Source organism: Nymphaea colorata, chromosome 8 (genome assembly GCF_008831285.2).
Source record: "Nymphaea colorata isolate Beijing-Zhang1983 chromosome 8, ASM883128v2, whole genome shotgun sequence".
NCBI lineage: Eukaryota > Viridiplantae > Streptophyta > Magnoliopsida > Nymphaeales > Nymphaeaceae > Nymphaea > Nymphaea colorata.
The window spans coordinates 10,159,737-10,303,915 of record NC_045145.1 but is presented as its reverse complement, the minus strand read 5'-3'; the positions used below and the strand labels follow the sequence as shown (position 1 = coordinate 10,303,915).

At 39.2% G+C, this 144,179-nt stretch overlaps 1 protein-coding gene across 3 annotated transcripts; it reads left to right on the top strand.

The window, feature by feature from the left end:
* Positions 1-34,622: 34,622 nt before the first annotated feature.
* Positions 34,623-114,264, top strand: LOC116259075 (anaphase-promoting complex subunit 2). Of its 3 annotated transcripts, XM_031636688.2 has the most exons (16): positions 34,624-35,120; positions 38,503-38,577; positions 40,742-40,964; positions 49,326-49,615; positions 49,739-49,810; positions 64,623-64,861; positions 74,032-74,448; positions 74,593-74,794; positions 74,982-75,096; positions 75,193-75,275; positions 102,100-102,225; positions 102,345-102,433; positions 102,569-102,650; positions 103,342-103,533; positions 113,763-113,831; positions 113,915-114,264. In XM_031636688.2, exons 1-16 carry the CDS (start codon positions 34,893-34,895, stop codon positions 114,035-114,037), a joined length of 2,625 nt encoding a protein of 874 aa, XP_031492548.1. In that variant the 5' UTR covers positions 34,624-34,892; the 3' UTR covers positions 114,038-114,264. The 3 variants fall into 3 exon arrangements, with proteins under 3 accessions (XP_031492549.1, XP_031492548.1, XP_049935064.1); XM_031636689.2 differs by lacking the exon at positions 38,503-38,577 and having other exon boundaries at positions 34,623-35,120; XM_050079107.1 differs by lacking the exons at positions 34,624-35,120; positions 38,503-38,577 and adding an exon at positions 39,289-39,368.
* The last annotated feature ends 29,915 nt before the right edge of the window (positions 114,265-144,179 follow it).

The window sequence follows — 144,179 nt, the reverse complement described above, 5'->3', positions numbered from 1 at the left end:
CCCTTATTTCCAGTGGCTCCCAAAGTATTTGGTTGCACATGATTCGTTCACATACTTGGACCCACACGTTATAAATTGGGAGCCCAAGCCATTAAGTGTATCTTTATAGGCTACTCCAGAAACCATAAGGGCTACAAATGTTTTGATCCCTTAACTCAAAAGGAGTATGTCAGTGCGGATGTCACATTATTTGAGTCTCAGCCTTATTATAGCTCATCTTCCATCCTTCCTAAGATGCCACCATCACCAGACCCACTACCTATTCCTCCTATTTCTTTGGAGTCGTTCCCTTTTGAATCTCTGTCTACTGTAGTGTCCAAGTTTCGTGATCCTCTGCTGGTCTACACACGTCGACAGGACCCTTCCCATAATCCTTCACCAATCGTTTCTCAGGAGGTAAGTACATCTGAAGTGCATAGCCCTAGTCATTCTGATCCCTGTCAAGACTTACCTATTGCTCTTCGCAAAGGCAGGTGGCAATGTACTTTACATCCTATATCTTATTTTGTGTCTACTGATGGTGTTGGTAAAAATATGCAACAGTTCATTCAAGCTCTGGTTGCTCATACAGTTCCTACGTGTCACCAGTAGGCTTTATTAGACACCCAATGGAGACGAGCTATGCAAGATGAGATGGATGCCTTAGTGCAGAGAGGCACTTGGAAACTTGTTGATCCTCCTCCTCGTTGTGATATTGTTGGCTCAAAGTGGGTATTCATAGTGAAATATAATTTTGATGGTTCTATGAAACGATACAAAGCTCGGTTGGTTGCTAAGGGCTACACGCAGACCTACGGTATGGATTTCTTTGAGACCTTCTCTCCAGTTGTTCGGTTGGGAACCATTCGTCTTATCATTTATGTGGCTATCCCCCATGACTGGCACATGTATCAACTGGATGTCAAAAACGCCTTTTTGTACGGTCATCTCAATGAGACTGTCTATATGCAACAACCACCAGGATTTGAACGACAGGGGGAGTGTGACAAAGTGTGCAAGTTGAAGAAAGCTATTTATGGACTCAAGCAGAGTCCTCGTGCGTGGTTTCACAATTTTTCCGAGGTAGTCTCAAAGTGTGGCTTTGTGAGATCTCCTCTTGATCATTCTCTGTTTATCAAGAAGACTTCCAAAGGTATAACCGTTCTCGTGGTTTATGTTGATGATATTATCCTAACAGGTGACTCTGATCAAGAAATTTCTGATGCAAAACCGTTTCTTCAAAAACACTTTGTGACGAAAGATCTTGGTCCACTTCGATACTTCTTGGGAATAGAAGTTGCTCGCAATAGGGAGGGTGTTGTTCTCTCTCAACGGAAGTATGTTCTTGATTTATTGCAGGACACAGGGATGCTAGGAGCTAAACCGGCTAATTTGCCTATGAATCCACGTATACACCTTCATGATGACCAAACAGAATTAGTGGATTCTCGATCTTATAGATCCCTTATTGGAAAACTACTCTATGTTACTGTGACAAGACCAGACATTAGTTTTGCAGTGGGGAAGCTAAGTCAATTTATGGAAAAACCAAGGAAAGTTCATTGGGATGCTACTTTGATGGTGGTTAAATATCTGAAATCGTCTCCTAGCAAAGGCTTTTTGTTCACAAAAGGCAAGACTCTGGAAGTGGAAGCCTATAGTGATGCTGACTATGCTGGCTCAATCGAGGACAGAAAATCTACCACAGGATTTTGTGTATTTGTGGGAGGCAACCTCATATCATGGAGAAGTAAAAAATAAGGCGTCGTGTCAAGATCTAGTGCAGAATCTGAATACAGACCTATGGCTCAAACTGCAACAGAAATGACTTGGGCTAGATCCATGCTGTCTAGCCTAAGTGTGTCGATTTCACTTCCCATGAAGATGTATTGTGACAATCGTGCAGCCACATACATTGCTAATAATCCAGTTTTTCATGAGAGAACTAAACATATTGAGGTTGACTGTCGTTATATTCAGGATCTCGTTCAAGGAGGAACCATTGCCACTATTCATGTCCCTTCAAAAGACCAAGCTGCAGATGTCTTCACCAAAGCTCTCCTTATTGGTGATTTCTCTAAATGTTGTGACAAGCTGAGCATGTTAAATATGTATGCTCTAGCTTGAGGGGGAGTGTTGAAATAAGAATGTTTATGTTTCTAGGTGGTTCTTTGTAATATTAAAAAGTTATAAGATCTCTTTAATATTTTCTTTATTTTAGATTGATGTCATATGTAAATCTTCTTTCTACCCTAATCTTTTTATAATAGAGATTAGGGTTAGTGAATGAGATGAGTTCTTTTCTTCTCAACTCTCACGTCTTCAGCCCTCTCTCTCTCTCTCTCCGCGTTTCAAGGCTGCAACACTTACAAACTGCTAATGAGGATTTAGCTAATCTTGTTATTCCTTCTGATGATTTTGCTGATGACATTGATTTTAGTGAAAGGGCTGAAGAGAATCAAGAAATTGATGGAGGAAGATTAGACTGATGCATAACTTTAGACAAGAATGATGAATTTTATTTTATTTTTTGTAATTGTTGAATCAGTTGGTGGAACAATTCTTAAAACTCTAATGATCTAATCCTTGTTGATTTGTAGTTGTTATTTATTATTTTTTATTTAAAATTTTCTAATATATATGTATATATAATATAATAATGTCTTGCTGCACCTGCACCAAAGTTTTTTTGGACCTTGCCGCATCCCGCACCCACACCCTGCACCCATGTGACATAGCTTCAAACTTATTCATCTGAATGATGGAATATATGTCGAGAAACTCATTAAGGTGTTTGTAGGGATCTTCATGAAACAACCCGTGAAATCAGGGTAACAATTGAATTAAGTGGGGTTTCCTCTCAAATCCATTTCTTGCAATTCGGGGACATCTGATTGTAGGATTCTGCTAGTAGGATGTAGAAACAAAGTATTCCTTGAGTGGACTGAGTTTGGAGCTCAGCATCAAGATTATTCATATTGTTATTAACAACTTCTCCATTTAGTTTGGAATTTGGCATATGTGGTTGTGTTTGCCTTCTAAAAGCTCTTGATGGTTTCAGTTCAAATTGGTGGAGAAATCTTCCCAAAGTTTGCCACCCTTGCATGCACTAAGGATGCCCCTACATTGTGGTTTAGTTCCTATGTGTGGCTTCTAATCTTGCCAATATCCTATGAAAGAATAAGCCATGGTTTTAACACGGCAAGTTGACACAAAACTTAGTTAACAAGGAACGCTGCTAACAAAACATTAATAAAGGAAATTTACATTGAAATCAATCCAGCAAGTCCTAACTATCCCTATTCTTAATAGCTTTGTGATTTTCAAAATCTGAAATGTTGGACAGATCTTGCAATTACAACAAAATGACAAGTATAGGGTTGTTTTAAAAACCAACATAAATGTAGCATGTAAATTACAGATTCTGATTAAAACTATAGAATAACTCATGAAGACTTTTTTTGTGGAAAATGGAAAATCTTTGAATATGGTTCAAAAATATGTAAAATGCTATCTCAATAGGGAAGACATAGAGAACTATTAAAAATTTAATGTCTTATTTTTATAACTACAAAAATTTTAAAAATTTTAATGCTAGAAGTGTTTATAAAACTTCTGACAAAGAATGAGCCCAAAAAAAAATCCAACTTTAACACTATAAAATATGTTTTGAAAACTTTTATTCTATTTTAGGGGTAGAAGTTTCTTGTTTCAGATAGTTTGTAATCAACAAGGCAAAATAGGGCTTCTCTGAACTGATTTTTCTAAAACTATTTTTATCCTTGCTTAAGAGATTTGAAAAGTATTCAAACCAACGATCCGTAATTTTCAACCATATTTACTATTTTTAAACGAATTTTCAAAATTAGGAAAATGTGTAGGCTGATTACAACCACCATCCTACCGCAGCCACCAATAACACCATTGCCATGCTACAAGCCTTCACCTCTTCCTGCAATCCCAGCCTGTGTGCTAGCAATCCACCGCCTCTCGATTAGGTCCATGTGCTGCAACTCCATCCTGGCCACAGAGCTCTTTTACGAGTGACGACTCTTTCTGACCTGTCACAGCAACATGGCCTTGGCCGCAGAGTCCAGGGTTGATCCTTGCTCAGCTGTCTTTACGGCTGATCAAGGAAGGCCTCAGTTATCCTGAAGACAAGTCCCAGCCACCACCTAGCTGTAGAGCACGCACACAAGGAGACAACCAGCCATGAGCCCGTCTCAGCCCTTGATAAGTGCGTTAGTTCTTTCCTTTTCCTTCATTTGTTGTTTAATCTCATCTCATGTTTGCTTTCTCTCTCCTCCATCTACTGGCACCCTAGACCAAACTGCCAAGCAACTCATACTTGACCATCGGATCTATAGGTTGTCTTCTACTGTGAATACTAACGCGTCCCTAGCAGTAGCCAGCTGTTCCCTGCCCTGGACGCCTCAGCAGCCCTCAGCCATGGCTGTTGTGCTGCCGAGTCGCCTATGATCATTGTTTGCCCTACAGATTCTGCCTTAGAACTCCCTGTGCTGCCAGCATATCCCTGCCTTTCTCTGCCATCTGCTATCATGCCGCACCGAGCTATGCGTACTACGTAGACCTTCTCAACCCCAGGCCCCGCATCTCAACCATCTAGAGACGCAAGCCATGTAACTAAGTCCCATATGCCTGGCCAAACCCAACCAATTCCTTGGAAGAGACGCAAAACACCATGACATAGTTGTAGCAAAGAGTTGATAGCATGTTGTGAGTACAGAAAATTTTTGTAAGTCCAATTGACCATTCTACTCTTCGCCACGAGATTTTAAATAGATTTTCAATGACCAAATTTCAAGAACAAGGGGTCATTTCTAAGCAAAAAAACACCTTTCATACCAACATTGAACACTTAGACCCGTATTACCTAGGTCATACAAACTAGGGATCACATTTTGCCCTTTCATCCCGACATTGCACCTAGAAAATATAGATTTCCACCAAAATTTCTATGAATTACCTAACATTTGAGAAATTAGGCCATTTCTCAATTTCGCATGAACCGAAGGGTTGCTAGAGTTAGCTCACCAAAGTTATTCCAGTCCGAAGCCAGCTCCCCTGTAGATCAAATCAGTTCTTCAAACTTAAAACTATGATTTTTAACTCAACCAAGCCAAAACAAGGTTACATTAATGGAGAGGGTTTTATTTCACCTAGCCCAAGTTGCACATTTCCACTAGGTCATTTTCACTCTCCTATTTTTAAGGGTTTGGGCTGAATTTGAGCTTAACCCAGAAGATTGAACTAAAACCGAGCTCAGACCATTATTACGTATAAATCAAGCTTTCCTTAGTTCAGTTTGAGTTCATTCAACCCGGTTTGAGTTCAATTTAGTTCTGAGTATTTTAATGGGTTTGAGCTGAATTTGAGTTGAACCCAAAAGATTGAACTAAAACTAAGCTAGAATCATGTTCATCATATATGAACCCAAGTGCTTCATGTTTCATGTTTTCGGGGATTTGAGCAGAATTTGAGTTCAACCTAATAGAATGATTTGAAACCAAATTGGGATTCTGCTTATCATGAGTAAATCAATACTCCCTTAGTTTTGTTTAAGTTTATTCCTTCATGTTTGAGTTCAATTTAAATATGAAGGCCATGAAGCTCACTCTTAGTAGTTGCTACACTCTGTAAAATGCTACCATTCTCAATTCTACAAAATTACAACAAATTTCTATGATCTTTTCGCATGTCCTTACTGGTAAGTAGATTTCCCAAGAACCCTGAAAATTCTATAAAGACCAGATTTTTATGGTCTTCCTTGACTTCCCTTTATACATGAGCCATATACGGCTTGGTAATTTTTTTTTTTTAAGCAATTCGAGAGTAAGCTTTTAGCAATATTTTAACCAGAGCTTATTTAAGAACCTGGCCATAGGTTGGTTCAATCTTATCGAGAAAATTCATCTGGAATTATGGAAATACACATAGGGCCAAAATGTTTATTTCATTTTTGAGTCATATTTGTTTGCATAAACATAGGGTATAGGTCACTTATACCTTGTTTTATGGTTTTCTTTGATTCCAGATCATTAGTTCAAGCGTATCTCTTTATTGAACCCCTTTCAGCTTACAATCACAAATAAGGGCATACTGGCCATTTGCCACCATACATGTATTTTTCATAAAACCTAACTACACAGCTACATGAACCTAAGTTAGTTTTCCATGAACATTTCATGAATCTGATAGGGCTTCCTAGGCTCTGCCTATCCCAACTCCTTATTAGAACTGAATTTTCCAATGGGAACACCTATGCTGAGCTTGCACCCAACCTGGGTCAGAACCAAACCCAGGTCTAGTCCATGTCATATAGCTTGAATCCACCTAGCCTAGCTCAATCCAGGTTCAGGTCCTTGCTTTTTCCAGATCTCCATTTCATACTTCTGATCCAGATCATATATCCAAATCTTATTTCTGTGTCAAGATCTCATATCCAAGTCTTAGATCCGATCAATCTTTATAAATTCAGATCCATTATTCTCCTTTCAGGTCCAAGATATTGAATCATAATATACATTTCAATTCTATATATGGATCCATCTAGTAGAATTTCCTTGGATCTAGACCTGAATTTGGGTCGCAACATCATACTCAAATCCAAGATCAACATGTGAGCATAATCCACATTATATCTCAAAAACATATCATGATTTTCTCACTCCAAGTTTCATGTCAATGCACATGTAAGCACTTAAAACGTGTGGAATTCCTTGATGAACACTCTGAATAGATGGAATATAAATTGGTATCTATATGTGGCCATTTTTCTTATTCATATAAAGTTTAGAATAAGGTTTCAAAGTGTGTGTTCTGCTCTTCATATTCTCACTTCGTTCATTCCCTACACTCAATGCCAATCTAAACACTTTATCAAGAACCAAAGAGCACTTCTCCATGCATGTGTGGCCTTTTACAGAATCAAATTCAAAGTTTATATGAGATCACAACAAGCAAAATACTATTGAAAACATACTTTTAACATCTGGTTAGGAGTGTTGAAGAGGAGAGAGAATGCCAAAAGTTTAGTCCTAAATCAAAATTCCCAAGAGAGTTTTCCTCTTCCCTCTTCTAAAATTGGGCCTCGAGCCTCACACTCTCCCTCTCAACACATGTGAGCATAATCCACATTATATCTCAAAAATATATTATGCTTTTCTCACTCCAAGTTTAATGTCAATGCACATGTAAGCACTTGAAACGTGTGGAATTCCTTGATGAACAATCTGGCATAGATGGAATTGAAATCGGTATCCATATGTGGCTAAGACGAACATTTTCCTTACTTATATAAAGTTTTTGAATAAGGTATCAAAGTGTGTGTTTTGCTCTTCATATTCTCACTTTGTTCAATCTCTACACTCGATGCCAATTTTAATACTTTATCAAGAATTGAAAAGCACTTCTCCATGCATGTGTGGCTTTTTACATAATCAAATTCAAAGTTCATACCAGATCACAACAAGCAAAATACTATTGAAAATATACTTTAAACATCTGGTTTGGACTGTTGAAGAGGAGAGAGAATGCCAAAAGTTTAGTCCTAAATCAAAAATCCCAAGAGATTTTTCCTCTTCCCTCTCCTATAAATTGGGCCTTGGGCCTCACATTCTCCCTCTCAACACGTGAGCATAATCCACATCATATATCAAAAACATATGATTTTCTCACTCCAAGCTTAATTTCAGTACACATGTAAGCACTTGAAACGTGTGGAATTCCTTGATGAACGCTCTGGCATAGACAGAATTGAAATTTGTATCTGTACGTAGCCAACATGAACAATTTTCTAATTTGTATAAAATTTTAGAATAAGGTCTCAAAGTGTACTTTATGCTCTTCATATTCTCACTTCGTTCATTCTCTATAGTCAATGCTAATCTAAATGCTTTATCAAGAATTGAAGAGCACTTCCCCATGCATGCGTGGCTTTTTACAGAATCAATTCAAAGTTCAGATGAGATCATAACAAGCAAAATACTATTGAAAATATACTTTTAACATATGGTTTGGAGTGTTGAAGAAGAGAGAGAATGCCAAAAGTTTAGTCCTAAATCAAAAATCCCAAGGGAGTGTTCCTCTTCTCTCTCCTATATTTTCTTCTCTCTCCTATAAATTGGGCGTCAGGCTTCACACTCTCCCTCTCAACACATGTGAGCATAATCCACATTATACCTCAAAAACATATCATGATTTTCTCACTCTAAGCTTAATTTCAATGCATGTGGAATTCCTTGATGAACGCTCTGGTATAGACAGAATTGAAGTCTGTATCTGTATGTAGACAAGACGAACATTTTTCATACAAAGTTTTAGAATAAGGTTTAAAATGTGTTTTCTACTCTTCATGTTCACACTTTCTTCATTCTCTCTCTACACTCAATGCAAATCTAAATACTTTATCAAGAATTGAAGAGCTCTTCTCCATGCATGCTTGCCTTCAACGGCTCAAGTTCAAAGTTTAGACGAGATCAGAAGAAGCAAAATAATATTGAAAATATACTTTTAACATATGGTTTGGAGTGTTGAAGAGGAGAGAGAATGCCAAAAGTTTAGTCCTAAATAAAAAATCCCAAGGGAGGTTTCCTGTTCTCTATCCTATAAATTGGGCCTCACACTCTCCCTCTCAACGCATACTTTGAACAATTCCTTGAGAAACCCAAAAAGTTGATAAATTTTCAACCGGGTACTCAGTAGGGGCCGTGGGAGCAGGTTCAGCTAGGGCACCAACTTCAAGTAATTTTATATTTCCTCTTTTTTTTTCTTTTTTAATTTAGTTCTTTTTCTTATATGTGTTTAGTTTAGTTTTTCTTTTAGCATGTCTAGTTTAGTTTTCTTTTTACTTTTAGCATGTTTAGTTTTCTTTTTGTTTCTTGCATGTTTGGTCTAGGTTATTTCTTGCTTAGTTTAGCATGTTTATGTTCTAGATTAGATTTATTTTAATGTCTTTAGGGTAGGCATAGGGGACAGGTATGCCCCTCCCTTCCTTTTCTTTTTCTTTTAATTTCTTGCTTTTGCTTATTTAGTTTTGCTTAAGTCATGCATATAGAATATAGTCTTTTTTGTGTTGTCTTCTTAATATGCACTGAGTCACCTTGCACCCACATGCATTCTTGTCTGAAACCAGATTAGGTCAGGCTAATAGCATACCCCATGTGCATTAGCCCAAGTATGTGAAAACGTGAATCTAATTTGGTCCTCATGCAAGAACCATTTCAAAATAAGAGTTTTCCAAAATAGTTTTAGAAGTCAACTTCTTTAAATGATTTTGAAAACCCTAGGCGATGTAGGCATGGAGTCCGAACCTAGCTCAGTTCTCTAAGTTTAAGCTCAGACCAGTCTTAATGCGTACTACTCATAGACGCAGTCCCATAGTCTAGGTCCAGTCAAACGACTTTAAACAGTCATTTATATGAAATGAATGAAATATCTATCATATAGCATATGGATTGACTAAGACCAAACACATTTACAATCAAATGCATACCAAGTAGGTTCAAACCCAGTGTAGGCAAGACTGAACCATGGCGAGCCTACCCCTAGCCCATTGGATCTTGAATTTTAATTCCAAGTATTGGATCCAAATCATAAACTTTATCTTGACCTAAACCATGACGTTAACCTAAGTCCACCTACTTAGATTTGGATCAGTATTGGATTTTGGATCCCAAGTATTAGATTTGGGAACTCAGATTTTAGACTTTGGATCTTGAATAAGATTTCACATACGAATCTTGAATCATAAACTTCAAATCATGGATATTGGATTTTTGGTGAACTTTAGATAATGGATTTTGGATATCAGATTTTGGGTTTCAAACTTTGGATCCTAGACCTTGGATTTTGGATTTTAGATTTTAGATACTAGATTCCAGATCTCAAGCAATAGATTATGGATTTCGTATCCAGGATTTTGGATCTCACCCGGATGGTTGTGCAGGTATTCTCTGTACATAAATTTTGGATTTTACTCTCTTGCTGTGATAAAGAGTCTTGGGAGTGATTTATTATGGGTGGCATTTACATGCCTAATGAGGTGACTGCTAGGTGGGTAGTCTTGCTTCAATTAAGAGAGCTGGTTTTGAAGTTGGCTCTCCTATGTGTGTTGATGGGCGACTTCAACACCATGACGGGCTCCTTTGACAAATAGGGCAGAGTACCAAATGCTGGCTCTTGTAAAGATTGTAACAATTTTAGATCAAATGTTGATTTGAGCTAAATGGAGGATCCGGAGCAGCAGATCACGTAGACCAACAACAGATTGGAAGAGAATAGAATTTGGTACAGATTGGATTGGTGTTTCATTAGTCAATGCTGGCGGGAGAAGTGGGCTCAGAGAATCTCCCTAAAGGTTTTTCCTACTGGTTCCTTTGGTCACTCCCCTATGTTGCTTAATGTTGTTTTCCTCCAAAATCTTACTTGCAGAACCAGCTCTTTCTGCTACTTTGATTATTGAAGCAAGTGGCCTAAGTGTCACCAGATAGTATATCAGGTGTGAAAAATGTCTCTCTATGGGTGCCTGACTATTTACCTGACTAATCATCTTGAAGTTCTTCAGTTGGAGCTCTTCCATTGGCACAAAGCTTTGGGTTCACCTCAATCTAGATTGATTAGTCTCCGGTCAGCTATGGCCCAAAGAGAGGTGGAGCAGGGCACTTAGGGTGCCAACAATTGGCTCATTACACTTAGAAGGAGTTCCAATCGATGGTTATGGAGGATGAGAGTGCTTGGAGACAAAAAGCTCGTCATAAATGGATGGCTCAGGGTGACTGCAATACTGCATTCTTCCATGCAACAGTGAAAAGTAGAGTGGCCAAATATGCTATCACCAGATTGGAAGGCCGTGAGGGTATGTCCATGGAACTAGTGACCATTCGTCAGATTTGTGAAGAATATTTCATGAATCTGATGGCGGTAGAGGAGGGAAATGGATAGCTCCTTTCTGGCTCGCTCGATGGCCCGAAGGTTCCTAATGAGACTAACGATATTTTGATGCGGAGGTTTCCATGGAAGAAAAGAAATCTATCGTATTCTCTTCTGATCCTTCTAGTGCACCTGGTCCGGAAGTCCGGACGGCTTCCCTATGTCCTTCTATTAGTCTTTTTGGGATGTGGTGGGTAGAGAGGTCACAGAAATGGCTAGCTCCTTTCTAGTCACAAGTAGAATTGTCACAAAAATTAACTGATCTCAGATAATCATGATCCCAAAGAAGGAGAACGCAACCAGAGTTCAAGACTTCAAGCCCATAGCATTGTACAACTCTGTTTATAAATTTATGTCTAAGTTTTTAGCTCACAAAATGAAAGATAGCCTGGCTAGCATCGTTGACGTTAATCAAGCGTCATTCCTCCCTAGAAAGGCAATTCTTGATAATGCCATGTTGGCCCATGAAATGATAAATTCTTCACACAAGAAAGCCTATGCTTCCTGCTGCCTCAAAATTGACCTCTCAAAGGCTTATGATTGAGTAAGTTGGAGTTTCTTGAAACCCTCCCTTTGTGTCTTGGGCTTCAGTGATATTTGGATTCAATAGCTTTCAGCTTGTTTTCCCACGGCTTTAGCTTGCATCTCTATAAATAGCACTCTAGGTGAATATTTTGATCTTAAGCATGGTCTTCGACAAGGGGACCTGTTGTCCCCTTACTTATTTATCATTGTCGTGGAAATGTTCTTGAGGCATCTTAAGTTCAAGAACTTTGTTGGCCTCATTAAGATGCCATATATGGACTGAGTGGGTGCTTGCCTGCTCATCATTGCCTACACTAACAACGTTCTTACTTTCTCCTCCTTGGCTAGCAAATTGAATGAGGAAATTTGTCTTGATGTGAGTGATTTTGCCATGGCTGCTAGGCTCAAGACTAATGAAGATAAATCAGGTATTATATTATTCAATGTAGACTTAGTCAAACGACAGAGGTGAACAGGGAGCTAGGCTGGTGATCCATCCAGCTTCCCACCACTTATTTGGGAATACCCCTATTTATTGGGAACCTAAACATAGATATATGTTCGCCTTTGATTGATAAGGTTAACAATAAATTAGCATTGTGGAAAACAAGGGCCTTCTCTTATGCAAGACAACTTTGCTTGATCAAGCATGTGTTAAGTTAGGTAGTAGATTGTTGGTGCTCCCCTGTGTCTAGAGTCTGTATAGTCTTTTGTTTTGTTATGTACTTCCTTTGCTTATGTTGAGTTTTTGGTTTATGCTTGAGGGTTCATCTTCGACGAAGCACCCTCCAATCCAGTCACAAGTGGATGTAATGGGATTCATTGTTTTGGGTGGTCAGCAAGAATCTTGTAAGCGGCTTCGGCCAACCCTATGTAAGCAAGCTGAGATTATTCTCCTTTCTTACCTCTCTCGTGATGTACAAACTTTTCAAGAAAAATACATTGTAAGTTTTCTTTATTAACACTTTGTGTTCTTTATGCACTTTGCTTTTTAAATGATCTTTGTGTCTCTTTCTATTGTTTAAGGCTGATAGCATAAGGTGCTTGCCGTGCTGCATGGACTGAAGTTGTCAACCCATGACTACTGGTATCAGAGCCTCGTTCGCATATCTGGCAAGGTGAGATGATGTGAATTGAGCCGGTGTAGAGGTAGCCAATGGTTAGCTGCAATTCTTGGCAGTATGGCAGGAGATCAAACAGGTTTATCAGCTGAAGGTGGACATCATACTCATCTGCAAAGGAAGCAGGGAACTGATGCTACGATGTCAAGCACACCAGTGGATGTTCGACTAGTTGCGGTCGAGACGGTGGTTGAATCGCTCAACAACTCGATGTCAAAAGCAGCTAGGGGTTTTGAGGATTACAATGTTGGGACAAGTCAGAATTTGGAACAAATGAACTCCATGTTGGAGTGATGCTATGGCACGTGTTTCTGCCTTGGAGGACACTCTGGGGCTTGTGGCCACCTTGGAGGATGAGGTACAAGACCTCAAGGTTTGCAATAGGTTATTGAAGAATTGGTTTGCTTCCTTGTGAAACTGGAGGTGTTGATGTGGCACCTCGATTGAAAGTCCTTGAACCAAAGAGATACAATGGAAGTCGAGATGTTAAAGAGTTTGAGAACTTCTTCTATCATGTGGAGAAGTTTCTCAGGGTAAACTGAATCTTCGATGATGACACGAGATTTCCACGACAACAATGTTCTTAGGTGACGATGTCATGCTTTAGTGGAATCAAAGGGAAAGTGATATGGAGAAAGACCTATGAGTTATTGACATGGAAGGATTTAAGCAAGATATGTGTGACTTCTTTTTGCCCAAGAATATTGAGTACACAACCAAACAAAAGCTCATGGATTTGAAACAGACAAGTTCAATAGATGACTATGTAAAAGCCTCTTCGGGAAAGATGGTAGAGATTACAAGTATGTCAAATGAAGATAGACTTTTCTACTTCATTAATGGTTTACAATCATGGCAGGAAAAAGAACTTCGTCGGCAAGTCCTGCAGGATTTGAGCAGCTCTCTTGCGGCTATCGAGCGGTGGATTGACACAAATAGATAGCACAAGTTCGAATATAAGCCCTTCAATGGTGCAATCAGGATATTGGCAAGTTCGGATTGTTGATGGTAATGAGCCAAAGACAACATGCGTCACTTGCTATAGTGCCTATGAGTTTTTGGTAATGCCATTTTGGTTGATGAATGCCCCTGCAACATTTTCAACTTTGATGAATAAGATATTCTGCCCGTACTTAGACAAATTCATGGTGGTCTATCTTGATGATATTGCGGTGTATAGCAGTTCTATGGAAAACCATATAGGACACCCACTAAGAGTGTTCAAGGTGTTGAAGGAAAATGAACTTTATGTGAAGCGTGAGAAGTGCTTACTTAGACAACAAGAAATCAGCTTCCTTGGTCATATTGAGGAACATGGTCAGTTGCAGATGGACACGAAAAAGGTAGGAGCTATTTAGGACTAGAAACCACCAACCAATGTGCAGGAGTTGTGTTCCATTATCGGCTTAGCGAACTACTATCGGCGATTCATTGAAGGGTATTCTTTGATAGTTGCGCATCTCACTTATTTATTGAAGAAGAACCAAACTTGTGCTTGGGAAAAACTTGCAGGAGACGCCTTTGATTGCTTGAAGAGGGCCTTGACGCAGGATCCAGTGCTCAGGTTACCTGACCACACCAAGAAGTTTGAAGTTCATACTAATGCTTCAGATTTTGCCATTGGTGGAGTATTGATGCGGGAATGTCACTCGACTGCCTACAAAAGTAGGAAGCTTAGAGACATGGAGCGGCGCTACTCTGTGCATGAAAATAAATGAGAGCAATTATCCACTGCCTTTGCACATGGAGGCATTAGTTGTTGGGAGCTCAATTTGTGGTGAAAACAGATAATGTAGTCGCAAGCTACTTTCAGACTCAAAAGAAGTTGACCCTGAAGCAGGCCCAATGGTAGGATTTCCTTACAGAATTTGACTTTGCACTAGAATACAAGACAAAAAGGACTATTGTCATAGCTGATGCGCTAAGTCATAAGGCAGAGCTAGCAGCTACTCAGACAATGACACCTAAAGCACAACTTGAAGGTGATCTTCTCAGGCGGATCCGAGAAGGCATGAAGTAGGACCCTAAGGCCAAGCATTTGGTCACGACTGTTGATGCAGGGAAGATGAGGGAATGCCATGACGCTTTGTGGGCAGGCCATCCTGGCCAAGAGCAGACATTGGTGCTCCTTAAATGTGGCTATTACTGGACACAAATGCTGGATGATGTTGAGGTGTATGTGAAGACTTGCTTAATTTTCCAGCAAAACAAAAGGACGAATCAAAAGTTGTCGGCCTCTTGGAGCCTTTTCCTATTCCAGGACATCCATGAGAATGCCTCTCCACGGACTTCATCATCAGCTTGCTCAAAGTTGATGGCTTCAGCTCCATCCTTGTGCTTGTCGATAGATTTTCCAAGAATGTCACCTTCATCTCAGTCTCTAAGGAATGTCTCACGGAAAAAACGATGGAGTTGTTTATGAAGCACATAGTGAAACACTAAGGCATGTTGAAAAGCATTGAAACTGATCGTGATGTCCGCTTCACAGGTATGTTTTGGCACAAAGTATTTCGCTTGCTGGGTTCATACTTGCTATTCTCAACAACTTTCCACCCGCAAATCGACAACCCAACTAAACACATCAATACCTTATCTTCGACACTATGTTAGCACAAATTAAAAGAATTGGGTGACATTGCTTGATGTAGCCCAATTTTCCTATAACTTATAGAAGAGTGAGTCTTCTTGCCATAGTCCATACAAGATAGCTACCAAGTAGCGACTGTTGATACTGCATACCCTTGTTGCTCAAGAGAAGGAATGGCCTATCTTTGCCTACCAGTTTGTCTATTACTAGTAGGAACAGACGGACTTGGCCAAGGCATTCTTACATAAGGCCACCAAAAAGATAAAGAAATTTGCAGATCAAACTCGAAGTCCTATGGAATTTTGAGTGGGGGACCAAGTCCTTGTGAAGCTTTACCCTGACCGCACAACCATCATCTGTGGTTGACACTAGGCATTAATCCGCAAGTATGAGGGACCCTTCACAATGCTAAATAGGATCGAAAAGATAGTGTACAAGCTAGACCTACCACCAAACTTTAAGGTGTATTCAGTGTTCCATGTTTGTAACCTTAAGTCCTTCTATTTTGATGATGAAGACTCCGATAGGAGCATCCCAGAACGAGACCCGATCATGCAGCGTGCCCCGCCGATCAAGCGAGCAGTAGACCGGCAGATGGAGCAGATTCTTCAGCACAAAACAAACTATCTAGGTGAGCCGAAGAAGTACCAAGTGAAGTAGATAGACAAGCAGAATTGAACCTGGGAGTATGCATTTCGCATCAAGTAGTGCTACACGCTGGAGGTCAGAACCTACAACAAATCAACTGGCACTGAGGATGGCGCATGATTTGAAGGGGTGAAGTTTGTTTCCCTGTGTCTAGAGTCTATATAGTCCTTTGCTTTGTTATGTACTTCCTTTGTTTATGTTGAGTCTTTGGTTTATGCTTGAGTATTCACCTGCGATGAAGCACTCTCCAATGTGGTCTCAGGTGTATGTAATGGATTCGTTGTTTTTGGTGGTCAACAGGAATCTTGTAAGCTGCTTTAGCTAACCTTATGTAATCAAGTTGAGATTATTTTCCTTTCCTACCTCCTTCATGATGTACAAGCTTTCCAAGATAAATACATTGCGAGTTTTCTTTATCCACACTTTGTGTTCTTTATGCACTTTGCTTTTCAAATGATCTATGTGCCCCTTTCGATTGTTTAAGGCTGATGGCATAAGGTGCTTGTCGTGCCGCATTGACTGAAGTTGTCAGCCCATGATAGTTGGAGTAGTGTCTTTTACCTCCCGCCGAGCATTACTGTTATTCTCAATAGGTGCATGTCAGCATATTTTTGGGGTGAGCAACCCAAGTCTCATAAACCTCATTATATTTTATGGACTCAAACCGGTGCAAGAAGGTGGCACTGGTCTAAAGGCAACTGGAGATATCAACCTCACTAGACATGCTTATCTTGCCCTGCAAGTTAGGAGCAAATCCAAATGGTGGTCCAAGCTATTGGCTAAGAAGTATGTTAAGTGGAAGAGTCTTTGGACCAAAAAAGCCAAAAGACGAGACTCTTGGTTCTTTCGTCGCAGCCAACAGAGGTGTTTGAGTCTTCCCAATCGCTGCTACATATGCAAACTTAAGGAAGAAATTGTCAATCATATCTTCCTAACTTGTAAGCTAGTTAAGGCTGTTTGGATGATGTCTTGGCTAGATTCCATAGGAGTAACAAGTATAACCAAACCGTGGTGGGAAGGCTGATAAAGTGGTTTGATAGCATATTAAAGAAGGATTGGCTCTCCAAATGCTGGAAGCTTGGTTTCAGTTGTCTTTTGGGGGATATGAACTTCAAGGAATAGATTCATGTGTGGCACATAGGGCATGAGAATTACAAGGGAAACTAGAAGAATTCTATAGACTTTTGAAAACTCTTTCATAGCAACAACAAGGAAAAAAGCCTCCCTTAATAGACTTTGGTTAATCACAAAATGTGCAGCAGATGAGTGGCTTCAACTTCAAGTCGGGTAGGTCTGCCTCCAGATATTCTCCTACTCTAGAATGGGCACAAACATATTTCTTTTGGTACTAAAATTGGCATTGAAGTTACTGGGTCCACTGGTATCCTGGACATAGTTGACAATGATATCTTTCCTGAAAATCAAGTTCTCCTTCAACTTCTGGAAGATCTGGTAGGTAAAGATTACTCCAGCGTCTATCTTGTATCTAACCACAAATTTTGGTTACATTGGCTTAGAGAGGGATGTAAAGGCAGATGCCCTTTTGCTCGTAGATATCATCTTTTTGCTGAGGTGGCTCTTAGAATTTTGTTCTATAAGACTAACCCTACTAAGGAAATCATGAGTCTGTTGGTGTGAAGTGTCTTTGTGTTGGTTTGTTAGTTCCTTTCTCTGGCTATGCCCTGTGGACATCATATTCATTTTGATGCGTGCAACGGCACGCTGCTTTTTACTGCTCCAACAAATGAGATTAGAATCAAGAAAAAGGTAGAAACCTGAAACTGAGCGTCGGTCATCAGGATCTCCTGTCCAGTCTGCATCAGTATAAGTATATATGCTATGTCCAAGAGAAACATTGGGACACTTTGTATAGATCAATCCATCCCCAAGAGTAGCTTTGAGATACCGTAAGATCCGCTTAGTAGCATCCATATGTCCTTCTGTGGGTGCATGCATAAATTGAGAGATCTGATTTACAGCATAAACTATGTCTGGGCGTGTAAAGGTAAGGTATTGTAACATACCAACAATGCTGCGATAGAAGGTAGGATTTGAATAGGCAGCAGTTCCATCAGAGGCAGCCAATTTAGTGTTTAGAACACTAGGAGTAGTTATGGGTTTGCAATTAATCATACCTGCCCTGTCCAAAATATCAAGAGTATACTTATGCTGCGAAAGAGTCAATCGATCATTTGCTCTATCAAGTTCAACACCCAAGAAGTACCGAAGTACGCCGAGATCTTTCATCTTGAATTCTTGTTGCAACAGATCCTTAACATAAGATATATGAGAAGAAGAATTCCCAGTTATAACAATATCATCTACATAGATAAGTAACCAAGTGGTAGCTTCTTCGGTATGATACATAAACAAGGAATGATCTAGAGAGCTTCGTAGAAAACCAGCTTGTTGTATATGATGAGAAAACCGATCGAACCATGATCTAGAAGCTTGCTTCAGCCCATATAAAGACTTGTGTAACTTACAAACCCATTTTTGAGGATCATGAGTATTGTAGCCGGGAGGTTGCTCCATGTATACCTCTTCCTTAAGAATTCCATGTAGAAAAGCATTTTTGACATCTAACTGATAAAGAGGCCACCCATATGAGACTGCAAGAGAAATAATCACACGTATTGTGCCCATCTTGATAACCGGACTGAATGTTTCATCATAATCTTCCCCATATTGTTGTGTGAAACCGCGGGCCACAAGACGTGCTTTATGTAGATCAATGCAACCATCTGGCTTATATTTCAGTTTGTAGACCCATTTGGAGCCCACAACATTCTTATCAGTTGGACGAGGGACAATCTGCCAAGTCTGACACTCATGCAATGCTGCCATTTCCTCATTCATAGCTTCAACCCAACATTTTTCCTTACTTGCATGGTGATAGGATTTTGGTTCGACCTTCTTGTTGATTTCTGTCATAAACAACTGAAAATCTAAAGAAAAGTTGTTATAACTTACCCACCGATCAATGGGATGTCGCACACGTTGGGACTGACGTGGGGCTGCATTAGGAGCTGATCGCCTAGAGTACACAAGGCCTGAGAACCGACTATGTATAGGTAAATCATGGGGTTGTGAGGATGAGGGCATGTTGTCCAAGGAATCGCTCACAAGTGTCTCAGGCTCATTAACATCTTGCTCTTCGTGCTCAATCAAACGGTCAGCCCCTTGTCTTAGGATTTCAGCATGCAGCCAAGTATCATAAACCTCATTTTTATCCTTGAGTGTCATGCAAGTAGCCTTGGGATCTTGTAACCTGTTTTCATCAAAAACAACATGTCGTGAAATATGAACACGCCCAGTTTTAGGGTCGTAACATCTATAACCCTTATAGTTTTCTGCATACCCTATGAATCTGCACAAAATAGCACGATCTTGAAACTTGTTACGTAAGGAAACATCAACATGCACATAGCAAATACATCCAAAAACACGCAATTCCTCATAGCGTGGCTGCTCTTGATGTAATAAAAAATATGAGGATTTGCCATCAAGCAAAGCCAATGGCAGTCGATTTATAACATGCACAGCCGTATGAAAAGCCTCAGTCCACAATGTCATGGGTAAGTCTGTGTCATGCATCATGCTGAGCGCGCTTTCAACAATATGTCTATGTTTCCGTTCAACAATTCCATTTTGCTGAGGAGTATGTGAGCATGAAATCTGTCTAGTGATCTCATTATCTAGTAGATACTCAGTAAATTCATTAGAAATAAATTCACCACCACCATCACATTGAAAATGCACAATATTACTAGAGTATTTATTTCGAACCAAGGCATGGAATTGAGTAAACAAACGGAAAACTTCAGATTTGTGTTTCATGAAGTGTATCCAAGTATGTCGAGAATATGAATCTATAAAAATGACATAGTACCTACTCCCAGAAGAAGAGGGAATTGGAGCAGGCCCCCAAACATCAGAATATATGGTGTCAAAAATCCTTGAAGCTCTTTTATTAATTGACTGAAAAGGAAGAGCATGGCTCTTACAAAGATGACAACTCGAGCACATGCTGGACTCACTGACTGAACTCAGACTGGACTTATCTAAGAGTCCGTCTGCAACAAGACTTCGAACAAAAGACTGACTACAATGAGCTAACCGACCATGCCAAATGGATGGCTTATTATATTCTGCGACATTGACTTCATTATGACTTGAAGAACATGAATCTGGAGGGTGAGGTTTGGACAGCTTTGGAGCTTCTTCAAGGACATACATATCTCCTTTGCGAGTGCCCTCAGCGAATGTCTTCTTGGTTTGAGCATCCTTGACATAAACAGAAGATGGTGTGAATTCAACAGAGGAGTGAGTATCATCAATAAGTTTGGACACTGAGATAATATTTTTCTTGACACTTGGAACAACAAGGACATTCTTTAATGGAATGGAAGAAGAACCCATGGATATTTGTGCATTTCCAATGTGCGATATTGTGTGATGGGAACCATCTCCCGTGACTACTGAGCCTTGATCTAAATAAGGGGAAACACTAGAGAGATTACCTGTGTCACCAGTAACGTGGGCTGCTGCTCCAGAGTCCACATACCACTCTCCTTGTTCATTTTGCTTCAAGTTAAGTTTGGATAAGGCTGTTATTAGAAGTTGCTGCACGTCTGCTGAAACCTTTGAAGTTGGATTTGATCCATACGAGGATGGAGCTGACCCCACTGCTGTCCTGTTCTCGCGCCTGACCTGACTATTCTTGTTCTGAGGATTGTGCCAACATTCTGATTTTACATGCCCCTTCTTGTTGCAATAGAAGCATGTCGGGATTCTCCTAAATGTGGCAGAGGTAGTATTCATGCCTGGCGGTGTTGGGAGAATCCCTTTTCCCATGCCTGTTTGAGGAGTCCAAGAACGAGTGCGATTTCCTTGCAGTGCGTGAGTTCCTGTAATCAATACATTGTGGCTGTTGGAAGGAACCAGATTATGTCGTTGAACTCGACTAGCTTCATGTTGAAAAAGCTTGGCCTTTAGATCTTCAAAAGATGGGAGAACAGGTAAGACTTCCAAGGCTGTGCAAAAAATATCAAATTCTGTTCCAAGTCCACTCAAGGCTTGTTGGACTTTGTCCTTGTCGCTGACGGGATGTCCAATTGCAGCAAGCTGATCACTAACACTCTTGATTTCATTCAAATACTCCAAAACTGTACGCGTCCCACGCTTGATATCCTGAAATTGCCTTCTTAATTGTAGAAAACGTGCTTCTGAGACTTGAGAATATGTTGTAGCAAGGGTAGACCACAACTCTAGGGCAGTTAAATCATCATCAATACCTCCCAATACCTCCTCTAACAAGGTAGAAGTGATATAAGCAACAAGAGACTGGTCGTGAGCCAGCCAAACTTCATATTCGGGATTGCTCTCAGGAAGAGTTTCATATTCAAAACTGATTTCACTTCCAGCCGAGGCCCCAGCACCTTTATCTCCCACGACTCTCTTCTTTATTTCACGGTTAACATACTTTGGAGGTGCTGGAGTAGTCCCATCGATGTGCCCATACAGTCTATGGCTCTTAATAAATGGGACAATTTGGCGTTTCCAAGTCAAATAATTACTATGGTTCAGTTTTTGAGAGATGAGTTGTGAGAGAAAACTAGAGGATAGAAGAGAGGGAGCCGGCTGGTCCATGATTGAAAAAGAGGATTAGAACAGATGATTTGGGCAGAATTTTAGAGGTCACGATAGAAATTAGGGCAAATTAGGGCAAATTAGGGCAAATTAGGGCAAACCGTGTGACTTAGGGCAAAAAAACAGAATTTAGGGCAACAGAAATTAGGACAAATCGTGGGATTAAGGGCAGAAACAGAGTTTGGGGATAACCACGGTAGAAAATAAGATTTAGGACAGAATACTCCAAGAAGAAATCACTCACCGGAGGACGATGTAACCTGGCTCTGATACCATGTTAGAATCTTCACTAAAACATCACCGAATCACGTCTCTCCGTCTGAAAATAAGGAGGATGGAGAATAGAGAATAGAAGAAGGCAATGAAGGTAAGAGAACCGGCGGCCAATGCAGCCACACGATGCTTGATCTCTATTATTAAAACATAAACCTAATTAGGTTACAACAAAAAGAGGAATAAAACATGAAGTAATTACAAGAGGTGCCACCACTTAGACGTGAAGACATAAAAACGAAGTGGATCGGGTCTGAACAGACCCGATCCCACACTTATACGTAGAGACTTAACACCTCCAACCACCAAATCTCAAACAACCCTAAAAAGAGTGAGAATGAGCATGAGAGAAAGAGAAAGAGAAAGTGAAAGAGAAAAAATTTTGTCGAGAGAAAAGGGAGCATTCAGTTGAGAGGGAGAAAGGTCGGTTGACTAGAGAGATTGAGTTTGAGAGTGAGGGTGCAGATGCGTGAGATAGAGCAAAACCAAGACAGACGAAGGGCGAAGGAGGGAATGACCGAGAGAGACAACATATAGGAGAGGGAATGTGAGTAGAGAAATAGAGTAAAGGCGAAGGAGGGAGAGAGTGTTGGAGACCAAGGGGAGTCCGTGAGAGAGGGCTCAGTTGAGGGAGAGATCAACAGGGTCAATGAAGCGAGTGAGGGGGTCAGGAGAGTACAATGATAGAGCAAGAGTGAGACACTGTGAGGGCGAGCCGCGAGAAGACTAGGGAGGATGAGAGGGAGAAAACTGACAGGAGAGTGCAGTGAGAGAGAAGAATGGAGAACGAGGGATGGCGGCTACCTGCATCATGTTGCCTCCATCCCTTCGCCGCCGCCGACTTCCACCTCCTGTTCCTCTTCTTCCGCAGTGTCCTCTTCCTCATCCTATTTGTCTACCCCAAACCCAAACAGCAGCGATGGAGAGAGGCCCCTCGACGGCGGGCCTCTTCACGATGGTGCAATATGGGTTTGGGTCTTAACCCTAATCCAAACCCAACTGGCTCAGCGAACCTTACACGTTATAGATCTTCCTTGGACAAAAGGTGAATGAGGACGCAGCCTCGGCCAACAGATGAAAAACAATCATTATTGAGATTAGACCACATGCCTTTAGGGGCATTTGATGGCCTAGAAATCTCTTGTAGCAAAGGAGAAAAAATTCAAATATTTAAAGTTTTGTTCATTCCATCAAACGTGGAATTAAAATTATAACTGTTAACCCCGTTTCCGAAATTTTTTTTCTGAAAATATGCTTCCACCGCGAGAGGTGGAAACATTTTTCCAGCAATATTTTTTTGCCCGTTAGGGCACCCACGCATCGCCTCCCTCTCCCTCCTGCCACGCAACTGCCTCCATCACCTCCCTCCTGCCTGCTGCTTGTTGTCTCTCTCGCCCTCTCACTCTCCTGCTCCCCTCGTCGTCTCTCTCGCCCTCCCACTCTCTTGCTCCCCTCGTCTCTCTCGCCCTCTCAGTATCCTTCTCCCCTCGTCGTCTCTCTCACCCTCTGAGTCTCCTTCCCCCTTTGGCACACTTGTCTCTCTCGCCCTCTCACTCTCCTGCTCCCCTCCTCGTCTCTCTCACCCTTGCTGAATAAGAAGCCCTTTGTCTCTTCCTATCTCGTTTCTGCAGTGGCTTCCGTGTTGGGAAACACTGATTTTGGCGAGCCCTGTTATCGAAGCACAGGAATCCGTCTCTTCCTCTCTCTGCACCAACAAATTGAGGCTCCATTGTTCCTCTGTGAGCAGATCTGCAAGGTTTTTGTTGAAAGGTTAGTGTTTGAACATGAATGGTGAAGATTTTAGGGTTTTGTTGTTTTTCTGTATTTGGTGGTCGGGTGTTTTACATGGGGGTATCTGTTTTAGGTGTAAAAGATCTGGACTGGAAAAAATTAAGTGATTGTTTTTGTGGCGTATATGAAGAATGGTTTCTTTAGGACTGTAAATAGTCTTGCTTTGTTACGCTTTGCTTTTGTTCTGCAAGAACAAGTGAACGTTATGCTGATTGAATTATTTATGCTTGTACGAATCATGGTGTTGCTCACAAGGGCCCCATTCATCTGGCTAGGTGGGATATCTTAAATCCTTCTAAGTTGAAGGGGGTTTACTGTTCAATGCTTCAGGTTTCTATCCTTTTGCAAGATAAATATTATGAAGCTTTATAATACTTCAATTTGCAGTAGAGGAAACAGAATGGGCTAGATTAGCTTGCTTTTATGCCACTGACGTAGAGAGCTACAGAGGGTGAGACGTTGTGGAAAAATGTACTTTAGTCCTGAAAAAGCATTTTTCTGTTGGTTGACAGTGACCGTGAATTACAATGAGGCAAATCTTTTAGTGTGCATTATTGCTTTCTATGTCTTACATATATATCCGCCCTTGTGACAGTGAATTTTGTTGTTCTATTTTACTTGTAGGAGTTGATTGAAGATCAAGCAGCTAACTGTTGCAGGAAAGAAACATAAGCTTACAATTTGGGACACTAGTAAATTTTATAAAGTGCTTATATGGAAGTTGTTGGAATTCACAATGTTTTAGTCTGTAGTTTGTTTTCCATTTACTAGATTCAATATCCTCCTTCCACCTGCTTGACTATATAAGAGACAAAAAAAAGCATTACACATAATACTTGTTTCTTCGTGTCCAACATGTCCTTACTGCACTAGTGTCTTAATTAGGTGACCAGGTGGATTGTATCCTTGCATGTGTTTGAACCAATTCATTAAGTAGATACTTCATGATCTTCAGTGATACAAAAAAATTACAAGATACATGTCCCAAAATGTGGAAAATGAAGTCCATCCACTTTTGTTCTTGAGAGATGTGAAAATATGTAACACATGGTTCAGTATCTGGAAAAATAAAATATGTCCTCATATTAATTCTTCAGTGTGTTATACAAAGACCAGCATTCTTTGTGTAAATTCAAGTTGTAAATGAGATACTAAAAGTTTCATTAATTGCAATTTGCAAATAATGGGCAAGACCTGAAGGAAAAAAAAAATCCACCTTGTTGATTGTTATCACGTCTATCAATGTGTTCTTTTCTGGATTAAATGGGATGCTGATTTGTCAGGCTTGTAGAGTCATGTAGATGTCCACAAGGTCCATGTGGTCAAACTCATTTTCTGATTGTGAGAAGTTAAGTAATACAGCAGATATCTTTATCTGCATAATGCAGTTTACGTTTTTGTTGTTTGAAAGGACTGCTAAACGTCTAAAACACTTACCTGCATTACAATTTTTTATGTAGACATTGAGAATAGCTAGTCAATTGCTTTCTTGAACAAGTGACGACTACCTGGCATGAACTCATGATATAGTTGGTTTGGTTTGGTTTGTGAGTCATGATTGGATATATATGCAATATGTTTTTTGTTCTATTTTGGGGTTTGCAATTACTTGTGTTTGTTTTTTTTCATACTATAGTACCTATGGAAGGTTCAAGCTCAAGAAATGATAGTCTTATATGGACTGATGCTCAACTAGAATATCTTATAAATATTCTAGTTGAGCAATCACGACTACCTGGCATGAAGTCAGGCGGCAATTTAACGACAAAATCGTATAAGTCAATTGAACGGAAGATGATAGAAAAGTTTGGGCCACATTTCACAGTCGAAAAAATAAAAAACAAGTTGAAGATTACAAAAGCGGACTACAATGGGTGCAAGCAAATTTTGTCAACAAGTGGGTTTGGTTGGAACCCAACAAACAAGTGCATAGACTTTGGCAATGAAGTTTGGGCCATCTACATCCAGGTAAGTCGGGGAACATTTACTGTATGAAATTAATGATCATGTCAATTACATTATACAACATATGTGACTATAATTCTAACTGCAGAAATTCCCTGATCGGCAGAAATTCAAAGGGGGGCAAAAATGGAAACATTATGAACAGTTACAGGAAGTGTATGGCCAGTCCACTACGAATGGTAGTGGCAATTTTACTTGTACTTCATACATGAGGACTAATGACTTAGAGACTAATCAAGCACCCGAGACCCCTATAGCCCATACGCCTGATTTGGGTTACGGGTTACAATATTGATGAAAATGTATCTTTCACACAAATGTTGAATGGTAAATCTCATGTACCATCACCAGCACATGTTGAAGAACATTCACAACCTACTACATATGAAAGTAGGACAATGAACTCATCAAATAAAAGAGCAAGATTAAGTACGAATCACGAGGACTATGGAGCTATATTGCATGAAATAGCTGATGGTTTTCAAACAATGATAAACATATCTACAAACTGATGTTTGAACAAATGTTTGGATATATTGGAAGAAATGCTCGACTCGGGAGAGATTGATGATGACATGCACTTAAAAGGCACGATGCTAGTGGAGCAGGGAAATAAGGCAATCGTCTTCCTCAGACTTTTGCCGACCCAACATGTGCCTTGGTTGCTCGCTAATGTCAATCATCAATAGTAAGTAGCACGTGTTCTCTTACATCTTTATAATTCAATTTTGTGTTCGTTTTAATTTCTATGCAATTGACTGGATGCTATTGATATTGCTTTATACTTCATACATATATTTTTGTTCTTTTAGCTGTTAATTCCTTCCCCTTTGCATATTAGAATGTTTTATTCTTACTTTCACATGTTATACATGACGAAAGTTACTTTCTTCTTTGTGTTACCCAGTGCTGCAGTCATGTTGTTAGATGAAGAAAGAAATCTTGTTATGATGAAAGTCTAGTTTACCTTGGTCATCATATTTTTTAGATTCCTTACTCAACGTAGATGAATTGTTCACCCTTTTAGAAATGCTGGTACTCAATTTGTTGATAATATCATTAACAACCATCCAATGAATTGCTTGGAATTAATGCGCATGGATCGCAACTCGTTTATTACATTATGTAATATATTGAAAGAGAGAAATTTAGTAGAAGATGGTCGGGAAATCAGTGTCGAAGAATAAGTTGCTATCTTTCTACTTACTGTTGGCCATAACGAGTGCAATCGTGCATGCCAGAACACGTTCCAACACTTAGGTCAAACAATTAGTAAGTACGTCAATGTCATCCTATGAGCACTATGTCAATTAGGTATGGAATACATAAGTCGACCGAACGATGAGACTCCATCCAAAATCCGTCTCAATCCTTGTTTCAATCCATATTTTAAGGTAAGCTAATTTATGATCACATATTACATTATACTCAGACAGTTCGACTAATATTTTTCAATGTACATAGGATTGTCTAGGAGCTATAGATGGTACTCACAAACCAGTATGAGTATATACATCAGAACAATCGAGGTTTCGTAATAGGAAGGGAATTCTCTCACAAAATGTATTGGTTGTAGTTAGATTTGACATGCGATTCCACTCTGTTTTGGTGGGCTGGGAAGGCAGTGTGACAGATTCAAGAGTATTGTACAATGCACTAGACAGTGATGTCGATCCTTTTGTCATACCTACATGTTAGGTTGTCAATTTACTATGTTGGTAGTTCTTAGTTTACGGTAGCATTTAATGTCAAACTCATAATAATTGTATTGTGTAGGGAAATACTATCTTGGTGATGGAGGATATCCAAACATACGTGGTTTACTAACTCCATATCGAAGTCATCGATACCATCTCCCTGAATTTAATGCACCGGGGGCACGACATATTACGTGTGCAGAGGAACTACTTAATCATCATCAACCATCGTTAAGAACAACTGCGGAATGAGGTCTTGGTTTATTAAAAGGACGGTTCCCTATACTAAAAACACAAGTGTCATTTCCTAACCGTACACAAGTTGCGATTGTGTTAGCCACGTGTGTTCTACACAATTTCATTATAGACTATATTCCTTATGCAGAACAGTTTGATGTTGATGAAAGTGCATTTGACGATGCAAATGAGAGTACATCGGTTCTAAATGAAGTGGAAAGTGCAACACAAAGTATTCATCGATGATCGAATAATGATCTGCGCACTTCAATAACATCTCAAATGTTCATGGATTTTCAAAATCGTAGGTGTGGATTAACTTATCACACACAAAAACTATTGTGTTGGTGATTATTAGTTATTCATATGTTTGCTTTGTTTGCGCTCTAATGTTGTTAGTTATTGTACTCAAAATATAAGCTCATTACGCTTTAATGTCTGTCAAAATGTGATGTTTATGTTCATGTTCACAGGTAATCGAAGATGAAGCCCCGACATATTTGATTTTGTTAAGCTTCTTTTTGTTATGGTGGATGCGTACAGGACACCACATATGTACTTGCTTTTATGGATACTCTACACACGCACTTGGCTTTGTATTTAACATTGAAGCTCTTCTGAACACTTTATGTAAATATTTTATCACTGATGGGAATATGTATCTTGTTGCGTTCATATGTTCTTCGAACTCTACTACAGTTATTTTGGTTCTTGTACTAGAAAGACTCGCCATTGTTGGTTATTTATCTATTTGGTGTGGTGATTTATCTAATTTCTATAAATTTGGAAAAATGTTTTCTTATTAACAAACTAAGAATTAATTTTCTGGAAATCTGGAAATATATTTTTTTATTATCAAACATAGAAATATATTTTTGAAAATATATTTCTCAATCATCACACATACATCAAAATGGAAATCAGAAAGATTTTTCTCATTTCATTTTTCCAAGAAATATATTTCTAGAAATATTTTCCAGAAGTATATTTTCAAGCCATCAAACGGCCCCTTAAGGGCATGTTTGATGCATGAGAAATATACTGTTCACCAGGGAAAAAAATTCAAATTTTTAAAAAATTTCCTCCCCATCAAACTAGGGAAGGAAAATGTAACCATTGCGATCATTTTCGGAAATATTTTTTTGGAAATTTCTTTCCACCCTTGGGGGTGGAAATATTTTTTCGGAAATATTTTTTCTACCCGTTAGGGCTTCTCCTCTTCGCATCTAGGGCTCTCCTCATCTTCCTCTTCTCATCTTTGTCCTCCGCTGCTGCCTCAACCCACACCACTCCCTCAACACTGAAAAGGAAAACCCCTTGTCATCTCCCTCGTCGTCTCACTCACCTGAAGTGTAGGTAATTCTCTCTCTCTCTCTCTCTCTCTCTCTCTCTCTCTCTTTCTGTTTGTTGCTGGTGATCCGTTGACTCTGCATTTCTATCTCTTCCACCATAACACAGACTTGTTGCTCGCTTAGTGGATCTGCTTGAGTTGCCATAACATTGTCAACTCGTTGCAAGGGCTGAAAAAACAATCAGGTGGGGGTTTTCATTTTCTAATAGAAGTTTCTTCAACAACTCTCTCTCCCGTCCTAGTAGTAGAAAGCGTCCTTTTCATTTTGTTTATCTCTTGCTCTTTTCCTTGACTTTGTTCTTCTTCTTTGTTGCTTCCTGGAACTGATCCTCCTCCTCTTCCATATTTTTCTCTATTGTTATTTTCCTTCCTGATTAATGATCATCGAGACCCCTTTTGCCTTATTATGTGATTGGTTTGGCATTTGATTTTTGGTTGTTGTTTTTCATTGCATGTTTCCTATCCATTCTGCACACGTTTTTTGGTTTCAATGTCCTTATTACAATCGCATGTATAAAATCTAAGCTTCTATCCTGCACCTTGCGACATAGCATAAGGCAAATTCCTTTGCTTTAATTTGTTGTAGCTGGTTGCTTTTTCTTTATGAATTTTGTCTAGACACTGCTGTAAAAAATTTGCATTTGTTAAAGAGCTTCAGAACTGGATACAACTACCTTTTAATATTTATCATGAATTCTATCCCTAATGCCAATCTTTAGGAAGGGAAGCACATCTGCATGAACTTTTCCGATTAGTCCAACTTACATTACAGGGACACACAAATGTGTTACAAGAGATGAGCCAAACCAAACAAAAACTGCCTCACATAAAGATAAACAAATGTCAAAGATCTAGGAACTAAACTCTTTATAAGCTACATATAGTGCATCTTCACAACCCAGAGATTTCCATCCCAATATCAAATTTTGAAAATTAAACTATGATTAGAACATTCCCATCACAGGGGTTCTTTCATTATGCTGACACTATAAAAGAACACCAAGACCTTGATAAACACCAAAATTAACCCATGAAAGAAAAAACCACCAGAGACAGATCTATGAGACAGAAAGTGTCCACGTCTTTGTAGATGATCATCAGGTTATTGAATGTATGACGATTCATGCATATATAGGCACATTAGTAATATGCATTGACAATAAATAAAGGAAGATAAATACCTGATGATGTGTTCTAAGCAGTATCTTGTAGTTGGTACGTATCTCTTGAACACGAGAAAGTGCTTTGAGGAAATTTTCATTCAAATTTTCCACCCTTAACACAATTATCTGTGGTTGAATTGACGGCCTTAGGTAAGGACCAGATATCAGTCCAATTATGCTAAAAACTCTGAAAATTTTACAGCCGAATAAATGTCAAACCTCCTCATTAGAACTTTTTTTTGTAGACAAATTAGTTGTGGCATTAGGGAACCAAGAAACTGTTTCACAGATAGAGTTCACAACACCAGCAAAGAACAGCCTTGGAGTAGAACAGCCTTAGAGAGATTTTGAATTCTTCATTCTATTGGCCCTTGCACTAACTTCCTTGACATTTTAGGGGTCTGTAAACTAACGCCTGCCATATTATGCTATTTTTCTTGTTTTGTTTTGGGGGTTTCAATTACTTGTTTTGTTTTGTATTGTAGTAGTTATGGAAGGTTCAAGCAACTCAAGAAATGATAGTCTCGTATGGAGTTATGCTCAACTAGAATATCTTATACATCTTCTAGTTCAGCAATCACGACTACTACTTGGCATGAAGTCAGGCTGCAACTTAAAGGCAAAAGCTTATAAGGCAATTGAACAAAAGATAATACAAAGGTTTGGGCCAGAAAAAATTAAAACAAGTTGAAGAGTACAAAAGCAGACTACAATATATGCAAGCAAATTTTGGCAACAAGCGGGTTTGGTTGGGACCCAACAAACAAGTGTGTAGATGTTGATAATAAAGTTTGGGCCGTCTACATTCAGGTAAGTATGGGAACATTTAGTGTATGAAATTCATCATCATGTCAATTACTATATCCAACATATGTGACTAAGAACCAAATTGCAGAAATTCCTTGACAGGCGCAAATTCAAAGGAGGGCAAAAATGGAAACACTATGAGGAGTTACATGAAGTGTATGGCCAGTCAACTGTCACAGGTCATAGCAGTTATGATTGTACTTCATACATGATGACTGAAGACTGTGAGGCTAATCCTGCATCTGAGACCCCTATAACCCATACAAATGATTTTGGGATAAATGTTGATGAAAATGTATCTTTTACACAAATTTTGAACAGTAATTATCCTATACCATTATCAACACACGGTCAACACGATTCACAACCTACTCCATCAGAAAGTGTGACCATGAATTCATCAAATAAAAGAGCAAGATTAAGTACAATTGATGAGGACTATCGAATGCTATTGCATGACATAGCCGATAGTTTTGAACAATCATAAACACATCTCGAGCACAAACGAACAATAAATGTGCACTTATATTGCATGAAATTCTCAACTCAGGAGAGATTGATAACAGCATGCATTTAAGAGCCCTGACACTAACGAAGCATGGAGATAAGCCGCTCACCTTCCTCAACCTTGAGCCTCATGAACATGTGCCTTGGTTGCTGCTTAATCTCAATCATCAATAGCAAGTAGTACATATTCTCCTATATCTTTATAATTCAATGTTTTGTTCATTCCAACTTAAGTTGCTTTATATTTCATACATATATGGTTGTTTTATGGCTGTTTGTCAACATTCCGCTTTGCATATTAGAATGTTTTATTCATAGATGGTATTATTAGACATGATGAAAGTTACTTCTTGTCTGTGCTACCCAGTGTTGTAGTCATGTTGTCAGATGAGGAAAGAGAAAATGCTATGATGAAAGTGTTGTTTGTCTTCGTCATCATATTTTTTAGATACCATAATCGGCGTAGACAAATTGTTCACCCATATGGAAATGCTGGTAGTCAATTTATTGATAATATCATTAACGCCCATCCAAGGAATTGCTTGGACTTACTGTGCATGGATTGCTACTCATTTATTACACTTTCCAGTATCTTGAAAGAGAAAATTTTAGTAGAAGATGGTTGGAAAATCAGCATTGAGGAACACTCAGGTCAAATAATTAGTAACTATGTCAACACTTATCCTATGAGCACTATGTCAATTGAGAAAGGATACATCAGCCGACCGAACAATGACACTCCATCCAAAATCCACCTCAATCCTCGTTTCTATCCATATGTTAAGGTAAGCTAATTCATAATCACATATTACATTGTATAGATGCAGTGCAACTAGCATTTTCCACTGTATGTAGGATTGCTTAGGAGCTATAGATGACACTCACATATTAAGGTAAGCTAATTCATAATCACATATTACATTGAAAAGGAACTTTTTCACAGAATGCCTTGGCTGTAGTTGGATTCGACATGCGGCTCCACTATATTTTGGCGGGTTGGGAAGACAGTGCGACAGATTCAAGAGTATTATATAGTGTACTAGATAATGAGATCGATCCTTTTGTCATACCTACAGGTTAACATATCAATTTACTCCTTCATAAACAATTAATAGATTGTTGTATAGGTCTTATCTTACTATTTATTTAATGTTAAACTCCTAATAACTGTATTGTGTAGGGAAATACTATCTCGATCATGGAGGATATCCAAACATACATGGTTTACTAACTCTATATCGAGGTCATCGATACCATCTCTCTGAATTTAATGCACCGGGCGCACGACGTGTTACATCAGCAGAGGAACTGTTTAATCATCATCATTCATTGTTAAGAACAACTGTTGAACGAGCTTTTGGTTTATTAAAAGGACGGTTTCCTATACTCAAAGCACAAGTGTCATTTTCTTATCGTAAACAAGTTGCGATTGTGTTAGCCATGTGTGTTCTACACAATTTCATTATAGACCATAATCCTCAAGCAGAACAATTTGATGTTGATGAAGGTGCATCTGACGATGCGAATGAGAGTACACTGTTTTTAACTGAACTTGAACGTGCAATACAAAGTATTCATCGGGGATCCAATAATGGCCTGTGCACATCAATAACATTTCAAATGTTCATGGATTTTCAAAATCGTAGTTGTGTAGTAACTTATCACACACACTTTCTATTGTGATGATGATTATTATTTATTCATATGTTTGATTTGTTTAAGGTTTACTGTTGTTAGTTGTTGTAATTAGAATATAAGCTCATGTGCTTTAATGTTTGTTAAAATGTGATGTTTATGTTTATGTTTATAGGTAATCAAGGATGAAGCCCCGACATAAGTAATATGTCGTGTTCGAGGGTCGTTCAAGGGGCATATTTATCTGTTGGTAAGAATGTCACTCGTAAGTCCATCGATATCCGGGAGCACTATATAGGTCATTCAACACACTTACGGAAGCAAGAACACATTTCAACACCTACATGAAGAAATACAATCAACAATTTTTGGATGACGTGTGTCAACACACTTGAAGAAAATGATGATTCTTTGAAGGTTGACATGAAGACAGCTGGATAGTCAATTACCAGTTCCAAATCTATTCATGTGGTGGTCATTGTGATTTTATTAATTTTGTTTCCGCTGTGGTGGATCTGTACATGACTCACTATATGTAGCTTTTTTGTGTTGTGGGATTTCTGAAAGAACTATAGAATACATTATTTTGTTGTTGTAGCCTGACAGTTTTTTTTTTGGCAGTCAATTTAGTCTCTGTTTTGTTGACAATTGTTACTAATTAGATTGTTGTAGCAGACACAAGATTATTTGCTGTACAACATGCACTATCGTTTTAATCTTAAATTGTAACAATTTCTTGTGTGATGTGCCATTTTGTGCATCAGAAAGTGTAAAGCTGGCAAATTTTTTATGTTAATTTCAATATGTTATGCTGATAACTGGTCGAAATATAGACTTTTGGCTAGTAAATTGACGGCTATCTTTTGATATAGGAACCCTTGGAAAGGGGCACTTTCCCCAATTTCTTGCTTAGCAGCTCAGTTGTGATAATGAACTAAATGTGGGAAATCAGGAAAACGTCTTTTAAGACCCTGTTTGCATGGATCTCTAAGGCGATAAAGATCTGCTTGAAAGCGTGTATAAGCAAGTCCGGACTACTTGTCTACCAAATCTGACTTGTTCACATTCTGGTAAAGAACTGTTCATTCATACTAAAGCTTTTTATTTATGTAGAAAACTTCACATGCTGATCTTTGTCTGATGTTGTTTGGGTTGGCCCCAGGTCTGAATATAAAACTTGAAACTAAGTCTGAGTTCAATTATTTAACTGGGTCTGGAGCTAGCAATAGATCGAGCATCTGTTCATACTGGCTCAACTTGAACCCCAATATTGAAGTATGGCTATGATCGTACTGCAATTTGGATCCAGCTGAATATACACTCACATTCATTTTCTGTGATTGATTTTCTTGGCATAACATAACCTCGTATGAAGCCTCGAGTTTGGCTAAATATTATTTAAGCTGATATGAGCAGCAACTGATCCGCAACACGGCATTGAGTCGCAGCTAGCACACGGGCATACAACACCTGTTCGACTAAATATTATTTAAGCAATACCTGGTAGACAAGAGTTTAGAATTTAGTTAGTAGATGGTGTTATATAAATCTGGAAATATGTTCTTTTATTATCAATAAACATTTTTTTGGAAATTTATTTCTGTCATCTCACATATCACAAAATGAGAATCGAAAAGATTTTTTTTCATTCCTTTATTTCAAGAAACTTATTTTCAGAAATATTTTTCGAGGTTTCCTGAGCCACCAGGAAGAGCAAAACAGACACAATGTTCGTTCCCAACCTGATCAAACACCATAGTACTGTTTTCTCCATTGGAACAGGACAATGATGAGGAGAGGGCGGTCCTGTTCCTCCTCTTCGTGGCACACGAACGGTTTTGAACTGAATATCGGAGACGCCGCCCTTGCGGAAGATCAAACCCCACTTTACTGGCGCGAAACGCTCTCTCTCTCTCTCTCTCCTTTCCTCCCTGTCTCTTTCCTTCTTGCGGGTTTGCCTGTTCAGGGTTTTTCTAGCTAGCGGCAACATTATTGTCCTGGAAGATGGATTTAGGCGCCCCGGAAAGCAGATTAGGAGCTTTGGATAACTTGGGCAGCGACGCCATCAACGAAATCGCCCAGAGTTGGGAGGGATTCTGCGCGTGCCTCGACGTACTCTTGAGTGGTTGCGGGGGCCCGTCGGTGGAGTCCGAGTTCACCGCGTACGTCAAGGTTCTCAGTAGACATGGGTTCGCTTCGTTGATCCAGCAATACATTCTTCAGGCTGTCGAGGTGCGTCTTCTTAGTGGACTTGTTCTCCAATATATTTCACACGGATGATTATTTATGCTTCCGAGAGGAATTTATCACTTCTACTGCGTTTATGAGATGCTGTGGAAGTTCAAGGTCGCATTTCAGAAGGTAATGTAATTTCTGCAACAGCTTCCAGTTTCTGAGGCGAGTGGCCTCTGTGGATCACTAGAAGGTGCTTGCAAGTATTATCTTCTTGCCAATGTTGCGATGCTTTTCCGTTGTTCTTTATCGTCTCTTAATCATCATATCTCCTGGCTTGTCTCGCTTTGGTGGAAAGTTTGTACATTTAAAGATTTTGCTACCGGCACCGTCTGTGTTGCTAACTGTTGATGTATTATGTAGCGCAGAAACATTTTGTTATCATTTTATTTATTCAGAAACATAAGAACCTTTTTTTAAAAGTTCTCCAGCTAGGATTGAACAAACCTTTATCAAAGTATGCCAAGGCATAATTCATGATCAAAATCCAAATACCCTCCAGCTTTGATGCTCTTAAGCAAGTCCCTTTGCTAAACACGTCAAGTTATTATTGCCTGTAGGAATTATAACACGTGTGGTAGCAAATGCTCCATGGGTAATTAGCAACTGAGGTATATTGGAATATCATAACTATATTGGAATATCATAGCTAATATTTTCAGTAGAGGTACTCTTGTATGTAAGGTATTATCCAACTTTGTCATTTACCAAAGTGTATCTAGATCCTCCAGGGCATTTGTTGCCAGTTTTGATTTCATTTTTATCCGAAAGTGCTTGGATGACAGGAGGCTGTTATTAGAAAAATGAGATGCTCCAAAAAACAAAGCACAAGGGCTTGACGGATTGCCCCTTATAAAATGGCAGTAGGATACATGTACGTGTACACAGTTCGGTAGATGGAACTATTGATACATAGAAAACATGATAAGTCATGAAGGGTTAAACATATGGCATTGATTATTTGAAGATTCTGCTTCATTGTTGAACATAAACACTATTGAGGTGTAGGTTAGACATGACTATCAACTGAATGGTATGGGAACTTCAAGAAAAAGCTTACATGTTTCTTCCTGCTGAATTCCTTCCAAAACTAAGAGGTAACAAGGTTTACAGAAAAAAAACAATCTACCATTGGGCTGAACATCCACGATACTTAATGATGATGATCTTGATTTTCTAAACATTGAAGGAGCTGCAGAGCTTGTTGAATGAGCGGTGCCATGGGATGTTGGTGAGGACATTCCATTTGAAGACATTAATGAGAATGAAGATGAGGATGAAGATGAAGATGATTATTATTATTATTATTGTTGTTGTTGTTGTTGTTGAATTATGATAATTATATATTATGAACTTGTGATGTAATCTAAGATTCTATTTTAAAGCATTTCAAACTTGTGATGGATGCTTATTATATTATTTGATTGTCTGATTTTTCATTTTTGAATAATATATTATGGCTTATGTATGATGAATCATGAACGTTTTTTATGTGTGATGTATTTTTTATATGAAATACATTTTTCTTGATTTTTTTATGATTTTTTATTTTCTTGCTTGTCCCATTTTTCTGATTTTTTCTCTATTTTCTTTTTAAAATATTTCGGATTAAAAAGTTAATTTTATAACTATGCTACATTTATGATCTATGTCACACGGAAGGAGTACCCACACGGTACGGGCACGGGTACCGGTACGCCCGTGGGTACGCCAATAATTCGGTCAACGCGTACCGGGTACGGTCAATGTACCTGGGTTCAAATCGGTCCACTTTTGGACTCGGTCAACTTTGACCGAATCCAAAGATGTCCATTTTTTATTTTAACGATTTTAAGTTTTTAACTTTTAAAAATTACCTAACGTTAAATTGGTCGAAGAAAACCCCAAACCCCTCGACATCTTCTTCCTTCTACCCATTTCACGAACGAGAGGAAGCATCTGGGGCGACCGGCGACTTGGGTGGACGAACGACAGCGACCATCGAGTTGGGTGGACAAACGGCGGCGACGTCGGACGGTATTTGCTTCCGTTTGCCGATTTCTTCTATTTTCTGTCAATGCGCTCTTCTTTCCATTTGTCTGGTACCGGCACACGTCGTTTCCACCGGCGAGATCTTCACTTCTTAAAGCATGTAGTTCAGTTTTTCGTCATTTCCTCATCTGTCTTGGAGATGCTATAAACGCCGCCTCCGTTCCTGCTTTTTCCTCTATAAGATTTGTTCTCATATGCATCTGACATTCTGGTATTGCTTGTTTTCTCATCGGTTGAGGCGGTTCTTTTATGCGTGTTATTTACAACATGTTCAATAGAAATTTTGTTTCCTTTTGTGCATTATTTACAGCGTGTTCAATTTTGGGGAAATTTTGCCAAAGTTATTCTGTAAAAGTCGTCACTGTTTGGGACTTTGGGGATGTTTAGTAAGTTTTCACTGTAAATTCATGTTGTTCCTGTGGAATTAGACAATGCCTTTGTTTTGACTTTCAAAACAAAAGGGTGGCTAATAGTGACTGATTCAGTGATTCTGTAAAAATCTTGACATATATACATGTGTGTGTACGGCCGTACCCCCGTACCCAAGTTTTTTGTGTACCCGTACCCGCACCGGCACCCGTACCCGTACCTATGTGACATAGTTTGTGATGCATTACAAATTTACAATACGACATCTTACCAGGCCCGATCGATAGACATTACGATACGCCAGTGACAACATGACCACTATGTTAGTCGTTGCATCATAGTGCTAGGCCTTGCTAACTTTATTTCATGCTCAAGGCTATGTTTATGGGCATCCTTTTGGTGTTATTGGAATTTAGAAGTACCAGTAATATTCTTCGTTTGTATTATGGGTTCTTTGATCTGCTGAGTTTACTATCATATTTGACCTTATCGTCAACTCTCAAATTGAGAATGTTTGAAAAGTTTATTCCAAATTCTCATCTACGTATCTTTCCCCTTTAAGTTGCTTTCTGTTGCATCTAGTCATAACCTTACCAGGAGTTTTCTTTCTTTGTATTATGGGTTCTATGATCAGCTGAGTTTAATATCATAATTGACAACATATTGAATTGAGAATGATTTAAAAGGTTATTCTAAATTCTTGTCTATGTATCTTTCTCCTTTAAGTTGCTTTCTGTTGCATTTATTCATAAACTTCCCTATTTTAGTGAACATATGTCCTCCCAAATTATGGTCTTTTCTTCTTACAGTTTTTCACTTGTTTCATTCTATTTTTCATCTATTATGTTCCTTTGTTCAGATCCCATATATCATTTTCTTTTACTGACAGCATAGCTAGTTTCTTGCCCCTCCTTTTGAGTAAAACATAAGATCTTTAGCCTTCAAAATCAACCATGTAACTTATCTTTTTTCTGTTTGCCAGCAATCTTTTGGGGAAAAGGGCGCATTGAAGTTTTGGCAGGAATTTGACTTCAGTCATGATTTTTCTGCATCACAAGTATATAGAAGCTGTTTATGACATTATTCATTGGCTATATCTGTTTTTTTCTTCTCCCTTTCCTGTTCAATTAGTTTATATAATTATATAGGCAGACTACCTAAGCTTTAGATTATCATATCCTGAAAGCTTTCTAATAATTCATTATTGATTCTTTTGTATAAACTTCATTTTGCTGTCAGTTGATCATGTTTGTATATTGGCCAACTAGAAAGTCTTGGTTTATGCTTTATGTAATTTCTCTTTTCACTGTAAATACATGTTGTTCCTGTGGAATTAGATAATGCCTTTGTTTTGACTTTTAAAACAAAAGGGTGGCTAGTATAGGAGTCTAAAACAAAAAATATGTTGCTGCTTTTATCAAAGGTTAGAAACTGCTACAGAATAAAACACAATCAGCTCATTACTTGATCATAATTGTGAAAACTGGAAGCTGAATGAGAATCAATATACAGTGATTTCAAAATTTTGGAACATCTGACCACCATACTAACCATTAAACAGAATATGCCCTTTGATTTAGATCTAAGGATCGTATTTTAACTATTTTGGAGTGTATCATACTAGATTTCTGAGAAAAACACCTGAATCTTTCGACATCAGAAAGTTCAGGAAAATAGAATGAGAATCCTGGCTCAAATCTAAGTACCATCTTTTAACTAATGCCAAAGTGTACCTTGTTAAATTTCTGAGGAAACACCAGGATCAGTTGAAACTTGAAAGTTGAGTCAGAGGAGTTCAGGAAGGACAAGAAGAGGGGATGCCCAAGCAATCACGTTCCAAAATGTCAGGTGCGATCTAGACATAATTCATTATATAGCTCAGCCTGCAAAACAGGAAAAGAAAATCATACCCCACAATAAAAAGTACAGTCAGGCATGATGTGAAAGACATTTGGATCTGAATCAGATTCATCACACTTCATTGAAACCCCACAATGTCTTAACTACTTCTCTGTTGGTCTTGGACTTGAACCATGGATAGCTTGCCACTAGAACCTGTGCGTTTTGTCACACTTCTGCAAAAAATTAATTATTTGATTTTGAACTGGAAGAAAATAAGAGCCTTTTGTATTCCAATTTCAAACGATTAATTGCTTGATTTTTAATTGGCACAAAATGAAGCTAAATTTCCCTATCTTCGACCCTTTTGCCTGTTGATCTCTCTTAATATGTTCATATGACTATGGTGAATGAGATTAAATGATATGCATGTGGCACTTTGGTTTTCACACATTAAGGGTGATGAGCCAAGCTCTCTTGATTCACTCAACATGTGTCTGATCCATGTCAGCAGCCATAGACTTGTATTTTGCTTCAATATTTGATTTTGAAACAACCTTTTGTTTCCTGCTACTCCAAACAGAGATATAATATCCTGGATCTGACCTTTGTCCACTAGGATCACCTGCCCATTTTGCATTTGTATACATAATAATATCATGTCTGCCTAGGTTTGTTTACCTTCTCTTATATTAAAGTCCATTCCTGATTGTTCCTTTCAGATATATCAGAAGTTCATATTATGGCTTCCGTATGCTCAGTTGTTGGCTGATGCATGAAACTGTGACATTTGATTCATACAGTAGACATTGTAGGGTACTGCGCCACACTTATATTAAAATACTAGTCTCTTTGTACATACTGCATACTAAGTATACTCCTATATATATATATACGGGTATATATGTTATCCTTTCCATATGGGATAATATATGTGTATACATATGTGTGTAAATATATATAAACAATACTTTGTATATAGGGTTCCTATAATATATATTCCCCATACATGGTTGCCGTCACAATCAACCAATTGCAATCCATGAAAAAGAGGTTCACAAACTTTTTATAACATATTTGCACTTATCCTAAAAGTTATTACCTAATACTATATTTGTTACTTCAAAACCATGTATGTCTTTGACAAACATCACTTATGTCTTCCACATATCTTGGTCTCGTCCTTACAGAGGATGCCAACGTTTGCCTCAAGATTTCTCTATGTTGGTAAACACAATGAATGCCAAAACAATGAGTGGCAAAAATCTAGTTGCAGCAGTTAGAATCTGGTGCATGCTATTTCCTTTTTTTTTTCCTTCTTTTCCCTAGTATTTGATTTACTGACTCGTTATCGCGTTTTCTTTTGTCTGGCCTCATTATAGGATCGTACAACACAAGATGTTCTTGCTGCATCATTGGAAGAAATATGCTCATTAAAGAAACATCAAGAAAAGTGCCTATCATTCCTCGGGACTGTTCTGTCATTCCATCAGGATTTTCCTACATCATTGAAAAGCAGTGTCGTGTTCCAAAACAACCTTCTTTCCAAGTACCAGTTGATGGTCGCTGCAGTTATGTTAAGTACTCTTCCTGGGCATTTTCCAGGTCTGTATCTGTTATGTCTATTAGTTTGTGTTGGCTATATCTTGTGCTAGAATTGTTGCTCCTAGAGGTTTACATGTGGCTCTGTTAAAAGTATCTTGCAGCCTTGCAATACAGTCTTCTTTTAGTGGAAAGGGCCCAGCTGCAGCCTCTTCATTGATGAGAAAAGCTATAAAGTTCTTTCAATGTATAAGACATATTGGCACATAATTGACCAGGCTGCTTGATTCTCGTTATGAAAATATGATCCAATAATCATATTATGAATTTTGCATTTGAGTTTTAGTCTGGGACTAAGTTACACCCTAATCCAATAAAAAGTGAGATTGATTACATGTAGAAGTTGGAAAGCATATGGATCTGAATCCAAATCCAGATCTGATATGCTTTAATACTCAAGTGGTGCAGTATAGGGCTGGCAGTGTCATATGTTGTAATTTCTGATTAAATGTTGTTATACAACCAGTTAATATTTTTTTTCCTATATCTTGATTTTCCTTGTTAAGTTGTTTATGGCTTATGAGAAACTTAGTTTTGATGATTGAAGTTTTATTTAGAAGTTATTTAAAAATCAGAATACAGAAATTTTCATTAAATCCCCTCATTAATACATTTTTTTATGTAGTAGGTAAATTTGGCTGTCTATATCTCTTTCTCCCCTTATTACGCCTTGTTTTAGTTAACTTTCATTATTATAGCATTAAATATGTAATTAACATTCACTGTCATAGCTCATAAATACAATTTTTATGTAGTAGGCTTGTAAATTGGGTTGTCTATTTCTCTCTCCTTTACTACTCCTCTTTTTAATTAATCTCCATTATTATAGCATTAAATATGCAGTTAACATTCATTATTATGGCATCTTCATTGTAACAGCATTAAATATAGAGTTAACCTTCATTATGACCGTATTAAATAGTATTAAAAAACCTTAAATTTCAGTACCTTAGCAATAGAGTATTCAGTTGATACTTTTGCAAGAAATGATGCAACCATAGTTTGCTCTTGATGAATCATCAGCTTTCTGCATTTAGTCTTTCAAAGCATATTTAATTGATGCATAATATTGGCTGAGAGTTTGCTCTCTTTGCTGCAAGTGGTAAACTATGTCACATGGGTGTAGGTGCTAGAGCAGGTGCAGATGTGGCAATTTTCAGAAAAACTTAGCTGCGGGTGCAGTGATTATGTGTATATAAGTATACAACTCATTTGTTACATAGCTATTCAACTGTTTGGTAGCCCTATTTATCTATATTTACATATAAACTTTTTGTAATATAGATAGTTTAGTTATGTGCATATTTAAAATGGTCAGTTTTGGCCCGGTTCGGCTGACCGAACGGATGTGCTGTGTCGGAGAAGCACCATCACCAGCACCAGCACCAGCATCGACATCGGTGTGACACGCATGCGGCAGCCATTTAGAAGCACCCATGTGACATAGGTGGTAAAACTCTTGCTCAACTTGTAAAACTTAGAAGCACCCATGTGACATAGGTGGTAAACCTCTTGCTCAACTTGTAAAACTCCGCTAACATTATTCTCAGGAGAATATGCATCATAGAAATTGTCCCCAACTTGTTTGTCTTTCGTATAATAAATAAGTCGATCTGCTATATGAGGCTGCACACTATTCATTATGATTGACATTAAAAATTAGAACGTCAGGCTCATTGTCTTATTCTTAACTAACAACCTTTTCCAGTCTTTTCAACTAGTTCTTGTTCCAACAAGATATGAAAAGGCTTTATATTCAACAACAATCTCTCCTTTTTCTCTGCTATCTTGAACAATTGAATCGGCCATAATGAGCAATGACAAAGATGGTAAAGTAAGTAAATACATGTTAAGGACTGGACCCTGTGGGTCAGGGGTCCGTTTCAGTAGAGTCACAGATCAGTTTAGATAGGTGGTTCAAGTGGGTAATAGGTGATAACAAACCCACCCCAATCTAATGATTTCTCCATATATAAGTTTCTTAGGGAGTTAAACCTAATTATGAATGGAATATTAGAGATTTCAGTGGAGGCTGGGTTTTCACTGGAGTAGAGTGCGTGAGTTGTCTTCGTCTGTTAGTTGTAGGCTAACATTGGTATCAGAGCTATGGGCAACCCCAACAAGGTGACCTCAAAGGATGTCATGGCAGTGGTGGAGGCGCATAGGGAGCACATGGAGGAAACAATACATTGATGAATCAGAGATTGTATGCGATCGAAACCCATAACCAGGAGACAGAACACAGATGCAAGCATTCATGGCCGATTAGCACGCCTTGGTGACGATGATCAAGGACATGCTTCAGCCGAATCTTGTATTGGGGTCACCCAACACCGAACAAACAGAGACGGTAAACGGTGAGTTCCGTCGACCTCGACCCCCTCCTTCTTTCCCTCCTCCACCTCCTCCAGGTGATGCCCCTGATTTTGAGTTCATCGGCGGAAACAGGGGACCTGGTGTAGGGCCTTGGAAACAGCCTAGAATAGACTTCCTGTGATTCTCAAGGGAGGACCCCCTGAGTTGGATCTTCAAGGCGGAGCAATTCTTTGAATGTCATGGAATCATCGGTGAGCAAAGAATGGGTCATGTTGCCATCCACGTCGATGGATCTACCATCAAGTGGTACAGATGGCTGGTGATGCAGCATGGCATATCACGATGGGATGGGCTAGTCGATGCCATGAAATCATGTTTTGGACCTTCGGCGTTTCTTGACTACAACGTCGAATTGTCCACAATCAAATAGAGGGGATCTATCGTCGATTACCAAGAGCGCTTTGAGGAGCTTAGTACATGGTCAAAGGATGGCCGACTGAAGCACTGGTGGCAACATTCCTAGGTGGCCTAAAGGAGGAAATCAGGATTGAGGTGAAGGCTGCCAAACCCCACACGCTTTCAGACTGTTTTGAGATAGCATGAATGGTGGAAGGGAAACACAGACATCTCAGCGGAAACAGCAGGCTGTGGGGTATCGACAGAGGCAGCAAGAGCCTAGATCACATGCAAAAATACACCACCACAGGCATATGAATCAAAACAGCATCCAGCCCCTCGGCAGGTGATTAGGCGTCTCACACCTGAGCAGATTAAGGACAAACAACGCAAAGGGATCTGTTTCCACTATGACCAACCTTGGTCACCAGGGCACACCTGTCGAAAGCTACACATGTACTTGGTGGACGAAGAAGACGAGCCACCTGGTGGGGAAGAAGCCACTGTGCTAGATGAAGAGATGTTGGGGGAGTCTTCAGCCAACTTACTGTCGGAGATTTCTCTCCATGTTCTAGGGGGAGACGAAGTGCCCCGGTTAATGTGAGTCAAAGGATCCTTGAGAGCGTGCAGAGTCAGCGTGTCGGTGGACACGGGCTCCACCCACAATTTCATAGCAGAGAAGACAACTACGACATTAGGTTGCACAATTGAGCAGCAGCCAACATTCAATGTTGTGGTGGGAGTCAGAAGCACACTGAAATGCAAGGGCAGATGTTCACTTGAAATGCTGGGAATTCAGAGCCACAAATTCCCAATCGAGCTGTTCACCTTGGCTATGGCGGGAGCCGATTTATTACTGGGAATCCAATGGCTGCACAGCCTAGGCGAAGTGGTATGAGATTTTGTAGGCATGCAGATGCATTTTGATCAAAATGGAGGGAGCAGACATACCCTAACTACTGCTGCTAAGAAGCCGATTGAGGAAGGCTGCATCCCTAACTGCTGCCAAATATTAAAAGGTAAGGCTGCATCCCTAATGTTGCTGGTGGCGTCTGATTAGGAACCAGCTGACGCGGCAGATGGTCGACCCTGGCAAGGAGGTATCAACCCAAACGCTTAGAGGAGCTGCTGAAGGAATTCAGCAATGTATTCAAAGTGCCAAGAGGACTGCCACCAGCAAGAGGAAGTGATCACAACATCGAGTTACAGCTCGGGGCCAAGGCTGTGAGACTGAACCCTTATAGGTAGAGCCACTATCAAAAGGAAAACTTGCAGAAAATGATGCGAGAGATGCTTAAAGATCGCGTTATCCAGCCTAGTCATAGCCCCTTCGCTTCTCCGGCATTGCTAGTCAAGAAAAAAGACGGTAGTTGGAGATTTTGCATAGATTATCGAGCTTTCAACGCTATCACAGTAAAAGGCTGCTACCCCATTCCTATAATTGAAACCTTTTGGGTCAATTACATGGGGCCATCTATTTTTTGAAGCTGGATCTCCGAGCAGGTTATCACCAAATAAGGGTGAATCCCAGGGATGTCTCCAAGACAACATTTAGAACTCACGATGGGTTGCACGAGTTCAAGGTCATGCCCTTTGGGCTGACTAATGCCCCAGCCACCTTCCAGTCATTGATGAATGACGTGTTCAGACCATTCTTACGCCAATTTGTGTTGATATTTTTCGACGATATCCTAGCATATAGTGCAGGAGCGGAGGAGCATTTGAGACACTTACGACTGGTTTCATCCACTCTTCAGCAGCACCAATTGCATGCAAAAATGGCTAAGTGCATCTTTGGAACAGGGCAGCTTGCATATTTGGGGCATGTAATCAGTAAGGGAAAATTAGAGATGGAAGGGGATAAGGTGGAGGCCATGCGAAGATGGAAACCCCCAAAATCTGTCAAGGAGCTGCACTCATTTTTGGGCCTTGCTGGTCATGAGTGTAAATTTGTGCAAGGTTATCGCTGGATCCCTGCACCAATGGTGGAGCTGACAAAGAGGGACAAGTTCAAATGGGAAGGCCAGGAGGAATATGCATTTGAAAGGCTGAAACAGGCCATCACGACCACACCTATCCTAAGGATGCCCAACTCAATCTTCCTTTCATGGTGGAGACTGACGCATTAAGCTAAGGAGTGGGAGCTGTCCTCAGCCAAGCGCACCTGCCCATCGTCTTTTTCAGCAAAATGTTGGGGCCTTCATTTAAAGCAAGGTCGGACTATGAACGACAATTGATGGTCATCGAACTTGCAGTCCTGAAATGGAAACAATATCTGATGGGCCGCCGTTTCAGGGTGGTAACCGAACACCACAACCTCAAATACTGCTTGCAGCAACAGTCCTTGTCCCCTACCTTACAACACTGGATTGTTAAACTCATGGGCTTTGATTTCAAGATACAGTTTTGAAAAGGGAAGAAGACCCAGTGGTGGACGGGCTGTCACGTGCTAGCAATCAGTTGGGTGAGTCTCTAATGACCCTAGTGACTTTTTCTCAGGCACAGATAGAGCTGTGGGATAGGATTAAACAGGTACATACATCAAACAACAGCCTCTATACAAGACATAAGGAGGCACATAAGCAGCAGGCCGACCAATTGCTATGGGTATGTGTGGCGAGAACCATACATGTACTACCACAGAAGGGTGTTTATACTTCCAGAATCGGAGCTGAGGGAGACACTTCTGGAGCATTTCCACAACTCCAAGTCAACAGGCCATGAGGGAGTGGAAAGGACATATAGGAGGATGCGATCCTCTTTCTATTGGCCTGGGAGGAAGAAGTCAATCACAGATTATGTTAGGAGGTGCCAAGTCTGCCAACAAAACAAGCAAAAAGCCAGAAAACTCGCAAGGTTACTACAGCCACTTCCTATTTCGGACAGCATCTGGGAGGATATTTCCATGGATTTCGTGGTAAAGTCAGCCATTTTGGTGGTGGTAGATTGTCTATCGAAACATGCCCATTTCATAGTATTAGCCCACCCCTTTTCCGCGAAGACAGTGGCTAGAGCTTTCCATGACTACGTGGGCAAACTCCATGGCATGCCTCAGACGATAGTCAGCAATCGAAACTCTCTCTTTCTGAGCTCATTTTGGAAGGAATACTTCCAGCTTCAAGGCTCTAAGCTGTAGATGTCGACAGCCTATCATCCGCAATCGGATGGGTAGACAGAGATAGTGAACAAAAGCCTCAAAACATACCTCAGATGCTTCATAGGACAGCATCCAAAACTGTGGGCAAACTACTTGAGCTGGGCTGAATATGCTTATAACACGGGCTGACACTCTTCCACAGGGATCACACCCTTCGAAGCTGTCTATGGACGCCCCCCACCTGACCTAAGGAGATACCAACCAGGAACAACAAGGGAGGAAGATGTAGATGTCCAGTTGAGGTGCAGGGATGCAGTCCTCCAAGATCTCAAACAACACTTAGCTGCTGCCCGAAACCGCATGGTGATGCAGTATAATAGGAGACACGGAGACTTGCAGCTGAAGGAAGGAGACTGGGTCTTCCTGCGACGCCCTACTGTAAAGAAGGATAGTGGCAAGCTAGCACCAAGGTTTGTTGGCCCATACCAAGTTAAAAGGAGGATAGTCTCTGTTGCCTATGAACTTGGGTTGCTTGCAGGGAGTTTAATCCACCCAGTGTTTCACGTTTCAAAGTTGAAACCCTGTTTCAATCCACCCACAAGTATGGAGGCCTGAGCTGCTCCTGCACTAACTGAGCCAGCAGCCCTATATCCCTACCGCAGGTTGGGAACTCGAAAGGTGAGACAAGGGAAGCAGTTGCAGACTGAATGGCTCATCGAGTGGAACACTTATGATGATCTGCCAGCAACCAAGGAGTTAGCAGAAGACATACTGTATCGTTTTCCTGAATTTACACCTTGAGAAGAAGGTGTCTTGTAAGGGGGAAGTATTGCTAAGGACTGGACCCTGTGGGTCAGGGGTCCGTTTCAGTAGAGTCACGGATTGGGTTAGATAGATGGATCGGCTGGATAATAGGTGATAATAAACCCACCCCAATCTAAAGAACCTGAGTGTATAAGTTTCTTAGGGAGTTAAACCTAATTATGAATGAAATATTAGAGATTTCAGTGGAGGCTGGGCTTTCACCGGAGCAGAGTGCGTGAGTTGTCTTCATCTGTTAGTCGCAGGCTAACAATATACTAGAAACGGCAACTGTAGACAAGAACAATGTTAAAACATGTATAAGGTTTGGGTCATGACGTCTGGATCTGGATCCAGATCCAGACATCATAATAGGTTTTTCCTTTTTAACGTTATGTTTTCTCATTAATGGCATGGCTGCAATATTTTTTGTTTTTAATAGGACTTATTAGTCCATGGTGTAAAAGATTGATTTTATAATATAATCTTAGGGTGATTTTATAATATAATCTTAGGGTTCAGCAGATGGTTACTGCTTTTGCCATCCTTATCCTTTGGCACTTCTCTTCTCCTTTTTTCTTGTTTTTCTATGCATAAGTCGTCAGTGGATGACATGGTAATCTGATGTTACAAAATCATAGATGGTATCAGAGCCAGGTTGCAAGGCGTTTACCTGAAGAATGCTCAAAGAGATCTAAGTTTTTTTTTTTTTACTCAAGCAAACCCTCTTTTTCTGGTGATAATCTGTTCTGTCATCTTCCCGGTCTTCCTATTTCTATTCTCTGTGATATCTCATCATTCCTTTTCTCCTGTTAGTGTTTCTTTTGGTATTCCTTTTAATCTATGCTCTTATTGATGCCGTTAGCCCTCTTTAGTATGTATTCTCTTCAATCTGCACGTGTTTGAGATCTGCCCATAAGTCTGACCATTCTCAGTAGGGCAACGTCTCTTTTGTCTATTTAGATCCCTATAAATTAGTAACAGCAGTATTATACTGCTCTTTATCATCACAATTGGTTGACGTTGTTTTCATTATTCTTCTATCTACTCTATAGTTCTTTGATTCTCTTCCATATTGGGCCTCCAGTTTTGTCCATCTGTCAAGCTTGTGCAGGTTGACAGAAGCAGGTTGGCAATCATAGACATTTCGAGGCACAAAGTTCTTAAAAATGCATGAAGGCACTTGAAGGTATAAAAATAATTTTATTTACTGGAAACTGCGTAGAAAAGCTGTCTACAAGTGAGACTAATCCTTTGATGTGTATAATGGAGTGGGGCTAGACTGTCTGTTGGGCCAGTCCCCAACTTCTACAAATCCAGCCATTCGCTGGTCAACAGCCAGCCATTCTTGTCAATGGTCAATCTTGACCTGAAAGAAAATGGGAAAAAGTACAAAAGAAAGGAGGATTACAAAAATAAAAAGGCAAATACAACAATTTTTTATATTTATAGACACCCGAAGACGTATATATGTACAAACATAGATTTGAGCCAATGTACCTTGCTTTGTAAGATCAATCTGACCAGCTAACAAGGCTTCACCTGCTGGCTATTCCACTCTTTATCCTCCTGTAGCATCCCAGGAGATGATTACTACTCGATTAGATTGAGATGCTTAATATTACTTCTTCTTGCTAGGTGTTATAAGTTACTGATTTTTTTAATAGAAAAACTGATTCTGTTTCTTTTACATTTAGACTGTTCAAAATGTATATTGTGTTCTTAAAGGAATTTGTACTTTTTCTTCTGTCTAGAATTTCTTCATCTGTACTTTAAACGGAGGTTAGAAGAGTTAATCATGATAATGATGGATGATCAAGACAGATCAAGGACGGATATTCGGTTCAGCACTGGTAAATGGTTTGGAAGCAAGTCACATGGAGTGGATGAGATGGATGTTGATGATAGTAATGAAGCAGCAACTTGTTCCAGCAAGAACAGGTTGGTTAGAAAGTTTGGGAAAGTTGTCAGTAACCTTAGAAGCCTTGGCTTTGCTTCCATGACTGAAGATGCATATGCTTCTGCTATTTTTCTTCTACTGAAGGTAGCTGCAAGTTTATCTTTTTCACTATGATGGCTACATCCCTAATTATGTCCAGGAATTGAGTTTAAAAATGTTAGAACTAAATTCATAAATCATGAATAGTACTGGTTTTCTTATTCTCAGACGAAGGTTGAGGATCTGGCAGGGGATGATTATAGGGCTCCTGTTCTCAATTTAATTAAGGAATGGATTCAGGTAACAATTTATGTTTCTTTCTTGCCATCACTACAACACATATATTGCACAATTCTGGTTAGACCGTTAGAGCATCTTTGTATGACTTGGGAATTTTTGAAATAGTCAGGCCTTGCATCATCATTTAACTACTATTTAACATAGGAAGGAACTTGCATTTGAAGAAAAAAAATTTGATGGAAAAAATCTGGTCTGTTCTGCCTAAAAGTTTCCAAATGTTCACTTGGTTTTTGCCCAAGATTCTTGAAACAATAAGGTGAAATGAGTACTCATCATTCGTCAATGCTGAAGCCCATGTTGGGAGAGAGATTCTGGCTATGTTTTCCATTAATCCTAATCCCAATGTAAGTAAGGATTAGTTCATAAAACTAAAAAGAAGACGAGCTTATCTAAGAAAAAAATAGTCTTATAAAGATAAATTAAATTTTAATCAATCCCTTATAAATATTTTTTTCAACACTCCCCCTCAAGCTAGAGCATAGATATCTATCATATTTAGATTGTTACTATAAAAGAGGGAAATATTCTCCAAATCACTACACAATAGCACAAGACTTGGTGAACTCTCACACAGGAGATAAACAAGAAACAATGGTGCTGAAAAATACTTAAATTGTATTGAAGGAGGTCATAAAAGGCACAAGGAAGGAGAATAAAATATAAGAGTGGATGATCCCCAACATATAGAAGAAGGCCTCAAGGAGCTATCTGTTGGCGGTCATCCAACAACACTATTTACTTATTTAGATCTGTTGTGGACTCCAACAGCCAGTTGACTTTGGTCAAAGACCAAAGATACCAAAAACAAAAGACTGAAAAATAAAAATGGAAAAGTAAAAAAGAAATACAGAAGGAAACATTTACATGAAACCCTAAAGTATACTTAATGAATATATATATATATATATATATATATATACCAAAGTATATACAACACATGTGCACACACATCCACACACAAACACACACACCCACACACACACATAGATATATAATTAAAAGACACCATCTTAGCAACATAACTACCATTTTAGCAGTTACAACACTTTGGAGATCCATAATTAACAATAGGTTTGATAAACACGTCTGCCACTAGGTCTTCACATGTGACATGACTTGTTGAAAGATATCCCGATTGCACCAAGTCACATATATAATGACAATCGCCCTCAATGTGCTTTCCTCTCATGGGAACATCAACTTGTTAATGCATAAAGCCACGGGTGAACATTAACATGCTTTCAAATAAATTAGAAATTGATTGTCAGCCAGATGTCTAACATGTAACTTTTAATGATAACCAAAGAAACCTAATGACTCATGACTCAATTCATCCATCCTTGATTCATGACTCGGTGGGTCTACTAGGTGACTCGGACTGGGTTTTGTTAGTGGTTGTTTTTTTAAGGAAAAAAATATATAGCTTCTCATTTAAACAAAAAAAGGTTGTAAAATGACTTGATTAGATGTATAACTCAGAAATAGATTAACCTAACATCAAGTAAAGTAATAACTATGATATATTTACTCATGTAATAACAAGAAATCAGACACTTACGCTGCTACTGCTACTCTATATATTTCAAAACTGAGTAACAAAGTCAATATATCAATGAAAAAACTATGTAACATGGGTACGCCTCTTATGGAGGCATACCCTACCGGTACCGGTACGGGCCTGGGTACGGCTTCGGTACGCGTTGACCGTACCAGGTACGGTCAACGTACCGGAGGCCGTATCCATCCAAAATTGGACACAGTCAACATTGACTGAGTCCAATTTTGTCCATTTTTTTTTCTAACGTTTATTTCATTTTAATGTTAAAAATCATTTTGACGTTAAAAAAAAACGTAAAGCGTCAAAACCCTTGCGTCTTACCTCTTACGACTGTTACCTCTCGTCTCTCTCCGGCGACGAAGCAGCGGTGAACACAGGCGACGGCAGGGGCGGTGAACGCAGGCGACGACAGTGGCGGCGACAGGAGGTGACTGTGACTTTGTTTTTTTCATTTTTTGTTTTCATTTTCATCAACTCCACCAATTGTGACCGGCGACGGCGACGACCGGCGACAGCGACGACTGGCGACAGCGACGACTGGCGACAGAGACAGTGTGCAGAAAACCCATCGCCTGAAAACCCATCACCTCTCCCTCTGGCTCGCCCTTTCTCTACCCGAGAGGGTTTCATCTTCAATGGAAGAAGAGATATTCTAACAAGTAGTCAATGTGATTGTGTATAAAAATAAGTAGTTTTGCAGTCGATTTTTTTCTCTCGTCTCAGTTTCAGTGCAAGCACGACTGCACAGTGGCTTTTTTTGCTCATCCTCTTCATCTAACTTTTTTTTTTACTTTGTAATTGTTTGATTGTTGCAATATCGTGTCAGACCATGTGTTTGGTTACTTTGATTGATTGATTTATTGTTCTTCTTGTGTATCGCTACCAGCCTACTTATACATATGCTACTTTTTATTTTTCTTCTTATGATGTTCTATGGTTTTACATGCTACCGAATGGCTGAATGGGTCAACACTCTGTTGAAGCTTGGCTGAATGGCATGCAATTTTATTTTTTCTTGAATATCAAAATAAATTTGTGTGGTTGTGTCGTTAGAATAAATTATCTTTTACCATTGTATCCAATTTTTTGATATATATGTGTGAATACTGAATATGTTATTCTGTTTGCAATTTTTTGATATATATATATATATGTCTGTGTGTGTACGGCCGTACCCCCGTACCCAAGTTTTTTGAAAATGGTCCGTACCCGTACCAGTACCGGCACCCGTACCCGTAGCCATGTGACATAGTGAAAAAATAACTCAACAGAAAAAAGAAAAGCATTAACATCAATATGTTCAGCTATCAAATAGTTTTCAACTCTACATGTATATATTAGGTGAAACCCAAGTCCAAAAGTAAGGAGCCCAATGCTCTAGAAATTGAAGTAAACAGTTGACTGTGCAGGAAGTTAAGCTTAATCAACTTTAACTTCTCATTTGCAATACGGAACTTTAATAAATGAATAGGAATTATAAATTCTTACATTCCAATAAGTTTGAGGATTTATAGAAAAGATAAAGTAATTAAGTAGTTAGTGTTACGAGAGAGAGAGAGAGCCGAAAAGAATAATCCATTAACGTAACCCTAATCTCTACTAAAAGAAATTAGGGTTGGAGACTTTACAAAAGTAGTCCAACAACTATAAGAAACTATTTAAAGACCTCCTCCCTAACTTTATAATATTTCAGAAAAACTCTTTTACATCTTTAACACTGCTCCTCAAGCTGGAGCATATATATCGATCATGCTCAACTTGTTACAACATTTCAGGAAATCGCCTATGGGAAGAGCTTTAGTGAGGATATCAGCTGCCTGATCTTCTGAGGAGACATGAATAGTGCTAACAATTCCTTCTTGAACTAAGTCTCGAATATAGTGACAATCCACTTCAATATGTTTAGTCCTCTCATGGAAGACAAGATTGTTAGCAATATATGTAGCTGCCTTGTTGTCACAATGCATCTTCATTTGGAGATTCACTAAAACACCCAACTCTAAAAGTAGTGATCTAACCCACGACATTTCAGCCGCAGTTTGAGTCATAGCCCTATATTCCGACTCAACACTAGAACGAGCCACCACATTATGCTTCTTGCTCCTTCAGGAAATAAGATTACCTCCCACAAAGACACAAAAACTGGTAGTAGACTTCCTGTCATCTATAGACCCTGCATAATCAGCATCACTATACACTTCGATGTCAACACATCTCCCTTTTTGAACCATAGCCCCTTTCTCGGTGCTGATTTCAAGTATTTGACAATCATTAGAGCAGCATCCCAGTGAACTTTTCGGGGTTTTTCCATGAACTGGCTTAACTTATTCACAGCAAAGCTAATGTCGGGGCGAGTGACAGTCAAATATAACAGATTCCCTATCAGAGATCTATAAGATCTGGAGTCAAACAGCTCTGAGTCATCATCATATATATGAATGCGAGGATTTATGGGAAGTGTGGCAGGTTTAGCCCCCAATAGTCCTGTTTCCTGCTGAAGATCAAGAACATATTTTTTTTGAGACACTACAACTCCTTTATTACTACGAGCCACCTCAATACTAAGAAAATAACAAAGTTGTCCAAGGTCTTTTGTAACAAAGTGTTACTGTAAAACCTCTTTTGTTTGAGCTATCTCTGATAATTTTTCCCGGTAAGAACAATATCATCCACGTAGACAATCAATATCACCATTACTGTTGAGCCTCGCTTGATAAACAATGAGTGATCAAGCTGGGATCAGCGAAATCCACACTTAGATAACACCTCAATAAGTTTTTGGAACCATGCATGAAGACTCTGTTTAAGTCCATAAATAACCTTCTTTAATTTGCATACCTTGGAACACTCTTCTTGTCGCTCAAAACCAGGTGGTTGTTGCATATAGACGGTTTTAGAAAGGTCTCCATACAAAAATACATTTTTCACATCCAACTCAAAAAGTGGTCACTCTCTCTGGACAACAAGTGATATAATCAATCGAATAGTGCCCAACCGAGCCACAACCGAAAATGTCTCAAAGAAGTCAACACCATAAGTCTGAGTATACCATTTTGCGATAAGACGAGCCTTGAACCTTTCAACTGAACCATCAGAATGATGCTTGATGGTGAATACCCATTGTGATCCAACCACATCACAGTGCGTCGGAGGGTCTACCAAATCCCAAGTCTCCCGAGAAAGAAGAACATCCATTTCCTCCTGCATGGCTTGTCGCCAACGTGGATCTAACAGGGCGTGATGGTGAGAAGACGGGATAACATAACTAGATAGAGCTTGATTAAACTGCACCAAACTTGTACTCAGATGGGCAGTAGAGATAGAATTAGAAATAGGATGTAATGTGCACTGTCGCTTGTCCTTGCGAACGACATTAGGGAGATCTGCTGCAGAATGGTCATCATTTAAACCTGAGTCAGTCTTATCAGTGGAGCTTACCTCTTGAGATGATGCTGGTGGACGGTTGCGAGAGGGACCTAGACGACGAGTGTAAACCAACGGAAGATCAAGAAAATGTTCATGTGACCTAGGTTGAGATGGTGGAAATGACTCAAGTGACATTGGTAGAATATAAAGAGGTATAGGTGCATGCATCTCAGACAAAGAGGGACTTGACGAAGGAAAATAAGGATGAGATTCAAAGAAGGTAACATCCGCACTGATAATGTCTTTCTTAGTCAGGGGATCAAAGCATTTATATCCTTTTTGATTGGCTGAGTAGTCAATAACGACACATTTGATGGCTTGGGCAGTAAGTTTATTTTTGTTTGGGCCTAGGATATGTGCAAAGCAAGTGTATCCAAAAACTTTGGGAGGTAAATGAAATAATGAACGCCCTGGATACAGAATTTGAATGGGAATACATTCTTGGATGGAGGAAGGGGGTAATCTATTAATGAGGTAACACGCAGTAAGAATAGCATCACCCCAAAAATAGGCAGGCATGTGAGAATGTAACATATAAGGGTACGAGCCACATTTAGGAGTTGCCGATGTTTGCGTTTGGCTACACCATTTTGTTGGGACGTATGTGGACAAGTATATTGAGGTCGAATTCCATGGTTGGCATAACACTGATGTAGAATGGAAGACTTGAATTCAAGAGCATTATCAGGGCGAATATTTTTGACAATGAGTCCAAACTGAGTTCTTATTTCCTTGATAAAATTTTGAAGAATACATATGACTTCAGATCTTTCCCTTAACAAGAAAACCCAATTGACTCTAGTAAAATCATCAACTAGAACAAGATAATATCGAAAACATGATCGAAAAGGAACCCGACTAGGACCCCATACATCCACATGAATAAGATCAAACGGACTCTGACTCGACGGACTCTGACTCAAAGGAAAGATGCTCCGTGTATGCTTGCCCAACTGACAAGCATCACATAAGAATGACTCTGATGCAGGAATATCTGGAAACATGCGACGAAGTTTTGGTACTGATAGATGACCCAGTCTGAGATGCCATTGGAAAGAAGAAGGCTTGGAAGGGACTAAAGATGCAGCAACATCAACTGGGATCGACAGAAAATATAGTCCCTCACGTTTATGGCCACCACCAATCATCTTCCCAGTTAGTAAGTCCTGAAAAGAACAGGAACTAGGGTAAAAAATGACTTTACACTTTAAATCAATAGCTATCTGTTTAACAAATAACAAGTTAACAGGAAACTGACATGCTGTGGTGTAGAGAAACTGACAAAAAGATGAAAAATTCTGTGGTTGATTACAACAATGTCTAGAAGCACCAGAATCTATCATCCATGTCATACTTGGATCATCAGTAGACGTACAACAGAGAATGCTGAGTCTATAACAGTAGCATCGGCAGATGTAGAAGCAGATGTAGAGACAGATCTTTGAGCAAGAACACGATCATATTCATCCTTACTTAAGTTAAGGGAATACGACATGGATATAGAAAGATCAGTAGAAGACTCAACCATAGATATTGTTGCCTTTGAATGAGCTGCTTGGGATGAAGAAGGACCTTTGCCGGTGGCGATTCTACCTCCACCACGTCTAAAGGAGACGTTCGAACGGAGGTGAGGATGCTTGTCCCAACAACGATCCTCTAGATGACCAATTTTGCCACAATAAGAGCACTGAAATCTGCCACGTCCTGCACCACGGCTTGTACCACGTCCCCTAGTGCCACCAAAAGAACTAGGGCCCCGTCCTCTTGATATCACAAGTGCAGGGACTGGTGTGTCATGCGTATTATGAAAAAGAGTGGCTGCAAGACGACTCAACCTATTATAGATGTCTGCTAGATCTGGAAGATCACTGCCTGTGAGAATTTGAGACTGTGCCACACAGTATTCTGATGATAGGCCAAATAGGAACTTCGCTGCCATACTAGTTTCAAAGTGTGGTGCATAACAATGCTGGCAAGGTGGACGAAGAGCCTTTAACCATTCATATGCAGCAGTCAATGTAGCAAAATACTGACATAGGTCCTGTTACCTTGCCGTATGTTGCATAACTCCTCTTCCAGTTGTAGGATTTTGACTACATTAGTAGCATGTGAGTATGTCTTCCTCAAGAAAGACTACATATTCTTGGCCTTGGTATAATATGCAATAGTTGGGGCTATATGAGACTCCACATTATTCATAATCCAAAACATAACAATATAATTATCTTCATCCCATGCATCATATATCCCTTTTTTCTCAGTAGGTTTATCCTCCTCAAAAATATATTTCTTTCTATGACCAGCCACCGACATTATGAATACCCTAGACCATATTTCATAATTTGAACCATTAAGATCGATCGTGGTTCCACAAGAGAAGGAATTCCCAGCCATCTTGTATTCAGTAGACCCTTCAGATTTACCGTTTTCAGCCATAGTAAATAAAGAAGACCAGATTGGCGCACAAGTTAAGAGGCTAGGAAATCACTGTCACTTATAGGTTTGAACAGAACGTAATGTACTGATCACTAATATTAGAGAAATATCACTTGCAACACAGACAAATCTAGAAAAGAAACTTATAACTCCAATATCAGATCTGAAACTCTATAGATTAGGCAACAATATAGAACAATCTGTTTCAGTCGATGACTGATACTCAATATCAGATCTGAAAGTTTATAGATCAGACTTCTATATTGAATAAACTGTTTCAGCCGATGACTGGAATTTCTTTCCCAACCGACTGAAGACTGCTGCTACTTATAACTACAGCTGTTTCACATAAAACTAGCTGTCCACATGACAAAGGAATCAACGATGTCAACTTACAGATCTTGTACGAAGAATCAGCAGTAGTCCACCCTCACGCAACCTCACTTTATTGATTTTACATCCACGATCTATAGAAGATTCTGCTCATATCAAAACTGCGTTCATAAACAGCATATAGACTACACAAACAGCAACTTCACAAGTCACGCTGCACCCACAACACTCTGCCCCACATGATCAACATGAAGTTCCAATCACCGTTGAAGTAGCATCCACGAGATCAACTTGAGGATCTGATCACGCCTTCCACATAGGCGTGAACAGGTCTTTCTCCACACAACACGCCCAAATCCTATTCTCTCACCGTCTCCTTATTGGGTGACAAGAGGGAATAAAGGATGGGCGATGACAAGAAGGAGGACGAAAGAACTATAAAGAACTCGCTTGGCTGTTCGCCGGAAAGGTGGTCGCTAGAGAAGATGGTCGCTGGAAAACTCACCCTGCAATCGACGCCACACCTTGCTCTGATACCATGTTACGAGAGAGAGAGAGCCGAAAAGAATAATCCATTAACGTAACCCTAATCTCTATTAAAAGAGATTAGGGTTGGAGACTTTACAAAAGTAGTCCAACTATAAGGAACTATTTAAAGATTGATAGAAATCTAACACCAATATCTGTAACCAGAAAACAGTACTCACGTAGGAAGAGAGAGAGAGAGAGAGAGAGAGAGAGAGAGAGAGAGAGAATAAAAACAAGAAGAAACTGAGGAGAAGAAGCCGTAGCCAAAATGGTTTGCACGACCTCTATTTATAATCCCATTTCCAGAATTCTAAGAGTCTCCAATCGTAGAATCCTAAGAGATTTCACAAGCTCCAAGGACATTAATTACATCATGGAAACCTAAGAGACTTCACATATTACAAGGATATTAACTACAACATAGAATCATAGGAGACTTCACATATAACAAGGATATTAACTATCTTAACACATTCTACAAGGAGGTGGAATCCTAAGAGACTCCTCTTCAACGTGCTGGTGAAGGATTTATATTTTAACACCCTCTCTCAAGTTGTGCATGGTTTTACACCATGTACAACTTGCCTTTTAGAAACCAGAATCGTTCCTTTGTTAATCTTTTTGTAAATAAGTCTGCAACTTGTTCATCTGTACTGACATAAATAGGTTGAATCTCCTTGTCTTCCACCTTTTGTCTAACAAAGTGTTGATCAATCTCAATGTGCTTTGTTCGACCATGTTGTGTGAGATTAAAGACAATGTTAATAGCGCTTTGATTATCGCACATTAACATTGACGTTTTAATCTTTTCTCCAATGTCTTCTAGCAAATGCCTAACCCATGTAACTTCAGCAGTACCTGCAGCCATGCATCTGTATTCAGCTTCAGTGCTGGATCTTGCTACTGCCTTTTGCTTTCGACAACTCCAAGACACAAGATTACGTCCAATGAAAATACAAAAACCAAAAATGGACTTCCTTTGATCGGGATCTCCAGCCCAATCTGCATCTGTGAATGTCATAAGTTGATGTCCAGTAGTTATATTTTCACTCTTACCATAAACTAAGCCATCTCCTGCTGTCCCTTTAAGATATCTTAATATTCTTTTGACAACATCCATGTGAGTATCTCTAGGTGCATGCATAAATTGAGATACTTGATTCACAACATATATAATATCTGGTCTAGTAAATGTAAGATATTGAAGTGCCCCAACAATACTTCGATATTGCGTAGGATCTTCATATAACTCCCCATCTTGAGCACTTAGTCTTTGATTTAGAACACTAGGAGTTCCAACAGGCTTACAATCAGACATACCTGACTTTTTCAGCAGATCTAACGTGTATTTCTGTTGTGTCAATGTGAGGCGATTATTGTGCCTATCAATCTCCACTACAAGAAAGAATCGTAAATCACCAAGCTCTTTCATTTTGAAGTTTTGCATCATCAAAACTTTAGCTTCTTCTCTGTGTTTTTCTGAATTGCCTGTGATAACAATATCATCAACATATATAAGAAGTAAAATAAATATGTTTTCCTTTCGATAAATGAAAAGAGAGTGATCTAGAGGACATCTCCGAAAACCACATTCTTGAATCTTGCAGGAGAAACTGTCAAACCACGAACGTGAGGCCTGTTTAAGTCCATAAATAGATTTTCTTAGTTTGCAAACCCATGCATGAGAGTCTCCTTTCGTGTATCCTGGAGGTTGTTCCATATATACTTCCTCCCTTAAATCACTATGAAGAAAAGCATTCTTCACGTCCATTTGATGTAGTCTCCATCCATATTCAACTGCCAATGATATAATCACGCGAATTGTTCCCATTTTGATCACAGGGCTGAATGTCTCATCATAATCTTGTCCATATTGTTGTGTAAACCCTTTTGCTACTAACCTTGCTTTGTGTCTTTCTATGCTGCCGTCAGGTTTGTATTTAATTTTGTATACCCATTTGGAACCCACTACATTCTTTTCGTGTGGCCTCGGAATGATCTCCCATGTTCCACATTCATGCAAGGCATCCATTTCTTCTTTCATAGCCTTTCTCCAATGATGTGATTTTGATGCTTGATCAAATGAAGTAGGTTCTTCCTCCTTGCCAACTTTTGCCGTGAATAACTGGAAATCAAGTGATAAAGAATCATAGCTAACCCACCTGTGAATGGGATGACGAATGCGTTGGGATCTTCTAAGGTGGGGCATGTTGTCTTCTTCACTGTGAGCATCTCTGTCCCTTAGTCGTCGACTGTAGATAAGACCTGAATACCGATGTGCATCATTGCTCTGTTCTTCATTATTGCTTTCGTGATGACTTGATGACTGTGTTGGATCTTCTTGATTTTCACTTTGAGCCATATCCGACGGTTGTATTGCTTTCTCTAGATCTTCATTTTGAGGCACATCATTTTCTATAACAGGATCTGCATTGAATAACTTTGTACTGGTCCAGGGATCATAAGATTCAATGGTCATAGGCATTTCATTTGTACTATCAAAACTATGTTCATCAAAAATGACATTTCTTGAAGTTTTGATCCGTTTAGTTGTTGGATCATAGCATCGAAAACCTTTATATTCATCAGCATATCCAACGAATCTACATTGAATAGCTTTGTCTTGAAACTTGTTCCTCAAGGCAGCATCAACGTGAACATAGCATACACAACAAAAAACCTTCAAGTTCTTGTAATCAGGTTGTTTGCCTAAGAGTGTAAAATATGGCGATTTAACATCAAGAGTGTCATAGGGAAACAATTTATTATGTATACAGCAGTATGGAAGGCTTTAGTCCACAAGGAAATGGGCACATTAGTATCATGTATCATGCTCATGGCGCTTTCAACTATATGTCGATGTTTCCGCTCAACAACACCATTTTGTTGTAGTGTGTAAGGGCAGGAAATTTGTCTAGTTATCCCTTTTTCACGTAGAAATTCAATAAAATCAAGCGAGGAAGATTCTCCCCTCCATCACATTGAAAATGCACCACATTGGATGAAAATTTAGTTTGAATCATGGCATAAAAGTTTCGAAATATGTGGGGTACTTCTGATTTGTGTTTCATGAAGTAAATCCAGGTGAAACGTGAGTAAGAGTCAATGAATAAAACATAATATCTTGACCCAGACATGGAATCAATAGGGGCTGGCCCCCATACATCAGAAAAAATAGTTTCAAAAGGTTTGGAAGCCCTTTGATTTATATTATGGAAAGGTAAAACATGACTCTTACAAAGTCCACAACTTAAACATTTTTTGACACTTGAAGTAAGAGGTAAGCTTGATCTTGGAATGAGACTATCTGTGACAAGTTTTTCAATGAAATGTCGACCACAGTGTCCTAGCCGACTATGCCACAAATCAGACTCCAAAAATTGGTTAGGGCCCCTTACTTTTGATTGAAAATGGCAAGAACTTGGCACTAATGACGCATTATGAGAAAGAGAAAATGTCTTCAATCCTATATCAAAAATGGATGAATCCTTGGGTAGACATTCCTTGAGGACGTACATATTCCCTTGACGCTCCCCTCTAGCGAACATTTTCTTCGTTTGGAGGTCCTTGACATAGACAGAAGAAGGTGTGAATTCAACAGAAGAGCTTGTATCATCAATGAGTTTAGAAATGGATATGATGTTCTTTTTGATATTGGGAGCAAGAACAACATTAGACAGTGATAGAGACGAGGATGACAATGGAATATGTGCATTTCCAATATGTGTAATGGGATGAGATTTTCCATCACCTGTTATAATGCAACTTCTACCGTAATGAGGGGATAAGTTAGTCAATTTACCTGCATTTCCTATCACATGGGTAGCTGCACCTGAATCCAAGAACCATTCTCCCTGCTCATTTTGCTTTATAGTTATATTTGAGAATGCGGTCATCAATAGCTGTTGCATATCTTCAGCGGTGGATTTAGAACTTTGTTTTCCTTGTTTATAATCATGTCTTACCCCTTTGTTTTTATTTTGAGGATTAAACCAACACTGTGCCTTCATGTGCCCTTTTTTGTTGCACTGAAAACAAATTGGTATTTTTCTTGAAGTATCCAAAGGAGACATACCTTGGTTATGTGGTGTTGGTAGAATGCCACGACCACCATGGTTGGAGTTCCCATGGCTCTTACCAAACTTTACATTCATAGCCAACACATTTTGGGAGTTCCCTTGATCAGTCCTTTCAATGACTCTTTTCATATTCATTTCGTGTTGGAGAAGTTTACCTTGTAGTTCGTTGAAGGAAGGCAGAACAGGAAGGACCTCAAGAGCTGTAATAAAAGCATGATAATCATGCCCAAGTCCATTCAAGGTTTGCTGCACCTTTTCCTTATCAAAAATGTTATTCCCTGAGGCAGCAAGTTGGTCTGCGACGGCCTTAATGCGCACCAAATAATCCATGATAGACGTTGAACCTTTGCTCAAATTCTGAAATTCTTTCTTTAAGTACATAATTCGAGCTTTTGATATTTGGGAAAAGGTATCAACAAGAGTTTCCCATAATTCTTCTGCAGTACAATCATCAGAAACTGAAAGTAACACTTGTTGAGATAAAGTGGATAAAATATACGCAACCAGACTTTGGTCACGTCTCATCTCCATAGCATGTTTAGGATTGCTGTCTTCATGAACAACAATAACTTCTCCTGCCTCATTTTTTATTTCCTGCAGAACGGATATTGGTAGAGCCTTTGTTGAACCATCGAGATGTCCAAAGAGGCCTTGACTTCTTATGAAAGGCATGAGTTGCCTTTTCCAGATCAGATAATTCTCATGGTTGAGTTTTTCGGTAATAAGGTGAGGAAGAAAACTTGAGGACATGCCAGAATGCGAAAGGTTTTCCATGACAGCAGAAAGGAATGGTATATAGGTAGAAGATGAGAGGGAAAGAAGACACGATATAACAAGATGTGTTCTTAGGTAAGCAAGAAGAAAAAGGAACAAGAATTGCGCAAGAGAAAAGTAAATTCAGGATAAAGACAAGATGAGAAAAGAGTTCTAACCAGATCAGACCTGTTTGGACATTTCGTTTGGTAGAGATAGCGTAACCTGGCACTCTGATACCATGATAGAAATCTAGCACCAATATCTGTAACCAGAAAACATTTCTCACGCAGGAAGATAGAGATAGAAAGAGAGAGAGAGAGAGAGAGAGAGAGAGAGAGAGAGAGAGAGAATGAAAATAAGAAGAAACTGAGGAGAAGAAGCCGTAGCCAAAATGGTTTGCACGACCTCTATTTATAATCCCATTTCCAGAATTCTAAGAGTCTCCAATCGTAGAATCCTAGGAGATTTCACAAGTTCCAAGGACTTTAATTACATCATAGAAACCTAAGAGACTTCACATATTACAAGGATATTAACTACAACATAGAATCCTAGGAGACTTCACATATAACAAGGATATTAACTATCTTAACACATTCTACAAGGAGGTGGAATCCTAAGAGACTCCTCTTCAACGTGCTGGTGAAGGATTTATATTTTAACAAAGATCTCCTCCCTAACTTTCTAATATTTCAGAAAAACTCTTTTACATCTTTAACAATTAGTAAAATAAAAAGTCTATTATTGGATTACACCAAGGCGAACTAGTTTTGGTCAAGTCAAACCAAGTTTCAGCCAAGTCAACCTGAGTCAACCCAAGTCATGCGGTGTTTTGATGAAAACAGGCCCCCATTGGGTTGATCTGGTAGGGGCCTGAGTCGAGCTGAGTCAATGACTCAGTGAGTTTTAGAACACTGAACCAGCCATTCTTTTGGAAATAACAATCCGATCTGATTAACAATAATCAGATTCTGCAAGTAATCTTCATGAACCAGCCAATCAGCACAGAGATGTATCAAATTAACAATACTCTAACATTGTCGAATGCCCGAGTTCAGCCACCACCAAAAAAAGAGTAGTGCTGAAAATATCAACCATGAATTTGAACATAAAGGGAACCTAGATTTCAGCAGCCTTTCAGTCCATCCACATGAGACAATGGTAGTATACTCTTATCTATGCCTTTAATGTAACCCAACTACATCATGACCCCCAGTTGTGAGCCACAATAACGAAAGTCTGATCTCATTTTAATGGGCTTCAACTTACCAACCAGTTTTAAATAGATATCTGACTCAGCAATCAGCAGCGTTGGGTTCACAGCAGTGAATGTCAGACTAATAGCAGTTCACTTTTGCTCAAGATGTTTGCCAAATGCCAATATAGATTATGGTAAGCAGTGATGCAGGATTAGGCACTTTGTTTAAGAAAATAATGGAGTCTTAAGAAGATGCACTAAATTTCAATCAACCCCTCATAAATATTTTCAACAGAGGATGTCTAAATTATATTCGTCAAACTAAAAAGATAAGCATGGCCAATAGGCAGTCTGCCATGGTGCCATTCTTATTTTCTTTTTTTTTCTCGTATATATTTTTATTTTTAGAAATAAAGGGATAAAATGACCTTTCCATCAATTTATCTGTTGATCAGCATTAGCCTCTAACTTCTAGTTATTTGCATCTTATTTTGGCAGGCCATTCTCCTCCCATTTCTCTCTGCTCTTCTTTCTTATATGGGTGATGTATTTGATTCTAATGATGGCTTATCAAGTAGGAAATCACCTTTGGCTTTTTCTCCTTCATTTGATGGTGAAGGTATCGCCTGTGAGAGACTTATCAGATGGAAGCTCCGTCTGGAGTACTTTGCTTATGAAACATTACAAGATTTGAGAATTGCCAAGCTGTTTGACATAATTGTTGATTATCCTGACAGGTAGGGCTTCCTTTCTCACAAATGTTTGTCAAGTTTGTGCTTTTGTGTATGTGCTATTTCAAATCAATATATGATGGGATAAGTTACCTGATATACTTTGCTTCGACCTTTCCTTTAGCGAGGTATAGTGATTTTATTTCTCTGATTTATGAGTCTTGTTAAAGAGTGTTTCTGCAATATTAGAAAGTTGAATAGTAGTTCTTTAAATATTTTCTTATATTTAGTGGACTGAATCTGTAATTGTTATATTGCTAACCCTAATCTCTTTCAATATGAGATTAGGGTCATGTGAATAAGGAAGAAAGTGTTTTCCTCTCTCTCTCTCTCTCTCTCTCTCTCTCTCTCATCCCCTTCTTCCTCCAATATTCAACATGGTATCAGAGCAACAGACCTAGGGCTGTGTGATCTAGGGTTTCATGCCTAGGGTTCCCTTCTCCTCTCATTTCTCCTCTCTTCCACCAAACTAAGGTTTCACACCTAGGGTTCTTGCTGTTTACAAAACAAGCAAGTTGATTGGTTGGTTGGATAGAGGCTAATCACATTTTAACATGTGAAAACGTGATTAGCACCCTTGTGTTGCTGCTGTTGTCGTGAAGTTTTTGAAAGCTGCTGTCGTTGAAGCATATTACGTCGCTGAAATAGTGAATCAGATTAGACTTTGCTGCAAAATCAGATCTAACTCAAGTGCAGCCGTGGAAGATGTTCAGGCCAAAGAACGTCGGATCTGCTAGGGCAGTCTGATCTGTTTAGTTCTGTGGTACCTGGTGGATTCCCACAGGCAAAGGTATGTCGTGTTGGCTGGTTCAGTCTTTTTCCTGCATCGTTGAAGTGAGACAAGTTTGAAATTGTATGGAGTAGGCAGATTTCTGTTTTCTCTCTGCTGTAACATTTTGACCAAACCACTGAATGAACTTACATGCAAGAGGAGGAAGAGAGAAGTGGGCTGCATGTCCAAGCAAGAGAGAGATGAAAGAGAGCAGCAACAAATGACGTCTGTCTCTTGTTATCATTATATACTAATCACGATTTAGGGTACATCATAAAATACACAATATAACAATAAGATTTACAAGTATGCCATCGCCCATGATGTGTTGGGCGTGTGGATCAAATGGGTCGGGTCTGGGTGACCCGATCCATATGTACAAACTTAACAGCCCCCCTCAAGTTGTGCATGGGGTTTGATCATGCGCAACTTGTTCTTCAATTCCCAGAAATGGTGCCCTGTGAGTCCCTTGGTAAAAAGATCAATCACTTGTTCAGATGTGGGTATATAAGTGGGAACAATCTCATCTTCCCAACCTTTTGACGAATGAAGTGTTGATCAATCTCTATATGCTTAGTGCGATTACGTAGAACAGGATTGAAGGCAATCTTGATCGCGCTTTGGTTGTCACAAAATAGAGATGACTGAACAATGGGAATAAAAAGTTCCCCAAGCAGATGACGTAACCATGAAGCTTCAGCGGTGCCTGCAGCCATTGCCCTATGTTCTGCCTCAGTGCTAGATCTGGCAATTGCACGCTGTTTCCTGCTACTCCAACAAATAAGATTGGAATCAAGGAAGAGACAATAACCGAAAACTGATCGTCTATCGTTTGGATTACCTGCCCAATCTGCATCAGTATAAGTGGAAATGTTGTGGCCATGCAAAACAGTGGACTGTCTTGTGTAGATGAGTCCATCCCCAAGAGTAGCTTTAAGATAACGCAAAATACGTTTGATAGCATCCATATGCCCTTCTGTGGGTGCATGCATAAACTGAGAGACTTGATTCACAACATATACTATGTCTGGGCGTGTAAAAGTGGGATATTGCAACATGCCAACTATACTCCGATAGAAACTAGGATTTGGGTATGCATCACTCCCATCAGATGCATTTAATTTTGTGTTGAGAACACTAGGTGTATTTATGGGCTTGCGACTTGTCATACCTGCCCTATCCAAAATATCAAGAATGTATTTATGCTGTGTAAGAGTTAATGTGCCACCTTTTCTATCAAGCTCAACACCCAAGAAATACCGTAGTTCGCCGAGATCCTTCATCTTGAATTCTTGTTGCAATACCTCCTTAACATGGGATATTTGACATGAAGAGTTTCCAGTAAGAACTATGTCATCTACATATATAAGTAGCCAAGTGGTAACTTCACCTGAATGATAGATGAATAAGGAATGATCAAGTGAACTTATGAGGAAACCAGCCTATTGTATATGGAGGGAAAATCTATCGAACCATGAACGAGATGCTTGCTTAAGCCCATACAGTGATTTTTGTAATTTGCACACCCATTTGGTTGGATCATTGGAAACATATCCTGGAGGTTGTTCCATATAAACTTCTTCCTTTAGAAAGCCATGAAGAAAAACATTTTTAACATCCAACTGATCTAAATTCCAACCATATGTGTAACAACCCGACCCACTCCTGGGCTCGGGCCCCTGGTTCGGCGGATCTCAACCCGCCCCCTAGCAGTTTCTGTTCTAACCCCAAAAAGGCTAGGAACCAGGACAATCTTCTCATCAATGACTCCCCTTTATAAACCCTTGAAGATTCTTCACAATCTTCGATACGGGACTAAACTTCCGGGGTGTTACAATCCACTCCCCTTAAGGCACACGCGTCCGTGCGTGTGGGACCCCAGGTCCGAGTGTTGAACCGGCTTTGATACCACTGTAACAACCCGACCCACTCCTGGGCTCGGGCCCCTGGTTCGGCGGATCCCAACCCGCCCCCTAGCAGTTTCTGTTCTAACCCCAAAAAGGCTAGGAACCAGGACAATCTTCTCATCAATGTATCCCCTTTATAAACCCTTGAAGATTCTTCACAATCTTCGATATGGGACTAAACTTCCGGGGTGTTACAATATGAGATGGCAAAAGAGATGATAACCCGGATCGTTCCCATCTTGATGACTGGACTGGAAGACTCATCATAATCTTCCCCGTACTGCTGAGTGAAGCCTCTAGCCACGAGTCGAGCCTTATACCTATCAATGCTTCCATCAGGTTTATACTTGAGTTTGTAAACCCATTTTGAGCCCACTACATTCTTACCATCTCGACGAGGAACAATCTCCCATGTTTGACATTCATTTAAGTCAGCCATTTCTTCATTCATGGCCTCGATCCAATGTTTGCTTTTGCACGCTTGCTCATAGCATTTTGGCTCCACCTTTTTGTTCAATTCTGTCATGAAGAGCTGAAAATCCAAAGAGAAATTACCATAACTTATCCATCTATTAATAGGGTGCCGCACACGTTCTGATCTACGTAGACAAGTAGTGGCAGTTTCTAGATCAACTGGAACTGATCGTCGATTATACACCATTCCTGAAAACCGATTAGGTGAAGTCATGCTCATGTTGTTGGTCTGAGTAGATGAAGGTATGCTGTCCATTTGAGTGTTTGTGGCTGTCTCGGGCTCATCAATAGTTCTGTCACTTTGTGCGTGGTGTGTATCAACTCTTTGGTCTAATATTTCAGCATTCAGCCATGAGTCATATACATCATTTCTAACATTAAGTGTTGCATGTGACTCATTTAAATCCTTCAACCTGAGCTCATAAAAAACATGTCGTGAAATATGCACACGTCCATTTTTTGGATTGTAACAGCGATAGCCTTTATAATTTTCTGCATAACCCACAAATCTACACATGACAGCTCGATCTTGAAACTTATTTCTCAAAGAAGCATCAACATGAACATAACAGATGCATCCAGAAGCACGTAGCTCATCATAATTTGGTTGTTCTTGATGTAAAATAAAGAATGGAGATTTTCCTTCAAGCATGGATAGTGGCAGTCAATTAATAACATGAACAGCAGTATTGAAGACTTTAGTCCATAAAGTCATGGGCACATCAGTGTTATGCATCATACTGAGAGCACTTTCAACTATGTGCCTATGTTTTCATTCAGCAATACCATTCTGTTGTGGTGTGTGAGGACAGAAAATCTGTCTAGTGATCCCATGATTTAGTAAGTACTCAATAAATTCATTTGAAATGAACTCACCACCACCATCACATTGGAAACACACGATATTACTAGAGTATTTGTTTTGGACCAAGGCGTGGAATTTGCTGAACAAGCGAAAAACTTCTGATTTGCTTTTCATGAAGTGGATCCAAGTGTAACGAGAATAAGAATCAATGAAAACAACATAATATTTACTCCTGGAAGAGGAAGAAATATGAGCAGGCCCCCAAACATCAGAATAAATGGTGTCAAATAACTTCGAAGCTCGCTTATTTATTGATTGAAAAGGAAGAGCATGACCCTTACAAATATGACAACTTGAGCATATGCTAGACTCACTGACAGGACTTAGACTGGACTTTTGTAATAGTCCGTCTACAGCAAGACTTTGAATGAAAGACCGACTACAATGTGCTAAACGACCGTGCCAAAGAGATGGCATATCATATTCTGTGATATTGACTTCACTATGAGTGAGAAAAGATGAATCTTAAACACAAGACTTAGACACTTTTGGAGCTTCTTCAATGACGTACATGTCTCCTTTGCGAACACCCTCAACGAATGTCTTCTTGGTTCAAGCGTCCCTAACATAAACAGAAGAAGGAGTAAACTCAATAGAGGAATGCGTATCATCAATAAACTTTGACACAGAAATGATATTTTTCTTGACATTTGGAACAACAAGAACATTCTTTAAAGGTATCGAGGAATGAGCCACGGATAAGTGTGCATTTCCAATATGTGATATTTTGTGATGGGAACCATCTCCTGTGACAACTGAGCCTTTAGCTAAATAAGGGAGAGCACTAAAAAGCTTACCTGCGTCACTAGTTACATGAGCTGCAACACCAGAATCCACATACCATTGTCCTTCTTCATTTTGCTTGAGATTGATTTTAGACAACGCTGTCATTAGAATCTGCTGCACATCAGGGGAAATGTTTGATGCCGCAGTCATGTTCGAAACAGATGACCCTGCTGCCTTATTGTCACGCCTGACCTGTTTTCCCTTGTTCTGTGGGTTATGCCAACATTCTGACTTCACATGACCTCTCTTATTGCAATAAAAACAAGTTGGTATCCTTTGTGGTACATTTGCCTGTGCATTTGTGTTAGGTGTAGGAAGGATACCTCTCTCCATCCCTGCCTGTGAGTCCCAAACTCTTGGACGACTTCCTTGTAAAGCATGGGTCCCAGTGACCAATACATTATGACCGCCAGAATGAACTAATTCATGTCGTTGTACACGACTTGCTTCATGCTGAATCAATTTTGCTTTCAAGTCTTCAAAAGAGGGAAGAATAGGCAATACCTCTAAAGCAGTGCAAAAAACATCAAATTCTGGCCCCAATCAACTCAAAGCCTGTTCTACCTTGTCCTTGTCACTGACTGGATGCCCTATGATGGCAAGTTAATCGCTGACATTTTTTATCTCATGTATATATTCCAAGACTGAACGTGTGCCTCGCTTGATATCCTGAAATTGCCTCTTGAGTTGTAGAAATCTCGCTTCTGATATTTGAGAATATGTGATAGCAAGTACATTCCACAACTCAAGTGTTGAAAGATCATCATCAACACCCACCAAAACTTCCTCTGATAGTGTGGAGGTGATATAAGCAACGAGAGATTGATCATGAGCCATCCACATCTCATATTCAGGATTGATTTCTGCAATAGTCTCTTGAACTTGCCCTGCAACATTCTTCACCTCTCGCATAATCCATTTAGGTGGCGCAGGTGTGGTGCCATTGAGATGTACATAGAGACGGTGACTCTTGATGAACGGGACTATTTGACGTTTCCATGTCAAATAATTGGTATGATTTAGCTTTTGTGAGATGAGTTGGGAGAGGAAATTGGACGACATGATGCTGGAATTGCGGTGGGGATCCATAAATGCAATAATCAGAAAATAGGGGAAAAATAGAAATTTTGAGATTAAGGTTAGGTGGGCGACGGTAGGGCAGACAGTAGGATTAGGGCAGACAGTAGGGTTAGGGCAGACGGTAGAATTAGGGCAGATTAGGGTGGACGATAGGATTATGGAAGATTAGGGCAGAAAATTTGGGGATTAGGGTTAGGGCAGAAAATAGAGATTTGAAGATTAGGGCAGAAAAAAAACAAAGATTAGGGCAGAAATTAGAGATTCTTACCAAACATTCTCAGTGGCAAAACCTGGCTCTGATACCATGTCAGATTTTGCTATCTAATACCAAACCACCGAATGAACTTAGATGCAAGAGGAGGAAGAGAGAAGTGGGCTGCACGTCCAAGCAAGAGAGAGATGAATGAGAGCAGCAACAAATGACGTCTGCCTCTTGTTATCATTATATACTAATCACGATTTAGGGTACATCATAAAATACACAAGATAACAATAAGATTTACAAGTATGCCACCGCCCATGATGTGTTGGGCGTGTGGATCAAATGGGTCGGGTCTGGGTGACCCGATCCATATGTACAAACTTAACATCTGCATCGTTGAAGTGAGACAGGTTTTCTCTGCTGTCAAACCTGTGCTTGTTTGCTACCTATTATCGACATCTAAAAGTGCTACCTGCTATCCACGTCTTAAAACTGTCTCCCAATTTGTTTTATTTTTTTTTTCAACCTGATACTTAAGTCGATCTCATTGAGGTTACTGCTGCAGTAATCAGATTTTTATGTTGACTGTGAGGGGCAGAGTCAATTTGCTGCTTGTGGATGTAATTTGATGTGAGGAGCAGAATGACCGACAGATCGTGGACATGAAATCTATAAGTTGAGGTCTCATTAGTTGTGGACTGCTGCTAATCGTAAAGTTCCTGCTTGTGTTGTAGTCATCGGCTGAAATTATTTTGTTGAGTTGCTGCTTGAGTTTCCAGCCTGTTTTAGTGAATTTCTAAGTTGATGATTGGAGCCATAATTGTGTTCTAGATTCTTCTGTGCTGCCATGCCTTGGTTGAAGTTGACTATTGCACCTTATACATACATATTGTGAGTACAATTCTGGTTGGAATTTTACTATGGCTGATGGTAATGTGTCCGAGGGTTCCAATGACTACAAGATGGCTAGAAATTCCTTCTCATATGCCAACACGACTGTAATAGACTCTTCTTTCTCTGTTGGTGCTCCTACCGATGACCTAGATATGATGTGGATGATAGATTCTGGCGCCTCCAGGCACTGTTGTAATCAACCACATATTTTTTCATCATTAGTCAGATTCTCTACACCACAACATGTCTGATTGGCTGATGACAAGTTATCTCTTGTATTGGGAAGCGGTGATATTTATCTCCCACATTTAGACACTCTTACTCACGTGCTCTATGCTCCACAGTTTCCTGTTAATTTGTTATTTATTAAGCAACTGGCTATTGATTTAAAGTGTAAAGTCATTTTTGACCCTGGTACATGTTCTTTTTAGGACTTACGAACTGGGAAGATGATTGGTGGCGGCTATGAACGTGAGAGTCTCTATTTCTTGTCTGTCCCAATAAATGTTGCTGCATCTTCATTCTCTTCGAAGCCTTCTCCTTTTTAGTGTCATCTCAGACTGGGTCATCCTTCAGTGTCCAAACTTCGTCGCATGCTTCAAGGTAATACTGTATCAGAGTCCTTCTTATGTGATGCTTGCCAGTTAGGCAAACATACACAGAGTAGCTTTCATTCGAGTCAAGAACCATCTAGTCAAAGTCCATTTGATCTCCTTAATGTGGATGTGTGGGGTCCTAGTCGGGATCCTTTTCACTCGCGTTTTCGGTATTATCTTGTTTTGGTTGATGATTTTACTCTAGTCAGTTGGGTATTCTTGTTACGGTAAAGATCTGAAGTCATATGTATTCTTCCTAAATTTGTCAAGGAAATAAAAACTCAGTTTGGTTTCATTGTCAAAAATATTTGCACTGATAATGCTCTTGAATTCAAATCTTCCATTCTACTTCAGTTTTTTGCCAATCATGGAATTCAGCCTCAATATACTTGTCCACACACATCCCAACAAAATGGTGTTGCCGAACGCAAACATCAGCAACTCCTAAATGTGGCCCGTACCCTCATGCTGCATTCTCACATGCCTGCCTACTTTTGAGGGGATGCTATTCTTGCTGCATGTTATCTCATTAACAGATTACTCTCGTCAGCCATCCAAGAACGTATTCCCATTCAACTTTTATATCCAAATCGACCACTATTTCATATACCTCCCAAAGTATTTGGATGCACTTGCTTTGCACACATCCTAGGCTCAGACAAAAACAAACTTGCTGCCCAAACCATCAAATGTGTATTTATTGGATACTCTGCCAATCAAAAAGGATATAAGTGCTTTGATCCCCAGACCAAAAAAGAGATTATCAGTGCGGATGTTACTCTGCCAATCAAAACATGTTGAGATTGACCGGCATTTCATTCGAGAGAGAATTGATGCTAAAGAACTTGTATTTCCTTACATGAGATCTAAAGACCAAACAGCTGATGTCCTGACCAAAGCCTTGTCTTCAACTTCATTTGAGAGAAATGTATCCACGTTGGGCATGTTTGATCTGTATGCCCAACTTGAGGGGGAGTATTGACGTGTTTTAATGTACGAGTCTAGGTCTGGATCCGGTTCAGTGTGTGCTCCTGTTTAGGCCTGTTGAGGCTCTACTTATATCTTGGTAACCCTAATTTTTGGGTATGAAAGAAAGTTTATGAGAGAGAGTGTCTGGTTGCTAGTGGGCACCAGTCCTCCTCACCCGTGGTTTTTTCCCTTTAGTTGAGGGGTTTTCCACGTTACATCTGTGTTCGTTTCTCGTTCCCTCGCTTTTACTGTTTCTACAACAATCAATCTTTCTTCAATTTAGAGCTACTTGCATTGTTGCTAGGCTTGCAGTTCAGACTTTATGTGTGGTTTATTGCATGCCAAAAGTAGTGTCATTCTTTCTGTAATGCATTTTTCATGGTTTTTCTTGTGCCTCTAATTAGCTTTCCTAATTGCATTTTTTCATTGTGAGAGATATACTTGCGATGCAAGTCAATATCGTGTTTTGGTGTCTTTATTCTTTCAGGCATATGTACCAATGACAGATTCATTTGGTGGTACATCGTTATTTCCTATACTGAGTTTTTCTGACAAACCTTTGCTTGATGCTTCTTTGTTTCCCTTCCTAAGAGGTTAATGTTGAACATTCTCCTGCTGATGTGTTATGTAGTTCTCCTGCAATTGAAGATCTGAAACAATGCCTAGAGAATACTGGCCAGCATTCAAAACTCATTGATTCTTTCATATCTGCACTACGATACCGTTTGCTTACTGCTGGTGCATCGACAAATGACATATTGCATCAGTATATTTCTACAATAAAGGCACTTTGTAGGATAGATCCAACTGGTGTGTTCCTTGAAGCAGTGAGTGAACCGATAAGGGACTATTTGCGAGGCAGAAAGGATACCATAAAATGTATTGTAAATATGCTCACTGATGGAACTGGAGGAGGTACCAATGGTTCAGGGGGTGCTGGGGACAGCCTTCTTGAAGAATTAAACAGAAATGTGGATAATCTAGAGATATCTGACCATGACAATGATTTTAATTCAGATGATAAACAAGCGTGGGCTGATGCTCAAAGGTATGAGTTTACATTATTATTTGTCTTGTCAAATGTTGGCACAAACAGCTAGCCTGAGGTCTTCTTTGGAGTTTAACTTTCTTTAATTTTTATTCTCTATTGGCAACACACTTGCACTGATAATTCTTTTGTTCTCTCACTTAGCTGGGAGCCTGATCCTATAGAGGCTGATCCATTGAAGGGTGTCCGAAATGGGAGGAAGGTTGATATTCTAGGAATGTTGGTGAGCATCATTGGCTCAAAAGATCAACTTGTGAACCAGTATCACATCATGTTGGCTGAGAAGCTTCTAAATAAATTGGACTATGATATAGATTCAGAGATTCGCACATTGGAACTCCTTAAGGTTGTGACATTTGTATTTTGTGCCTTGAAGATTTTTTTTTGTCAGTAACACATGAAACTTGCAAATTTTATATTCAGAACCATGCATTTCATTTTATTGTCTTTTTCCTTTTTTCTTGCATACATTTTAGTTGGCTTCGTTCCAAGATATGGTGATTGTGGAAATTTTAAGGGCATTTTTTTTCCAGATACATTTTGGAGAGAGTAGCATGCAAAAATGCGAGATTATGCTAAATGATCTAAGAGATTCTAAGAGAACGAATTCCAGTATAAAGGAAGATTTAGCAAAGTCATCTAAAAAAGGTAGCTGTTAAACGTGTTATTCTTTGGTATAGATTAGCAGTATTTCGTTTTTTCCTACTGAATCTTGCATCTAAACTGTTCTTATTGGTTTGATAGGGACATGTGAACCGGAAAATGAAGTGTCAATGGATTTGTTTGATGCAACAATTATATCAACAAAATTTTGGCCTCCTTTCCAGGTTAGATTCACAACTATACCAAATGCCTGTATGAAAGCTCCTTAGGGGGCATTTGTTTATGGTTCTGCGGGATTTCAGGAAGTAGTCCATGAAGAAGGTTAATGAACATGGCCCATAGAGGGGTGCATTTGTTTGAGATGGAATGGATGCTTCAGATTCTTTGGCGTTTTGAGGTGACCTTGATAAGATTATAAATCATTTTGATGTGATTGGGTCTGGACAAAATTTGTTCAGGTCCAAATATATCTGATATTGGACATGCAGAATTAGCTCATCCATGTATTGTGAATTACTTTGTCTTAGGGACCTTTTGTCCATGTAATATGTAACAATTAAAATATAAAAGGAAAGTTATGGTTGAGGCTGTTTATGCTACTGTGGCCGCTTGACTGCATTTCTTTCTTTTGTTGCTTTTCTGCTGATCTAGAGTGTGTTGGGGCAACTAAGATTTGATATTCAGAATTATTTCATGGTATCAAAGCTAGGTTTATGCTGACTTTTCTGCTTTTTCTATTTAAAAGTATCACTTACACCCATGAGGGCCGAGAGGAGTATTTAAAAGTGTCACATACACCCATGAGGGGCGAGAGGAGTATTTAAAAGTATCACTTACACCCATGAGGGGCGAGAGGAGTATTTAAAAGTATCACTTACACCCATGAGGAGCAAGAGGACTCATCTTCGATGATTGGACCCACTCATGAGATCCTTCAACTTCTTTCTCTTCTCGCACTTCTCCTGTACAATGATCCAGATCTTCACATCATCCTATTGATTGATGGGTGAGTTATAGTATTGTTTTTTTTTTCTTGATTTTCAGCTGTCTTTGGCTGTAATAGAAAAGAACGACGAACATGTCATGTACTGTCAAGCTGCCAACTCCAGGAAATGGGTGGAAGCTATGGATGAAGAAATAGAGGCCTTCCATGAATGTGGCCCTTAGGAAATAGAGTACTTAAACCATCACACAAGAATTAAACCACCACACAACTGCACAACAATGTTGTGGTGGCTATAAATGGGTGTAAAGATAAATCATAAGCCAGATGGAAGTGTCCAGAGGTACAAGGTTCAGCTTGCTACTAAATGGTTCATCTAGCAAGCAGACAAGATCATGATAAGACTTTCAGCCCAATCGTAAAATGTGTACCATCTGTATTATTCTTGCCCTTGTTATTGAATATGGATGGTCACTCAACCAACTTGATGTAAAAAAGTGCTTTCTTTCATGGGGATTTAAAGTAGGAACCTACGGTCCTTTATTTTCTCTTAGCACTCCCCCTCAAGCTGGACTGTATATATCTAACATGTTCAGCTTGTTACAACATTTTAGAGAAACCCGGAGATAGGTGGAGGTTTAGCGAACACGCCAACAACTTGATCTTCAAAAAACACATGAATGGTAGAGTTGTTTCCAGCCTGGACCCAGTCTCTAATGCGGTGACAATTGATCTCTGTATGTTTGATCATTTATTTGGCAGTATATGTACTTGCTTTGTTGCCACATAGCAGCTTCATTGGAAGAGAAGCTTGAGCTCTTAACATAGCAAACATTGTCTTTATCCAAATCATCTCTTCTGCAGTTTGGGTTATAACTCTATACTCGATCTTGCCATCACTGACAACTTGTTGTTTCTCCGAGTAAAAATCCTAACAAAGATGCAAAATCTAGAAGTGGATTTCCTACCTTCAACTGATCCAACATAGTCAGCATGCATATAGGCCATAACATCAAATGAATAAGTTTTTTGAAGCATCTCTATCTCTTGCAGCAGATCAAGAAATTTTTTCCTCTGGCAATGAACTATACCTTCACTACTTGCAATTTTTATAACTAAGAAGTGCTAAGATGGCCAAGATCAGTGGTAGTGAAGTGCTTCTGTAGGCATTCTGTGATTTGAGCAATTTCTTCCTCATAGCTGCCGACCAAGATAATATCATCAACATACACCACCATTATCACTATACCATTTGAATTCCTTTTGGTATACAATGAATGATCCGATGGAGATTCTTGAAACCTAAACATAGACATCACTTCATACAGTTTTGAAACCATGCTTTAGGACTTTGTTTGAGTCATTATATTGCTTTTCGCAATCTACGTACATTCTCACACTCCCCCTATCTTTCAAACCCAGGTGATTGCTAGATATAGGCAGTCTTGGTGAAATCACCAGAAAAAAAATGCATTTTTCAGATAAAGTTGAGACATATACCAATCGTAATGCATGGTCATAGTTATAATTTGAATGGTACTTAACTTGGCAGTAGGGGAGAATGTTTCAAAGAAGTCAATACCATAAGTCTAAGTATATCCTTTAGCTACTAGGCAGGCTTTATTATCTCTCTACCATGCCATATGATATTTGATGATAAAGCCCATTTGCATCCAACAATATTTTGCATCGTGTAGGAGAAACTAGCTCCCATGTGCCTCTGGATCTAAGTTGTTATGGCCTTGCCTAGGCATGGACTAAGCGTGAGTCCATATCTATCGCCTAATTCCACCACTTAGACGATGGGAAATGTGTTGGTGCTAGGCTGGCCTAGGCGCCAACTTGCCTAGTCCATGGGAAGTAAAAAGTCACGTTCCCTTTCAATTAAAATTGAGTAATATATTGTTATGTACTTTATTTTGTATTGGTTATGTATTTTTATGTATTCTATGCATACTGTTATATGTATATACTGTTAGCCACTTAGTCTGTTATATAATATTGTGATACCTCATAACTGTTATATGTATACATTAGTCTGGTTATGTTATGTACTTATATCATATAGCTATTGTATTGTTAATTTGTTATACCTGTTATAAACTTGTATGTGTATTCTATTATGTTAAATTGTGTCGCAATATAATTTATTATTCTTGTTATATGTTTTGTAATGCATGTTATATATATATATATATATACACTGTTATGTACAGTCTGTTATACCTGTTATATAGTATTTCATCAACCTATTATTATGTATATACTGTTAGGCTGTTAATATGTAGAATTGTGATACCTGTTGTATGTATACGTTAGTATGATTATGTAATTATATGTATTGTTACTGTTGTGTACTCATATGTACATTATTACGTACTGTTAGTATTTTTTATTATATTATGTATTTCTTTAAGTACAGATGGATTAAACTTAAAGCCTTCTTTTGGATTTGCATTCCTTTTTCTAAATATTAGATTTGTTTTTTTTTTCTTGTATAAGATTACATTTAATGAGTAATGTCAATCTTCTTCTATTCATTTTGCATATTCAATGAACTCAACAATTAATTTTTTATTGTGTAAGTTTGTTATGCTTGTTATATTACTACTCTCTACATTTCAAATACTAGTAATAGTTAATCAAAATAATTTGACATATTAACATGACTCAAAAAATAAAAAAAAATTGGTTGCTTTTTTTCCCTAGGCTCGCCTAAGCCCACCTAGGCGCTAGGCTTTGCCTGGCGGCCAGGACATAGCTCTGAATATCAATGCGTCCATCCTTTCTTGCATGGCAAGTTTCCACTTTAGATCTATTTGCATATTCTTGCCAAGTCTTTCTGTTGTTACGAACTTAGATATAATATGCAAAAGTGCACTGGCATTACCTTTTAGTAGAGCAATAAGGTGGTCATCTTCTGTGCTTAGAATATTTATATCATCATCCTACCTACATAGATGTGGTAACTTCAAGTGAATCTGTAATACTGACCTCCAGAGGAGAAGAAGCCGAAGGCCCATAATCAAAAGAGGGATGCCGAGAGTAGATGTTGACGGATCTTGGTGTTTGGGTCCGGGTCCGGACCCGATCCAGTGTGTCTTGGTTTGGGCATACTTATACCATTGTAAACCCTAATCTTGTGTGTTAATGAAGAATTAAGAGAGAGAGTGTCTGGCGGCTAGTGGGCACCGACCTCCTCACCCGTGGTTTTTTCTCCCTCTTGTTGAGGGTTTTCCACGTTACATCAGTTGTTCTTTACGCTTTTACTATTTCAACATGGTATCAGAGCCAAATAGTTTTTGAGATCACTGTTCAGATTTGGCGAAGAACCATCGACTCTATTTGGTGAGTGTTTTTTCGGTCCCTGTGAAGTTCTGGTGGACCCCGACGGAACTTGCTGTGCCCAGCCCAACGGTGCATCTTTCGCGAGCTTTGCCCGAGACTGCTGCTCGCTTTCTCTGCTGTCGTCTTCTCTCGGTGGAGTCTATGGTGGTGTCTCCTTCGCCCGACGTCGCCTCTGCCAGTTCCTTCGCTCGTTGACCAACGACCATCATCGCCCGCCACTCCGTGCTCCATTGCTGTCGCCCGAGGCTCCCTGGCTGTTCGCCTTCGTCTGGAGGTACTCATTTGTCACGGAGTTTTCTGTTACTGCTTGACTCTGTTCAACGCCCGACGCACACGACGCTCTGTCCGATATCAACGCCCAAGCCCAGCGTCGCCCGATGGGTCCCCTCTCGTCTAAAGTTGTGCATTTCCATTGTGATGGTGGGGGAGAATATTCTTCACATGACTTTATTAGCTTTTTACGAGAAAATGGGATAACTCGACAGATTTCATGCCCATACACCCCACAACAAAATGGTGTAGCTGAACGAAAACATCATCACATCGTGGAAAGTGGTATGAGTATGATCCATGATAACAATACTCCTATTACTTTATGGACGGAGGCTTTTCACACTGTTGTGCATATAATAAATCGTCTGCCTATGGCAGTTTTGGATTCAAAATCTCCTTCACTCTTTTTGGTCGAAATCCAAACTACAACGATTTAAGGGTTTTTGGATGTGTGTGCTATGCTCACATTGACTCGTCATTGAGAAATAAATTTCATAGCAAAGCAATGCAGTGTAGGTTCGTTGGCTATGCAGATGAATACAAAGGTTTCAGATGTTATGACCCTACAACCAGACGCATCAAAGTATCGAGAAATGTTGTGTTTGATGAACACAACTTTAACATTTCTACTAAGAATTCTCAACCCGTGGAATCATATGATCCTTGGGTAAGTGCTGAGTTATTTGCAGGAGGCAGTCTAGAATCACATCCACATGATGAGACAGGATCTTCAGATATCATACAAACAGAAGGAAACAAAGAACTTGTTCCAGCTTATGAAAGAAGGAGAAAACAATGCTTCATGTCGATTTTCAGGACAGGTTTATACTCGTCAAAAAAGGAGAGATGACAATCCGACCTCTTCCCACGTTGAAGTCTATGATCAGCCTGTTAGAAGATCTGTGCGAGTGCGACACCCGATTCATAGATGGGTAAGTTATGATAATTTCTCCTTAGATTTTCAACTCTTTATGTCTCAAGTTATAAAACGAGATGAACCTACTTCTTTTGAGGAAGCATCCAAGTCGTCGCATTGGATCAAGGCTACGAATGAAGAAATAGATGCATTACATGAATGTGAGACATAGAAAGTTGTTCCTAGACCCAAAGAAAAGAATGTAGTAGGTTCGAAATGGATTTATAAAATTAAATATAAACCTGATGGCAGTATAGAAATATACAAGGCAAGATTGGTGGCACGAGGCTTCACACAACAATATGGAGAAGATTATGATGAAACATTCAGCCCTGTGATCAAAATGGGAACAATTCGTGTGATTATATCATTGGCAGTTGAATATGGATGGAGACTACATCAAATGGACGTGAAGAATGCTTTTCTTCATGGTGATTTGAGGGAGGAAGTATATATGGAACAACCTCCAGGATATACGGAAGGAGATTCTCATGCATGGGTTTGTAAACTAAGAAAATCTATTTATGGACTCAAACAGGCCTCACGCTCGTGGTTTGACAGTTTCTCCTGCAAGATTCAAGGAAGTGATTTTCGGAGAAGTCCTCTAGATCACTCTCTTTTCATCTATCGAAAGGAAAAATATTTACTTTACTTCTTATATATGTTGATGATATTGTTATCACAGGCAATTCAGAAAAACACATAGAAAAAGTTAAAGTTTTGATGATGCAAAACTTCAAAATGAAAGAGTTTGGTGATTTACGATTTTTTCTTGGAGTGGAGATTGATAGGCACAATGATCGCCTCACATTGACACAACAGAAATACACATTGGATCTGTTGAAAAAAACAGGTATGTCTGATTGTAAGCCTGTTGGAACTCCTAGTATTCTAAATCAAAGACTAAGTGCTCAGGATGGAGAGTTATATGAAGATCCTACACAATATCGAAGTGTTGTTGGGGCACTTCAATATCTTACATTCACTAGACCAGATATTATATATGCTGTGAATCAAGTATCTCAATTTATGCATGCACCTAGAGATACTCACATGGATGCTATCAAAAGAATATTAAGATATCTAAAAGAGACAACAGGAGATGGCTTAGTTGATGGTAAGAGTGAAAATATAACTGCTGGACATCAACTTATGACATTCACAGATGCAGATTGGGATGGAGATCCCGATCAAAGAAAGTCCATTGCTGGTTTTTGTGTTTTCATTGGACATAATCTTGTGTCTTGGAGTTGTCGAAAGCAAAAGGCGGTGGCAAGATCCAACACTGAAGCTGAATACAGATGCATGGCTGCAGGCGCTGCTGAAGTTACATGGGTTAGACATTTGCTATAAGACATTGGAGAAAAGATTAAAACGTCAATGTTAATGTGCGATAATCAAAGCACTATTAACATTGCTTTTAATCCCATACAACATGGTCGAACAAAGCACATTGAGATTGATCAACACTTTATTAGACAAAAAGGTGGAAGACAAGGAGATTCAGCCTATTTATGTTCGCACAGATGAACAAGTTGCAGACTTATTTACAAAAGGGCTAACGAAGCAACGATTCTGGTTTCTAAAAGGCAAGTTGTACATGGTGCAAAACCATTGTACAACTTGAGGGAGGATGATAAGATGTTGATCTGATCCAGATCCAACATGTCTAACCATGTCTGAGCGCATTTATCTAGGCAGGGTTATGATTGTAATTTTTGTAATTGTTTTATTCTAGACTCTAGGTTATTGTGTTGCTTCACTTTAGGCTCTAGATTAATGTGTTGCTTCACTCTAGGCTCTAGATTATTGTGTTGCTTCACTCTAGGCTCTAGATTATTGTGATTGTTTCATTCTAGATTCATGTAAGTTGTGTAGAAGGATCACTATATAAATGGGTTGTGTGAGAATGTGAATACTTACCTCCCTTCCTCATTTCTCTTTTCCTACTCTCTCTCTTATCTTTCCTTTGCTCAATCTGGACGTGGGTTATACTTCGACACCCTAAATCTAACATGTACCAAGGTATGTTTGTTAAATAAGGCTATATATGGTTTGAAACAGAGTCCCAGAGCATGGTTTCAGAAGTTGTGTGATATTGTGTCCAAGTTTGAGTTTCGTAGATCTCCTTTAGATCATTCATTGTTCATAAAAAGAACCTCAAGAGGTATGGTTGTTATGGTGATATATGTGGATGACATTATTTTAACTGGTGACTGTGAACAAGAAATACAAGACACAAAGAAGTATCTCCAACAACACTTTGTTACTAAAGATTTTGGCTCTCTACGTTACTTCTTGGGGATAGAAGTAGCAAGAAGTAAAGAAGGTCTAGTCCTTTCCCAAATAAAATATCTTCTTGATTTGCTACAAGAGACAGGTATGACTGGAACTAAAACCGACATCTATTCCTATGAATTCTCGTATTCACTTATATGATGATAAATCTGAACCTGTTAATAGCAAATCATATCGGTCTCCGATTGGAAAGCTACTATATGTAACCATTACTAGACTCGATATATCCTGTGCTGTGGGAAAACTAAGCCAGTTTATGGATAAGCCAAGAAAAGCTCATTGGGATGCAGCTATGCTATTATTGAAATTTCTAAAAGGTTCTCCAGGAAAGGGTCTATTATTTAGAAGAAGTTTTCACTTCAGATAGAAGCTTATTCTGATGCAGATTATGCAGGCTCTATTGATGATAGAAAGTCCACTACGGGATTTTGTATCTTTGTTGGTGGTAACTTAGTTTCTTGGAGAAGTAAAAAGCAAGCTGTTGTTGCTCGGTCAAGTGCAGAGTCAGAATACCGAGCCATGGCCCAAACTGCCACTGAAATCACTTGGGTGAGAGCCATGCTAGAAGGTCTTGGAATACAGATAGAATTGCCTATAAAAATGCAATGTGATAATAAAGCGGCCACTTACATAGCAAATAATCCGGTTTTCCACGAACGGACCAAACATATCGAAGTTGATTGTCATTACATTAGAGACTTGGTTCAAGCAAGAATTATGGAAAGGGAGCAGACGTAACAAGTAGATTGCTCCTTACTCTCTTTCCTCCTCACGTTTTCTTCTTCTCCTTCTTCTCTACCTCTCTAAACAACAATCTGCACTACATGTTCACCAACTTCTTTGATCACTTTTGTGAACAATGACTTCAATATTCGACATCTTTATATTGCTCAAATGCATCAACACACTTTAGGAAAATTGGACCATTAAGTGAATAAGCTATAAAGTTTATTAATGGTTGCCTTTGTACGTTCGTCCATCCATCAGAAACGATAGATACTCCATGTTCCAATGTTATCCGTATCGTACGATACGGACGCGTATCGTACGATACGTATCGTCTGTATCAAGCGTAACGATACGTCACACTATTAATTGGCGATACGCGTGCGTATCGTACACGTATTGCCCGTATCGTACGATACAGGGTCCGTATAGTACGATACGGGCGATACCCCCGTATCGCACGATACGGTATAAAAACTAAAAAGGGGCCCGACGGCCCCTTCTTTGTGTATTCTTTTTTAAAAACCGACGCTCTCTCTCTTCTCTTCTTTCTAAACATTGCAAGAGACGTGGGAGGGAGAGTTGCATCAAGATTTGCCAGTGAAGAAGCTTTATTTCTCGTTGTGGGAAGCCTTGGGACGGCGGGAAGTTTGGAGGAAGAGGGTTTTTTGTTTTCTAACACCAAGAAGGTAAGAAATAACTCATTTTTTCCATTGAATCGTTCATTTCTCTTATTTCCTACATTTATTTGTATGTTTTTGCATGGCAGTGGTGTACAAGGGTAAATCCCAAAGATAGGTTAAGAGTTAAGTGCAATTATTGTAAGCAAATCATATCAGGAGGGATCTCTCGCTTTAAAAACCATATAGCTGGTACACACAGCGATGTGGCTGCTTGCACTGGCTCCAAAGAGAACCCATTGCCAGCGTATGTAAAGCACCAGTGTATGGGGCTTCTTAATGTAGTGAAAGCAAATAGGATTGAAAAGGAAATGCAAGATGCAGAGGAAGGATATGGGGACCCACATGAAGAGGATGAAAGTGAAGGTGAAGATGTTCACCTTGAAGAAGGAGATGTTGGTGTCAGTTTGGGAACATATAAAGGGAAAGGCATCATGCATGGTGGTGGTTCTTCTGCAACTGCAACCAGAAAAAGAAGAGGTGCAAGTACAAGTTCAGTTTCACGAGGACGTGGTAGGAGTCATGGTCGTACTGGTGGTGGTAGAGTACCTACTATGAGGTCGAATAATATGTCTGGTTCGATCAAGAATTTTTTTCCCAATTATATTGCTGTTGGTGCTCAGCCTGAGATTCGTATAGCCATGCAATCAAAAGATATTGTTGAAGCAGCAGATGAAACCATAGGAAGGTGGTTCTATGATGCATCCATTCCCTTCAATGTAGCAAACTCTTATCATTTTCAGCCTATAGTAGATGCGATTGCTAGTGTAGGCCGAGGGTATAAAATGCCCTCTTTTCATAAATTGCGAGGTAAAATTCTCAACAATGTAGTTAGAGATGTCAAGACATATTGTGATGAACTAAAATTGAGCTGGAAAGCTACAACATGCAGTGTAATGACAGATGGGTGGACAGACATCAAGAACAGAACATTGGTAAACTTTCTTGTATATTGCCCCCTTGGTACTATGTTCTTAAAATTTGTCTGATACTCCTAAGACTGCTGATGTTTTGTTTGGGGTTTTTGATAAAGTTATACAAGAAGTTGGGCCTGAAAATGTTGTGCAATTTATCACTGATAATGCAGCAAATTATAAAGCTGCAGGTGAAATGTTAGCAGCACGATATGAGACATTTTATTGGAGTCCATGTGCTGTTCATTGTGTAAATCTTATGCTTCAGGATCTAGGTGAAAGAGATGATATGAAGTTGACAGTTCATAGATGCCAAGAAATCACAAAGTTTATTTATAATCACGCTTATGTCTTGAATTTGATGAGGAAATTCACAAATGGGGCTGAATTGATTCGACCTGCACAAACACGGTTTGCTACAAATGTTTTGGCTATGCAGGGTATAGTCAAGTAGAGAACTCCTCTCTGACAGTTGTTTTCAAGTGATGATTGGGCTGCATATCCACATGCCTATAAAAGAAAGGCTACGACAGTTGTGGATACCATCTTCGATGCTGACTTTTGGAATCATGTGTGCAGCTATTGAAGATTTGTGTACCTCTAGTGAAAGTCCTCAGATTAGTTGATAGTGAAGATAGACCTTCTATTGGATATTTATATGAGTCTATGGACACAACCAAGGAGGCCATTAGAGATAATATGAAGGGAAAAAAGAAGTTGTACATGCCTATATGGAAGATTATAGATGAAAGGTGGTCTGGACAACTTCATCGCTCACTTCATGCAGCAACCTACTACCTAAATCCTACTATTAGATATCTTCCCACTTTTAAGAAGGACAGAGAGGTTGAGTATGGCATGTTGGATTGTATTGACGTATTAGTAAGTGATCGCCAAGAACAAGACGCTATCCATATGTCGATCAACAAATATGATACGGCTTCTGGTACCATGGCGAGAGACACAGCAGTTCGATGCAGGACAACTATGCATCCAGGTATTAGAAAAAGAGACTTTATACTTTTTGTTGTTTAGCTTCTATTCTACCTTCTCATATTTGTATTCTATCTCATTTTTACTTTCCATCTGTTATTAGATTTGTGGTGGGAAAGGTTTGGGCCTGATTGCCCAGAATTAAGGAAGCTTGCAATTAGAATCCTCAGCCAAACATGTAGTGCAACTGGATGTGAAAGAAATTGGAGTGTATTTCAACACATCCATAGTAAGAAGAGGAATAGGCTAGAACATAACAGGTTGAATGACCTTGTTTATGTTCGTTATAATATGAAGTTGAGACAAAGGTAAACATTTGTATTTTGTTCTACAAAATAGCAAATTCTAATATATATTTTAATTTCTAACAATTTGTTAAATTTTTCTCTTCTTAGGCAACAAGAAACAACATCTACGAGGAAGCATCACACTCAATATGATCCTATCTTCATTGACCATTTTGATATATTAGATTCTTGGGTTGAAGAAGAACCATCTGCAATACTTGATGAGGACGATCTTGATTTTTTGAACGTTGAAGGAACAACTGAGATTATTGAAGAAGGAGAGGCTGGGGGGGAGCAATGGAATGTTGGTGACATTCCATTTGCAACAGAGGGGATAAAAGAAGCACTTAATGAAGAAAATGAAGATGATGATGAAGAATGAAGATGATGATGCAGATGACGATTGATGAGGCTTTTTGTTTTGAGTTTTGAAAACTATGTCAATATGTTTTGAGTTTTGACTTCTGAACTTATGAATTGTGATGTAATTGAATACTCTTAGGCTGCTTAGTATGTTATTTTGATTTTTGAATGTTTGATTTCTTATTTTGGAATGTGTTGTTCATATGCATACTTCATACTTCATAGTTCATACTTCATAATTCATATACATGAATGATGAATGTTCCTTCAAATACATTTTTCTTGAATTTTTCTGATTTTTAATAGTTTTTTCGGATTTTTTTTTTATATTTTAGATTTTTTTTTATTTTTTAATATTTTTTACAAATTAAAAAATTAATTTTATGATATGTTACGATACATTTACATACGGTGTATAGGTCGGCCCGACCGATACACGATACGATACGGCAGTGATAACATTGCCATGTTCATTCCATGCAAATTTTCTCATTTCTAATAAGTTCTCAACCGTTGCTTTCTCTTCTGCTAGAAGTAATGTTCTCAATTTGTTTGATCTTGGAGGCACATAACCAGCTAGATTGCAATTAGCCAACGATGTAACTATATCTTTCTAACAAGGACTTCTGGCTAAAGTAAATGGAAGTGAACTTGCATAAAAGAATCTAGCTATTTTTTTTATCCATTTCTGCTCTACTCATATTTCTGAGTGATTCTTCTGTTGTTTTGTTGCCTTCCAAACCCAATTTTCTTTTCTTCCACATATCAACACTTTGTTCAATAGTCAAAGGAACAAAAAGTTCATTTGATTTACCTAAATTTTTCTTCAATTCAGCTGCCTCCTGTTCTTTTTTCAATTCTCTCAATGTAGCTTCATCACCTTTTGGGCTTGATCTGACTCCTTGGGCACAAATGTGTAAGAAGTGTGCTTTAACACGTGTATATGAACCAGTGAATCAGCCATTGCAGAGCTTACGTTTGAATCCTGTGTTGCTTCCACCATCGGGAGTTTTTTCTCCTTTTGATATAAGTTTCCAAAGTGGTTGAGCCTGATCTATTGTTTCACTTGAATCAAGATTGACACTACTGGTAGAACTTATTAACATAGAAGCACTTGAAATTGCCTTTCCCTTGTCAGCCATTATATCTAAAAGGTGAGAAATGAATAGGAAACATGAATATGAACAAGTCTGGTGGGTGGACAGTAGTGAAGAGTAGGAGCCGTGGGTTACCTGCCTTTCGAAGAAGCTGCAACACCTATTGCCGGAGGATGTAACAGCTGGGCTGAATGGAACAGTGGAGCGTAAGGAGTAGGATCGGCGCGAAGGCAGTAAGGAGTTTGGGGTTTTACTGGACGCTGGAAGTGTAAGAATCTTCACAAAGTACTCGTCTCTCCGTATGCAAAACAGATATGTTGAGAAGAGAGGATGAAAGAAGACGATGGAGGAAAGGGAGCAGCCGGCTTAACTTAGCCCTGCGTTCCTTAATCTTTAATTAAAGAATAACCCTAATAGGGTACAACAGATTTGTACATAAAAGGATAAAAAATTACAAGAGAGCCACCGCCTAGTAGCTTTAGGCGTGTGGATATAAGGAGAATGGATCGGGTCTGTTCAGACCCGATCCCCATACGCTAACAGCTCCCCTCAAGTTGTGCATGAGATTTGATCATGCACAACTTGTTCTTCAAATCCCAAAAATGCTGCCCTGTGAGACCTTTGGTAAAAAGATCAGCTATCTGTTCATTGGTAGATATATAAGTAGGCAAGATCTCGGCTTCTTCAACCTTCTGTCGAATGAAATGTTGATCAATCTCTATATGTTTGGTGCGATTATGCAAAATGGGATTGAAAGCAATTTTTATCGCACTTTGATTGTCACATAGTAATGATGACCGAACAATAGGAAGATTGAGCTCTCCAAGTAAATGACGTAACCATGACGCTTCAGCCGTCCCTGCAGCCATTGCTCTATATTCTGCCTCAGTGCTAGATCGTGCAACAGCACGCTGCTTCTTACTGCTCCAACAAATGAGATTAGAATCAAGAAAGAGACAGAAACCTGAAACTGATCGTCGGTCATCGGGATCGCCTGCCCAGTCGGCATCAGTATATGTATATATGCTATGTCCAAGAGAAACATTGGAACATTTGGTGTAGACTAGTCCATCTCCAAGAGTAGCTTTGAGATACCGTAGGATCCGCTTAGCAGCATCCATATGTCCTTCAGTGGGTGCATGCATGAACTGAGAAATCTGATTTACAGCATATACTATGTCTGGGCGAGTAAAGGTAAGGTATTGTAACATACCAACAATGCTGCGATAGAATGTGGGATTGGAATATGCAGCAGTTCCATCAGATGCAGTCAATTTAGTATTCAGAACACTGGGGGTAGTGATGGGTTTGCAATTAGTCATACCTGCCCTATCCAAAACATCAAGGGTATACTTGTGCTGTGTAAGAGTCAAACTATCATTTGTCCTGTCAAGTTCGACACCCAAAAAATATCGTAATTCTCCCAGATCCTTCATCTTGAACTCTTGCTTCAACATACCTTTAACATAAGATATATGTGAAGAAGAATTCCCAGTTATAACAATATCATCAACATAGATAAGTAACCAGGTGGTAGCTTCTCCAGTGCGATAGATAAACAAAGAGTGATCGAGAGAGCTTCGGAGAAAACCAATTTGTTGTATGTGATGAGAAAAACGATCAAACCATGACCTAGAAGCTTGCTTCAACCCATATAGAGACTTGTGTAATTTGCAAACCCATTTTTGAGAATCATGAGTAGTGTAGCCGGGAGGTTGCTCCATGTATACCTCTTCCTTAAGAATTCCATGAAGAAAAGCATTTTTGACATCTAACTGATAGAGAGGCCATCCATACGAGACTGCAAGAGAAATAATGACACGGATTGTTCCCATCTTGATGACTGGACTGAATGTCTCATCATAATCTTCCCCATATTGCTGAGTGAAACCGCGCGCCACAAGTCGTGCTTTATACCGATCAATGCTACCATCTGGTTTATATTTCAGTTTATAAACCCATTTGGATCCCACAACATTCTTATCAGCTGGACGAGGGACAATCTGCCAAGTCTGACATTCATGCAAGGCTGCCATTTCCTCATTCATAGCTTCAACCCAACATTTTTCCTTACTCGCATTGTGATAAGATGTTGGTTCCACCTTTTTGCTGACTTCTGTCATAAACAGCTGAAAATCCAAAGAAAAACTGTTATAGCTCACCCATCTATCAATAGGATGTCGCACGCGTTGTGATTGGCGTGGAACTGCAGTAGGAACTGATCGCCTAGAATACACCAGGCCTGAGAACCGATTATGCATAGGTGGCTCACTGGGCTGAGAAGATGAAGGCATGCTGTCCAAGGAAGTAGTGCTGCTCAAGGAACTACTTACAGATGTCTCGGGCTCATTAACAACTTGCTCATTGTGCTCAGTCAACATTGCTGCCCCTTGTCTTAAGATTTCAGCATGAAGCCAAGTATCATAAACTTCATTTTTGTCCTTGAGTGTCACAGAAGTAGCCTTGGGATCCTGTAACCTGTTCTCATCAAATACAACATGCCGTGAAATATGTACACGTCCAGTTTTAGGATTGTAACACCTATAACCCTTGTAATTTTCTGCATACCCTATAAATCTACATAAAACAGCACGATCTTGAAATTTGTTTCGCAAGGAAACATCAACATGCACATAGCACACACATCCAAAAACGCGCAACTCCTCATAACGTGGCTGCTCTTGGTGTAAAAGAAAAAATGGTGATTTTCCATCAAGCAAAGCCAATGGCAATCGATTTATAACATGTACAGCCGTATGGAAAGCCTCGGTCCACAATGTCATAGGTAAGTCTGTTTCATGCATCATGCTAAGTGCACTTTCAACAATATGCCTATGTTTCCTTTCAGCAATTCCGTTTTGCTGAGGTGTATGCGGACATGAAATTTGTCTAGTGATCCCATTATCTAGTAAGTACTCAGTAAATTCATTAGAAATAAATTCACCACCACCATCACATTGAAAATGCACAATATTACTGGAATATTTATTTTGAACTAAGGCATGAAATTGAGTGAATAGGCGAAAAACTTCTGATTTGTGTTTCATGAAATGGATCCAAGTATATCGGGAATATGAGTCAACAAAAATGACATAGTATCTACTCCCAGAAGAAGAAGGAACTGGAGCAGGCCCCCAAACATCAGAATATATGGTGTCAAAAACCTTTGGAGCTCTTTTATTTATTAATTGAAAAGGAAGGGCATGGCTCTTACAGATATGACAACTCGAGCACATGCTGGACTCACTGACAGAACTCAGACTGGACTTAGCTAAGAGCCCGTCTGCAACAAGACTTCGAACAAAAGATTGACTACAATGAGCTAACCGACCATGCCAAATGGATGGTTTATTATACTCTGTGACATTGACTTCACTATGACTTGGAGAACATGAATCGGAAGGGTGAGATTTTGACATCTGTGGAGCTCCTTCAAGGACATACATATCTCCTTTGCGAGTGCCCTCAGCGAATGTCTTCTTGGTTCGAGCATCCTTGACATAAACAGAAGAGGGTGTGAATTCAACAGAGGATTGAGTATCATCAATAAGCTTGGACACTGAAATAATATTTTTCTGGACACTTGGAACAACAAGAACATTCTTTAATGGAATCGAAGAAGAGCCCATAGAAATTTGTACATTTCCAATGTGTGATATTGTGTGATGGGAACCATCTCCCGTGACAACTGAGCCTTTATCTAAATAAGGGAGAGCACTAGAGAGATTACCTGCGTCACCAGTAACATGGGCTGCTGCTCCAGAGTCCACATACCATTCTCCTTGCTCGTTTTGTTTCAAATGAAGCTTAGACAGGGCTGTCATGAGGAGTTGTTGTACGTCTGCTGAAACATTAGATCCAGATGATGATGAAGCTGACCCTGCTGCTGCCTTGTTCTCACGTCTAATCTGATTATTTTTGTTCTGTGGGTTGTGCCAACATTCTGACTTTACATGCCCCCTCTTGTTGCAATAGAAACAAGTCGGAACCCTTCTAGATGTGGCAGATGTAGTATTCATGCCCTGTGGTGTTGGGAGAATCCCTCTTCCCATTCCTGCCTGAGGAATCCAAGTACGAGTGCGATTCCCTTGCAATGCATGTGTCCCTGTGATCAATACATTGTGACTGTTGGAAGGAATCAAATTCTGTCGCTGAACACGACTAGCTTCGTGTTGGAATAACTTAGCCTTGAGATCTTCGAAAGATGGAAGAATAGGTAGGACTTCCAAGGCTGTGCAAAAAATATCAAAATCTGTTCCCAGTCCACTCAAGGCTTGTTGCACTTTGTCCTTGTCGCTGACGGGATGTCCAATGGCAGCAAGTTGATCACTTACACTTTTAATTTCATTCAAATATTCCAAAACAGTACGCATCCCACGCTTGATGTCCTGAAATTGCCTTCTTAACTGCAGAAAACGTGCTTCGGATACTTGAGAATACGTGGTGGCAAGGGTAGACCACAACTCTAGGGCTGTTAAATCATCATCAATACCTCCTAATACTTCCTCTGACAAAGTAGAAGTAATATAGGCAACAAGAGACTGGTCGTGAGCCAGCCAAGCTTCATACTCAGGATTATTTTCAGTAATGGTTTCATATTCAAATCTGATTTCACTCATAGCCGCAGCCCCAGCAGCTTGATCTCCCACTACGGTTTTCTTCACTTCACGGTCAATATACATAGGAGGTGCTGGAGTGGTCCCATCGATATGCCCGTAGAGTCTATGACTTTTAATAAAAGGGACTATTTGACGTTTCCAAGTCAAATAGTTACTATGATTCAGCTTTTGTGAAATAAGTTGGGAGAGAAAGCTGGAAGATAGAAGAGAGGGGGTCGGCTGATCCATAATTGATTTAGGGCAACGACAGAAATTAGGGCAAAACGATGAGAAGATTAGGGCACAACGATTAGGGCAAATCAATTAGGGCAAATCACGCAAGATTTAGGGCAGAAACTGAAAAGAGGGATGATCACGCCAGAAAAGAAAGAATTTAGGGCAGATTAGGGCTAATCACATCAAACTGAAATCACTCACCGGAGGACGATGCAACCTGGCTCTGATACCATGTAAGAATCTTCACAAAGTACTCGTCTCTCCGTATGCAAAACAGATATGTTGAGAAGAGAGGATGAAAGAAGACGATGGAGGAAAGGGAGCAGCCGGCTTAACTTAGCCCTGCGTTCCTTAATCTTTAATTAAAGAATAACCCTAATAGGGTACAACAGATTTGTACATAAAAGGATAAAAAATTACAAGAGAGCCACCGCCTAGTAGCTTTAGGCGTGTGGATATAAGGAGAATGGATCGGGTCTGTTCAGACCCGATCCCCATACGCTAACAGGAAGAAGCTGCAACACCTGTCGTTGGGATGGAGCACAACGCAGTCGGTTGAATGGAACAGTGTAAGGAGTAAAGCAGGGGCAGAAGGTAGGAATGACATTTGGAACAGGAGCGTTACATGATGCTGACAAGGATCTATGTCTGGTGATGCTGCAGGTGAGGACGATGCTCTGTGTCCAGTGAAGGAAGCTGCGGCGAAAGGGAGGGAAGGTAGCTGGGGCTGAACAGGAGCAAAGGGGACAAGGTGGGAAACTGGAGGAAGGAGGAGAAGGGGGCAAGGCGGAGGGGAAAGCAACAAAGTCAAGGGCGAGTAACCTACGCGGTCAGCGTTGACCGTGTCCAGCGAACGAACAGACGCGGTGAGCTAGTGTGTCCATGCCGTGTCGGGCCGAGTCGACATGGACACGCTAGTCTGCCAGCCACATCCGTGTTTCATAGGAGATAGCCTACGCACTTAGATGAACGTAGAGTTTCGGCAGGACTTGCACATTAATTGAGCCATACTCAAGTGAAAGCCAATGAAATGCAAATATTAATTGTTAAAATTAATGATGGAACTGAAGTGTTTCTCAATGGGAAACTTATAACTATCAACTTATAATAATAAAACAAGTACAACACACATAACATGATAATAAACATAATAAAAAGCTTAAAAGATGAAATTTAATGAAGTTGAACAACTAAATATACATGTTATATAGCTCAAAAAAAGCTTACAAACAAATATAAATGCTTTTCAAAGTTATGGATTTGCAAAAGCTTTACCATTTCCTAAATGCTAACTACTAAATCTCTAATTCTAGTTTCTAAAATTGTAATGCTAAAAGAAAACTAGAATTTCTAACCTACTTAAAAAGGGGAACATAAATCTTCAATATAATCATAGTTCATATTAACGTTTCTTGCTGTGAACTTGTTTTCTCATATAATTCTAGTAAACAAGAAAAAGTACTAAGTTGACGATACATACATATATGTGTGAGAGCTAGAAACTTAAAATAACATAAATGATCAAAGTAAAGTAGTATATGAATTGTAATGGTACCTACAAGTGCAAATGCACATACCCGCATGTACTTATAATGCAAAACTACATGCAACAACAAAAATGTACAAAAATTAATGAAAAAATATTGTTTCAAAAGAAGAAAAAGAAAAATAATAAGAAAGAAGTGAAGTACAAATTTGTCAATGAAAGAAGCCTAGGCTGTTGTGCGTCTAGGTGTCTTAGGGCATGTTCTAGGCATTTTCAAACGTTAGGTTGTTTAAAACCAGCTAGCATTAGGCACAAGCCTGTGAGCCTTTGACATTAGACTACAAACAATTGGTTCAACGGTGTTCTGCCCTCAATATTCATTTCTACATTTTTGTTAACTTCATCAGGATTATCAACTTCAACATCATTACAATTACTATTGTCATAGCTAGGAAGTAATTAAAATAGGAAAATATAGTTACTGAATTCATTTTAAGCTTTGCATCTTCCAAATCCACTTGCTTTGTCCAGAAAAAAAATATTTTTGCAACATACATGACTTGTAATTTTTAACATCATCATACTTGTGTCCCTTTTGGGTTTCTAACTGTTCAACAAAAGTTCCTGAAACATTCGAGGGCAACTTATCTCATTTTTCATTTTAAACATAGTATTTACACCTAAAACGTCTAGGCTTCTAGCTTTGGTCAACTCAGTACATAATTGAAGAGTTCAGCAAAAGGAATTTTATTTGATAGTTTTGAGGCCATTCTATAGAAAGATAGACCAGTGTTAAAGCAACCTTGGCCCAAAGATTTTGGAACAATTCTCCTTCCCATTTGTTTTACTTAGTTACTCTCTCGCTCTGTCACCGTACGGTACATGTACGACACGGGTACGGGTATGGGCCTGGGTACGACAGGGTACTGTGTTGACCGTACCGGGTGCGGTCAACGCACGCAAGGTCATTTTTGACCTTTTTCAGATTTGGTCAATGTTGACTGAGTTCAAATTTGTCCAATTTTAATGTTAATGATTTTTACATTTTAACTTAAACCATTTTAACGTTAAAATTTTCGAAACCCTCATTTTAATGTCCCACTTCCCTCTTTTTTCTTCATTTTAACTTCTATATATGTATGTGCATGTGTGTGTACGGCTGTACCTCCGCACCCAAGTTTTTTAAAAATGGTCCGTACCCGCACCGGCACCCGTACCCGTACCTATGTGACATAGCTCTCTCGTAATTGTATGGCTTGTGAAGCCATTTTAGTGAAAGATTTGTTTTCTTCTCATTCTCTGTTTGAATTTTTTTTTGTGTGAAGGGCCCTTGAGTGCGCCTTGTATGATAGCTTTTTTAGACAAGGAAATCTTGTTGAATTATGTAAACGTTGGAGTTCCTTCATATTGGATGCCTTGTTATAACATGACTGTACATGCATATAAAAAGGAGAAAAAATATAAGAAATGAAGATTTTTTTTAAGACAAATTTTTCTCTTTCTACTTTCTCTTTTCTTTCTTCTTCTTCTTATTCTTCTTCTCTATTTTCCTCTTTCTCTGTTTTTTTCTTCTTCATTTCTTTCTTTTACTGTTTTTCCTTGCCCTTGGTTCTGTCTATGCGCTGCCAGGCCACACCTAGTCATGTTTCAAAGGCCACACCTGATCATGTTTCAAAGGTCCACTGCCTATGCACACCTAGGGCTTTTCACTATAACGCAGTTATGGGTGTTTTCAAATTCTTTTTGTAAGAAAATTAGTAAAAACTCATAATTTCATTATTCTTTTCTGGTTTCTTAAGTGTATATATTTTTTTAAATTTTTGAATTTATGGGATTTTCGTATGAGAAACAAAAGGAAATTGGGAAAAACCTCACTGGTAAAATTTATTAGTGTTGGACATTGTTGTGCAAAAACATACCTAATCCCAATGTTGTATGTATCGTACGATACGTATCGTCGCGTTTTAAAAATGTGATACGATACAGCACTTGTATTGTACGATACAACTACGATACGACTACGATACAGTTACGACACGTACAATATGGTTACAATACGTACGATACGGTTACGATTGATTTTTTTATTATTTTTTGAGAATTTATTATATTTTTCTGATTATTTAAAAAAAAATTACGATACGGTTACGATACGTTACGATATTTTACAATACAGCGTATCTTAAAGCCAGACCGATACGACTTACGATACGCTTTTTACAACATTGGGTAAAATGCTGAGATGTTGTGACAATGGTGTCTTGTATTTGCCTGTCATGCTTGAAGCATCAGGCTGTTTGTGAAACATATGTGTCATTGCTTTGAGGTTGTATGGTGTTAGAATATCTTGTGTAAGGGAAGCGGGTCTGGATATGGACCCGGTCCCATGGGCACGGGAACCGAGAGTGGCTCGGTACCCTAGGCGGGTTTCCCCCTTATAATCCCACTTAGTGTTGTGTTGTTGATTTAGTGGAATATAATTTTCTCTCCTAGGGTTGTAGTTTTGCCCCTAAGTTAGAGTTTCTCCGTGGTTTTTCACCTCTTGTTGAGGTTTTCCACGTATATCGTGTGTTTCTTCTCTTTTCCTCTCTTCCGTTGCATATTTCTACATGGTATCAGAGCTACCGTGTGTGGGTTTTGCTCTGTGATCGTGCGTTTCCATCGTTTCTGCCGCTGCTCGTCTCCCGCCGCCGCCGCTAGTTCCAGCGTGGCCGCCAGTTCCAGCACCGTCGCCGGCGTTCTTTTCAGCGCCGTCGCCTTTCCTGCGTCGCTGGCGTCATCGTCGTCGTCGCTGGCGTCATCGTCGCCGTCGCTGCCGTCATTGCTGCTGCCGTCGCCTTTCCTGCGTCGTCGCCGTCGCCGCCGTCACTGCTATCACCGCCAGTAACTCTTCCGCCTCCGCTACCTCTTGTCTGTCGTCTCTGGTGCTGGGTATTGCCTCTCTTTGGTGATTGTGATGGCCGAAGCGATGACTCCCAAGATTGATGATGCCCTAGATACGGGCAGCAATACCAAGAGGGAGAACTTGCCTGTTCAAGTCACCTCCATCCGGCTGAACAAGGACAACTATCTCTCTTGGTCTGCTGCCCTAGAAATCGGAATAACCAGTCGTGGTCGCCTGCCCTATATTACTTGGGAGAAACCTGCACCTTCAAAAACGGATCCGCGATGGGCGACTTGGGCGTTGGAAGATAGTCAGGTGAAAGTATGGATCATCAGTTCTGTTTCCGCAGATATTCAACCTCTGATCTTGCGTAAATCGACTGCATACGACATGTGGACTGTGCTTGCGCGGATGTATGGCCGTAAGAAGAGAGTATTGCGTGCGTACCAAATCAAACGTAGCATCTACTCTCTTAAACAGGGTGACTTGTCTGTAGCTTCTTTCTTTGCAGCCCTGAAGACTAAATGGGAGGAACTAGACTACCATGTGAATGATGATTGACATTGTGGTTCTGATCATGCCCTGTACTGGGACAAAGAATGGATGGACTGGACTTTTATTTTCCTTGGAGGCTTACGCGATGAATTTGAATCCATTAGGAGCCAAATTCTCAATTGTGACGAGATTCCCGGGATTGAGGAGGTGTATGCCCGGGTGGAATCTGAGGAACAACGTCGTCAAGTTATGCATATTGACTCCATCCATGGGAGTTCCCCCTCAGCGTTTGCTAGCCGTGCCTCTGGGAGTGGACAGCGTTCTGTTCGACGTTGTAGTCATTGTAACAAGTTGGGGCATTCTGTGGATTTTTGTTGGGATATTCATCCTAAGAAGAGACTTGTTCGTGGTCGCCCTCCTTCTAGTCGGCAGGGTTCTTCTGTTCCTGACTCTAGTCAGGGTAGTTCCTCAACTGTTGAAAAATCAAAACTTTCCTCCGATCAAATCAAGGAATTACAAGCTTATATCAGTCGGCTGTCTACTACGCAAGAGGAGACTTCCACGTCCGAAGGGGCTAAATTAGCTCAAGCTCTTGTAGCCACAAGCGATCAAGGAAATCCCTCACTTGGTGATTGGATTGTTGACAGTGGGGCTACGCATCATATGACAGGGAATCCTAAGCTGTTTCAAGAATACCAATTGTCCTCAGGGCAGCAACGCGTGTCTATGGCTGACGGGTCTTCTATTTCTGTGGTTGGAAAAGGGAGTTTGTCCTTGTTGAATAAATATCATCTTCATAATGCTCTCTATGTTCCCAATATTCCTGTGAACTTGTTATCTGTCAGCAGTATTACCAGAGAACTCAATTGTAATCTAATCTTTTCTGCTGATCATTGTTCCCTGCAGGACTTATTGACGGGGAAGAAGATTGGGATTGGTTCGGTTATTGATGGACTCTACAGACTGCCCGTGCAAGTTGTGTCTGCCTTGATCTCAGCCACTAGTGGACGGTTGTCAGGCATGGAAGACAGATCTACCATTATGCGATGGCACGAGCGTCTTGGGCATCTCCCTTTTCAGTTGATCAAGAAGTTGTTTCCAAGGCTTTTTACTTCTGTTTCTATTGATTCTTTCTCATGTGAAGTTTGCCAGTTGGCTAAACATGTCAGGGCTTCGTACCCTATTTCTCTCAATAAAACCACTCATCCGTTTGCTTTGGTTCACTCTGATGTTTGGGGTCCTTCGGGAGTACCCACTTGTCGTGGTTTTCATTATTTCATGACTCTTATTGATGACTACTCCCGTTGTACGTTCGTGTACCTGTTGAGAGAACGTAGTGAAGTTCCCATCATTGTCAAAAATTTTGTTGCATTTGTTGAGACTCAATTTCAGACCTCTGTTCAAGCTTTCCGCACCGATAATGCTCGTGAGTATGTCTCCCAGTCTATAGATGATTTCTTGAGGAGCAAGGGTATTATTCATGAGACATCCTGTAGTTACACACCTCTTCAAAATGGCGTGGCCGAACGTAAAAATCGCCATTTATTAGAAGTCACCTGTGCCATTATGTTCCATAGGCATGTTCCTAAGCGCTACTGGGGTGATGCTCTTCTCACTAGTGCCCATCTGATTAACCGTATGCCTACTCGTGTGTTGAATGGTCGCTCTCCCTACTCTGTTCTTAGGCCCATTCATAACCCTTGGCCTCTTACTCCTCGAGTGTTTGGGTGTACTTGCTTTGTTCATGACCATAGTCCAACCCTTAAGAAACTTGATCCTCGGTCCGTCAAAGCTGTCTTCTTGGGGTATTCTCCAACTCAGAAGGGATATAAGTGTCTTGACCCTACTACCTCCAAAATTTATGTCTCTCGGGATGTTACCTTTCATGAGCATGAGGCGTATTTTTCTGTGAATCCTCTTCAGGGGGAGTGTATAGGGAAAAATGTGGAAGAGTATTCCTCAGACCAGCTGGTTCAGTTTATGGATTTTTTAGAGTACAAGGTCAGCCACAGTGTGACAGAGACAGTCAGAAGTGATAGCCACAGTGTGACAGAGACAGTCAGAAGTGATAGCGACAGCCCTGTGCAAGGGAACTCTGTGGATGATCAGCCCACAACCCGTGATCATATGTTCGGCCAGGTGTACATCAGAAAGAAGACAGATGTGGTTGAAGATGTTGATATAACCAATCCCAATCCTGTGAGTTCCCCGGATGACCCAAGTCCAATAGATGAAGAGCTTCCCATAGCCCTGCGCAAGGGAACCAGGTCATGTACTTCTCACCCTATTCAGAGATTTGTCTCTTATGCGAAACTTAGTAAGAATTACAAATGCTTTATTACATCCTTGTCTAAGTCTGTGATCCCCAGGTGTGTGGAAGATGCCAGAGAGGATCCTAAATGGCTACAGGCCATGACAGAGGAGATGAATGCCTTGGCAAAGAACAGCACGTAGGAAGTTGTTAATATCCCCAAGCACACTCATTTAGTTGGTTCCAAGTGGGTGTTTAGTGTGAAGTACAAACCTGATGGTACTGTGGAAAGGTATAAGGCTCGCCTTGTTGCAAAGGGGTTCAGTCAGAAATATGGTATTGACTATCTTGAAACTTTTGCCCCTGTTGCCAAACTGAAAACCGTGAGAGTCATCTTAGCACTTGCTGTGCAAAAGAAGTGGGGCATGGACCAGCTTGATGTCAAGAATGCATTCTTGAACGGCTGTCTAGAAGAAGAGGTCTATATGAGCATGCCCCCTGGATATGCCCAAAGCGGAAAATGTTGTCATCTCAAGAAAGCCTTGTATGGACTAAAGCAGTCTCCTAGAGCTTGGTTTGAAAGACTAAGGATAGTGATGAAGACTAATGGATACAAACAGGGAAATGGTGATCACACCCTATTCATTAAGCAGAGAAATGGTTTGGTGAGTCTCCTTCTTGTATACGTTGATGATATGATTGTCACAGGTGACGATGAAGAAGAGAAAAAGAAGATGAAGGAGAGGTTAGCTGCTGAATTTGATCTGAAAGATTTGGGTAAACTAAGGTACTTTCTGGGGATAGAGATTGCTCGATCAGAGACAAGGCTTGTTATGAGCCAAAGGAAGTACACTCTGGATCTCTTAAAGGAGACATGTAAACTTGGATGTAGGCCCTCTCTAACTCCAATGGAGTATGGTACGAAGATAAACATCAAGACTGGCAACATCTTGGATGAGGAAGGAAAAGGTCGGTATCAGAGATTGGTTGTTAGCTCATCTATCTTACCCTCACTCGCCCTGATATCACCTATGCTGTGAATGTGTTGAGTCAGTTTATGCGTGTTCCTACTGATTGTCACTGAAAGAGTGCAGAAAGAGTGTTGGGGTATCTGAAAAATGACCCGGGGAAAGGATTACTGTATACTCAGCAAGACCAACTTAATATTGAAGGATACTCTGACGCAGATTGGGCAGGGTGCACTGATACTAGGAGGTCTACTACAGGGTACTGCATCTTTCTAGGGGGTAACCTGGTTGTATGGAGGAGTAAAAGGCAGGAAGTTTGTTCTAGATCCAGTGCTGAGGCTGAATACAGGGCGGTTGCTATGGGAGTTACAGAAATGCTATGGTTGAAGATCCTTCTAGCAGATATTGGAATTGAAATGGAAGAGAAGATGAAGATGTACTGCGACAACAAATCTGCGATTAACCTTGCAAATAATCCCGTCCTGCATGACAGAACCAAACACGTGGAGATTAATCGCCATTTCATACGAGAACGCATTGATTCAAAGGAGTTGATCCTGCCTTATATGAAGTCTGAAGATCAAATTGCAGATGTTTTAACCAAAGCCTTATGTACATCTCAATTTGAAAAAAATGTGAGCAAGCTTGGCATGTTTGACATTTATGCCAAGCTTGAGGGGGAGTGTTAGAATATCTTGTGTAAAGGAACCGGGTCTGGATATGGACCCGGTCCCATGGGCATGGGAACCGAGAGTGGCTCGGTACCCTAGGCGGGTTTCCCCCTTATAATCCCACTTAGTGTTGTGTTGTTGATTTAGTGGAATATAATTTTCTCTCTCCTAGGGTTGCGGTTTTGCCCCTAAGTTAGAGCTTCTCCGTGGTTTTTCACCTCTTCTTGAGGTTTTCCACGTATATCGTGTGTTTCTTCTCTTTTCCTCTCTTCCGTTGCTTATTTCTACATATGGGATTGGGTGTGGAGAGTGCCTTTGGTACCTGCATTAGAATGATAGCTATGTGCCTCATCAAATTGATTTCCTGTATAAAATGTTGGAAGGTTCCTTTTTCTGTTTTAAGACATTGACCTAGATCACATGAATGAGGTACTTGCAATTTTTTGGATTCCTAGAAGGAGAGGGGATCATTTTGCTTGCTTGTGCTTGTCACTCTTTTTGTAGAACCATGGAAATCATGATTACAGCACTTGTGTTTCTTAAAGTTTTTTGGCAATTTACTTGTGTTGTTTTTTCTTAGCTTCAGTTGCATGGTTTAAGCCTGAATACAAATGGTGCAGGTGGAGTTAGAATCTCTCTGTCTGCCTGGTTCAATAGATCAGTTGGTTAAAGATTATGCACAGAGATTTCATGAACTCAAAACCCCTCGCAAGCTAAATTGGAAGAAAAATCTTGGTGTTGTGAAGGTTTGAATAGTCATTTATGAATATTCAAGATTTCTGGTATTTGATTGGCAAAACTGAAAGTCTAATTTGGTTGTCAAAGTTATCTCATTTTTTTGTAATTCTTTATTTTGCTTATTTAGTTAGAGTTGGAATTTGAAGATCGATCCCTTGAGTTTAAAGTATCTCCACTATGTGCGGTTGTTATCTTGAAATTTCAAGAACAAACAAGGTAAAAAGTGAAGATCGTGATGTGTTGTGTGTTCCATATCTTCTAAATTAATTGAATTATAGCTTTGTTATATTCGTGAATTTCTCATTCATTTAAGTTGATGTTTCTTATAATACTTATATTACCAAATTTCAGCTGGACCTCAGGAAAACTTTCTGATTCAATTGGAGTGCCTGTAGATGTTCTTAATAGAGCAATAAGTTTTTGGATAAGTAAGGTATGCCAAATTATCCTCTTTTGCTAGTTATTATCCTTGTCTGTAATAATTTCTCTTCGTTTGTGCTTCTAATCTAACTAATAAACATGTTTCTAGAGGACAATCCTTATTCTCCAATCCTTCGATCGTTTGCACAAAGGTCTAAATTCTTTTTGAGTTATTTCTGCGTAGATAGGAAACCTTTTTTGGGCTCATCTTGACTTTGTAATAGTTTCTGGACTACTTGGGATAGACCTACATTTGTTTATTCCACAAGTTTGATAATGACACTTAAAGTGTGCATGGAGTGCAATAGAATTATCTATATAGGATCTTCGGACTTCTTTTTGAGCTTTTTGGTTTTGGACAGTGGCTGCTTTGTCAATAATATATTATATCAAATACTACCTGACATTGTTAATTTATGACATGTTTGAGGATTGCGTCCATGGTCATATATGCCAGCTCTTTTCAACTCCTTTCATGAAGATCATGGCACGAGATGATGCCTCACTTTTTAGGACCTTAATTACTGCCATATATTTTTCATTTTGTTTTTTAACTTAAATTCACTTTCAATGTTGATGCTTTTAGAAATTTCACTTTTTTGCTGCCAGTGCTTGTATTTTCTGTCAATATCATTGTTTCTGGTAAATTTCAATTTATCATTTTTCAACCCTTATCACTATTGCATGTTTGCTTTGTTGCACAGGGATTAATTGCCGAATCATTAGGAAGTGGGAACAATGACAATATTTTGACGCTCATTGAAGATTTGGGTGATGCAAACAAGAATAGTCTTACTACGGGCAGATTTGGTGGACTTCTGGCTGTTGAGGAGGAAGGAGAGAGCTCCATGTCCTTAGTGGAAGAGCAAGTTAAGAAGGAAATGACAGTATATGAGGTAAGAATCTTCTCCTTTGTATTAGATTACATGTAAAAAATACTTGTCTATATGCTACATTTTTGTATATATATATATATAATTATATATGTATATATACACACACACACAAACACACATTTATATATTTGTCTATAATAAGATATGTATAATCTATATATATTTTAACTTTTCAACTTTGTTTCATTTATTATTTGTCTGTATTTAGCATCTTCCCGTTGAAGTTGAGCTCAACATGGATAAAATATATATATATTTTTTGACCAAGCTGGTTGGTGATGTGGTCCCAATAAAAACCGCATCCGGAATCACTCCTTGATGCTTGGCCACGTTGGGCCGTCTTTTTCCCTCATCACCCTCACCATGAGTCATCTTCCAGTTGGACAACTGCTATTCACTCTAGTGCCGCAAGCAAGGGCCAAGCCCTTCTCGTACTCTCGAAGATCAAGTCTGGTCGGAGCCAAACAACTGGTACCAAGCTAGGCCACGAAACTCTAGCCGTGCTCTTGCTGGCTGCATTTGGCTGGATCCGTGCTCTTGCTGGCTGCATTTGGCTGGATCAGGCCTAACCACTATGGCCCTACCCTAGCTGGATATAGTGGCTGAGTCTAGCCCGACCATTTCGGCCGTGATATGGCCGACCAGCGTGGCTAAGCCATAGTTGGCAATCGAAGCTGAGCGATGGTTGGCCATCGTGGCCGGGCTGTGGCTGATAATCATGGCTGAAACAGGCCCCGCCTTGCCCCACAAGGCTTGGTCTTGCTGGCCGAACTTGGCCCGGCCATCCTATCTGAGACCGGTTTGGCTTTGTTGGCTGACCTTGTCCGTGCAGCCTATGATGCACCTGCCCTTGCTATGGGGGCCACTCATTGCACGTCCTTTCTGGCTGGACAATGGCCACAGACCCTAACCGGGCTGCGGCTTCTTTGGCCAAGGTTGGGCATGGGTGACCTCACCGGACCCAAGAAGTCTCTATGTGGTGCACCCAGCCTAGCCTAGGTCCAAGCCCCGCCCGGGCCCATCACTGGTGTGGCTAGAACCCCGAACCCCGAACCCCGCACTAGGATGCTGGCTGGCTTGCGCTCGTTCTCAACCCTAGCTGAAATCGGACCAGGATAGTACCCAAGCTCATCCGCTTAGACCAGCCTGATCTAGTCAACACCATGCCCAACAAGGTCCAAGATGCTACCAGCTCACTTCTGACCTCACACGCTCAACCAGGACTGAACCCAGAACTAGCCCGGTCAATGCCCAGCCACTGGGGACGGATCAACACAATGAGGCGAGCTTAGCTGGGCACCTACAAGTGCTGGGACCAAGCCCAAGCAGGCCGGTCAAACCTTGCATGCCACACTCGACCACTTAGGAGCTTGGGCTGCCACCGGTTCGCCGCAGAGCAAGCTGTATTAGTAACTGCTGTCGATGCTCAAACGTAGACCATTGAGCTAGAAAGTGCTCATACTCAGTTCGACTAACATTGTGTCACTGTGTCTGTGGAAGAAGTGAGAGCAAACTCCACTGTGGGAGATATTGCCTGAGCTACTGCTTTATTTGGAGGAGCTGAAGAGGGTGGACGCCCATGCTTGTCCCAACACATGTCCTCTAGGTGACCCTATTTGCCACAGTATGTGCATTGAAGTCTCTCCCACGTCCTCGTGTGCCTCTGCCTTGTACCATAGTTGACTAAGGTAGAGCCATGTCTACAACCTCCCATGGCCACTAAAGCTGTTGAAGAAGAATCACTAGGTGTTTGAGGTAGAGTGGTTGCAAGTCGGCTAAGACTATTGTATGCATCAGCTAGAGTAGGAACCTTAGCACCCATAAGCATAGCATCTTAGCTATTACATAATATGGAGATAACCCTGATAAGAATCTGGTCACCGTAGTTTGCTCTTGATGAGTTTTCTAACAAGTCTTGTGTTACAGCCGGCAGCCTTAGAGAGAATCGTTAATCCATTCACTAACCCTAATCTCTATAATAAAGAGATTAGGGTTGAAGAGAGATTTACAAAGTACATCAACAGAAAATAGAGGAATGTTTAAACAGACCTCCTAGCTATTAAATATTGCAAAGAACCACTTAAAAACATAAACTCTTCTAATTCAACACTCCCCCTCAAGCTGGAGCATACATATTAATCATGCTCAGCTTGTCACAACATTTAGAGAAATCACCAATAGGAAGAGTTTTAGTGAAGACATCTGTAGCTTCATCTTCTGATGATACATGAATGATGGTTATAGTTCCTCCTTGAAAGAGATCCCGAATGTAATGAGAGTCCACTTCAATATGTTTAGTTCTCTCATGGAAAACTGAATTGTTTGCAATGTATGTGGCTGCTTGATTGTCACAATACATCTTCATGGGAAGCAGAATCGACACACTTAGTCTTGATAACATGGATTTAGGCCAAGTCATTTCAATGGCAGTTTGAGCCATAACTCTGTTTTCAGATTCTACACTAGATCTTGACACCACACCTTGCTTTTTGCTTCTCCAGGATATAAGGTTGCCTCCCACAAATACACAGAATCCTGTGGTAGATTTCCTCTCTTCGATTGAGCCACAGCATAGTTAGCATCACTATAAGCTTCCACTTCTAGGGTCTTGCTTTTTGTGAACAAAAGTCCTTTGCCAAGAGATGATTTCAGATATTTGACCACCATTAAAGCAACATTCCAATGAACTTTTCTGGGTCTTTCCATAAATTGATTTAGCTTCTCCACTGCAAAGCTAATGTCTGGTCTGGTCACAGTAACATAGAGGACCTGTCCAATAAGAGATCTGTATGATCGAGAATCCACTAATTCTGATTGGTCATCATGAAGGTGTATGCTTGGATTCATAAGTAGATTGGCGTGTTTAGTTCCTAGCATCCCGGATGTTCTGCAACAAATCAAGAATATATTTTCGTTGAGAGAGAACTTCCCTTTTGCGAGCCACCTCTATTTCCAAGAAATATCGTAGTTGACCAAGATCTTTCATCACAAAGTGTTTTTGAAGAAACAACTTTGTATCAAAAATTTCTTGATTAGAGTCACTTGTCACGATAATATCATCAACATAAACCACTAGAACGGTCATACCTTTGGAATTATTCTTGATAAACAGAGAATGATCAAGAGGGGATCTCGGAAAGTCACACTTTGAGACTACCTCAGAGAACTTGTGAAACCATGCATGAGGACTCAGCTTGAGTCCATAAATAGCTTTCTTGAGTTTGCACACTTTTCCACACTCCCCCTGTCGTTCAAACCATGATGGTTGTTGCATATAGACAGTCTCAGCCACAGCAATGATAAGACAAATGGTCCCCAACCGAGCAATATGAGAGAAAGTTTCGAAGAAATCAACCCCGTAAGTCTGTGTATAGCCCTTAGCAACCAACCGAGCTTTGTAATTTTCCATAGAACCATCAGAATTATATTTCACTGTGAATACCCACTTGGAGCCAACAATGTCACAATCAGGAGGAGGATCAACAAGTTCCCAAGTGCCTCGCTGAGCTAATGCATCCATCTCATCTTGCATAGCCTATCTCCATTGGGTATCTAATAAGGCCTGTTGGTGACAAGTAGGAACTGCATGGGTCGCCAGAGCTTGAATAAACTGTTGCATACTTTTACCAACATCGTGAGTAGAAACAAAATGAGATATAGGATGCAGAGTACATTGTCGCTTGCCTTTGCGAAGAGCAATAGACAGGGATCAGATGGACTAGGTATACGCACTTCAGATGTGCTTACCTCCTGAGAAGCGGTTTGGGAAGGATCATAAGAAGGGTCCTGTCGACGTGTGTAGACCAGTGGAGGATCACGAAACTTGGACACTACAACGAGAGAATCCCAGAAGGAGACTCGTAAGGGAATGACTCCAAAGGAATAGGAGGAATAGGTAGTGGATCAGATGATAGTGGCATCTCAGTAGAGGTAGGTGAGGAACTATAATAAGGTTAAGACTCAAAGAATGTCACATCCACACTAGTATACTCCTTTTGAGTCAAGGGGTCAAAGCATTTGTAATCTTTATGATTCATGGAGTAGCCAATAAAGATACATTTAATGGCTTGGGCACCCAATTTATTACGTGTAGGTTCAAGTATGTGAACGAAGCATGTGCAACCAAATACTTTGGGAGCTACTGGAAACAAGGGTCGTTGTGGGTGCGCAAGTTTAATGGAAACCTTGTTGTCAATGAAGGATGAGGGTAAACGGTTGGTCAAGTAACAGGCAGTGAGGATGACATCTCCCCAAAAATATGCAGGTAGATTAGTGTGAAACATTAGGGAGCGTGCCACATTTAAAAGTTGGCGATGTTTTCGCTCAGCTACTCCATTTTGCTGGGAGGTATGGGGACAAGTAAACTGAGGAGAAATGCCATTATCAGAGTAAAATTTCATTAAGGTAGATGCCTTGAATTTAAGAGCGTTATCAGTGTGAATGCTTTTAACAAGAATACCAAACTGAGTCTTTATTTTAATAATAAGGTTCTTGAGAGTACATATGACTTCAGACCTTTCTTTCAAAAGAAAAACCCAAGTGACTCGAGAATAATCATCAACAATGGCAAAGAAATAATGAAATCTAGACCTACTAGCAACTCTGCTAGGACCCCACACATCAACATGAAGAAGAACAAATAGTCCACAACTGGACGGACTAAGGCTCAATGAATAACTGCTACGGGTGTGCTTGCCAAGTTGGCATGCGTCACACTGGAACGACTCTAGTACTGATAGATGAGGAAGTAGGTGACGGAGCTTGGAGACAAATGGATGACCAAGTCTGAGATGCCACTGGAAGGAGGAGGACAATGAAGAAGTCGAGACGGCTGCAATACCCACAGAATCAGACAGGAAGTAGATGCCCCCTTTCTCATAGCCTCCACCAATCATCTTCTCAGTTTGCAAGTCCTGAAATGAACATACACTAGAGTCAAATGTAACACGACAATGTAAATCATTAATCAATTGTCCAACTGATAAAAGATTAGTGGGAAACTTAGAAGCATATAACACATTAGGAATTGTCATAGACTGAGAAATCTTAATATCTCCATAACCCATAATAGGAGACCATTTACCATCTGCAAGTCTCACATGACGTGTCTGAGGTAATGAGTATAGCACGATAAACATAGAAGGTCTACTACAAAAGTGCGTCGATGCTCCTGAATCAATAATCCAAGTAGTACCTGTATCATGTGGAGCAGTATCAACGGACATAGCACTGTCTATCATAACTATAGAGGCCAACGGTTGAGTAGATCTGTCATCTATGTGCTAAGCACTCCTCATACTCTAACTTGTTGATATTCACAGTCACAATCTCAGGATTGGAAGAAGATAAAGACCCCTCTACTACTGATGAAGCTGTCTGGATAGATCCAATAGGAAACTGTAATGAATTCTTGCCCTGCTTAGATGCAACACCTCTTCTTAGGGGTATAGCAGAAGGGCGACCATGCTTATCCCAACATATGTCTTCCGAATGCCCTATTTTCCCTATTAAAGTTCTTTTTAGAGTCAATTTGAGGCTTTCTTTAATATTAGAAAGTGGACTAGGGACTACTTATTGTTTTCTTATATTTTAGTGGATTGAAATTGTAAATATGTAGCCTTTACCCTAATCTCTTTTAACCTGAGATTAGGGTTACGTGATCAATAACAGAAACGACTCTGTCTCTCTGATTGCGACATGGTATCAGAGCCTCCACCGCCGGCGACAGCCAAGTAAGTTTTCCAGCGACTCCTCCTTCTCCGGCAACTTCTTCCTCCGGCGGCTTCTTTCTCTTTCCTCTTCTCGTCGCCCATCTTTATTTCTTCTTACCCACCAACAGGGAGACAGTAAAAAGATAAAGTTTAGGTGTGTTGCGTGGAGAAGGACTGATCATACCTATGTGGAAGGCGTGATCAGATCCTTAAGTGGATCTCATTGTTGCTGTTTGATATGAGGAAAAACAGATCGTGTGGAGCAGATCTATTTTTTTTATGATGTTTGAGGCGTGACGAACGTGGATTTTTTTTGGAGTGGATGATGTTCTGTCGATGGTGTGTGAGGAGACTGAAAACAACAATAGTTTCGGTTTTCCGAAGGTGTAAACAGTCGACAGAAAGTAGAATTTGTGTTGAGAGTGTGTGAGGAAACTGAAAACAACAGCTATTTCAGTTTCTGACGGCGTAAACAGTTGACAGATAGCAGCAGAAACTGGAAATCAATAGCAGTCGACCAAAAATAACAAAAAGAAAATATTCTGTAATCTATCTTCTACTTTCTGTTATGCTGTTCAGACGTGGGCAGTTCCTATGATTACAGATTTGTTTTTGCTATCCATCATGCTAGTCTCTATTATGCTGTTTAGATGTGGGCAGTTCCTGTGATTATAAATTTGTTTTGCTATCTATCATACGATACCTGTATGATCTTTGAGGATAGTAGAAATATATTTCTATTCGGTATTTGACTGTTGCATCCTTACTATCGTGTGTCAGTTTTTTTTTTTTCTGTTTCCTACTATGGCTGACGGTAGTAGGTCAGAAAGTTCTAATGAATATAAGATGACTGGTAACTCCTTTTCGTATGAAACCACAATCAAACTTGATGGTTCGAATTATGAAATCTGGTCCAGGGTATTTATGATGTCTGTGGCTGGTCATAGAAAGAAATATATTATTGAAGAAGATGAACCCCTTGAGAAAAAAGGGAAATATGCTGCGTGGGATGAAGATAAGAACATTGTAATGGCATGGATTATGAACAGTGTAGAGTCCCGTATAGCTCCAACAATTTCATCCTACACCAAAGCTAAAGATATGTGGTCTTTCCTGAAGAAGACGTATTCTCATGCTACTAATGTTATTAAAATTTTACAATTGAAAGAGGAGCTTTGTAACATACGTCAAGGAGATCAAGATCTACCACAGTATTTTGCTACATTGACGGCTGCATATGAACGGTTAAAAGCTCTTCGCCCATCTTGCAAGCACTGTTATGCATCACATTTTGAAACTGGTATGGTAGCAAAGTTTCTTTTTGGGTTATCTTCGGAGTAGGCGAAGTCTCAAATTCTCATAGGCAGTGGACCTCCCAGACTTAGCAGATACTTATAATAGGCTGAGTCGTCTTGCAGTCACTCTTACTCAGCCTATCCATGACACCCCAGTCTCTGTACTTGTGATGTCAGGAGGACGTAGCCATAGTTCTTTTGTTGGAACTAAGGGACGTGGTGCAGGACATGGGAGATTTTTGTGCTCTTATTGTGGTAAATTAGCGCATCTAGAGAACCGATGTTGGGACAAGCATCCTCATCTCCATTCTGCTGGTCCACCAGGACGTGGTGGAGGGAGAACGAATACAGGAAAAGGGTCTTCTTCTTCTACTGCAACTTCCTCACAGGCTACAGCTTCTATGGTTGAGTCTCCTACCTGTTCTCCATCGTATTCACTCAACTTAAGCAAAGAAGAATGAGCTGGTTCTAGCTCAGAGGTCTACCCCTGCTTCGACCAACACAACTGCAATAGATTCGGCTTCCTCTGTTGGTGCTCCTACCAATGACCCAGGTATGATATGGATGATTGACTCAGGAGCATCCAGGCATTGTTGTAATCAGCCACAGATGTTTTTATCGTTTACCAGGTTCACTACACCACAACACGTCAGGTTGGCTGATGGCAAGTTGTCCCGTATCTTGGGCAACGGTGATATCTACCTCACACCTTTTGGCACCATTACACATGTGCTATAGGCTCCTCGATTTCCTGTTAACCTGCTATCTGTTAAGCAATTGGCTAGAGATTTACAGTGTAGAGTCATTTTTTATCTTGGTTCATGTTCTTTTCAGGACTTACAAACTGGGAAGATGATTGGTGGCAGCCATGAACGCGAGGGGCTTTATTTTCTTTCTGTCCCTGTAGATGTTGTTGCATCCTCTTTCACATCGAAGCCTTCTCCTTTGCAGTGGCATCTCAGACTGGGTCATCCATCTGTGTCCAAGCTTCGTCACATCTTTCTAGATATTTTTGCATTATTCTTATGTGATGCATGCCAGTTAGGCAAGCATACACGTAGTAGTTTCCCTTCGAGTCAAAGTCCATCGAGTCAAAGTCCGTTTGATCTTCTTCATGTTGATGTTTGGGGTCCAAGTAAAGTTTCCTTTCGTTCACGTTTCTAGTATTACCTTGTTTTGGTTGATGATTTGACTAGAGTCAGTTTGATATTTTTGTTATGGGACAGGTTTGAAGTCATTTGGATCTTTCAGAAATTTGTCAATGAAATATAAACTCAGTTTGGTGTTACTGTCAAAAATATTCGCATTGATAATGCTCTTGAATTTAAATCTTCAGTTCTACTTCAATTTTATGCCAATCATGGGATTCGACCACAATATACATGTCCCCACACATCCCAACAATTGCTGAACGCAAACATCGACAACTTCTAAATGTGGCCCGCACCCTCATGTTGCATACTCATATGCCTGCCTACTTTTGAGGTGATGCCATTCTTACCGTTTGTTACCTCACCAATAGATTGCCCTCGTCTGCCATCCAAGAATGCATCCCCATTACAATACTATATCCAGATCGACCATTATTTCATACACCTCCCAAAGTATTTGGATGCTTTTGCTTTGCACATATCTTGGGCCCAAACAAAAACAAACTTGCTGCCCAAGCTATCAAATGTGTGTTCATTGAATATTCTGCTAATCAATAAGGCTATCGTTGCTTTGATCCCCATAACAAAAAAGAGATTGTCATTGCGGATATTACATTCTTTGAGTCTCGTCCTTATGTTTTCGCTCCAAGTACCACTGTGTTTGAGCTTCCCATGTCTGTTCCTCTTCCTATTCCCCTAGTATCAGAACCAGGCGATTTTAGACGACATTCAACAGGCTTCATCAGATCGGATGACATCAGATTTGCTAACATCAAATTGAACTTCATCTTCGTGGTCTACAATCGACAACAGACTTCGAAAGACATCTGACAGGTCAAAGACACTTCCACTCAGCATTGGGTCTGATAAAAGTTGTGTCCAAAGTGCCTCCTTGATCCTGCTTGCTCAATGCTACTGGTATTATTGACAAGCAGCCGACTGACTACCATGATCCACCAACTGAAATAGGGTGACAAACAACCTAGGGCATGTAATCACTGCTAGATCCCTGGTAGTGGTGATTATATCCCTAACTTCTGACATGCTATTTATACAACTTTGGCTTCTCTTAGATTTTTAACTATGTGCATCTGTTTATAAGATGCCAAATGGTGGGGCCAACCAAATGTTAAATAGTTAGATTGTGCTTTTGGCTCGATGTAATGTTATGCATTCTTGACTTAACGTTTTGTGATTTTTAACTTTACATCTTTTTTAGCATTATTGATTGGTTTGTTGCTATGTCACATAGGTACGGGTGCGGGTGCCGGTGCGGGTACGGGTACGGGCCATTTTTAAAAAACTTGGGTGTGGGGGTACGGCCATACACACACATGCACATACATATATAGAAGTTAAAATGAAGAAAAAAGAGGGAAGTGGGACATTAAAATGAGGGTTTCGAAAATTTTAACCTTAAAATGGTTTAAGTTAAAATGTAAAAATCGTTAAACATTAAAATTGAACATATTTGGACTCAATCAACATTGACCTAGTATGAAAAAGGTCAAAAATGACCTTGAGTGCGTTGACCGCAATCGGTACGGTCAACGCAGTACCCTACCGTACCCAGGGCCGTACCCGTACCCGTGTCGTACCAGCACCGTGCGGGTACTCCTCCTTTGTGATAGAGGTTTGTTGTTGTATAGGAGAATAAATTCATGTTAGTGGGCCTTTATGGTAGTTGGTAGGGCTTTGAGTATGATTTCTTGCAAGATTGGGACGAGTGGTTGGTTGGAATATTCCTCTTCCATATATATTCGTTTCAAGTCAATGCTAAGGAGTTTGAGTAATTTGTGAAATGTTGGTATCTGCTGCCTTAAAGGAATTAAATTGATTGCATACCATGCTTAATTATGTTTTTCATCTCTGCGTATTCCTGACATTTGTTTCATTTAAGTTGTTCTCATCCTGTCATTTGCTTCCATGCATTTGAAAAAGTCTTCCCAACTGGTCCAAACCAAAATATAGTTCTCTTCTATCTCAAATACTGCCATGTATAAGAAGTGCAGTATTGCAAACTGTATTCGTATGTGTTTAGTCTGAATCGTATGATCTCTTTCATGCTACAGAAATATGTATTTGGAATGCTTACAAACTTTGGTAGCATGACCCTTGATCGAATTCATAACACTTTGAAGGTAAGAGTGGTTAGTTTTTGTTATCATAACGATCTTGCTATCTATTTGAAAAGCAGCTCAGCAAATCTTCACCATTATTGCAGATGTTTTGCATGGGTGATCATCCTTACGACAAATCAATTCATCAGTTACAGAACTTCTTATCAGGCCTTGTATCAGTGGAAAAATTAGAGCTGCGAGATGGTACATACTTGTTGAAAAAGTAGCCATTTATCTTATAGGCTATATTCACTCAAGCGGCTTTACATGTATTACAAATGGTGTATTAGTTATTGTATGTCTGTTAATTGAGTTCAAGTATCTGGGTTCCTTTTTCTTATGGTTTTTGTAGTCTCTCTATGTAAGTCTCTTTTTTCTTGGAGGTGTCGACTTGATTGGTTCTATATGGCGAGGTGTCTGGGCCACAATGAGTTGATGGCTCTCTCTCTCTCTTTCTCTTGTGTGGATTCACCACTGAGACTTTTTAGGGATGCAGGAAGCAAGCAAGTGTAGGGATGAATATCCTCATGCTTGCAGGTAGGGTGGTTGACTTAATTTCAAGAGCGAGGTTTGTCTGTTTATCTTTATTTGTTCTGTGTTTTGCCTTCTACGTTCTAGAAGGAAAAGGAGAAAAAGATTTTCAATTGGCGTAAGTTCTTGAGGATCTAGTGCAACATGTTGACATTGATCCGTTTAACTCTTTGAAGCGTGTTTCTAAATTGATACGACATGCTTTGTACGAAGAGGTTCTGTCGATTTCAGGTAAAAATCAGCTAGGCACGCTAACCCCAACTTGCGAAAGGAGGGGAAAAGAAGAATGATAAAAGAGAGCCAAAACAAAAAAAAAAAACCTGTTGACGAGGTAATTGTAGGAAAAGAAAACATTTTCCGTTATAGAATGTGCATTACAGACATGATCGAAGAATATCAACTTTGAATAGGTTCCCATCAGTCTGGAAAGCGAGACCTCCTCCATTCTCTCTCCTAGGGCTCTGAGGTGGAGTGTGAAAGCTTCTCAAGGGAGGCGCCGGGGTGTTGCCCCGATGGTGGGCATGGGTGGGTGCTCTTTGAAGGGGGCAATGGATGGCGTCTTTTCGAGCTGGGCCTTCATCTATGGAGGCAGCTTTGCCTCCAGATGGTAGTGGCTCGATGGTGGAGACCTTTGGGTGTGAGGCGAGTGCTCAATCTGGGTATGCAAGCATCAATGATGGCCAGAGTGAACCAGCAAGGAGCAGTGCCTAGACGGTCTCGAGGGCGGATCAGGTAGCTGGCTGTCAGGGGTCAGGCGAGGAGGATATTCCTCCTTTGCAGGTCATGGAAGGTAACAGGCACCCCAGAATCCTGGTTCCTGATGAGGGTCTCCCATGCATGCTGAAGCCTTTGAGTGGTTGGTGGTGTGCTGCTTCATGTGTACATCTTCTAAGGTGAGTGGTAATATCTCCAAACTCCTCTCTGGTTTGTGTTCCATGTGGATGTTGAGGGTCACTCCTTAGATTTCTATTCTGAGCAACGGGGATTTTCTTGTCTGTGTCTCTAATGTGGAGGAGCTTAGTGATCGAGAAGGGATGGGGGGTTGGTGGCATAGAGATGGCTACCAGGATCGCCAATGGAGATCCACCCTCTGCTCTCAGCACTGTTGTGGGTCAGACTTCCAGGTTTAGCTCCCTATTTATGTAATCAATGGATTTTTCAAGCAATAGCATTACGGTTGAAGGGGGACTTCTTAAAAGCAGATTTCCCAACGATGACAATGGCACAGACGAACTATGCTTGCATATTGATATAAATTCTCGTTCAAAGTAGTCTCCCAACGGAGGTTGAGATTGGTCTAGGTGGAGTGTGGGTTCTGCTTCAACCAGCGGTGTTTGAGGGATGTCTTAGGTTCTGCAGGGCATGTGGCATCAATACACACCCACCGAAGAGATGTCTGAAGCGAAGTGAGGTCCAGGGCAGCATTGAACCTATCGAAGTCCTATAGAGGTCAGCTGCGCCTGCTCCAACACAATCAGGTGCCGCACCGGACAGCATTACTAAAGCAGCTCCTCCAACGCGAAATAGGTTTGCCGCTCTGTCCAAGATTGGGGATACAACGAGGGAGCTAATGGCAGTTGGGGCGGAAGGCAGTAGGTGTCCTTGGCAACACATGTTCAAAACCTAAGGGCATAGTAAGGTCTAGAAAAAGGAGCTTCGTCAACGTCCAAAGGAGAGGCAGGGAAGGGGGCAAAGGTGTTAAACACCCTTTTGGTAGCTTGAAGGATGGCAGTCAGGTGAACATGAGTGAGGTCCCACGAGATGTGTCCTCTGCTACAAGTGGGGCGAAGACTAGAGGGGCTGAACCTGAGGTTAGCGCCTCAACAGGGAAGAGATGGTTAGAAGGGAGGCTAACTACGACCTCAATTTCATGCTCAGAGATTACTCCCCAGGATGGTTTTGCCTTGCTGATACATTGCCGTCTGCTACCAAATTTCAACAATGGAGGGTGAGATGGCCGTCTTATGCTATGGTATTTAATCAAGAGTTTCCTCAAGGGATAGCCCATATAGTTTGCACTTGGTATCCTTCTTGATTGATATTGGATTTTCCTATAGGCACCAAACGTGATCCACATGATTTGTTTCTGGTGGGTGGTCTTCACCTGCCCACAAAGCCTGCCACAAGGTCTGATGCGCTTGGTCAGCTGCTACAATTTTTGCTATCCTTGAAGGACTCGGTCCTCCTCATGGGCGATTTCAATTGCATGATCAGGGCCTCAGGATAAAATAGGTAGAAGCCCTTGCCTCTCCTCATGTAGATGCTTTACTAGATTTTTGTCTAATTGCGGTTTGCAGCTTATGGAGGATCAGAAACAATGCTTTGCTTGGTCCAATAACTGCCAGGGTTGGGAAGGAGTCCTCTGCCGTCTACATTGGTGCCTTATCAACACTGCATGGCGTCAAAATTGGGCACAGAGGAATCAGTTGAGGGTGCTTCCACGTTCTCTGTCTGATCACTCATCCATTGTTTTTTCTTTCCCCTTCGTGTCTTCTATGGAGGAGAGTTCGAGGATGTTTAGATACTTTCGGTGCTGGTCTTAGGTCTCAAACAGTCACAACATTGTAGGCAATGCTTGGAATGTCCCGACTCGAGGATGCCCTCTGATTAGGGTTGTCTCTAACTCGAGCTTGTTAGGAAGGAACTTACATGGTGGTCACGGTGGCAGCTCGGGGATGTAGCCTCACACATCACATGCCTCAAGAGGGAGCTAGAGCATATCCAATTTGGAGCTGCAGCTGGTGAACCTCATCTTGCTACTTTGGAGTTGATGCTTCATCTTACTACTGTTTCGTGAGAGAAAGAGAGAGAAGAAAACACGTCCCAAAATCTTATCGATCACTTACCCTAACCCTTAAGGGAGAATTAGGGTACAAGACAAAACTACAATGTAAACCAAAAAGTTATCGTAAATAATTAAAGAACTGTCAGATTCTTTAAATTTCTAAAAACAACCTCAACGTCAACAATCCCCCTGAAGTTGGAGCATAGATATCTGCCATGCTCAGCTTGTTACAACACTTTGAAAATTCACTAATTGCAAGAGATTTAGTAAAGACATCAGCTGTTCAACTTATTATAGATCCTTTTGTTTTTATTCCTCTTTTCGATCTCACATTTGCCTACTTCTATCCCACCTTCTCCCTGCTCACAGTTGTGCTTTTCTATCTCATCTTCTTCTCTCTCTACAATTCCTTCCCTTTACTTATTTCCTTCAATCATTTGCAACCATGACTTTTTTGGCCTATAATATGAGTAATCATTGAATTACTTGGATCCTTTGTCACATGAGCACGAGTGCTAGTGTTTGGAACTTGGAGTCATTGACTTTAATAGTGAGAGTTTGAGTAAGAGTTTGGGTCACATTATTGACTTGATACATCTGAATAAACTAGCTGTAGAAATTAGATTTGACTTCACCCAAATTTGACAAGTAATGCCCTTTTTTTTGTTCTCTTGCCTTTTTTCATTGTCCATCTCATGTTATTGTTGCTGATTATTGTTGTTGGTTGCGAGAACCTACATCTTCTAAATGAATTGTTGTTGTAATTTCCATGCTTATTTTTGTAGCCATATCCCTACTTTTTTGGCCATATTGTTGTTTGGACAAATGGCAATAAGATTACTTTTTCTTGTCTCATTGCCATGTAACAAGATGAAGACGGCTGTAAGGATAGTAACTACAGCAATAAATGGTTCATCATTGTTGCCTAATCCATCGAGCAGCAAGAAAATCTATGCTCGTCACATTGGGTTTCCAATGGCTGCTAGGTCATACGAGATGGTTCTAAATGAAGTAATATACACATTAATGGTTTAGCATCTCTTTTTGTCGTTTGCGTTTCCTAGACAAGAAGACATTCCCTTTCTTAAGAATCAAAAGCAAAATTTTGCTCCAAAGTAATTCATACCTATATTGCAGATTCAAGTCCCATGACGAAGCCCAAAACTCCTTCAACTAAATTATGTTATGACAGTCTAGCAATGAAGAAGCCTATCAGATTTTCTCTAGGAAATACAATTTCAGATCTCTTTGATGGATCCATTGTTCTTGGTGATCAGGAACATTTCAAGTTGCTTCACTAGCTCATCGACCAATCCTTGCAATCACTAGGATTCAAGGATTCCATGAGTTGCATATTTCACAGTAGGTAGTTGGAGTAAGAGAGCTTGATTGGGACAAACTTGGACTCTTGCTATTGGCAGATGGGTGGTCACAATGACATTAGACATAGAGATTTCATGTTAGCACGTCTTAGTAATTTGTTACGTTGTTGTCTTTGGATGTGTTTTAGACTTCCCTAAGAAAGAGATGAATGTGACAAAAAGTGAAAGGACAAATTGGCTCGATGTCATTCACCCAAATGCCAGGTAGCCAAAGATGTGATGAATGTGTTATTGGATGGATGTTGCATGATGAAAAAACTTACCAACGTTGTGTTAGCTCTTCATGTAGAGATAGCTAGAAGTGAAGCAGGTAGATACTGAAGGGCCATGATTGATTTGAGGTTCGATGGAGAATATTGTAAGCATCAGATATCAAAAAAGGGTAGTCGCAAATTTTTATCATTTAGATAATTATAGGTCAACGAGGACGTCCACCTTTTTAGCAGCAAGAGAATACTGTGGTCCAACAATGCTTGACCCAATGGATGGTAAGGACGTACACCTACCTTTTTAGCAGCAAGGGAATATCGTGGTCCAACCAGTGCTTGACCAAATGGCTGGTATTCAAGAAGGGAAATTCAGCCAGCTTCATTTGGAAATCAATTGGAAAATACCCAAGATTACAATTAGATGCTAACTGAAATAGAAACATTGCACTTGGGATGTGTGACGTGCAGAATGTAGACAAAGAAATATTTGACAACCTTGCAAAACAGGTATGGATTAGTACATGGTAGACAGTTCTTATATGAATGTGTTTCGTCTCCTTCCATATGTGGTTGCATAAGGGTGTGTGGGGTTCGGCTAATTCCCTCTATGGATGCAGAGGCTATGTAGTGCATGGTGGTGTGGGGGAGTGAAATGATAGGCGTCAAGTAAGGTGATGGTCAATTTCCTTATAAAGAATTTTGAGCGACTAGTTTCAACTAAGGTGTTCCTCCCAAGAAAGTCTTCCACTAAGAATTCATACGGAAGGCGATGGAGGCACTGGAAGATAGCCTTACGACTATTGCTCATTGGTGGTTGCTGTAAGATGATTTTGGATGATGGTTTTCTGAGCGCCGAGTATTTCTCATCTAGTCCAAAGAGAAAAGCTTCTACCTTCTTAAGCAAAATAAGCAGGCGGAAGGCTTGGGGCATCCTTCACTGCCACATGGGCTTGAAAATGAGATAAAAATTTGGGTGTGTAATACGTTGGTCTGAAAAGTTGCTGCCTTCAGAGGAGGTTAGATTGTGAAGGTTTCAGAAATAGAGGTCATATCCAGAATGTTTTGCTTTGTCAAAGGTAGTTAAAAGTATGTTTTTCCAACTGGGAGAGCAGCTGGTTGGACCTTCATGCTATTAGGTGGACAGCCACGCTTATGTGAATCGGCTCATTGGCAATGTATCGTGCTTAGTTCCATTGTTCAGCGAAGGACTCCATCTTCGGATCAGTCCCAAAAAATGGCGTAAGCACATAAAGTCCCTGGTAAAATCCTTCAGATTGCCAGATTCAGAATTCCTTAGTTCCAAGAAAGCCATGCCCTGTGGCTTGTTGTAATAGGTTCTGGGATTCTTTTCATGCATGTTAAAGAATCCTTCCATTCTTTTGTGCATTGACTTTCTTCCATGTATAAATGATGGGGGTGATCCTTTGGTAAGATTGGAGCAGAACGACTAGCCTAAAGGACGGACATACACACATGCGCACACACACACACACACACACACACACACATATATATATATATATAGAGAGAGAGAGAGAGAGAGAGAGATGGAGGCAAAATTCTACATTAAACCGAGTTAGATTACATTAATTCTATGTAATTGAGGTCACCACATGTAAAGTAGCAGAATGGCCGCGGTACTCACCGTCTTGAGTTTATGAGAGGGTTTATCCAAAAGAATTACACGGAAAAGGAAAACCGAAAGATCCCCGAGTACATAGGATTAATGTAATTAACTCTTAATAATACTTAGAGCATATTTTCAGTAAAAGCCTCTAGAAAGAGGCAAACAAAATACGATGTACATACACCCGCCCATCCAATGTCAACCTGTTTTGTCTTTTCAATGAAACCCTTTTTACCTTATCAAAGGATATGAAAATATCATCTCTCTTTTCAGAATATCTCCTCTCAAACGATCTATATACGTAATATTGCTAACCACTCGAACACACCACAGAGGGGAGGAAGACAAAGATCATTCAAGGAAGAAGTTTGCACAAGATTTGATACATGAAAACATAAGCATCGTTATATGCAACACAGCTCACGAGGGATAGAAAAAAATTTGCAGCCCTCCATATGTTTGAGATTTGAACCTCACAACTTCCAAATGAATAGCGAGCATAAAAGGCAACCATGAGACCCGCTTCAAATTCTTGGACTTGCAAGGTCAAGAAAACACCCATATAAACTATGGGTCCTCCAAGAAAAAGCTCAGGAAGGATATCGCCGTTTTCTTGCTCACAGCATCCTATTTGGCCCTCTGTTACCCGTGCACAGGCCTGGATGAACAGCGGGCTGCCATCTTGTCCATCGAGGGCCACTCAAACAAAAGAATGGTGTTGGTGAAGACGACGGAGAAGGAAACAGAGGGGCCAATGTCATGGCGGGAGCTGCTATATGGCCGTTGCACCAATTAGCAAGACTGCGCCGTCTCCTCACCCAGCATCTAAGACCGCGACTTCTCCTCACCCAGCATCTAAGATGTATATATGTATGGACGAAGAGAGAGGGAGGCAAAGTTATTGAGAGAGAGAGCGAGTTTCCAGTTCAATATTTCAATGACAATTACAAAACTGCCCTTAGTTGGAACAGGGTTGAACAACGATGAAATGAAGCCTGAATCTCCACGTGCAAAGTGGCCCTAGCTACTAGCTAGTTGCGATTAATGGCCTAATAACTCATAGATTTGATCAAAGGTGTTTGTAGCTCAGCATTTTTTATTACACCTCCGTGATTTTCACCTGCTCTTTACGTGTACTGTGAGGTTATCATGTCCATGCCAACCTCCTTAATTAATTTTCACCTTCTCTTTAAGTGTAGTGTGAGGTTCTCATGTCTATGTCAAGTGTAACTTAGTCGTGCGCATGATTTATCATGACCTTTCTTCCCGCTTGGCCGAACTTGGAGTGAAGTTGTAAAGGGTCTCTATATGTACCAACTTGAAAAGTAGTAGATAGCAGATGCAAGCAGTATCTGATGTTCAAGAGTGTTACTTGATCAGTATCAAGAATGTTTTAGGCACTAAGGATATTCTTGCGATTCTCAATGAAAATATATGGTCGGCCAATTAGGGCCGGACAGAAATGTAAGTTTCAGTAACATAATATATTTGGGGAGGTAGAAAGTATGCCTATGTCGTGCATTTAGCGGCTGTTATTTGATCTATGCTCCTTAGGAGTAAATTTTAGGTGTAAATTTAGGACGTAAATTTATGATTTTCTGAAAAGGTATTGACGTGGTGTAGACCGCATTCACTCATTCTCTCTCTCTCTTTCTGCTGGTTGTCTGAAATGGACGACGAAGACGTCGAAGAGGAAGACACAGTAGTGGTCGCGCGTTCAGGGAATGAAGGGACACTTATGAGGTTTATTCATGCTGACGGGGTCGGCAGTCACAGAAAATGACTAGACATGGGAACAAAAAGAGCAAAGGGCTTTTTTGTCGTTTGAGACTCTCCCTCTCTCAAAACCATGCGCGAAGGTTGGTGCCGACTTCGGTGCTGAAAACAAGCTGAACTAACAGGGCTGGTTAAATCACCGTTAGAATATTCTAACTTAATATCAGAATTATATATATATATATATATATATATATATATATATATATATAAAAGAGAGAGAGAGAGAGATCGACTTTGACTGGTGGCATACCGTTTGTTCCAATGTTCCTGCAAGCCTGGCATTGGAAAATAGCTGGGTTCCTTGTGACTGACCCACATAAAGGGTAGACTGATTTTCCTTAAGTCGCCCTTGTTCCTATTTGCATGCGACTCTCAGACTTAACTGCCCACGAGTGAGCATAGTAAAAACGAACACATGCGATAGCTCGCATTCTCTTTCTATTTCTCCATCTGATGAGTTTAGAACAGACTTGTTGGTTAATCAGAGTCTTTAGGAACGGTTTCAAAGGGCGTACGTTAGCGGTGCCATTTTCTAATTTCCCAAGTGCACCTGCGTTTTCTGATTGTTCGTCAGGCCTTTGTGTTGTTAAACATGCACGTATCGTATTGTTAAACTGGAAAAGGAATGGTTCTCTTTTATTTTGAAATTAAAACCCAGCTTTCGAAGTAAGATGATTGGTATCCCTACAACTTTATTTATTTGTAACGTTAACAAGATAATCACAATAGCTAGGGCACATGCAACTGTACTTACGTATATTAGGACGGGAGCATGAAATCCATTCTGAATTCTACGTCATATGTTATGCTTCTTTTCTTGCATTTTCAAGATAACAATTGATTTTACTTAAAACAAAAAATATAAAGAAAAGATCAAAATGCGAGAGCATAATAAGATAACAGATTAAGATGTCTTGCCGTTTCTTTTCCTCGCAAGTGTGGTCTGGTAAGGTTTGCTTCTGCTTTTTTTGACCGTTGGCGACGAGGATATCAATTAATGCATGACATCATCACTTGATGTGAGAGGGAGAGAGAGATTATTAATGGCGACCCAACGATTCAGTCACGTCATCATTACATAATTTCAGGCTCTCAGTCACAAGTCTCTCTCTTTCTCGGACGCTGACAAAAGATGGCCACGGATTGGCACATAGCTCTTGGTGGTTAATCATGGCCTCGGAGTGGAGGGGGCCTCTCACAACTCTGCGTTGCTATTGTTGACCCATACTCGAACTGTCAGTCAAAAATATCATCATTCCACATGCAGCCAGTTTGTACGAAACCAGAGGTAAGAGAGGGAGCGGAAATTATAGTTGGAGTTGACAGACTCTTAATCCGGCAAACGCCAGCTTCGCCAGAGAATCTGGTAAATGCCAACTTTCGTCTCTCAGAATTAGGTTTTCTTTTTAACTAAATTTAAACATAAAAAAGAGATATAGATCGATGACTTGATTGCTGCTTAGTGAAATATCAGAATAAAATAATTTACATTTATACAATAAACCTCCGTACAGCAACTGCTCTCATATGTAGCTCTGACATCTGGATGGGCAATGCTGTAGAATTTCCCCATAAGCTTTCGTTGGATTCTCACTATTCTAAGGAACAACTAGATGTCAAAGAGGCTTATGATCATATCAAATGCAATAATGTCACTTTATTGAGTTCACTATCCATCTTAATTTGAATAATCTAGTAACGTTGATAAGGGAGGGTGGTGAATGTGCCGCCCTTTGGATCAGCTAGATTTTGAAGGCTTTGATACCCGAAAATAACAAGGTAGCATTTCTAGAATGTCCGTGAAAATCGTATGACGAATCTGCAAGTTGGAAATAGTTAAAAGGCTCGCATTCTGTAAATGCCCTCAAGTTGGCATGATAACACGAGCTAAATATAAAAAGGGAATTCTAGGAACACCCTTCACCTACTTCCATAATATAAAGTGGATTCCAAATGTGCCTTCTTTTGCTCTTTGCACTTGCTACTACTATTTCATTGAATTCTTATTTATGAAACAACAACTTCAATTTTTCCACTTGGTAAAGAAAGATTGAGCGTGACTTCTGTTTGATTCAAGCATCCAATGAACAGCTCTCCGACGACACTTCTTCAAAACAAAATTACAAGGTATGCAAATGACATTAAGTAAAAATTAGTTTGTCAACCAAAAAAAGAGAGCGCTTACATTGCATGTTGCACGTTGTATCAAAATCAATTAAAGCGTGGAAAGTGAAGGATGTTCCATTGAAGCATAATGTGATCAGAAAGGATCATGATTAGTCACTGCCACTGTCCAATTAAAGAGACAATGTTGTTAGAACTAACATGCCTATGCAGTTGTAATCCTCTATGTAATGTTAAACTGAAGCAAGATATACAAAAACGGTCGTTATTCTAGGTTTTTTAATAATGTTTTACATGTAAAATATTATGGAAAACATGTCCACTACATAGCGGTCACTATTGGACATAAACACTATCTATTGTGTTCTTTACAATGAAAACACAAGCCTCTTTTATCTTTAATATAAACACTTTTAGTAGAGCATGACTGCATGTAGTTCCACAAGCCTATATTACCACTTTAACGTAAAAGCTATCAGCATAGCATTAGTGAATCTAGTTACGTCAACATTTGTTACCACTTTAACATAAACACTACTAATAAAGGATTATTTCATGTAGTTTTGCTAATCGCTTGTCATTTTAATGTAAACACTACCAGTAAAGGATTATTTCATGTAGTTTTGCTACTCGCTTGTCATTTTAAGGTAAATGCTATCAACAAAGTGTTATTGCCTGTTGTTTCACTAATCTCTCATCATTTTAATGTAAACACCATTAATTATGCCAGTATGTGCTATAATTTTAGTATATGCTATCAGTAAAGCATTACTTTATGCAGCTTGACCAGTATCTGTTACCAATTTTAACATAAATGCTAAAACTGATGTATGGCATTTTATACCAAATGTCATTGGTGCTGCTACAAGTGCAAACTGAAATGCTAGAGTTTTTGGTAAAGTTACTATATCTTTTGTAGATGTTGTTACTTTTGTAAAAACATATACATTTAACTAATTTGTGGGTTGTAAACACAATTGTTAATGTTGAGGATGATGATGATAACACAAATGACATGCTGGTTGAAAAACATGCATAGTTGTGGTTGAAGATGATTTCTAGTAGGAGAGTTATATGTTGGATGTATATGTAGAAGATCACAATGTTTCATTATTTGCACGCATGCAGGAATAGGGTCGTAGTGGATGTTTTTATGCATGGAAGATAGTGTTGATCTACACAGAGTAGAGGGAAATATTGATGGTCATGTCCATATGCAGGACATTAATGAGTTTGATGCATGCAAGGATCTTCAATATGCATGCAAAAACATGGTAGTCATGACTTTACTGCATGCAAGCATACTCCTAATGAGCACAGACCTGAAGAGACTATTCCAATGGATACGTGCATGTAGGAACAAAAATTTATGAGTTTGATGCTCTACGAGTAGGAATGTCATTAAGTGAGAATAAAGATATCTTCATATATTATAATAACTATGCGCTTACCTGTAGGTTAGCGTCAGAAGGAAGGAAAGAAAAAAATCAGAATGAGATTATTGTAAGAAAGAGTTATATATGTTTAAAAGAAGAGTTCTTAAAGCCAAACAAATTCATAGGAGAACTTTGAGATGTGGATGGCCTACAAAAACAATGGTTAAAAGGCTTCCAAACAGCAGATTTTATGTTGGGGCCTTTATTATTGATCACAACCATCCTATGGTTTTCAATTTTTTTTAAAGAGATTGCTTTTTGAAACATTTTAGACAAGCCTATGGTTTGAAAAGGATTCTTGTATGAGGTTCAGACTAGTTTTAGGTTTTCACATTCCTGGGCTTATGCACACAAGGTAGGCTACTTTCCTGATCTACTCTGGTTTCATATAAGAGGTGCATGTGGGTGCAAGGTGGTTCAATGCATGTCAAAATAAAGGTGCAATGCATGATTAAAGAAAATATGAAAGAACATTGTATTCTATATACACAACTTAAGTAAAAATACATAAACAAAAACATGAAATTAAAAGAAAGAAACAAAGAAGGGAGGGGCATACCTAAGCCCTCTATCTACCCTAAAGACATTAAAATAAATATAATCTGGAATAAAAATGCTAAACTGTGACATTATTAAAGCAACTAAAAAAAATAAATGAAATTAAACATTCCTAAAAAATAAAAAGAAAACTAAACTAAACATGATTCACATTAAGTATGGAGTGAGAAAATCATGATGTATTTTTTGAGATATAATATGCATTATGCTCACATGTGGATCCTAGATCTAGGTTTGATGCTGAGACCCAAATCCAAGTCTAATATCCAAGGAAATTCTAGAAGATGAATCTAGATACTACATTAGAATTTAGATCATGATTTGATCTTCAAGATTTTAAATGGGAATAATGGATCTAGATCTATAAAGATAGATCATATACGAACTTGGATGTGAGTTCCAAAGCTGGAAATAACACTAGGATATATGATCTAGATAAAAAATATGAAATGAAGATCTAAAAATTGTGTGAACCCAAACTTGGCTCGAGCTGGGCTAGGAAGGTTCAAGTTGTATGACATGGACTACACCTGGGTTAGGTTCAGTTTTTTGCAAAAACTATGTTCAAACCTAGCTGGGCATAGGCTCAGGTTAATTGCTGTCTTTAGAAAATTCAGTTTTAATGTGAAATTGGGCCAGGCTTGGCTTAGGCTTACCAGCCGCATGAAATTTATACGAAAAGCTAAGTTAGGTTCATGTGGCTCCTAAGTTAGATTTTATGAAAAATACGTGCATAGTGGCAAATGACCAAAATATTATTGTGTGATTGTTGGTCGAAACGTGTACAAATAAGGAGATTGGCTTGAATTAAGGTTCCAGAAGCAAAGGAAATCATAACATAGTGTATATGTGACAAATACCCTATGTTGATGTAGAAGAATATAGCTCAACAAGAAAATAATCATTTTGCCCCTATGTGAATTTCTAAAATTCTAGATGAGTTTTCTCAATCTGACTAAACCAGCTTATGTCTAGGTTCTTAAATATGCTTTGGTTAAAATCTTGCTTAAAAATTGATCTCGGATTGCTTTAAAAGTCAAAACCAATTTCTACCAAGCTGTATATGTCACATTTATAAAGAGAAATTGAGGAAGGCCATCAAAATCCGACTTTATTGGAATTTTCACAAGTGGAGTTGAGAACACTTAAAAAAGCTACGTACTTGTAGGGAGATGTTGAAAGATTGAAGAAAATTGCTGTAATTTTACAAAATTAAGCTCGGAAACAACTTATAGAGTGTAGCAAGTATTAAAAATAAGCTCCACGGCCTTGCAAACTGCATCAAACTCAAAGTAGAAGGAATAAACTCAAACCAAGCAAAAGGAAGCTTAGCTTATAGATAATAAACAAGATCCTCGCGTGGTTTTAGCTCACTCTATGGGATTGAGCTTAAATTTAGCTCAAACCCTTGAAATTAGGAAAGAGATAAGCACTTAAAGCTGAACTGAACTCAAACCTTTATGAATGAACTCAAACGAAGCTAAAGGATGCTTGATTTATATATGATAAGCATGGCCCTACCTTGGTTTTAGCTTACATTTCCTGGTTGAGCTCAAATTCAAAAAAATAAGAGAGCAAAAGACCTTGTGGCATTCTGCAAGTTAATGTAAACCTGAAAATTGGGTCAGGTGATTCAAAATAAGTGTAATAATAAAACTCTGTCTCCATTACCGTAAACATGTTTGGACTTGATTGAGCTAAAAATCATAGTTTTAAGTTACAAGAAGCTTCTTTGAGCTATAGGGGAGCTGGTTTTAGATTGAGATAACTATGGTGAACTGACTTTGGAGACTCTTGGGGCCATGTAAAATTGAGAAATAGCTTAATTGCTCAAATATTAGGGAATTCACGAAATTTTGGTGAAACAATCAATAGTTTTCAAGTTGAGATACCAAAATGTAGGGGTAAAATGATAATTTTTAACTTAAACAACCAAGGTGGTCTAGGTCTCGATGTTAAATGTTGGTGTAACAAGTGATTGTTTGGCTCACAAATGACCCTTTGTTCTTGAAATTAGTCTTTAAAAATCAATTTGAAAATCTCATGATGAAATATAAAATGCTCATTAGGACTTGTAAAAATTTTAGGTGTTCACAGATGCCCCTCTTTTCTACTGAGCTGAGAACCACACTTATGGAAAAGGCCAAACACCCATCATGAAAATGATGATATTTTTGAAATCAAACTTTTGAAATCTCATTTTGAAACATACTTAAAAAAATGCCCCAGTGTGAATACTAGTGTGATGCTTGCAAAAATGCTTGAAAATTCTTGTAAAATCTATGCATTTGAGTAGTTGTTTGCATGTGTGCGCCGAAACACGAAAATCTCACATAATATGTAAGTGCTCGTGAAAATGCTTGTCAAATTCTTGCAATGCATGTGCTTGTATGTTTGTTTACGCTGAAGTGTGAAACTCTCACATAAACATGAATGCTTGTGAAATACTTGTGGAGTTATAAAAATGCTTGTAAAATTTGATAAAATTCCTTTGCTTGTTTCTCTTGTATCTTATAAAGATTTTCATGATTTTGTTCTTGCATAAAAAAAAATTTTCAGCCAATGTTGTGAAGTTCATCTAAAATAATTGTTCTTTCATTTCCAAATGATAAACTAAAAAAAGTTGCTCTCTATGTCATAGGGTTTCTTAGTGCAGAATTTGTCAGTACCCCAACTCCCTTTGTAATCACAAGAAACTTATTTCTTTTATTTACTAGAGAATGCATGACTAGAGCAGCCTTAGTTTTACAGGCAAACATTTTTGCTTGTTTTGAATTTGGTTGTTTTTGGTTTTTTTTATTCTTGATCATGTCTTTTTGACTTTTTTTTTTTGCAGCCGACCAACACAAGTAGGGGAAATACATTGCCACCCCACAGGTTGCTATGATGCTCCATCGCTTTTGATGGCCATGTAGCTTTATCATGTGCAATGTCATGTCTATCGAGCCTTCTATAGAACCCTTATAATGAATTTTTGGTCGACAACACCCAAACTAATTGGCCATAAGGTACCATGTGTTGAACACCCATTGAACTTACTTGTACGAGCTCAAAAGGCTTGAGACGACATGATTAGACAAATGTTCATAGATCACATAGATTCACAGGATAGCTACAAACCAACTTTACACATATTTGGTACACTTGAGTACTGATCTAGTGGAACTTCTACATTTATTGTGAACCCATCTCTCAATACTTATTTTTTTATGTTTTGCTGGTTTTGTTTGGGTCAACTCAGTGCCTTGTTCTCTAATTGATTTTTGATAAGCTTTTGTTTTACTAGGGAATTAACGCTAGTGACATTTCCTAGACATTTGATTCCCTCTATTTTCTTGATCTTGCTCCTTGGCTTATAATTTGGTCATGTCAAAACTTTCATCTTTTGAAGATTAGCAGATCATAAGCTGAAATTTCATGTCCTTGTAGAGAAACAAGAACCATTAAGTGCTAGCAAGATATAATATGATAACTTGTAAGAAATGTTTACTAGACTTGAAATACTTGTATGTGCTGAGGCACGAAAATGAGCATTAAAGTGTATGAATATGCACTGAAGTACAAAATCTCACATTAAAATGCAAGTGCCTACGTGCTTGGGGTCTCATATGAATATGGGAACTTGTGGGTCTCGTATAAGCATGAGTGCTTGTGGGACCCGTATGAATATGGGTGCTTGTAGGTTTCATAAAAATATGAGTGCATGTGGGTCTCGTACAAATACGAGTGCTTGTATGATTGTTAAGATTTAAACTTGTATGGGCACCACATGAAAAAATATGCACCAAAGTGCTAAACCGTGTGTTGAGGTGCATGTACTTGTGTTCGCCAAAGCACAAAAAACTTACGCAATGATATACTCACTTGTATGTGCTGAAGTGCGAAAATCTTATGTGAAGACACTTTCACTTGAGTGTGCTGAAGAGCAGAAATCTTATACTAGAAATACAAAAGTTTGAAATCTTATGTAGACTAGTACATTTACTCGTGTGTTCTTCACGAAAATCTTCTATCAAGGCACATTCACTTCGAGAAACGAAAGTGTAAAATCTTATACCAAAGCACATTTACTTGTGTTCACAGAAGCACAAAAATTTTACACCAAAAGCACGAGACTTGTGTGCCCTGAAACATGAAAATTTATGCACTAATACATTCACTCGGGCGCAGCAAAATGTGACAATCTTATGCCAAGGCACATTCACTTGGGTGCACCAAAGCACAAAATATTACACTAGAACAATAGAAATTTGAAAAACTTGTGTAAACTGTTACATTCACTTGTTTGCGTTGAAGCTCAAAAAATCTTATGTCAGGGCACATTCAATAGGGGAAGACAAAACACAAAATCTTATACCAATGCATGTTTCTATTAAAACTTGTGTGTGCCGAAGTGCAGAAAATGGTGTGCCAAAGCATGAAAATGTTGTGTTGAAGCACAAAATCATTTTGGAAACTTGTGAAATTTTAGGTGCACCAAAGTGCAAAACTATGTGCAAATGCATGGAATTTTGAGAACTTGTGAAAATTTGAGTGCACCAAAGCACGACTGAAAACTTGTTTGCACTTGTGTGTGAATAGAAAACTTTTACTCACTGGTGCAAACCTAAAAGTTTGCATGTGCTTGAAAAACTTGTGCACTAAAGTGTGAATTTGAAAACTTGTAAGCATAGAAGTGCAAATTTTAAAAAACTTGTACACGCTAAAGCCTGAAAATTGTGTGCCAAAGCATGAAATGACTTGTGAAATTTGTTTGCACTGAAGTGCAAAATAATGTGCAAGAGCACAAAACTTGATGAACTTGTCTGAAATTGAAAACTTGTAGATGACTGGAAAATTTATGGGCATTGAAATATACACCAAAGTACAAAATTGAAAACCCAATTACACCGAGGTGTGAATATTGAAAAACTTGTGCACACCGAGGTGTGAGATTTGAAGAACTTGTGTAATTGAAAAAATTTGACGCATTGGGGTGCAAGATTGGAAAAACTTGTAAGATTTGAAAATCTAAGTGCACCAAGGTGAAAAATTTGGAAATTTTATGAAATTGAATAACTTGTGAAAAACATGAGCATACCAGAATGCAAAATTTTAAAAACCTTCATCCACGAAGGTGCAAAATTTTGCAATACTTATAGAACTAGAAACCTGTGTACATCGAGGTGCAAGATTTTGAAAACTTACAAAACTGAAAAACATGAGTGCACCGAAGTGCAAAATTTGAAAACCATGAGTGTCATTGGAAAGCTTGTACACACTTATGTGTGAAATTGGAAGACCCATATGCACCAAGACATGAAATTTGAAAACCCTACATGCAGTAAAGTGCAAAATTTTGAAAAATATGTGAGGACACATGTGTGATATTTGCAAAAACTTGTGAAATTGAAAAACCTGTGCATATCAAGGTGCAAAATTTTGAAAACTTGTGAATTAGGAAACTTGTATGCACCAACGTGAAAAATTGTAAAACTTGTGAAAGTGAAAAACCTTTGTGCCCCAATGTGTAAGATTTGGAAAACCTGTGAAATTTGAAAGCATGCACTCACCAAGGTGCATGATTTGGAAAGCTTGTGAAACTTGCAACCTATTTGTACCAAGATGCTAAATTTGGGGAAACTTGTGCAGGCCTAGGTGCAAATTGTAAAAAACATGCATGTACCAAGAGGCAAAATTTGAAAAACTTACATGCAATGAAATGCAAAATTGAGAAACCTGTAAGCATTGAAATGTGGAATGAAAACTTGCATGCATTGAAGTGCAAAAGTTGACCAGCTTGTAGGCACCAAATTTTGGACAACTTATGGCACTGAAGTGCAAAATTGGAAAACTCAAATATGCTTGGAAACTCGGGGCTTTTGACAAAGCTTAGAAATTTGGTATGTACTTAGATGTGGAAAGTTGTGGACCAACTACTCTCATATTTTAAAAACCAAAATTTTTGTATTGAAAACCTTTTATTGTCATTTCCTTGCATCTTATAATGTTTTTGTAAAATCGATGCCATAGTATGAAGGGCAATGAAGGAAATGCATGAATGAAGACAAGAACCTATCTGGCTATCAAAAAACGTATCACATGAAATAATACCAAGATGCTTGAACATGAGATGGGGAGAAGTGACTTTGATAGAAGAAAGAAACTTGAGAAGGAGACCCCAATTGTAGTGACATTGCATGGTAGGGAAAATAAAATGGAATAAAACAACCTTGATTTAAAACTCTGACACTCTACTCGCAATTGGGGAAAGGACACTTTTGAAAATAGGATATACAATGTGTACAAGAGAAATGTCTTGATCATATGACTAACAAAACGACATAGTGAGAATCCGGATGGACATGTAAACAAATACACAAAATAAAGGATGACCAAGCTAGGTGATGAGACTGTGCTTGTCAGGGTCGACCTAATAGGAGGTTCCAACCAAATGACAATTTTGACCTTGACAGGCTAAAGAGACCCTACAAATAACATGGAAAAGGAAAATCTTGGATGATTTTGACATACAAAAAAATAGATTCTTTTGAAAAATTCATCCAATTTTTTATGAACATTTGATGCATACTGGTTTTTACCAATGAGGAGAGGACTTTTGCTAGCTATAGAAGACTTTCACTAGCGAATAATGACACAAGGTGTTCCATATGTGCAAATACTACCAACAACCACAATTATTTGTCAATAATAAAAAATGAATTTGACCAAAACTTATACCAAAATGCAACCGCATGAATGAGGGGGTTGTGCAAGGCACTCCTCAAATACCCAAGGGAAATGAGTGAAACAGGTAAAGGACTCTCATAACATCTTCAGTTGCATAGCCCATATGTAATCTTGTAATGATCAAAAGTTACATTATATAACATTGAATTAGATTCACGTATGAATTGTATATTAAAAGATTATTATAAAAAAATACTGCTAGTTTTTTGGAATGCCAAATGAATTAAAAAACCTCATTCGATGTGTCTCCTGAATGACCACTTGCAATCAGTGTTAACTACCATTGTTGCGTGCTTGTTAGGATTTGTGGGGGAAAACTTAAATCAACAACTTAAGATAACCATTATTGTTAAATTGTAGGTTTAGGTATCAACAAGTAAACTTCCTTTATTTGGACTTGTTCAATGTTGAAGTATGAGGTAGAATGTACACTAACAAATACAAATGATAAAGAAAATGACCTTCACTAGTGAAACAGTTGTCACCTAATGCGTGGTTCTCCAACAAAAACACAACTTTTTCAAATGCACTTACCCCTTCACTTGCACAGAGAGGATTTTTGCCAGCTACAGATGGCTTTCACTGGTAAACACATCATGCAGTGCAATAAGTAATGGTCAGCAATTAAAAAAAAAACCTTGACCAAACTTACACTAAAACTGCAACATTGAGTATCAAATACTATAACAAATAAGTTATAAAAAAAAATCAATCATCCACTAAACTAAAAAGAAAATTATGATGAGTTTTAAATGCATGTACAAACATAGAAATTTGAATATAACCAATTTTTAATGTACATATAAACATGCAAATTTGTTAAAATTTTAATTTCTCAAAAGCAAAAGCAGCTGTGTGATAAGGGGTGCACATAGCATAATTTATCTATCTGGAAATTGACCTTAACAAGGAGGTGGTCATGTAATTGATGCAACATCACAATTTTATCTTCCATGTCCATACGTTACTAATGGTGGTGGTTTTCTCTTGTCAGTGCCAGATGATGAACAAGAGAACTCAACTTTAACCTTTTCTGATACATGAGGAGACTATCATGTCACTTGATTGTCGTTCCTCTCACACTGGTTAGAAAGAACATCTAATCATGCATCCATTTCAATATATGCTTATATACCTTTACCTTGGTACCTCTCTACACAGTCTCCACCATGTTCTTATTTGTAAATTTGATTAGCAGACCTTCCTTGCAGCACAACAACTAGGTGTGCAATGTGTTTCTAGACTTGATCAGTGGCTGCACCTGTTGAGAAGTTGGCTTATCCAGTGCAGTTTGCCTAAGCACATATCCACCGTTTTACTACTCCATGACATTCTTGAAAGGAGCCAAATATTCCTCCACCATTATTTGTCACCTACAAAGCGTTCTCAACATCCAATTGTCATGCCTACTGATTGCGCATCGATTCTGCCTACCCTTGAAAGACATAACAACAATATCAACCACTATCATAGTGATAAAATAACATAACAACAAGATCAATTAGTTTTACATTGATGGACTAACAAAATAAAAAAGATTGAAAATATTGACAGCAAAAGAATTACAAATGAATGCAAGTTCTAAAATTTGACATCTATAAACAGAACAAATTTATGTTAGACTAACCAAACTTGACAGTGACTAATTGATGAAATAACATAGAAGGTAGGAATATCAACATATTTGATAGGGGAAGGAAGATAATACAACAATAATCAAATATATTTGACAGCAAATTAACAATTGAACTACCAAATCAAAGCAAAGTATGATGATGCATCATGTTTTGTCACAGTCTATGAAGAATAAACTTCACCCAGCTAGATATTTTGTATTATTTCTTTCTCACTGCCTCAAAGAAAGAGTGGGGATGTATTCCCACATCCAAACCTACACACATATGACAACTTAAGTAGTGTAAATAAGAAATCAAAAGAATATCAATTTACCTCCACAATTGGTTTAGAAAAGAGAAGTGTGTTTTTGTTCTTTTGTATCCTACACATTTGGGGTTGCAATGGTGGACCAGTGCTCCCATGCCCTGTGCATAATTGTCCACCTCTCAAAGGTTATCAAGGAATTGCATAATCCATGCATGGATTCTACCTTTAGAAATGTCACAGAATAGGCAATGGCCGAAGAAGAACAATATGAAGCAGCACTACTCTTTATCAACCACTGGTCTTGGGCTTGTTATGAGGATTTAACTAAGTTCATTCTCTAGTAAACCAATTTTAATGAAGCTACTAGCATAGGTCATGACATATTTTCCTACAAATCCTCTTCAACATGTAGAACATCTTATGTTGCATTCACATGATCATGCTACAATGATCCAACTACTAGTGATCCATGAAACTTTAGTTTAGTGATATGATATATATCTTCCAATGCGCTAGTCATTTCAAAGTCACTAAACTAAAATGCATTGGTATATAGGTTCCAATATCAGGACAAAAAAGAAAACAAGTTTGGTTATCTTAGATCTTAAATGGCTTTCTATCTAGAATGCTACTGAAATGCATGGCTCTCAACTATTGCTTCTGGAACTCAGCTATCTTCGAGTACCACTGATGCACCTTGGGCTAGATACATTGAATATAAAAGGACCCTACACCCATAGCCACATGTAAGTAAAAAAAATGCATTTTTTTATTACTATACACAAACCTATCTCAAATGTTGGTGACACGTGATGCGAGAAACAAAAACATTATAAACTTAAGTAGTAATGTTAGTAACAATGACATAAACACAATAAAAACTAGCGAAAATGACAAAATAAGTAGTAGAAAAGACATATTTCTGATGAATGAGAAAAGGAGAAACCAATTATACAAAAGTACTATTACAAAGTATAGTTAAGCTATCATACATGTTATTGTTCTTGCCCTCCCTTACAACCCTTGTTTTTTTTTGCCCTACATTGAATCCATAATCAACTTCCTCCACATTAAACATCTCCTTGTCCTCATCTTCATCCTCTTTATCTTCTACATCTTTCACGTATTTATCTTTCTCATGAGAATCTTACTCATGCTCATCTTCTTTCTCCTCCAAATGCATGACTTGTTTTGTAGTTCTATTATACTTATTCTTCTTTTTCTCCATCCTTTGATTTTGTTTGCTTACCAACACACAAATGAAAGTTTCCTTCCCTCGAAGCTCTATTTGACCATTTGTATTGTTGATGCACCTTAGCCAATTTTTTGCTTTGGCTCAACAACCTTGGGGAATGACTGAACCCTTCCCTGCTTGTGGAAAACGATGACAATGTTACTTCATCTGCCTATACAATTGCATTTGGTTGTATGTCATGTTTGGGAGATGCAAATTTATTGTGTGCTACAAATAGATAGCACCTCTACTCTTCTAATGGTCTATCTGACCTACACATTCTCTCACTAAAACTACAATTGTTTTGGGGGCTGGGGACTTGCTAGCTTCCTTCTACTTTTAGGGATTTACAAACTTTAGCTCCTCTATGTGCTTCTGAGTCTCTTTCGTGGGTGATTGTGAGTATGTCTACTCCTTTGTTTACTTCTACGCTATTTTCACCAACAATTGTTGCTTTTGTGGGTCAACAATTGTTGGTGACAGAGATGTTGATATGTATTGATTTCCACAACACTTGTATGTTTGGAGGATGGGGTTTCATGTTGTTGACATCCAGATATGGCTCGTAGTATTTAGTAGGTACTTCAGTTGAATGTATAAACTCACACCAAGTGAGACTATCAAACTTCTTGACAATTCCAACTTCTTCCACCATATTTTGCTAATTTCTTGGTAGTTTTGGTTTGGTGCATCTTTTTTTGCTTGCTTGTGAGCCTCTTTTTTTTGGTGATTGTTGCTTCTATGGTCAATAATTATTGGCAATGAGGAGGGTTTTGTGTGTTGATTTACAGAACAGATGTAGGATTGGAGGATGAGGTTTTCTTTTTGGTGAAATCTGGATATAGGTTATTACTTAGCAAGTACTTCATCTGAATGTCTAAATTCACCCCAAGTGAGACCACTGACCTCATCGACAATTCCACTTTCTTCCAGTGCCTCTGATGTCTTCTTTGGTGAGCTTGGATTTGATGCATCCTTGTATGCTTTGGTCAACCAAGGATGGGCAATCATCCCTTTCACTCTCCTTGTTGTCACCATGGTAAGAAAGCAAGAAGAATCAAGATGCAAGTAGTAGGAATATTTTACCATTCAATATGAAACCCTAGTCCATAGTGTGTTTTCCAGACAATATAGATTAAAAGCCTTGCTAAGGACGAAGGAGATTTATAGGGCTTCACCATGCTTTCAAAGGACACTAATAGCATGAAAGAGATTGAATATAAACTCAGAAAAGAGAGAGAGAAAGTGAGGGCAGGGAGAGAGAGAGTTTAGATGGTTTGAATTGAAGGGCCTGCCTAGGGGCATAATCATGATTATCATAACACAAAGGAAGAGATGAAATACACATCATTTGATATTTGAGTGGGTTTTTATCATTTAATGTACCCATTTTTTTTTCTGCAAGCGAGTAGGATCGTCCATAGACGAAGGACTAGTTAGTGGGTCCCATTTGCAGGATCCACCATCATAATATGTGTTGCCAGAGAGGGTCCTACATATTCAGTAGTCTACAAAGGACCTTCATATTCAATCTCTTTGCATTGATAGTAGAGAAACTGATTTCCATTATATCATGGGCCTTGATCAGGGGTGCCATAATCATGATCACAAGGAGTTTCATTGTGTGTGGGATGTTTAATTTGGTAGGGAAAACTCAATTGCACAAATGTAGCAAACACTCATTATGAAAATGGCATCAGCAATTATTGCAACAAGACTGGTGGATGGCTAGTTGCAAATCTTGTGCAACTGACCATTCATGACTAGCAAAAGCAAAACTATTGTTTTGCAAACCTTGAGAGCTATTTTGTAGAGTTTCCTTTTATGGACTTGCATATTGGCATTTAATAGATGTGTACTTGCGAGCTAACTATGAACATGCAATATTTTCAAGTTACAGATATACACATGTGAGGTGCCTATGCATATGTGCACCAATAATTCAAAGCCCTCAATAATTCATGGATATGTAACAATGATTTGCACGTGTGAAATATGTGACTCACAAGGATGCTACTGAAAAAGGTTTAATTTCACTAGTGTAGGTATTTACTAGTGGAATACTTCACTTAAATCAACATGGTGGTTGCTGGTATTTGTATCATTTACAATTTATTGACATTGAGGTAAAATATAAAACAAGGCATATTTAAATATTTATCATAAAGTTGCTATTCAAACATTACCCATTCACTAAGTGTAACATACTACAACAAATAAAAAAGAAATAGTGCAATAACAAATATATATTTTGTGTTTCATCATCATGTCAAACATATTGAAAATTGGAAAACAACTTATAATAAAATCAATTTTAAACAAACGCCCAGTTGAGGGCACAAGTGTATACATATACAAAGATGAATTCCCAATTCTAAGCCAGGTGAAGTGAAAGGGTTGTTGTGTGCTAAGCCCCATACCTTTTTGGACACAAAATGATATATATAAAAAAAATAGGGAGGCCAATAAAAATTCAAGCCTTAGTAACTATAGGTCACAAAGGATTAGCCGAATCCTTGCCAAAACAAAAATGGAATAGGTTAGATATCTATTGGCTCTGCAAAAATATGAAAAGTTAGAATTGAAGTGCTTCTAAACAAAATTGCCAAGCTCCTCTGTAGTTTGTCCTTTCTCAACATTTATATCTACTCCAGCTGCTCACAAAATGCCCTCCAATTCCTTGTTTCTTGTTATCCCTCGTACAATTTTTTTCAACCTTTGAATGAACCCATCACTGCGGGATATCACATGATACTTGTTCCTATATTCTTTATGAAATTTGAGAATGCTATGAAGAATTCTCATCTTCTTGTCATACAAAGCCACCCCATCATTGGCCACCATTTTTATTAATAACCTTACATCACCGTAGTAGCTCATGCTTGTTTAGTTCGACCTTTTCCCATTTTCATACCGAATACGAATACAAATTTCTTTGTTGTTACTCCCCCTTTTCTGCTCATAGTAAATACCTGTCTTGAGCCATATGTTAATCTTGTTTAGCTCACTCTCGTTCCATTTGATGCTGAGATATGCATCTTCCATTTGTCCATTATCACATGATACACAGTCTGCTTGATATCCTCATCAAGACACTTGTTTCGAATATCCCAAAGTTTCTAACAAACAACGAAAAATATCAACTTCCAGCACGTGGCTTTCCATAACCCTTTGATTTTCTTCTCCATACATCTCTTAAACTCATAGTGGGCATCTCTTTGAGGGATCATGTATGCACCAAATTTATCCAATTATCCACTTCCAGAATCCACTTCCTACTTTGTACTTGACAAGGAGACGCTTATCAGTCTCCTCCACTTGTCCACAAATTACACATGTACTAACCTAGTGCATTTCATATCTCTACAACTGTTTTTTTAATAAGTAGTCAACCTTCACATGCTATATACATCATACAATAGCTTTTTTAAGGGGCAAAACTAAGCCAAGTGTCCTAGTTTTCTTTACAACATTGCAACCTATACCTCAGCCAAATATCACATACGCAACACATTCATGGTCATCATCCCTAAATTAGCCTATACAAAGCCTCTCTCGGTACAAAATTGGACATATAAGGCTTAATCAAAGGTCTCAATACCTCATTGTGCTGCCCTCTCTAGATGCCAGCTCTATGTTGTAGGGATAACGTAATATCTTTTTCCCCCATCCCATAATGTTGCCCTTCAATTTCAAATAGTTGAATTTTTGCATTACATTTGTGAGTCCATACCTTTACCATGCTGTCATTCTCAACCTGCCATTCTATCTTCTTCTGTATCCAACTTCAACCAACCCTAATCCTTTCCAATCCCATGAACCTTTAAGAGGCTTTGTAACAATATACAAACTGTGTTTACAAAAGTATTTGTCATTGTAAAGCTTTATTCTACAACATTCTAACACAATGGCTAGCTGGAAGGGCTTGATCAATTCCCTCTACCCTCCTTAGGCCAACTCTCTTTTGATCATTAGAGGGGACTGAGTATTTTCCAACCAACCAAATGAATATGCCTATTACCCTCATCCTCATTCCATAGGAATCTTATGCAAGCTTGTTCAACTTTCTTAGTAACTATTTTGAGAGCCTAAAAACCATCATCAAGTAATATGACAATGTTAACAACACACGTTTGATAAGGTAGAGATGCCCTACATGTGAGATTGTCTTTGCCTTCCATTCTACAAGTCTCTTTTTAATCTTGGTAAGCAAAGGAAAGAATAATTTCTCTATAAGTTGGGGAAAGGGGAAGGCAAAGATAATTAGTAACCAACCAACTCATAGGCTATTGAAGCATACCAACAAGTACTTCAAGTATAACTCATTGAGCACTCCTTACAAGAATTTTAAACATCTTGTTCACTTTCATGCCTGCCAGCTTCTTAAAGCTTTCTAGATCACTCTTAATAAAACTTACAGATTCCTTGGAAGCCTTGCTATAAATGTGAACAAGGAGAAGTCTAAGATTCTTGTCATGAGTGCTTGAGTTATATTTGAAGTACTTGCTGGTATGCTTCAGTAGCCTATGGGTCAGTTGCCGACTAATTATCTTGACAACTGCCTAGGAAGCCATTATGTTTGATGTATTCTTTTTGTCGGAATCTCCTTCTACAAGCCTATATCTTCCTTATGTAAGAATCCAAGAGATGAAACCCATCCTGTTGGCATGAGGTCTGACCATTCATAATGTCTTTACCAGGGGTAATCAAACCAAGTACCACGTTTCTAACCTAAATTTAAATTCTAATCGTCATCTTGAGCTACTAATACAGAAATAAACGTGGCCTAGGTTTAAAAAATCTTATTATTTATAAATCTATGTGGACAATCAAACTATACATTTACATGAATAAATAATATGATTGAAGGACTTCGGACTTATTCCTGATCATCATTGATCCATGCAAACTAAACCTAAGCCTAATATGATGCATGCAGAACTAAGTTCAAATATTGGTGAGATCCAATTTCTAGGGTTTTGGGATGTGGACATAAAAATCTGAAATATGAAATCCAATAGATTTTAAGATCCAAAATCAATGTTAGAAATTGATTTTATGTGGATCCAATATCATAACTTAAGATCCAAATTTGAACTTGGCAAATCTAGATCCAATACAAGGTTTGGTTAAGGTGCACATCAAATTAAAGATCTAAAGCAAAGTGAAATGGGTTTATCTAGATCCAGTTTAGGGTTTGAGATACGAATTTGAGATCCAACATTCTTTTCATCCCATTGCGAGATCCATGTTCCAAGTTCTACTTTATAGATCCAAAATTTGGTCTTTGATCCAGCATTTATGTCTAATCTAGAATTAGAACTCAATTCAAGTTCTGGGTTCATTAGTTCCAAAATCAAGATTTGATCCAATGGATCTTGGTCCATTCTAAACTATCATAACTAGTACTTAGTGGCTTGAGGTGGACCTCTAGAGGTCCATCAAAATGGGAAAGGTTTACTTAGAGAATCAAGTCTGGGTCTAGTCAAAATGAGCTATAAGCTTAAGTGAAAACAGGGATATCTTTGTTGGCTGCTAAGTTTAAGGCCAATATCGACTAGGGTTGGATCAACATACCTAAGAGATAAGTCTAAATAAAGGTAGAGCCAAGCCTAATAAGGTCTAGGTGGTAAATCCATGTAGTGGGTTTAGTATCCAGTTTGGGCCTAGGCACAAAGTGAATCTACTAGGTATGACTAAGTTGAGTCAAGTTTTTAAAAGTTTTAGGCCATATCAAGTTAAAAAGTAGTAGGTTCTAGGGCTGGTCTCAGCCAGGTCCAAGAAGACTCAAATTAGGTTTGGACCTAGACTAGATCTCAACCATGTCATAACTTAGGCTTCGGAAAATCAATTTTGGAAAATGGGTTTGGAAATTAGAAAACATGCATTTGAAAACTATGTTTTTGATACTAAGCCCAACAGAGTCTAGGTTGAGCTGTGTTTTCGCATGCTAGAACTATTGTCAAATGGCATGCTACTATTCAGTCAAGCCTAGATGCTACATGGACCTAGATCTAGGTGCATAGTTAAAAAGTAATGCACATGCATGATTCTAATAAACTATGATTAAAAAGGAAAATAAACCACATGATAGCATACACTAATTCTAAACCAAACATACACTAATTAGAATTTGAAACATTAAAAAGAACAAGAGAGAGATAATAGTGCTATGTCACATCCCTAACCTAAGAGATTTTTAAATTAAATCCATAAAGAAAAGAGGAAATAACTAAACTAGAACCGTGCTTAATAGAAATTAAACTAGCCTATGAACTAAAATGAAAATAAGCTAACCTAAGCATTAAAATGAAAGTAAGCTAAACTAAGCATTAAAACAAAAATAAACTAAACCAAGACTGCAAAGTAAAAAATAAATTAACCTAAACATGCTAAGAAGGAAAAGAAAAACCTACAGCATGCTATCCAGTAAATAGGAAAGAAAAGAACTAAAATGCAAAAAAAAAAAAAAAAAAAACAGAAAAGTAATTTTCTTGAACCACACCTACTGCTAGGATGACCCATGATCTCAGTTGGTTCCTTTTAGTCTTATTCCTTTAGCTTGATTGACCACTATTATGACTCAAATCAAGCTTAAAGAAAATTCTCTCTCATTGAGTTTTTTTTCAAACATTTAACTGGAATTTTTCATAGGAGATGGGTGTGTTTAGAAGGAAGGGGACACCCATTTTAAAGTGCGAGGAAAGAGAAGAACTCTTCTAAACTTGCAATATAGGACTGATCTTTGCAAAGTTTTGAATGAATCATTAGCATTTGTCCATGCTGACATGTTTTATGGAGCAACAATGTGGTGTAAACATAATGAAAAGATAGGACACATCAAACCATATATTATATTTTATGTCAAACTAAAAAATTCATTATGGAGTCGTATGAACATCAAATTCAATTTCATCTTAACCAAAAGTGCTCAACTTAGAGTCCTGCACGAGTCATGAGTGACTGCTCAGATTGACATTTGACATGCCCAACAAAATCAAACACAACCTTTTTCTCATATGTGCATAATTATTCATTTGGACTTTTGATTGGGATATGGTTCTCAGATTTAGATCATAATATGAATCCAGAGTAAATTCTAGAAAATAGATTTTGGATATGATTCTGAAATTCAAATTAATCTAAATCTAGACAAAATTCTAGAAAATGGATTCTGAATATGGTTCTAAGATTCATAACAACATCTAAATCCAAGGAAAAGTTTTAGAAAATGGATTTTGGGTGCGATAGGAGATTTGGATTGGAATTTTAGATAAGAAATCTAGTTGACAATAGTTCATAGATCCAAAAATATGGATGAAGAGATCATAATTGATGCTCCAAATATTATAAATTAGGTATATGTAACATATGACCTAAGTGTCAAATGACATTATTGAAAATGGAATTGTTGTTTTACCCTTGGACATGGGTAAGTATTTTTTAAAATGACTATTTTACCTTTGAATGTAATTTTGAATTTACTTGTTCAGAAATTGAAATGAAAAAGGGATTGAAAGCTGGAGTTATGGAGATAAGTTTGATAAATTTATGGCTTATAATCCTATATTTAGGTGAAAAATATGGCTTAGAAGAAAATGACTATTTAAGCCCTGGGTGTGATCTTGGTTTAAAAAGAAATCAACTAATGGATTTGACTTGGGCTAAGGCTCTATCAAAGAAGGCCATAATGTAACATATATGTGGCATATGAACTTTGTTGATGTAGAACAATATGGCTCAAAAGGAATGACCGTTTTACTCCCATGTGTAATTCCAGAGCTCCGGTTGAATTTTCTCAATCATACTAGACCTGCCTTGATGCACACTTCTAGATCAGCTTTGGTTAAAATTGGACTGAAAAATTCTAATTGGATTGTTCTAAAAATCAAATTTTCTAAAATTTATAAGCCACACATGTCATATTTATAAAGGGAAACTGAAAAGAGTTTGAATAACCAAGTTATCATTGAAATTTTTACTATGGAGCTAGGGGTTCTTAGATCAGCCACTTACTGGTAAGAGGATACAATCGAAAATTTAATTTGATTTAGTTGTTTACAGATTGTAGCATGTATTAGAAATGAGCTC

Excerpts from the sequence above, each read along its gene's own strand:
- LOC116259075 (XM_031636688.2), top strand. The coding sequence starts at position 34,893 with ATGGATTTAGGCGCCCCGGAAAGCAGATTAGGAGCTTTGGATAACTTG. Across the intron at positions 49,811-64,622 it reads TAATTAAGGAATGGATTCAG|GCCATTCTCCTCCCATTTCT; the intron begins GTAACAATTTAT and ends TTATTTTGGCAG. Across the intron at positions 64,862-74,031 it reads ATTGTTGATTATCCTGACAG|TTCTCCTGCAATTGAAGATC; the intron begins GTAGGGCTTCCT and ends TGTGTTATGTAG.